The sequence below is a fragment of the Arachis hypogaea genome, chromosome 4, assembly GCF_003086295.3.
Source record: "Arachis hypogaea cultivar Tifrunner chromosome 4, arahy.Tifrunner.gnm2.J5K5, whole genome shotgun sequence".
Taxonomy (NCBI): Eukaryota; Viridiplantae; Streptophyta; class Magnoliopsida; order Fabales; family Fabaceae; genus Arachis; species Arachis hypogaea.
This window is the reverse complement of record NC_092039.1, coordinates 112,478,820-112,622,998: the sequence shown is the minus strand read 5'-3', so window position 1 is coordinate 112,622,998 and position 144,179 is coordinate 112,478,820. Positions and strand designations below refer to the sequence as shown.

General features: G+C 33.5%; 10 protein-coding genes, 2 long non-coding RNA genes and 3 other non-coding genes across 22 annotated transcripts in view; 9 read left to right on the top strand and 6 right to left on the bottom strand.

The window, feature by feature from the left end:
* The window catches only part of LOC112797319 (BEACH domain-containing protein C2), a 16,238-nt gene extending 14,749 nt beyond the window's left edge, over window positions 1-1,489 (top strand). For all 3 annotated transcript variants that reach the window (XM_029297953.2, XM_025840189.3, XM_029297954.2), the window contains 3 exons: window positions 1-291; window positions 605-727; window positions 1,092-1,489. The exon at window positions 1-291 is cut by the window's left edge and continues 494 nt beyond it. In XM_029297953.2, the coding sequence (XP_029153786.1) occupies window positions 1-291; window positions 605-727; window positions 1,092-1,169 (492 nt within the window). In that variant the 3' untranslated portion in view covers window positions 1,170-1,489. The remainder of the gene's footprint in view (window positions 292-604; window positions 728-1,091) is intronic.
* Window positions 1,490-23,799: 22,310 nt separating this feature from the next.
* LOC112797318 (uncharacterized) lies at window positions 23,800-26,728 on the top strand. The gene is made up of 4 exons (XM_025840188.3): window positions 23,800-24,242; window positions 25,501-25,736; window positions 26,189-26,321; window positions 26,414-26,728. Exons 1-4 carry the CDS (start codon window positions 24,045-24,047, stop codon window positions 26,534-26,536), a joined length of 690 nt encoding a protein of 229 aa, XP_025695973.1. The 5' UTR covers window positions 23,800-24,044; the 3' UTR covers window positions 26,537-26,728.
* A 12,562-nt stretch (window positions 26,729-39,290) lies between these two features.
* LOC112797317 (uncharacterized) lies at window positions 39,291-44,941 on the top strand. Of its 6 annotated transcripts, none has more exons than XR_011881390.1 (9): window positions 39,291-39,717; window positions 40,301-40,468; window positions 40,770-40,839; window positions 42,750-42,840; window positions 42,949-43,010; window positions 43,325-43,599; window positions 43,745-43,781; window positions 43,876-44,170; window positions 44,557-44,941. XR_011881390.1 is itself a non-coding variant. In XM_025840187.3 (9 exons), the coding sequence occupies exons 2-9, from the start codon at window positions 40,364-40,366 to the stop codon at window positions 44,745-44,747; spliced, it is 963 nt and encodes a 320-aa protein (XP_025695972.1). In that variant the 5' UTR covers window positions 39,291-39,717; window positions 40,301-40,363; the 3' UTR covers window positions 44,748-44,941. The 6 variants fall into 6 exon arrangements, 3 of the variants coding, with proteins under 3 accessions (XP_025695972.1, XP_072092075.1, XP_025695970.1); XR_011881389.1 differs by having other exon boundaries at window positions 43,742-43,781; XR_011881388.1 differs by having other exon boundaries at window positions 43,739-43,781.
* A 3,764-nt stretch (window positions 44,942-48,705) lies between these two features.
* LOC112797316 (uncharacterized) lies at window positions 48,706-51,501 on the bottom strand. Its single transcript, XR_003199715.2, has 2 exons — window positions 51,122-51,501; window positions 48,706-49,201 (listed from the first exon to the last, which is right to left on the bottom strand). It is a non-coding gene; the product is annotated as an uncharacterized lncRNA (long non-coding RNA).
* Window positions 51,502-58,763: 7,262 nt separating this feature from the next.
* Window positions 58,764-59,030, bottom strand: LOC140184223 (auxin-induced protein 15A-like). The gene has a single exon (XM_072234532.1). It carries the CDS (start codon window positions 59,028-59,030, stop codon window positions 58,764-58,766), a length of 267 nt encoding a protein of 88 aa, XP_072090633.1.
* A 1,380-nt stretch (window positions 59,031-60,410) lies between these two features.
* LOC140184222 (auxin-responsive protein SAUR21-like) lies at window positions 60,411-60,707 on the bottom strand. Its single transcript, XM_072234531.1, has one exon. The coding sequence runs from the start codon at window positions 60,705-60,707 to the stop codon at window positions 60,411-60,413; it is 297 nt and encodes a 98-aa protein (XP_072090632.1).
* Window positions 60,708-75,412: 14,705 nt separating this feature from the next.
* Window positions 75,413-80,377, top strand: LOC112797315 (uncharacterized). The gene is made up of 13 exons (XM_025840183.3): window positions 75,413-75,798; window positions 76,291-76,382; window positions 76,506-76,525; window positions 76,855-77,071; window positions 77,147-77,242; window positions 77,351-77,466; window positions 77,573-77,653; window positions 78,208-78,331; window positions 78,929-78,978; window positions 79,128-79,218; window positions 79,457-79,492; window positions 79,693-79,790; window positions 79,875-80,377. The coding sequence occupies exons 1-13, from the start codon at window positions 75,485-75,487 to the stop codon at window positions 79,989-79,991; spliced, it is 1,452 nt and encodes a 483-aa protein (XP_025695968.1). The 5' UTR covers window positions 75,413-75,484; the 3' UTR covers window positions 79,992-80,377.
* A 627-nt stretch (window positions 80,378-81,004) lies between these two features.
* On the bottom strand, window positions 81,005-81,088 carry TRNAL-CAA (transfer RNA leucine (anticodon CAA)). Its single transcript has one exon. It is a non-coding gene; the product is annotated as a tRNA-Leu (tRNA).
* Window positions 81,089-82,099: 1,011 nt separating this feature from the next.
* On the bottom strand, window positions 82,100-83,394 carry LOC112794400 (uncharacterized). Its single transcript, XM_025836434.2, has 2 exons — window positions 83,282-83,394; window positions 82,100-82,586 (listed from the first exon to the last, which is right to left on the bottom strand). Exon 2 carries the CDS (start codon window positions 82,576-82,578, stop codon window positions 82,405-82,407), a length of 174 nt encoding a protein of 57 aa, XP_025692219.1. The 5' UTR covers window positions 82,579-82,586; window positions 83,282-83,394; the 3' UTR covers window positions 82,100-82,404.
* Window positions 83,395-83,449: 55 nt separating this feature from the next.
* TRNAV-AAC (transfer RNA valine (anticodon AAC)) lies at window positions 83,450-83,523 on the top strand. The gene has a single exon. It is a non-coding gene; the product is annotated as a tRNA-Val (tRNA).
* Window positions 83,524-91,332: 7,809 nt separating this feature from the next.
* On the top strand, window positions 91,333-91,406 carry TRNAV-AAC (transfer RNA valine (anticodon AAC)). Its single transcript has one exon. It is a non-coding gene; the product is annotated as a tRNA-Val (tRNA).
* Window positions 91,407-98,410: 7,004 nt separating this feature from the next.
* LOC112795207 (serine/threonine-protein phosphatase 7 long form homolog) lies at window positions 98,411-99,698 on the top strand. Its single transcript, XM_025837149.1, has 4 exons — window positions 98,411-98,838; window positions 98,913-99,003; window positions 99,123-99,389; window positions 99,477-99,698. The coding sequence occupies exons 1-4, from the start codon at window positions 98,411-98,413 to the stop codon at window positions 99,696-99,698; spliced, it is 1,008 nt and encodes a 335-aa protein (XP_025692934.1).
* A 9,528-nt stretch (window positions 99,699-109,226) lies between these two features.
* On the top strand, window positions 109,227-111,312 carry LOC140184221 (uncharacterized). Its single transcript, XM_072234530.1, has 4 exons — window positions 109,227-109,748; window positions 110,219-110,603; window positions 110,693-111,064; window positions 111,161-111,312. Exons 1-4 carry the CDS (start codon window positions 109,227-109,229, stop codon window positions 111,310-111,312), a joined length of 1,431 nt encoding a protein of 476 aa, XP_072090631.1.
* Window positions 111,313-120,087: 8,775 nt separating this feature from the next.
* LOC112797314 (fasciclin-like arabinogalactan protein 10) lies at window positions 120,088-121,784 on the top strand. The gene has a single exon (XM_025840182.3). The coding sequence runs from the start codon at window positions 120,295-120,297 to the stop codon at window positions 121,567-121,569; it is 1,275 nt and encodes a 424-aa protein (XP_025695967.1). The 5' UTR covers window positions 120,088-120,294; the 3' UTR covers window positions 121,570-121,784.
* Window positions 121,785-138,539: 16,755 nt separating this feature from the next.
* Window positions 138,540-139,407, bottom strand: LOC112797313 (uncharacterized). The gene is made up of 2 exons (XR_003199714.3): window positions 139,122-139,407; window positions 138,540-138,940 (listed from the first exon to the last, which is right to left on the bottom strand). It is a non-coding gene; the product is annotated as an uncharacterized lncRNA (long non-coding RNA).
* Window positions 139,408-144,179: the final 4,772 nt, after the last annotated feature.

The window sequence follows — 144,179 nt, the reverse complement described above, 5'->3', positions numbered from 1 at the left end:
GAGTCACAGCATACTCTTAGTACCTTTACTCTCAATGGTGCTCCGATCGCAAACACACAGTTATCTTACTTTTGCAGTGTCAGTTGCCTAGAAATTTCTGCGGATGGTAGGAGTGCCTTGATGGGAATAAATTCTCTACCAAATGGGGGATCCTATAATAACAGCCCGGATTTGCAGTTGACTAAGTCAGGAATTGTCGATTTTGATTTAGAATCAGAAGAAACAAATGAAAGGAACAGAATTGATGTTCCATCACCATCAATATGTTTCCTAGATATGCACACCCTGCAGGTACAGGATTAAGATATCAGTGATAATTCTTAAATTTATTGTGCGTCAACCTGTTACATTTTATTCCTTGTTTTTCATCCATCATGGGAAAGTTTTCATTCAGGAATAACCAACTGTCAAATTAGCATGCTTTATTTCTTGTTATTGGCAGATTAACATAGAACACATGAATATTTGAATTTTCAGAGTAAACAATCCGCTTCTAATAAAGCTTAGTGAATACTCTTATTGATGTGGAATTATTCTGTCGTTATTCATATACATTGCTATTTCACCAAACTGTCACTCAACGCCAATGTCATGTTTCTTCTAGGTATTTCATGTGTTGAAGTTGGAAGAAGGACAGGATCTCACAGCTGTGGCACTAAACAAGGATAACACAAATCTTCTAGTTTCAACTTCAAATAAACAATTGATAATCTTCACTGACCCAGCTGTAAGTTAAATCTTTCTTGACAAGTATCTTCGTCAAATAACAGTCTTCTGATTCTTATAAAGTTGTAGTGAATATATTATGCCTGCGGTTTCATAGTTTCTTGAAAAATAATCCTGATTGCACGTTATTTAGAGTGATATCAATGATCAAATTGTTTTTCTTTCACTTTTTAGAAGTTACACATTGTTTACCAACTTCTGAAAACGTGAACTATTTCCTTATCAACTATAAGTTGTTCAGTTGTTCCGTTTAGACAACCTTAAATTGTTTTCAAATAACAATTATGTTCCCAATAACATGTTTGATTGTTCTCCAATGCCTGCACAATTTGACGGGTTTTGACATTGTTGCTTATTGTTTGCAGTTAAGCTTGAAAGTGGTCGATCAGATGCTCAAGCTTGGCTGGGAAGGAGATGGGCTTCGGCCTCTTATAAATTCATAGCTTTTAGGATACACACCATTCGATTACAGATCTAAACAATATGAATTAGGAAAATTAGGTTGACTTTATGATACTCCTTTTTGTTCGTTGGTTTGTATCCCTATTGTTCATATATCTGTAAAATATGTATAACATCCAATTGATACCACAAGTTTTAGTTTCTTAGATTTAGTTGAGGTTCTTTGCTATTACAGTTGTGCTGAAGCGTTGGATATTGGACAAGCTTCTGAGTTGTGACTTGAGGTTTGAACCATTAATTTTTGTTCCCAATTTTTTAATTAAAGAGAATGAAGCTATAATAGAGATATTCTTTCTTGTAACGCCGCTGTTGTTTTTTGAGACAGAAACATTGCTGAGGTTGAGTCTTCAAAATTCTTTAGGAGATTGAGATAACTACAATTCAATTCATCATCTTGTTTGATTTCGTTTTTTCTTGTCTGATTGTTTTTTCTCGTTTATCTCCTCTCTAATTACAGGCAAGTTAACCGATAAGCGTTTATAATGAGATTGGAGCTTGAGGGGTTACATAGCTAGTTAGGTCCTACTCTGCTCATATGACTTGTTATTTGACCAAAATGCTTTAGAAAATTGTGCGCGCGTGCGCCTGTGTATTTTGGTTTACCAAGGGGTTGATTTAAGTTGGGTTCTGAGGGGAATAAAGGTTAAAAATACAATGTGAATATTAAAATTAATTATTATGTATTTATGTATAAATATATGTATAATTTTGTATAATTTAATTTATTTTTAATATATATTTTATATTTTAAATTTTTAATGTATATTCGACTCTGATAATTAATTTTGGTATACGGTTAACATAGTTGATAAAGATTTGCAATGAAAAAGATCAAATTTTAACACTGCTGACCGACTATGATGTAGACGCGGGACACATGACACTAGACATATGATCATACTAATTTTAAATTTTATATATATATATATGTGTGTGCGCGCGCGCTTTATATTAAAAGTAAAATTTAAATTTCTTTAATTATTTTAATATTTTTTTTAGGATTTAAATTGAGAAGGTTAGTAAAAAAAAAATAAGCTTTAATTATTTTTGAAATTATCATGGAATAGTTTACATATAATTATAGTTATCAAATTCAAATTGACTGTGTCAGTCAAATTGAAAATACGATCACTAAATCGGATAGGTCCTCATTTGAACGGTTAAGCAATTAACCTAGTTAAATTTGGTCAAATTATAAATACGGTCACTAAATCAGATAGGTCCTCATTTGAAGGGTTAAGTAATTAACCTAGTTAAACTTGATTAAATACAGTAAAAAAACAGTCAAATTTAGATAAATTAACTTGTTAAATTTGATAAAATTTGGTCAAATTAAATTGGTATTTGTTACAAATAATGTTTTTCTATAAATATATTTGTTACGGTAGGTAACCGGAGATTAATGGATTGGATGACGTTGGTTGGCCCAATCGTTGGAAAGAGGAGGCCTTCGTGTGGATCGGCACCTGGAGGGCCTCCATCCGACTTGTGCGTGTGAAAGAATGGGGGTGGTACCTGCAAAGACACTCCAATGCCTAAGTCAGCAAGAGCGTAAGCAGGTCTGGAGAGTATTGGGACTTAGAGATACCTGAGGAATGCCAGTGTATTTATAGTGGTGAACCAATAACCACCGTTGAAGTAGTGCCACTTTTTTAGGGTGTTAACCGTCCCTTTATCTTAGGGAGGTTAAGATATGGATACTGGAAGTGGTTAGAGAGATTTTAGGGGCAGTTACTCATCTGAATGAGTGCTTATCTGCCAGCTAACCCTCGTTCCCGACTTCTTTAGAACAAGTCGTGGTGAGCACCGACTTCGTAAGACGAAGGTCGGTGCCGAGTGAGGCTCAATCCGTGGGATTAGGCTTTTTGTTTGGACCTGGGCCTTTACTGTTGGGCCAGGGTATGAACAGTGCCCCTACTCGAGCCCAATTTTCTTTTCAAGATTTGGGTTCGAGTATTCTACTCGGGCTCGTAGCCGACTTGTTGGAGGACTGACGTGATGGTCTGAAACCGACGTGACTTTTCGTAACCTTTTGGTTCTGACAGTTACGTCTAATCAAGCGTCGTGTCCGTTAGGGATGTGCGTAGGGATTGATAGTCTTGGTAACGGTGCATTCTCATTAATGACTGCCCTGCTTTTACCATTGTGCCCCTAGCATGTTTATAAATACTTTTCCTCTCTTTCCTTGTTTCGTTTCTGCGGTTTTTCAAATTTCTTCTTCCTTTGTTCGTGCTGCATTCTTGTGTTCGAAGGCTTTTACTTCCTCCAATCCTGATTTTCAGATAAAGGTTAGCTTTTTCTTCTTCTGTAACATGCCTTATATTTGCATGCCTTTATTTTGTAGATAAGTAGGTTGGTTTGTAGATTTCTGTTTGGTTCCGTATTCCCTCCCTTTTAGAGACCGTATTTTTTTTATTTTTCTTTTCTTTTTTCCTTGTAGGTTTTTGTCACCTTTTTTAAGAAAAGAAATGGCTTCCGTAGATATCCTTTCCCAGTGGGTTGATGTTACAGTTTTAGGGAAGGAACCTTCGGTCAATACTGAGTTTATCACCCACCTTCGTACTCGCCACAAAATTTGTACTTCTGAGGAGGATGAGCCGAAGTATGAGTTGGTAGCCTTGGGCCCAGAAGACCGGGTTTGCTTTGGGAGGGCCAATGAAGCGGCCCCTCATTTTTTCTTTATGTATGATTGTATGATCACCCGTTTGGGTGTTTTTCTTCTTTTTTCAAATTTTGAGATGTCTGTGTTGCGTCACTGCCGAGTTGCCCCTACTCAGCTTCACCCTAACTCTTGGGGTTTTTTGAAAATTTATCAATTTATCAGCCAGGCTTTGGAGTTCCCGACCTCTCTGAGGATTTTTTTCTATCTTTTTCATATGACCAAACCCTTTAGTGGGCTAAATAATAAGCAACAGTGGGTGTCTTTCCGGGCCATACAAGGTCGGAGAGTTTTCACCCTCTTTGACGAATTCTTTCATGACTTTAAAAATTATTTTTTCAAAGTTCAAGCTGTAGAGGGTCACCACCCCTTTTTCTTGTATGAGAGTTCTTCACCTCGCTTTCCCCTGTATTGGTTGGAGGTCTCCCCTGTGAAAAATATGGTCTGGACGACCTAGACGAAGTGGAGGCGGCCGTTATGGGGTTCCTCCGAGAACTGTGGGGGAGGGTCCCATATCTGGACACTAAGAAATTCCTCCAGGGGTCTCCGACTTTTATCCAGGCGCAACTAGGTAGCTTTTGTTTTTCTAATTTGTTTCCGACTCGTGATTTCTTGCACCGACTTGTTTGATTTTTAGTTACTACTTGTTTTTGCAGAATTGGCGAAGAAGAACGCTCATGAATCTTACCAGAGAGTCCAGGAGGCCAAGGCAAGGTCTCGAGCCAGGACTGGTGGCACCAAGGCGATTGTCTCTCCTCCTCCTCCTCCTCCCCGGAACACGGGGACTCCTTCTCAACCCATTGTGATTTCTTCTTCAGCTTCATCTCGGCCACCCCCCTCCGCCTAACCTCTTTCTGAGCCAGAGAAGAAGAAGCGTAAGACTTTAGAGTCTGGCTCTTCTTTTGAAGGTGAGGTTAAAGCGGATGCTCTTGCATTCGTCCGAAAGTACATCTACCCCCATGCTCGTATAAGTATGGATGATGTTTCTGTTCGGAACCACCTTACCACTCTGGCTGAGGAGGGTCTCAGGGCGGCGGGCGTTTGTGGTAAACTCTTAGATATTTTTGAGAAGACTCCTCTCAGCTCTTTGGGTTTAACCTCCAAGGTTGAAGAGCTGGAAGGAAGGCTTCTTATATATCAAGAGCATGAAAGGGAGTTGAAGGAGGAAGTCGCCAAGCTGAGGGAAGAGAGAGATAGCCTCTGGGAGAAGGAGAGTAAGTTGCAAGCTCAATACAACATGGAGATGGGCTTGAGAAAAACAGCACAGGAGAGTTATCAAAGTTTATTTGAAGATCTTGTGTCTGTGAGGAAGGATCTGCTGAATTCTCGGAACGCATATGCCGAGTTGGAGGACTCGATTGCTGACGGAGCCGAGGAAGCTTGGAGGATTTTTAAGGAGCAAGTCGGAGTCATCGCTCCTGACTTGGATCTTTCTCCTTTGGATCCTGATAAGGTCATTATCGATGGTGCCAGAGTGGATCCCCCTGCTCCCGTGATCATTTCCGAGTCAGAATTAAAGACTCGGGGGCAGAGGATTATTGAGTCCCCTCCTCGCCCAAAGGATGCTCCGAGCACTTCCGTAGTTCCTCCGACTTCTTCTTCACCTCCTATGGATGCCTCTCTCCCTGGTCCCGATGCTGCTCCTACTACTCCTTCTGGTGGTGATCCGTCTACTCCTTTGAAAAAAATGATTTTGTTGGCTATATGGGAGCCCGGCCTGTGGGTCCCCCCTTTTTTAAACTCTTTTATTTGTTGTTTGTTGGTGGTTTACTGAACAATTTTCTTTTTGGCCTTTTAAGGCTGTAAACAAAACATTTGATAATACCCTTTTTTAATAAGGGTTTTAAGTTAACAAAAAATAAATACCCTTTTTTGGATAAGGGTTTAAGTTACCTTTCGTGTGCATGCTTTTCTGTTTTTGTTTGGTACTTTAGAGAATTTTTCCGACCTTTTTCTTGGAAAACCTTTTCTTTGGCTCGTCTTTATGAGCTTGACAGTCTTTTGGGCTTAGGTTTTTTCGATCTCTCTTTTCCACTATTCCATTATGCTCAACTTTGTGGTTTATTGAGCTTTTATGTCTTAGGTTATTTTTGCGATGCGTTTTTCTTCTACTCGGTTCTTCATTCCGATTTACGGGTCGAAGTGTTTCTGAGCTTTTTTACTCGGGTTTTCATTTCGACTTATGAGTCGGATTGTCTCCGAGTTTCTTACGATCAACTCATATTACCTCTTTACACCGACTTGTACCTCGTCGTTTTATCCTGACGACCATCTAGGTCGGTTCATGGGATTTTCACGTTTTGTCGAGCTTAAGTCGGCGCGTTTTGTAGAAAAAGAGAAAACAAGAAGGAATTTATAAGAGATATTTGTAAAAAGATCTTTTATTATTGGGGGGGGGGTACCTTACTGCTACTAAGGGCTTTTGACAACCTATTTCCCTTAGCCTCTACTATGATGCCTTGTTAAAAACCCTTCTCCAGAAAAAACCCTTTTATTTTGGGAAAAAATCATGAAGTTGGGAAAAGAGTACATCAGGGAGTAGAGTTCGCTTTTAACTGTAGTACCTTTTCATATTACAAGTATGCCACGACCTCGGTAACTCGGTGCCGTTCAGGTCGGTCACTTTATAATAACCTTTTCCTAAGACCTCATTGACTTTGTATGGTCCCTTCCAATTAGCAGCGAGTTTTCCTTCCCCTGATTTGTTGACTCCAATGTCGTTTCTGATCAAGACCAAGTCATTCAGGGCAAATGTTCTTCGAATGACTTTTTTGTTGTACCTTGTAGTCATCCTTTGCTTCAACACTGCTTCTCTTATCTGGGCTTCTTCTCGGACTTCGGGGAGCAAATCGAGCTCCTCTTTGTGCCCCTGTATGTTTCCGATCTCGTCATGGAGAATCACCCTTGGGCTTTGTTCATTGATTTCTATTGGTATCATGGCTTCTATGCCATAGACTAGTCGGAAGGGCGTTTCTCCAGTGGCGGATTGGGGGGTTGTCCTGTAAGCCCATAGCACTTGTGGGAGCTCCTAAGCCCAGGCTCCTTTTGCATCTTGTAATCTTTTCTTCAGTCCTGCCAGTATGACTTTGTTGGCTGCCTCGACTTGTCCATTGGCTTGCGGATGTTCTACCGAGGTGAACTGGTGTTTGATTTTCATACTGGCTACTAGGCTTCTAAAGGTAGAGTCGGTGAACTGGGTTCTATTATCTGTAGTAATGGAATAAGGTATCCCATATCTTGTGATGATATTTTTGTAGAGGAACCTCCGACTTCTTTGAGTGGTGATGGTGGCCAATGGTTCTGCTTCTATCCACTTTGTGAAGTAATCTATTCCCACGATCAGGTATTTGACTTGTCCTGGCGCTTGGGGAAAAGGACCTAACAAATCCATTCCCCATTTTGCAAAGGGCCATGGAGAAGTGATACTGATGAGCTCTTCCGGGGGAGCCACATGGAAATTTGCATGCATCTGACATGGTTGACACTTTTTCACAAATTCTGTGGCATCTTTCTGCAAGGTCGGCCAGTAGAATCCAGCTCGGATCACTTTCCTGGCTAGTGACCTTGCTTCGAGATGATTTTCGCAGATCCCACTGTGAACTTCCTCTAACACCTCGGTGGTCCTTGAGGTCGGTACGCACTTTAACAATGGCGTTGATATCCCCCTTCTGTAGAGAATATTTCTCACCAAAGTGTAATGTTGTGCTTCCCTCCGGATTTTCTTAGCCTCTTTTTCCTCTTTGGGAAGGATGTCGAATTTCATGTATTCGACCAAGGGGTTCATCCATCCGAGGTTTAAACCGGCTACCTCAAGGACCTCTTGTTTGTCTTCTACATTTACCACGGAGGGTTCCTGGAGAGTTTCCTGGATCAGGCTTCTGTTATTCCCTCCTGGCTTGGTACTTGCCAGCTTGGATAGGGCGTCTACTCTGTTATTAAGATCCCGAGTTATGTGTTTGACCTCGGTTTCTGCAAAGCGCCCAAGGTGTTCCAGAGTTTTTTCCAAGTACCTCTTCATATTTGGGTTCTTTGCCTGATACTCTCCACTTATCTGGGAGGTCACCACTTGTGAGTCGCTGTATACCATCACCTTTGTAGCACCGACTTCTTCTACCAGCCTCAATCCAGCAATCAGAGCTTCATACTCTGCCTGATTATTTGAAGCTGGGAATTCAAACTTGAGGGAAACCTCTATTTGGGTTCCTCTTTCATCCACTAATATTATGCCTGCACTGCTTCCTGTCTTATTTGAGTTCCCATGTAGTTGGCTTTTCCTCTTGATCTCCTGCGTATTCTGCGATGAAGTCAGTGAGGCACTGGGCTTTAATCGCCGTCCGAGTTTCATACATCAAGTCGAACTCGGAGAGCTCTATTGCCCATTGAACCATTCTCCCTGCGACATCCATTTTTTGGAGGATTTGCTTCATGGGTTGGTTCGTGCGGATTCTTACTGTATGAGCTTGAAAGTAAGGCCGTAGCCTTCGTGAGGCTACTACTAAGGAGTAGGCAAACTTCTCTAGTTTGTGGTATCTTAGCTCAGGTCCTTGTAGAACTTTGCTGATGAAATATACTGGATGCTGGCCGACCTCGTCTTCTCTTATCAGGGCTGACGCGACAGCATTGTCTGCTACAGATAAATATAGGACGAGGTCTTCTCCAGCTACAGGTCGGGTCAGAAACGGAGGTTGGCTCAAGAATCTTTTGAACTCCTGAAATGCCTCCTCGCATTCAGGAGTCCATTCGAACTGACATCCCTTTCTCAATAAGGAAAACAGTGGAAGGGATTTTAGTGCTGATCCTGCCAAGAATCTGGAGAGGGCTGCAAGTCGGCCATTTAGTTGTTGGACCTCTCTTAAACAGGTCGGGCTTTTCATTTCCAGGATAGCTCTACATTTATCGGGATTGGCTTCAATCTCTCTTTGTGTCAGCATGAACCCTAGAAATTTTACCGCCTCTACCGCGAAGGCACACTTTGCGGGATTTAATCTCATCCCGTGTAACCTTATGGTGTCGAAGACTCGCGAGAGGTCTAACAAGAGGTCGACTTCTTTCTTGATTTTCACCAGCATGTCGTCGACGTATACTTCCATTAGGCTCCCAAGGTGGGGGGCAAACACTTTATTCATCAGCCTTTGGTATGTGGCCCCTGCATTTTTTAATCCAAATGGCATGACCACATAGCAAAAATTTGCTCTGGGCATGATGAAGGATGTCTTTTCCTGGTCCGGCTCATACATCGGGATTTGGTTATACCCCGAGTAGGCATCCATGAACGACAAGTATTGATACCCCGAGCTAGAGTCTACTAGGGTATCAATACTTGGTAGCGGATAAGGGTCCTTGGGACATGCCTTATTTAAGTCGGTATAGTCGACGCACATTCTCCATTTGCCATTTTGTTTTTTGACTAGCACTACATTGGCTAGCCATGTTGGGTACTTGACTTCTCTGAGGAAGCTGGCTTCTAGGAGCGCCTGTACTTGTTCTTCTACTACCAGGGCTCGTTCTGGGCCGAGCTTGCGTCTTCTTTGTTGTACAGGTCGGGACCCCGGGTAGACCGAGAGCTTGTGGGACATGAGCTCGGGGTCTATCCCAGGCATGTCGGAGGCCTTCCAGGCAAAGAGGTCGGAGTTGTCTCTTAGGAGCTTACTCAATCCTTGTTTTAGGGTTTCCCCTAGGTTGACTCCTATGTGAGTATTTTTCCCTTCCTCTTTACCGACCTGTATCTCCTCGGTTTTTCCTCCCGGTTGTGGTCGCAGCTCTTCTCTAGCCCTTGCACCACCGAGCTCTATTGTGTGAACTTCTCTGCCTTTTTCTCTCAGGTTTAGGCTTTCATTGTAGCATTTCCTTGCCAATTTCTGATCTCTCCTTACCGTTGCTATCCCCGCTGAGGTCGGGAATTTCATACAAAGGTGGGGAGTGGATACCACCGCTCCGAGTCGATTAAGGGTAGCTTTGCCGATTAAAGCATTATATGCTGACCCTACATCGATGACTATGAAGTCTATACTCAGAGTTTTAGATTTTTCCCCTTTTCCAAAGGTAGTGTGTAAGGGTAGAAATCCTAGTGGTTTTATTGGCGTGTTGCCTAATCCGTATAAGGTGTTGGGGTAAGTTCTTAATTCTTTCTCATCCAACCCTAGTTTGTCAAAAGCAGGCTTAAAAAGGATGTCCGCTGAGCTTCCTTGGTCTACTAGGGTTCTGTGGAGATGGACATTTGCTAGGATCATAGTTATTACCACTGGATCATCGTGTCCAGAGATTATTCCTTGCCCATCTTCTTTTGTGAATGAAATGGTAGGGAAGTCGGGTGATTCTCCTCCGACCTGGTAGACTCTCTTGAGATGCCTTTTACGAGAGGATTTGGTGAGTCCCCCTCCCGGGAACCCTCCTGAGATCATATGGATATGTCTCTCTGGAGTCTGCGGTGGTGGGTCTCTTCTATCCATATCGTCTCGCTTTCTCTTCCCATGACTGTCCGACCTTTCTAAGAGATATCTGTCAAGCCGACCTTCTCTAGCCAGCTTTTCTATCACATTTTTAAGGTCGTAACAGTCGTTTGTGGAGTGACCATATATTTTATGGTACTCACAGTAGTCGCTGTGGCTCCCCCTTTTTTATTTTTAATGGGTCTGGGAGGTGGCAGCCTTTCAGTATTGCAAATTTCTCTGTATACATCCACTATAGAAACCTTTAGAGGAGTATAAGAGTGATATTTCCTTGGTCTATCGAGACCGAGTTCTTCCTTTTTTTTGGTTTCGCTCTCCCTTTCTTTTGTTGAGGGGAGGTGCCCAGGTCACCAACTCAGATCTCTTAGCTTAGCATTTTTCTCCATGTTGATGTATTTTTCAGCTCTTTCCTACACATCACTTAAGGAGATGGGGTGTCTTTTGGATATGGACTGTGAGAAGGGACCTTCTCTAAGCCCATTGACTAACCCCATTATGACTGCCTCGGTGGGCAGGTCTTGGATCTCTAAACATGCTTTGTTGAACCTTTCCATATAGGCTCGTAAGGATTCTCCGACCTCCTGCTTTATTCCCAGAAGGCTCGGCGCATGTTTCACTTTGTCTTTCTGGATAGAGAACCTCATCAAAAACTTTCTTGAGAGGTATTCAAAACTGGTGACCGACCTCGGAGGGAGGCTGTCGAACCACTTCATCGCCGCTTTCGATAGGGTCGTCGGGAAAGCTTTGCATCGTGTAGCGTCGGAAGCATCAGCCAGGTACATCCGACTTTTGAAATTGCTTAAGTGATGCTTCGGATCCGTGGTTCCGTCATAGAGGTCCATATCGGGGCTTTTGAAGTTCCTCGGAACTTTTGCCCTCATTATGTCCTCGCTGAAAGGATCCTCCCCTCCTAAGGGCGGTTCTTCTCGTTCGTCATGGGAGTTCCGACCTTTGAGGAAGGATTCTAACTTCAAGAGTTTCCTTTCTAACTCTTTTCGTCGTTCCATCTCCTCTTTTAGGTTCTTCTCAGTCTCCCTTTGTCGCTCCCGTTCTTGTTCTAACTGTTCCAGGCGACTTTGGTGGACGTGGACTAATCCCATGAGTTCAGTTGCATGGGATGGTCCATCTTTCTCCGATTCGCGCCCTTATGAAGAATTCACCTTCGGATTTTTGACTCCGGAGGTACCTTCTCTGTGCTGATCGTTGGTTCCCTGGTGAAGGGTCAAGTCTGCGTCATTGTTTCCGATGTCCAGATTCTCTTGTTCAGAATCTGATTCTACATGACCCTCTTCGGGGGATCTGTCTGCCATCACTGGTTGATCTCTCGGGTCCCTGGCAACGGCACCAATGTTACGGTGGATAACCGGAGATTAATGGATTGGATGACGTTGGTTGGCCCAATCGTTGGAAAGAGGAGGCCTTCGTGTGGATCGGCACCTGGATGGCCTCCATCCGACTTGTGCGTGTGAAAGAATGGGGGGTGGTACTGACGAATGAATTTTTGCCGGTATAGAAATTATCAAGTAATCAATCGTAGTATAGTCTAAACCGACGCAAAATCCATCATCAAACAAATCTACAATCTATAACCGAGAGTATTAGTCCCGAGTCGTTCTTCCCTAGGAATGCTACAAGGATGCATGTTATTGGTTAAGTGGTCTTTTGTGGCTTGAAGAGTGTGGCACAAAAGTACTAATAAAAGAAAACAACAATCAATCAATATTAAAAGCCTTGGCCAAGGTTGAACATTGGAAGTTCCATCACTATAGCTTCCTTCAATTGTGATGACAAAGGAGTGTTGCTTTACTTAGTTAACCCCTAATTATAGAGGAAAGTCAAGTAAAAGTAACTAACTTGAGTCACAAGTCCTAGTCTTACCCTAGGGAAGTCTAGCTTTAGTGCACTCCAAGTCAATTAGCAATCCTCAATTCTTAATCAACAATTGACATCCATTATTCAAGTGTCTCCAATTACTCAACCCCTAGGCCAAGTGAGGGGATACTACTCCATATCTAAAGTTGGCATTCTCTCAAACACTTGGGGAGCAAGAATGAAAGACATAGTAAAATGGAGAGAAGAGAATTAGAATCAAAGCAATTCAACACAAGAAATTAACAACAATCAACAATGAACAACAATGAAAATGAGATCTTCAATGAATCAATAGAATCCAAAACAACAAAGCTAAATCTAAGATCTATAAGAATTGAACAATTACAAACACTAATTGAGATTAGAGAAGAGGATCTACAACATGAACAAAGTAAATTGAGTGTTGTAATAGATCTCACCAAGGAATGGTTGAGAATTGAGAAAATGAAGATGAATCCTAGAGAGAAGTTGGAGTTTCTCTCTCTACAAATGTAACTAACTAAAAATATCTACCTAAGGATCTAAAATTAGTCTATGGATGTGAATGTGTGTCAATCCCCTTCAATCCTTGGCTCTTATATGCATTTTGGCGCCAAAGTTGGTTGCTGAAACCTTCCAAAATCGCCAGGCACGTGTTACATTAATGAAGTCATGTGCCACCATCGGCGCGTACGCACACGGTACGCGTGCGCGTCCTTGTCCTGTTTCGCAATGTGCGCGCGAGCGCCTTGTGCGCGTGCGCGTGCATGGCCTGGATCAATTCTTTGGCTTTTTGTGCTTCTCTCCACTTGCATGCTTTCTTCCTTGCTTCCTTTGATCCATGCCTAGCCTATTTCATCCTGAGATTACTAACAAACACATCAAGGCATCTTATGGAATCAAAGAGAAACTTAGAATTCATCAAAATAAGGCTCAAAAAGCATGTTTTTACACTTAAGCGCGAATATGGGAGAGATAACAAAACCATGCTAATTCATAGGCTAAATGTGACAAAAGGTTATCAAGACACTCTAAATTTAATACAAAACAAACCGTCAAATTGGGGTTTGTCAACCTCCCCACACTTAAGCCTTAGCATGTCCTCATGCTAAATTAAGAAGGAACTAAGGTTTATGACATTTATTGAATGCAACTAAACTATATGAATCCTATCTAAATGTAACTACCTAAAGTACATGCAAATGCTTAATTCAAACATATCAAATTACCAAGAGAGCATGTGTAAGCACAAGGGCTAGGCAATAGGAATTAATTCCAAACCACAATTGTATTGAATTATCAAAAAGGAGTTCAAACTTGCAAGAATATAGATAATATAGGTGAACACATGTGATTGAACTTTTGAACCCTCACCGGATATGTGTATCCGCTCTATTCACTCAAGTGTTTAAGGGTCAATTCACTCAATTCTCTTCTAATCAAGCTTTCCAAAATTTGATTTTTTTCTAACAATCAACATTTATTCAATGCATGCATACATTCATCATGAGGTCTTTCATTTAGGTTGTAATGGGGTTAGGGTCAAGGTAGGGTCATTTATGTTTAAGTGGACTAGAATTTGAATCTTTGATTAGCATAGACTTCCCCACCTAACTATATAATGACCTATACAAGTTCAAACTATTCTAACTACCCATTCTTTACTTTTTTCTTACATATTCATGCATTTCCTATTTGATTCATAACACCTATGCATTGATTCCTTTTTATTGACTTCACTTTGGGGCATTTTGTCCCCTCTTTATTATTTTTCCTTCTTTTTCTTCTTTTTTTTTTCTATTCTTTTTGTTTTTTCTCATTTTCACTTTTATTTCTCTTTTCTTCCTTTTTTTTCTTTTCATTTCTTTTTCTTTTGTCAAACTATATACAAAAGCATCAATGCATAAGGTCTATGTATTTGATCAATACATGAGTATGTACCCAATTCCTAAACATGAAAGTGTACTACCCCTTTTACCCCATCCAATGTTCCCAAGCCTCACCAACTTTGAATAATAAACACTCTCACCAGCCTAGGCTAATCAAAGATCCAAACAAGGACTTTTATTGGTTTTTCCGCCTTGGGCTTGTAATGTGCTAAATTGAGAATAAGTTGGTTAAGCATAGGCTCAAAATTGGCTAACAATGGAGAATAAAAGGTTGGCTATTTGGGTAAGTGGGCTAATGAAATAATGGCCTCAATCATATAAATGCATAAATACAAGAAATAAATGGACATATAGAATCAAGCAAATCAAGGATTACAATCATAGAAAGAGAGCAATTTCACACAAGAATGGAAAATAAGTGGCTATAAAATGTAACCACATCAATAGGCTCAAGTCTCACAAGCTTGTGTTCTTAGTTCAATACATGCTTCACAAGGTATGAAATTCAAGCAAGTTTTACCAAAAATTTTCTTTTTCTTTCAATCAATTGGGTTAATGCCCTATATTTAAACTTCTTGGAAAATTTAATGTTTGACTAAGCATTGTTGTAATTGAAAAATTCAAAAATTTTCTTAGTTAAGCAATAAAAGTGTCCAAAGCAAACTAAAAATGCATCAAAATATATACAAAAATGTGCAAAATAAGATAACTCGGCTGAAAAAGTTCACCGGTTCCCAAATAATGCTACCGGTGCCCTCCCCACACTTAAAACCAAGCGTCGTCCTCGATGCTAAACCGGAGGATCAATGGGAGGTACAACGATAGGCTCTGGCTGTGGATGTGGGACCGGCTTCTCATGTGTCTCTGATGGTGCCTCCGTATGTGCTGGCTCATCCGCAGAAAATAAACACGAACGGAGCACTTATCAGGCCTAGAATCCTCTATCCAGCCCTAGCTACCTAACCGCAATTATTCCTAACTAATCCTAACATACAACATTTGAATCCAGACTGTCTAACAGAAAATTACAGTAATTAACAGAAATGAAAAATTAAAGAAAACAGAGATTGGAGCAGGAACCTGGGAGCGGGGAAGAACCGAGAGTGGAAAGGGGAAATGGGACTGGAGTGAGGCAGAATCGAAGAGAGGTGCCGCCGTGGACGGTGGTGGTGAAATTGGCAGCAGCGGTGGTTCGGCAGGAGAGCAGAGGTGGTATAGGGGGAAGGGAGAAGAAGGGAAATTGGGGGGGAAAGAAGTGCGCTGCGGCGCAACGCTTTTCGCGTCTTAGGGTATCCCATTGTTTGAATCGACGCGCGCGCGCGCCTTGCGCGTCCGCGTCCCTTGACGAAACTTGGGACCTACGCGTGCGCGTACAACACGCTTGAGCGTGGATGAACAAAATAGGAAGGGACGCGTGCGCGTACCGTGCGCGCACGCGTGCATGGGGTTGGGCTAGGGGCTTAGAGTCGGCCCAACGCAGGCCTAACTCTCTGGAGAATGGCATGGGAGTTGCGCCAGCAGATCTGCGCGCACGCGGCACGTACGCGTCCATGCGAGTTGAATTGGGCCAGGGGCTTAAGGATGGCCCAGAGCTGGCTTAACTCTCTGGGGCTTGGCGCAAGATCTTGCAGCAGCAATTCGACGCGTACGCGGCAGGTGCGCGTACGCGTGCTATTACCTATAGTTGTATGGCGCGCACGCACGTAGTGCGCGTCAGCGTGGAGTGAATTGGGCTCGAGGCACAACGCTGGCCTAGGAGAGGCCCAACTCTCTGGAATATGGGTGATGATGTATCCGCTCATGGACGCGTGCGCGTACAGCGTGCGCGCGCGTCCACCCCCCCCCCCCCCTTTTTTTTTTTTTTGAACAGGAAAATGCCTAAAAGCTCTACTTGCCCAAAGACTCCCCATGGTGCCTACAACTCCTTATTTAGTCAAAAACCTACACTTTCTAAAATGCAAGTTGGTTTTGAGATTTATTCTATTTCTACTAATCACAACATACATGTTAATATTCTAGCTACTAATGTATACAAACAAGCTAATTATGATATGCAGACCTACCTACAATGGTAACTCAAATCACTTATTAAACAAGGTTAGAAGAGAGTGGATAGAGTTTACCATGGTGGGGTGTCTCCCACCTAGCACTTTTAGTTAAAGTCCTTAAGTTGGACAATTGGTGGAGTCCTTGCTAGGGTGGCTTATGCTTAAACTCTTCTTCGAATCCCCACCAGTGTTTGCACTTCCAATAGCCTCCGGGATCCCAATTTAAACGTACAAGGCTTTCAAGGGGGCCTAAGCAAGTAACAAGGCCCCTAAATTGATAGTGATCTATGTATGTTCCGGGGTCCCATACTTTGTTTGTCAACCCCTTTTCTTCTTGATCTTCATGCTTCCAATAGGGTAGCAAACATATTGAATTCTCCTTGTAACTCATACTCATCATCCTAATCCCATTGAATTTGGCTTTACTCCACCTTTGAGATTCAAGGTTTGATATTCCATCCTTTATGCACCTTGATTCAAATTGTCCACCGACATCTAATCCGTTCTTACTCTCTAGCCCACAAAGAGCTCTAAGTTGGCCGTCCGTTTCTAACAATGCATATTGATATGGGCCAAGAAAATTAAAGGATGAGATGATTACCCACTCAATTTGTGATTGGGACGGCGACTTAGCAAGGAAGATATCCAATGGTCTTGACATTGTAGGTTCCACTTCCTTTGGCTCCTCCATGATGATTTCCATCTTTTGATAACTTTCTTTAAATTCTTCTTGTTTGCTAACTTCCTCAAAACCTTTATCATTGATCAAGTCATGTGTTGGAGGTTGCGCACCCTCCTCAACATTGGTTTCACATTCGATGGGGGAAGTTTCAACAAGATCACCATTGTCGCTTGATGTAGAGTTATCTTTGTTGATGGAACTTCCTTCTTGTTCAACCTCCTCTAGGTCTTCTTCCACTTCTTTATTTTCAACAATCTTCATTACCTCCGCTTGTTGCAATACATACTCCAATTCCTTGCGCTCAACTTGAGATTCTAAAGTCTCCCTCATACCTCCCTCTTTGGTTGCTTTCTCACAATCATCCGTGAACTCATTTCGGTTGTGATATGAATCCCAAGAATCTATCTTTTGACGAATGGTTGCTTGAAGTCGGTCCATTTCTTCCTTGAAGCGATCCCTTAATTCTTGTTCCGCTTTACTAACATAAGTAGGATCATATTGCTCTTGGATTAATGAACATTGATATGCTTCCATGGAGGTTTGTGGCGGAGAGGGGAATTCATGATATGGTTGGAAAGGGGATTCATCAAAGCTTTGAGGTGGGAAGTTGTTTTGGTTATTGGTAGATGGTGAAATTATACGGGACGTAAATTCTTGGAGGGTAGAGGTGAAACTAGTGAAGGCGGTTTGGAGCTCTTCTTGCTCTTGAAGAATGATATCAAGTGCATCATTCATGGGGGTTTGGGTTGGAAGGTAAAGATGTTGGAGTGGAGGTGATTCAAGGGTTGTTTGTTCATAATCGTCACAAGGGTATGCGTAGGGGGAATATAGATTTGGATCATATGTAGGCAATTGGTGGAAATAAGGTGTGGGTTGAGAATATGGTGTGTAGAATGATGGTGGTTGAGCGGTATAACCATGATAAGATTCATCATATCCATAGGAATGATATGCATTATAGGAGGGATTACCATCATAGTAACTTGAAGGAGAAGGTTGCCATGGTGATTGCTCATATGGATATGGCTCCCTTCCTGAGAATTCATCTATCCCATAATGTGAGCCATCATTCAAGTTCTCATCGCCTACAAAGTAGTCATAGTCATATCCAAAACCACAAGGATGAGAATTCATAGTGGCAAATAGAAACAAAACCAATAGAGATCTTAAAACTAACAAAAACTAACAAACAAACAAAAGACAAACATATTCACAATATTCACATATTTCCATTAACCAAAAACATGGCACTCATGCGCATTCCCCGGCAACGGCGCCATTTTGACGAATGAATTTTTGCCGGTATAGAAATTATCAAGTAATCAATCGTAGTATAGTCTAAACCGACACAAAATCCATCATCAAACAAATCTACAATCTATAACCGAGAGTATTAGTCCCGAGTCGTTCTTCCCTAGGAATGCTACAAGGATGCATGTTATTGGTTAAGTGGTCTTTTGTGGCTTGAAGAGTGTGGCACAAAAGTACTAATAAAAGAAAACAACAATCAATCAATATTAAAAGCCTTGGCCAAGGTTGAACATTGGAAGTTCCATCACTATAGCTTCCTTCAATTGTGATGACAAAGGAGTGTTGCTTTACTTAGTTAACCCCTAATTATAGAGGAAAGTCAAGTAAAAGTAACTAACTTGAGTCACAAGTCCTAGTCTTACCCTAGGGAAGTCTAGCTTTAGTGCACTCCAAGTCAATTAGCAATCCTCAATTCTTAATCAACAATTGACATCCATTATTCAAGTGTCTCCAATTACTCAACCCCTAGGCCAAGTGAGGGGATACTACTCCATATCTAAAGTTGGCATTCTCTCAAACACTTGGGGAGCAAGAATGAAAGACATAGTAAAATGGAGAGAAGAGAATTAGAATCAAAGCAATTCAACACAAGAAATTAACAACAATCAACAATGAACAACAATGAAAATGAGATCTTCAATGAATCAATAGAATCCAAAACAACAAAGCTAAATCTAAGATCTATAAGAATTGAACAATTACAAACACTAATTGAGATTAGAGAAGAGGATCTACAACATGAACAAAGTAAATTGAGTGTTGTAATAGATCTCACCAAGGAATGGTTGAGAATTGAGAAAATGAAGATGAATCCTAGAGAGAAGTTGGAGTTTCTCTCTCTACAAATGTAACTAACTAAAAATATCTACCTAAGGATCTAAAATTAGTCTATGGATGTGAATGTGTGTCAATCCCCTTCAATCCTTGGCTCTTATATGCATTTTGGCGCCAAAGTTGGTTGCTGAAACCTTCCAAAATCGCCAGGCACGTGTTACATTAATGAAGTCATGTGCCACCATCGGCGCGTACGCGCACGGTACGCGTGCGCGTCCTTGTCCTGTTTCGCAATGTGCGCGCGAGCGCCTTGTGCGCGTGCGCGTGCATGGCCTGGATCAATTCTTTGGCTTTTTGTGCTTCTCTCCACTTGCATGCTTTCTTCCTTGCTTCCTTTGATCCATGCCTAGCCTATTTCATCCTGAGATTACTAACAAACACATCAAGGCATCTTATGGAATCAAAGAGAAACTTAGAATTCATCAAAATAAGGCTCAAAAAGCATGTTTTTACACTTAAGCGCGAATATGGGAGAGATAACAAAACCATGCTAATTCATAGGCTAAATGTGACGAAAGGTTATCAAGACACTCTAAATTTAATACAAAACAAACCGTCAAATTGGGGTTTGTCAGGTACCTGTAAAGACACTCCAATGCCTAAGTCAGCAAGAGCGTAAGCAGGTCTGGAGAGTATTGGGACTTAGAGATACCTGAGGAATGTCAGTGTATTTATAGTGGTGAACCAATAACCACCGTTGAAGTAGTGCCACTTTTTTAGGGTGTTAACCGTCCCTTTATCTTGGAGAGGTTAAGATATGGATACTGGAAGTGGTTAGAGAGATTTTAGGGGCAGTTACTCATTTGAATGAGTGCTTATCTGCCAGCTAACCCTCGTTCCCGACTTCTTTAGAACAAGTCGTGGTGAGCACCGACTTCGTAAGACGAAGGTCGGTGCCGAGTGAGGCTCAATCCGTGGGATTAGGCTTTTTATTTGGACCTGAGCCTTTACTGTTGGGCCAATGTATGAACAATATTACATGAATAAAATTAAATCACAAAAGAAAAAACAAAATGTCTTATTAATTACAATATATTTTTTAGTTTTATGATTATGTTTTTAATTTTCTTTTCTATAAATACTTGAAGAGTATATATATATAAACTAATTGATAAGTCACCAAAAAATACTAATCGATGAGTTATTAAAATCTAAAAACAGTAGTTAATTTAATACAAAATAAAATTAAAAACATTTATTATGAAAATGAGAAAATAAAATTTTATATAATTATTTAATTATGATCAAATTAACTAGTTCAACTTATGATCCACCAATTAAACTAGTAATTTAGTAATCTGATAATTTGATTAGTTTAGTTATTAGTCTCGTTATGAACTATGCATACAATTAAAGATATAACTTAAATAACGACTGATTTTTTTATTTTATTAATTTCTTCCGTTAAAATTTTTTTCCTTTATATAAATATATAAAATATTTTAGATAATTTTTTATATTAATAATTAACAATATATCTTATATTTACATTTACTTTAATTATATCAATTAAGAATAAAATCACAAACAATTATATTTAGTGTTTTAAAGATATCTAAAATATAGTTATTAAAATTGAATTGAATCAACTAATTCGACTAAAAAATCGATAAACCAGATTCTAAATTAATTCAGTCTAATATTCTTACTGTTTAAAAAGAAAAACTAATTAAAATCAGACAAAACCCATCAGAATTGCAAGTTAATAATTAAAAAAAAAAATCTTAGGTCCAAACTTGGGTATGCAAATATGCAATAGCTTGGCCAAGCTTTTCGATATATTCGCCCCTTTTTTTAATTTATATATATATATCAATTATAATTTAGAGTCATCCACCAAACCATCCTTGCATCTAAAGCTAAACCTAAGCCGAGTTGAGTTGAATTAGACTAAAATCAAGTTTGACTCATAAAAATTGAACTTGACTCACGACTCATTAATAACTGAACTTATTTTTTAAGTTCAAACTCGACTCACCGAAAACTCACGAGTTGGCTCGAACTGACTCAAATAATAGGAACTTAATCGATAATTCTATATCAATAAATTATTACTTATATATTTTAAAAAATATTTAAAAAGATCAAATTTGTATATTGTTTATCTATCAATAAATTATAAATTTTTTATTTATATCCTACATCAAAATTATATATAAAAAATAAATATAAAATTTTAAATAATTAAGATTATTAATATATATATATATATATATATATATATATATATATATATATATATATAGGTGAATTCTACCCAACCCTCTCTAAAATAATTGGTTATTATCTTAACTATAGTTGGGTTATTTTGTAATTTATTATTTGAAATGGATAATTGTATAATTTCTTAAAATATTAAAATTCTACCCCTTAACTGCGATCTACTGCCTCTCACGCAATCTCTTTCTACTACAGTGCATCATTCCTTAACGAGTCGTTGACTTCCCATGGTTTATAACTTTCCCGTTCTTCCAGTATAGCCAGCGCCGACTTCATTGCTATCTCCTGTCCTCTCACTCAAATTTTTTTTTGCCATAGATCACTCCTTACCAACATAATTAATGGTTAGTTCGGTAAGTATAATTAAAATTAGGAATATACAAATATAATAATAAAATTTGTACTCTAAACAAGTAAACATATCTTTTATCATATATAAATTATTTAAAAAAATATAAATTATTAAAATTAATAACACAAATTTAAAATGATAAAATTCAATTTTTTTACAAGTATTTTTTATAGTATTTTTATTCTTTTAATTTTTAATTTATTAATATTTTATTATTTAATTAATGATTAAACAAATTATTTTCATGAGAAATTACTTTTAGTATAATCTTAAAGAAGAAACCAATATAACAGTTTAAAAATTAATGTAAAAATGATATTTTAAATAAAAAATAGTTAATATTAAAATTTTTAAATACAAAAGCAAATTGTATAGATATTCAAGATATAAATATGAAATACATGTTTAAAATAAATAAAGAAGACAAAAATAATTATTTATTTCTCATGAGTACTCCCATTTTATCTGTTTTATTTATTTTATGCATATATTTATATTTATCTTTTAAATATTTATACAAATTATTTTTGTATTTAAAAATTTTAACATTTATTTAAAATTTTATTTTTACGTTATTTTTAAACTATTATATTAGTTTCTTCTCTAAGATAATACAAAAAATAAATTTTTATAAAAATAATTTGTTTAATCATTAATTAAATAATAAAGTATTAATAAATTGTAAATTAAAAGAATAAAAATATTATAAAAAATACAGTAAGAAAGTTTGATTTTATTATTTTAAATTTGTATTATTAATTTTAATAATATATTTATTTTTAAATAATTTATGTATAATAAAAAATATGTTTACTTGGTTAGAGTACAAATTTTATTATTATATTTATATGTTCATAATTTTAATTATACTTTTAAGTATTTTGAATAGATTTATTTTATATATGAATATATATTCCATCGTGTAATTAAATAAAGATATATTTTTTTAATGAAAAAAATTTAATAACCGAACTAACCATTAATGATGTTGATGTTGGTAAGAAGTGATTCATGGCTAAAAAAAAGGGATTGAGTGAGAGGACAAGAGATAGAAACCTATACTGGGAAGAACGGGTAAGTTACGAGCCATAGAAATTCAACACCCGTTAAGAATTGATGCACTGTAGAAAGAAATTGCGTGAGAACGTGCTTCAATTAACGGGGTAGAATTTTAATATTTTAAGAAATTATATAATTACCCATCTCAAATAATAAATTACAAAATAATCCAACTATAGTTAAGATAATAACCAATTAAAGTGTGACACATCATGAAAGGTAACTTACATGTTATTTTAGAGGGGGTTGGGTAGAATTCACCGTATATATATAATGGTTATTACTATTTCATATATATATAATATTAAAAGTATAGATTAAATGCATATCGAGCCAACTCATAAGCTAATGAGTTGAACTTATCCAATCTCAAGCTCCGCTCATTTAATTAATGAGCTCAATTTTAGGCTAAAGCTTGACTCATTATCTCACGAGTAGGGGCGGAAATAGGCCGGACTTTGCTCTTAACAGTCCTGACCTATCATGTAGTCAATTGGTCTGAGCTTGACCTACAACCTGATATAGACTTTTTTTAAACTACTAAACCTGGCCTGTTATTCAGTCTGATCTGGTCTGAAGTCTGTTAAAAGGCCTGATAATTTTTTTTACAAAAATAAAAATATTATTTAAGAAAATTATTTTTTAATAAACATATTTATATTTAATATGTCATATTTAATATTTATAAAAAAATTTAAATTTTAAAGTATTTAAAATATACAAAATTATTTATAATTAAATATAATTAATTTAAAATATCTCATAATTTTATTAATAATAAAAAATAATTTATATATGTAATTATGTATTAATAGGCCTAAACAGGCCTGATAGGCCAATAAAATTAATTAGTGAGCCTGGACCTGACTTATTAACATAATAAGATTTTTATAAAAGTTTGAATCTGTGCCTATTTTATAGCAAGTCAAGTCAGGTAAGGCCAAATATAGACCAGACTACATATCCCTGGTAGACCGCCTGACATTTTTTCACCCTTACTTACGAGTTTAATTATCGAACTAGGTAAAAACTCAGGTGCAGTCGACTTCACGTAAAGTTGATGGCTGAAAGCGGTTAGATGATTTGACTGATTTGACTAAATTTTTATCTAACGGCACTCAGCCATCAACTTCAAATATGCCCGCTCATGAATTGGCTTGACTCGTTGGAAATCCTACTTGCATCAAATATGCCCGGTTGAATTCGATTCAATCCGTCTGGCTTTCAAAAAACCCGGCCTCCCAGCCGTTTTTTCAAAACCTGGATCGGGTCATGCTTCTTGGGAAAAAAAAAAAAACTGTCTCTCACAGAAAAGGAAGCCCTAATTTTAACTCTCACCCTCTCTCAGCTCTGAGACGCTCACTGTCTCTCGCAAACTCAACTCAACTCACGTCTCACCTCATCTCTCTCAGTTTCTCGGACTCAGACTCTCACCGTCTCTCAACTCAACTCTCTCCGTCTCTCGTCTTCAGAAACAGAAGCAGCCAGCAGCGAGAGAGAGAATGGGAGCAAAGGGAAAGAAGAGGAGAGAGAAGAACTACAAAGCTGCTCATGGCGGCTACAGTGGCCTCCCTCCCCCGCCTGATCCTTCCAAGCTCGACGCTTTGCCTTCCAAAATTCGCCAAATCATGTCTTTCACTCAGTCCCAACAAAAACACCTTGATAACAAGCACACACACCATTATTCCCATGCTCAAAATGTAAGCTTGAAGGTTTCAATTTTCGCTCCAATTCGGGGTTTATCATTTCATTTTTTTCCTCATTTCTATTGGTGGCTATTAGCCTATTACTTCATTTTCAACCAATTTTCTGAAATAATTTTGTTTGGTTAGGTTTCCTATTATTCTCTGCTCTTAACAAATTCTGAACAATGCTGGTAGTTCAGTACATAGACATAACGAATAAGATTACTTTTAGTTCATACTTTGCCATGATAATTTATTAGAGTTCGATAAATTTAGAGTTTTGTTTAAACAAATGGATAACAAAACTAAATGAGTATGCAGTGATGAACACAATGTGTCCATGACAGTAGGAAACTGCTTATTTATATGTGATTTCAATCCGATTCATATTAGTTCCTGATATATCTTCAGTTCTTTATTATGTATTCCCATTTATCTAATAATTTTTCTGTGGAATTTCTCTTGTTTTTCTCTAAGGAGGTGTTTCATTTGGGGTTTGATCAAGGCAAAATTTCTAGGAATTAAATTACAAACCATTTTCCTTTTTAACCTGTTGGTTAATTTTGATTTATTTTTTGGATTTTAAAAATTCACAAACATATATATACATATTAAGTTGAATTCACTAATAACCGAACTCTAATTTGTATAAATAAGTAAGAAAAGGGAAGACGGGCAAAGTCATTTTTGAATTGTTAATGTTGAGTTCTATGTATTGAGTAGATGAGATGTTTTATTGTTGTTGCTGTTAAGAATGCTTCTATGCTCTGAAATGCTGCTTATCTTAATTGAATATCAGAAGGGACTGATATTTCTAGTAATGTTAGCGAATATTACATTCATGTAGTCCTTAGCTGTAATGTGTTTCATAGTTCAATGATCATCAAACTCTAGGAGCTTGGCATGTGATTTTTTTTTTCTTGAGGAATATTTTTCTGTGTGTCAGTGTTTTGCTCTCTCTTTGTTAATCGCATAAGTTGGTTAATTTGAGCCTTTTTTCTAGGTCCTTATTTATCACATATCTTGATTTTACCTGAGTTTTTCTTTTAGAAGTCTTGTATTTAACGTATAGTCCAATTTGCATTTTTATCATTGTGGTTCTCTGTTTAACACTTAAATTGACTGCATTATTTTCTAAACATATTTGGCAGAAAAAATACAAATACAAGAAAAATTGCAACCTCCAACAAGTTTTGTTTGTGGTTGTTAGTGATTATTTCTTGGGGTGTAATGTTTTTTTTTTTTTGGGTTTATTTGGTCATTGTTTGCACAGAATATCCCTTTGAAGGACAAAGGTGGACTTGGAACTGCAAATGGCAAAGTCGAAAATACTAATGAACAATTGAAGGAATCTTACCATGGTGATAGTGATTATGAACAGCTTATGCAGAGTAGTGAAAATGATAAGAAAAAGAAGAAAAGAAAGAGGAAGGAGGTTAAGGATCTTAGATTTGCAATGGAGCCTGATAAAACTAGCTCCCAGTTAAAAAGAAAGGAGCGCAAGAAAAAGTAAGTGTACTAATGATTTTTTAATCCAAGTAATTGTCTATTATTTTAAGTTCTGGCAAGTGGCACTTTGGGATTCCAATCTGAATTTTGTTACAATTTTCATCCTATCAGTTTAAACTCTTCGCATTGTGGTTGCATCCGTACTGAGGCCTCAATGATCTTTGTCATATTCTGAGTTCAAATGGCAGCTTAATCTTTATTAGGGAAACCAGCTTTCTTCTAATAGAATTTTAAATTCAGCAAAATAGATTTATCCCAATGTTTCTTTCGTTCTTTTTGTATGATCAGTTAACAATATGCATCAATGGTAAAAAACCACTTTGTTATGTTAGATATATATGGCCTTCAATGTCATTTTATATTGCACTCAACATGAAATGCCTCTGAATGAAAGGACTGTTGCCGAACATAGCTTTAGCTTATTGTAATCTCAATCATAATAAATTCTTCAGGTATTTAGAGGCAAAGAAGAAGAAGAAGCAGAAAAAATCCCATGAAGAAGATGAATTAGACTTCCCTGGGCATGAAAAAATAAAATTTGGAGATATTGTGCAAGCTCCACCAAAGTTAGCTGTCATTCCTAGGGTAAATACTTTGGAATCCTTGGCTTTCATTGATGGATCAGGCAATATTTATTTTAACATTTTTTGTTTTCTTTTTTCCCCCACAAAATAAAGGCGTTCAAGAATGCTCAAGATGCTTCACAAGAAAGACTTCGACTCAGGGCTATCGAGGAATACAGGAATCGTAAAGGATGGAAATCAAGACCAGGAAGTCATCTTCCACCTTCCTTGACATAAGCCCCTTCAAACTACTCTCTCTAGTTCAATGAATACTTGTCCAATATAATGGAGAAGATAGACATGGTTGTTCTAGTCTTTTTTCTTGGAGATGGGGTTCTTCATTCAGAAGTAATGTGTATTATTTCTAGAAGTTCCCAGTGGCACACACTTGTAAATGTGTGAGTTCTGAAGCATCAATGATTTTTGCAATTTTGATTTTGTTTGATATTTTATTTTTTCTCTCTTTTTTTTACCCCATTGTCCCAAGTCTTGCTCGTCATGTACTTCGTCCGTGTGATGTTGAAGCTTGAGAAGCCATGCTTTTGGGTTTTAGTTTATTGTTTTCGGAGAGGGTGAAGAAAATGAAGGCAAATGTGAATTTAGGGTTCGGATTAAGGCTTCTAGCTTTTTGTATCGTTTTTAAATTTTCTTTAGTAAAAAGATAAAAGAAATTAATTAAAAAGAATTTTCTTAACGTAGTCGAGTATTTAGTATTTAGTTATTTACTAATTACTAGGCGCCTCTTGCATTATCTGATTGATTTTTAAATAATATAACACTTGTTAAAATATAATATAATATAATTAGTTTTTCTTTTTACGTGGGTCTCAATCTGGTAGATAGTAATACTAGTGATTTACCATGTTATTTCATCTCTTTTTGTATGGTGAAACCTATTTTTAACTTCTTTTTAAAAATAATTGCAAGTAAGCAACAAATTAGAGAGCCACATGTACGGATGTACATAATTATTTAACTAAAATTTAATATAAATTAAAATATAGTTTATTATTTTAAAAATTTAAATTCATTTATTTAAAAAAACGTAAATTTTTTATATTAGAGTTATACAAAATTATATTTTTATTTATTACTTTTATTTTTATATTTTATTTTAGTATCATGCTTTGTTTTTGGATATGTTGTTCTTTCGATTGCAAATAATTAAAAAAATTAAAAAATAAATAAATATAAAAATATAAAATTAATTTTATAATCATGATATATTTAAATATATTTAATAAGAAGATGTGTCAAATTTAAATTTATTTAGATTTAGAAAAATGAATGAGAATAAAAAATACTAAAAATATAAATATAAAATTATGAATTAATTTATAATCATGATATATTTGAATGTATTTAATAAGAAAATGTGACAAATTTAAACTTAATTGAAGGAGTTTTCGCTAATTGATATAAGAGATTAAAAAATAAAGAATAGTAGAGTCTTATACAGAATGCATAAGCACACCAAATGATATAATAGCAAGAGTACTAAGATATATAAGTTATAGAATTTCAATATTTATAACTGAAAATTTTTATAATTATTATTATGACACTTTTAATGTATATTTATTGTATTTATTTAGTCCTTATGTTTTAATTGAATAATAATATATAAAAAAATTTTCTTTTAATTTTTTTAAAATTTTTTACTAAAAGATAATTGGTTGATTTTTAAATTTTGTCAAGTAAACAAAAATTGCTACTTAGTATCATTAAAAGAAAAAAATGGCTTAAACACAATATAGAAAGACTTAGGACTAGGAGGATTATTTTTAAATAAATAATTTAATTATTTTATTTATTGAAATATGTAATTTGTAGTGTATTTACTAATTTACATCACATAGATTTATCTCGTTTACCGTATAAATGAGATAATTGTGAATGTATCTTATTTACATTATAAAGGAGATATGTGTATTATGATAAAAAAAAATATGATTAAAATAATATCAATTTTTTTAAAAATCAACTCATTTAAATTAGTACCTAAAAGAGTACATAGAAAATAGATCGAATTAGATTGATTTAAATTTGAAACAAATGACGAGAGATGAAAAATTATGTTTAAAACATTGAGTACGTGAGAGAATATTAGAAATGAGAAGTTACTGTGTAATCGAGATAATTATGAATGTATGTCGTTTACATTATAAACGAGATATATGTACTTTTTTTTTAAATTTTATATATCTCGTTTATACTGTAAATAAATGAGATACATTTATAAGTATAAACGAGATAAATCAATGTGATGTAAATTGATAAATATGTTATAAATTACATATTTTGATAAATAAAATAAATAAATTATTTATTTAACAAATTTCAAGAATTTAAGTATTTTTTTATATAATAAAAATAGGAGAGGGTGAAAACTCAGGTGCAGTCCACTTCACGTGAAGTTGTTGATAATTGAGAGTCATTATATGATTTGACTTATTTGATTAAATTTTTTTCTAACAACTCTCAACTATCAACTTTATGTAAAGTTGACTGCACCTGAATTTTTATCTTAATATATAATTTAACATTTTTTTTAAAATTTTGTAGTTTTATTGAAATTGAAAATGATACATTTGAATAGTATATTGTTCCATAAAGATTGGTACAAACAATATGGATGCAATGCTCGGTTTATGCAGGTATACCTTGTTAAAAAATCCTTATGAACTAAATCCAAATTCCTGAAAATTGGAAAAAATTCAATAAAAAAAAGAGTACATCAACCATGCATAATTTAATGAATAAAGAAGGAGTTTAACATTTATAATCTCATTCAATTAAGTTCTAAAATAAAAAACACTTTTGGAGTAGGCAAGAAGAAGGGATGTGAGCTCCAACAGAAGGCTAATTATAAGAATAAACGTAGAATTTGAAGAAGAATCGATCTTTGCCAAAAAAAAAAAAAAACAGTAAATAGTGATGTCTCACTCAAGAAGTATGAACTGATGAATTTCTTTAATAATGTGTATAAATTCTAAAAAGTGTTTAGTATGGTCATAAATAATCTCCAGAGCCACCATGCAATCATTTTTACATTTCACCTTTTTGTACTTAAACTGCCATGCCAACTACAAATTATGCCGAATAGCTATTTGTTTAGCTTCTGGCAAAGCCAATATAGTTGATAAATTCGGTAGTACAGTTGTCATCTTAATTTCTGAGCAAATGGCCGCATCCCGCTCTTACTGGATTTTCTCTTAAATTTTCATCTACATTGAGTTTGATGGCCCCTTCAAACGGTGAATTGGTGAAACCCAACGAACCAGCATGCTTTACTTACAAAGACAGTAAAACTTCAAACTAAATATAACCAACAAAAAACTTTAGAATAATTCACTGAATATTTTATAAAAGAACATAGTTCTCCAACATACTCAATACTCAAATTTAAAATCACAGATTAAGAGAACTAGATATATCCAATATTCAAAGATGCTATTATAATTTTGCAATGAGCGACAATCTTATTGTGTGTGCAAACGACAAAAGCTAAACTGAGGTGATAGAACTTGATCAAGAGTGTGAACCACATAGAAAAAAGAGAAAGGTTGAATTAGTGAATGAATGTAAATGATTTTTTTGTGTTTAAATATGCAAAGAAACAAAATAAACACTATTCTATATCCGAGTAGATGATTTGTTGGAGATCAATACAAGGCTCAGACCAAATAACATGATTAGAGTCATTCTTGGTACTATATTTAGCTATCCAATTCGTAACTCTATTTGCTTCTCGGGACATCCACTCAACGTGAACAAGCCAAGGATGAGATAAAAGCTCCTGAATCTTATAAACTAAATCTGTTACTTCAGATAAATACTCATTTGTAAGATCATACATGATGGATGGAATGTCAAAACAATCTGTTTCACATATAATATCCCTCAAACCGCACTCTTAAACTAAAATCAACCCCCTCCAAGCAGCAAATAATTCACATATGATAATAGACTAGGGGAAATGCTTCCAGAGTAGTCTGAGATCCAACCTCCCTTAGAATCTCTAATAATACACTCGAATCCCGTTAAATTTGAATCCAGATACAAGCTTGCATCACAATTAACTTTAAAACTGTTGCCTGCCGGTGGTTTTCAACACAGGCAATTTTGGAGAGACATAAAGGCATTGTTTTGATTCTTGTAAACCTATAAGTCCTTGGCAGTAATTCTGGCCAAGGCAACAACCTTGTGGTCTATCCAAGGGTTGTCAGCATTGAATATGTCATTGCACATATGTCTCCATACCCACCAAAGGTCTACACCAAAAGATACCTCATTGTCAGCCAAGGCCTTCCGAAACCACTCTTCAAGAGCGATACCAGCCATCGAGTCCATAATACTAGGATCCAACATATGCCAATTTGCCTTTGATCGTTCACAGTCTCTAAGGCAATGCTCCATTGTTTCCTGGGCCTTGTTACTTCTCTTACACATATCTGAAGGAGCTAAATGCAGGTTGAATCGAAAAGTCTTAGTCGGTAGAGCATTATGTAAGCCAAGCCACATAGTGAATTTGAACTTCTCCGGAATGTTAGTATTTCACAATCAGTTCTAGTTGCTATTGGCATTCCAATTCAAGGTTTTCTCTAATAACCATCTATAACCCTCCTTTGCACTATACGTTTTTGTTATTGCAGGCCACCACTCCTACTGTAGTTCCAACTTAGTCGAACTAGGATATCTTAGACCACGAATAAAGTGCTTAATCTCATGCATAATAGGCATGGTAAGACTATCAACCTCCTAAAATACCTTTTTACATAAGTCAGCCACTATGAAATCTGATTTGTGGACATTTCCAACATTTCAATGAAGCCCTTCCTTAAGATACTCATAGGCACTAACAATGTTCTTCTAGGTAGCCGATGAAGAATTTCTACTATTTTTGCTCATACTAGACTGATTCCTGAGATATTTATGCTTCAGAACCTGCACCCACAACTTCTCGCTATTATTTAGACAATCTCATACTAGCTTTCTCAAAAGCGCCATGTTAGCACAGGAAGTATCCCTAATACCCAATCCTCCTGCCCTTTTAGGAGTTATGGCGACCTCCCAGCTGACCAGAGGCAGCCTTTTCCCAGTCGCTTAGCCTTTCCATAAGAACTATCTCATAAAGGAATCAATTTATTACATGCATACTTTGGGAGAAGAGAAATTTTCATGTCATAAATCGGGATAGAGGGACATAACCGATTAACAAGACAAAGCATCCCTGTCTTGTACAGCAGGCATCATTTCCAACTGGAGAGCTTCCTCTAAATTTTTTCAATAACCTCCTGAGCTATCCTCTTGAATGCTCTGGCATGGCCGATGTTAATTCTCAGGTATTTACCCAAATTATTACAAAATTGGATGTTAGAGACCTCTGAGAGAACCTCTTTTCTGCTCTCCAACACCCTCTTGGAACACTGGACTTTTGATTTATGAAGATTTGCCTTCAAACCTGACACTCTAGAAAACAAGTTTAGGAAATGCATAACCTCTATTACTTGAACTTTCAATGCCTTGTAAAAAAGCAAGAGGTCATCTGCAAACATCAAATGAGAAAGTCGAGGTCCGTTTCTATAAACCGCAATCGGGTTCCACGAACCTTGGGAAATTCTATGAGAGATAAAGCAGACAAGCATTTTCATATAGAGTACAAATAGATATGGAGACATGGGATCTCCTTGCCTCAACCCTCTCTTTGGATTAAAATTTTGGAGCTTGTTCCCATTTCACAAAACTGCCAGGGAAGAGGAAGTCACACAATTCAATATAAGATTAATGGTAGCCTTTGGAAACCCAAATCAGACCAAAGTAGCCTCCAAAAAATGCTAATCTAGCCAGTCATAAGCTTTTTCCAAGTCAATCTTGAATGCCATGATCGCTTTTCAAGGCTTGGTGTTCCTTATGAAGTGCATAATCTCTTGAGCAATGATAATATTCTCTGTGGTTCCTCTCCCTGGAATGAACCCGCCTTACAAAGGATTAATGGTCTCCGACAGGAAAGGTCTGAACCTGTTAACTAGAACCTTTGTATCAATTTTATAAATTACATTAAATAAGCTAATAGACCGAAACTCCCGTAAGGAAGAGGGAACTTCCACTTTAGAAATTAAAACAATGAGAGTATAAAAAATAGCCGCATTCATTGGCGCACCCTTAAAAGCTCTCTTGACCAGCCCACACACATCATTGCTAAAAGAGTCCCAAAACTCTTTGTAGAAAATTGTTTGAAATCTATTTGGCCATGGGGTTTTAAACGAACTCATGGTCATCACAGATCTTTTAACCTCTTCAAACGTCACTGGTTTCACTAGCTTTTGACAAGCCTCGGTACTAAGAGACGGGCAGAAAAAACGCCCCATGGCATCCAGGTCAATAATCTCCCTTGTAGAAAAGAGTTTTTGGAAGAAAGAATTTGCTGCCGTTTCTAGAGTCGAAGTCTCCGTTGGCCAAGACCCATCCTCCAAAAACAACCCATGAATCTTGTTCCTCTTTCGCCTGATAACCGTCTGCAGATGAAAAAATTTTGTATTTCTATCTCTACATCTCATCCATTGTTCTCTAAATTTTTGGTACCACAATAGCTCTTCTTGAAGAAGGACAGAATTCAATTCCTGATGCAAAACTTACTCTTTGATCCTAAGCTATTGATCCTCCCAACTCTCCAAAGTAATCTGAATGTCATTCAAAAACCTTTCTAGCTCCCTTTTTTAACAAAAATGTTACCAAAAACCTTTTTATTGAAGCTAGTTGCATCTTTCTAAACCTCCAACAGATATTTGACCACATCTAGAGCTTCTTTATTCCAAGCTGTATGAACAACATTCCTAAAAAGAGGATGAGTCATCCATGTAGCCTGGAATCTGCACGGACGATGGCCCTTGGTAGCTCTATCTGCGATTTTGCACCTAGTGAACAACGGGCAATAATTAGAGTGAAGGCACGCCAGCACCTCAGTATAAGCCTCCGAAAATATTAGTTGCTAGCCCTGGTTGATGACTACTCTAGCAAGCTTCTTAGCCACCTGCACCCCACCTCTCACCTTCCTGTACCAAGTGAATCTTCTCCCAATATCTCCCATATCAAACAACCCATAATCCTCCAACATTTTTACAAATTGTTCTGCTTTGGCAAGACTGAATTTCCTACTCTCACTTCATTCTGCAACAGAACATCATTAAAGTCTCCTAACATGATCCAAGGTTCGTGGATCATATTAGCAATCCTTGTCAAATCACCCTACAGTTCTTTATGCCGATGTATATGCAGGTTAGCATATGCCGCACTGCAGTAACTAGAAGTATTGCCCATAGTGATTTCAAAACTGATACATTGAGCAACTACATCCAACACTCTCACAGAAATATTTGAATAAGAACATAGAATCCAAATACCCCCACTATGACTATTAGCCTCAACAACACCAACACCTTGGTAACCTAGATTATTCCAAAAAGATTCTATCCTCTCGAAAAGAATATTGATTTCAAACAAAATGGAAAAATAGGGTGAAATTTATTCACTAACTCTTTACTATGAACCCGGGCCAATTTATTAGAAGTCCCTCTAATATTCTAAAAAGCTTAAATTTAAATAATCCATAAAACAATTATACTGTAAAAAGGACCAACCTCAGCCAAAGTCCCTTAATGAGATGATGAAGATCCACCATCATATCATCCTAAGACTTGCTCTTCCTTACTCGGTTGTTGCCCAGTTTGTCTCTGTCCTTCCACCGGCAACCCTTTCAATCACTGATTTGCTGCTTGCTGGCGTCGCCAACGCAGTCCGAAGTCGATGGCAAATTCTACAAAGAAGAAGGGAACAACCTCTTGTACCAGTTTTTGATAATGGCAGTGAAAGTCGGCACCGCAATGGAAACAGCTTTGCACTTCACCCCCTTTCTGTTTGGTAGACTCCGTGCGTACTTGAGAGGAAGAAAGAGATCTGTCAACCGATTCGGTCTTCACCTCTGATCTGGCTCCTCTCATACGCAACTCAAAGGCACTTTGCCTTTAGAGGTATATTGAGCTTTGCTTGATTGACCCAATTTCTCTCTCCTTTTACTAATAACCTTGGTCCAACCAGCCTTATCTGCTAAATTCTAGAACCCCACTTCTTTCCCATGCAATGTACCAGCCAATTTCTCCCCAATATTTGCAACTATCACTGAATCTTTGGGACTGTATCCAAATTCGAAAATTTTCTCCTTCGAGGCTTCCTGTGGATGCACCACCCAAGCCACCGTCTCGATCACTGATATTCCCTTTTGATCCACATCTTCTTTCGAGGGGTCACTCTGCAGTCGCTCGCTGTATGCCTGAAATAGTTGCACTTGTCAAAATAAGGTGAAAACATTCATACTCCGCCTTATATTCAAACTCGTCGACAATCACACTCTGGACCACTAGCAGACCAAAATTAATTTGCACGCAAGTCCGAGTACATTTTTTCTGCTCCGCCGACTTAGTAGCCAGATCCACCCCCATAGCAGAAGCAATTCTTATCATGGCTTTATTTTGGTAGTACCATATGCTCAAACCAGCGATTCGAATCCAAATCATAGTCTCTCCGAAAGTATCCTCGCAAGGTTTAAAATCCAGTGACCACGGCTTGACCACAATATAGTGACCAAAAATCATCCATGGCCCGCTAGTAAAACCTTCTCTCGATCGTCCATGCGATCAAATTTGATGAGGAAGTACCTGACATCCAAGATCTCCAGTCAGCCGATGATCCTCCATCCACCTTTCAGTTTGTGAACCATGGCCATGTAATTAAGGTTTTTTCCAAGAACCTTAATCATAATTGCCTCCTTGTATGGTTCAAAAAAGATGTTTCTAGCTTATTCGGAGAAGCAAACTCTCGGAGGCATAGGATCTCCTTATTTTTCAGTGACCACTGCCATGGAATCCTCATCTAGAGCCTCAGTCCGGTCTATCCTTGAGGCTATCGAAGAACCAATAACCTTGTCATGGAAAGAAGTTTTGGAGTTCACCCTAAAACTAAGGCTGCCTTTACTTGATCCCTTCTTCACACCGGATGCAAATCCTTCCACGCTTTCCCGCTTATCTCTTGCGGCGGCATGACCATTTTTCTCACCATGTTTTACCCTCAAAAGCTCACTCCCGCTCTCTCCTTCTCTCATTCTCCATGAGTACGGAGTAGGTACTCTTTCTCTGCTAGGATTTATATACGAATGTAGATGAATTGATTGAACTGAATGTCACGTGTCTAATATTATTTAGAGATTGATTAGATAATATGCATATTAATACTAAATTTGAAGTATTTTATTTTAAAATATTTTATAAAATATTTATTTGATAATTTATGCATAGTTTCATATAATTATTTAACAAAAATATAATATAATTGGATTATAGATGATTGCTTTAGGAATTTGAATTTATTTATTTATTTATTTATTTAAAAATATAATTTTTTTTTTATATTTGAGTTGTACAAATCTATATTTTTGTTGTTTTCATTGTTTGCAAATAATTAAAAAAATAGAAAAAAATAAAAACACCAAAAATATAATATAAATTATAAATTAATTTTATAATCATGATATATTTAAATGTACATAGTAAAGAGATGTTTTGCCAAATTTAAACTTATTTGAATCCGTTTTCAACAATTGGTAGAGATTAAGAAATAAAGTAATAGTAATAAAAATTATATGCAACATGATTTATAAATAGTGGAAACTCAAGTGCATTCGACTTCACGTGAAGTTGATAGTTGAGAGCCGTTAGATGAAAATTTAGTCAAATCAGTGAAATAGACTTTCAGTTATCAACTTCACTAAAAAGTCGACTGCACTTGAGTTTTCACCTTTATAAATAGACCAAATAGTATATTAATAAGAGTGTATAAGTAAGTCAAATAAATGAGATTTGAATATTTGTAACCAAATTTTTTTATAATTATGATTATTATGACACTTTATTTATATATATTTATTGTATTTAATTAATTTATGTTTTAGTTGAATAATAATAGGTAAGAATTTTTTTTTTAAAGATGATTGGTTGATTCTCATATGTTGTCATGTATTTAGAAGTGCTAATGTAGTATGATTAAAAAAAGTAAGATGACTAAAATTCATTTATATGAAAGATTGATATCAACTTCTATAAATTATAAACAGATAGATATGAAATGTGTTTGAATTCTAAAATACAAGAATAAATAAATATTTAAGATTTGGTGAGGCATGTAATTATTTTTATCAATTTATATAATGAGTAAACTACCATTTTTATCTATGAAAGTTGAAAACGGTGACGTATCTATTCATTGAAGACGAAAATTACCATTTGTACCCATAAAAAATGGCTTTTACAAGTAAAATTATCCAAACCCTAAAAAATTAAATAAAATTTCTAAACTACCCTTCTCTCCATCACCACTACCATTGTCTCCTCCTCCCCCCTTTCTCCCAATGTTCTCAGCAGCCTAATCCCAACATTGGCCACATCGCCGCTCAGTACCATCGCCTCACCCTCCTCCTCAACTGTCACCCTAATCCCTTCGTCGCACACTCCCTCATCGGTGTTGGTTGCGACTCAACAACACCAGCACCACTATTACCAGCATAATCATCTAAGGCAAGATCAATCTCTATTTATACCGAAGAAAAATCCTAGATCTAAGGACGCTGCGAGCAGTGTGAGTAATTCGTTGGGATGGATAAACCGTCACTACCATTAACTTCATCATCCTCGCCATCTTCCATCACCATCAAGCTTAACTGTCTGACCTCGGAATTTAATACCCTAACGAAATCAATAGAGCGTATGAAGAGGCTTTTGCATTACGCATCTTTGTTTCCACCATTCGACGATTTAGATCGGGTTCCAGAGAATCGGATTGGATTTTCTCTGCACAGACACTCAAAGACTGCGACGTTTTCAAGGATTAATCGAAAAATGGTGTCTGAAAACGACCCAGTTGAGTCATTCTTCAATTTCATTCAGTTTGTGAAGGAATCACTGTTCCCTTTAGAAGTGGGTATTAAAAAAGGTGCAAAGAATCTTGAGCACTGCTTCCTATCAGGGCATAAGAATAAGGATACGAAAGGTGTTTGTTTGATTGCCTAAGTGAAACAAAGTAGTGAATTTCAGATCTACGATATGAAGAAGAAGAGAGGGTTGTCAATGAATATTCCCTTGAAGAATTTTTTGGATATTTTCTCACAGAACTTAGTGAGTGGTAATGAGAATGTGAATGTGAATGATGATGAGGTGGATAAGAAGGGTGATGGATACTTCTTCTTGCACTAATTGCTTGAAGTTTGCAGTGACTTAGTCTTTACTAATTAATGATTTCCTTTAGGCTCTCCCAGATCTTTTCAAAGATGGTAGGGAAGGAGGGGATGGGGTTAGAGTTTCGGAAAAGGTGGAAGGTGGGGAAGAACCGGAGCTTGCGGTTGAAATCAGAGTCGAAGAAGTGGAGGGAGGAGGAAGGGTGGTGATGGCGGTGGTGGTAATGATAATGACAACAGTGATGGTGGTAGTTGGAGAGGAAAGTAATGGTAGAGTTTGGAATTGGAGTAGTTGAAAACATTGAGAGAGAGAGAGAGAGAGAGAGAGAGAGAGAGAGAGAGAGAGAGAGAGAGAGAGAGAGAGAGAGAGAGAGAGAGAGAGAGGAGGGTAGTTTAGGAATTTTATTTAATTTTTTTGGATTTGGATAATTTTGCTTGCAAAAACCATTTTTTACGGGTACAAATGGTAATTTTCATCTTCTATGGGTAGATATGTCAGTGTTTTCAACTTTTATGTATAAAAAATAATAATTTACTCTTATATAATAGATATAAATTTTGAGGAAGATTAAAAAGTTATTAAAATTTATTATTTTTTGTCACTAATTAATCACTAATTTTTAAAAGTGTGAGTTAAAATATGTTATTAAATTACTAAACTAAAAAAAATTGGATTGATGGCTGAAAGTAATGACAAAAAATAATAAATTCTAATTATCTTTTAACATTTCTCATAAATTTTACCCTATATCAATTTATCGTCAATTATAAATAGTTTTTCAAAAATATTATTTGCACGTCAAAATTAACTATTATGTATTTGTCTATAAATATATGCGTAATTCATTTTTAATATATATTTTGTATTTCAATGTATTTATGTATAAATATATGTATAGTTTAACTTACTTTTAATATATTTTATATTCTAGTGTGTATTTTACATTAATGGTAAATTTTTGTGTGCATCTAGCATAATTAATATTTTTTTCTAAAAAATTTTAACATAAAAGTATTTTAAAATAAATACATTAAAAATGTTTACAAATAAACAATTAGGAATAATATTATATTGTTAACAAATATTATTATCTTTCGTCAGAGTAATAATTTAATAATTTATATTCATCATATTTACAAAGATTTTGCATAAAAAATATAATTTGTATTTATATTGACTAGAATTTTACACACATGAATTAATATATTTTGTATTTATATTTTTTTAGTATTTACACACATAAATTAATAAAATTTATTTGTTACAAATAATTTAATATTTGTGCTAATCAAATAAAAAAAATTGTTGGTCTAGAATTTTTCAATAATTAAATATATTATATTTAACATTATAAAAAAATGAGTTAATACTTAAATTACAGTTGAGTCTGAATGTTGTTCTTGAATTTAAAATTGTACTAAATTTATCTCTCAACTTAACAACGATCATTTCTAATATATTTTCTGGTGATAAAATAATAATGTAGTTAAATAAAGACTACACTAAAAATATATTATATTGGTAGAACGCTCATTTTTATTTTTGGCTTTCAAATAAAAAAAAATAACATCGTTTAGAGTATTTTGGGAGCTGTTAACAATATTTTATCAAATATAGTGTAACGTGACTTTTAAATTTTAACATGACCTCTATCTAACTAGGTCATCATTTTGTCAATTTATCTCAAGACAACTCCTCTTAAGTTAAGAGACAAATTTAAGACAACGTTAAAGTTTAACTACAAGTTTCAGGGACTACTTTAGTATTAAATCTAAAAAAATCCATCCTCTCTCTCTTGCACCACCTCACATCAAAACACAAAAGCAGTTTGTTCTTTCTTTTCAAATTTTGGAAAGGAAGTAGGAGGCGCGGGTATACACACTACACACACAAACAAAACCCACCACCGGCACCAGAGCGAGCCAGGCAGCCACCAGTCAAACCACGACGCTCTACGGCACTGCGCCGCCCGAATCACCACCGCGCCAGCCACCACGCGTCACGCGCCCACGCCTCAACCTCCACCCTAGGGCCTCAGCTCCTCAGTGCTTCACCTTTTAATTAGAACCCTAGTCTCTATCTTCCTTCATCTGTCTAATTCCCTACCGAAAGTCGAGTCGTTTCACCACACTTAAGGCAATCTTCGACCATTCACTGTTAATTCCTCGCTTTCATCGTGCTCTGTGTTGATTGCTTGCTTTTTCAAGTTTCGGTTTTCTCCCCCTTTTACTTTTCTCTCAAATGTGGTTGTTCTTTCTATATAGTTCCAATTGCATTCTGACTTAGTTGGTTGTTTATGTTTGTTTATTTTATTTTTTCTTTTTCCCCTAATCCGTTGCCATTGCCATTGCCATTCGGGGGATGAATTTTATTCAATTATTGAAATATGCTTATCTATCTAAATGATTATGCCTATATTTGTCATTATTCTTTTTGTAGTTTTCAGCTTGCTGGCTGGTGCACATTTCTTTGAGTTGATTGATGATGGGTTAAACAGATTGGGAGCTTTTAGGAGGAGAAAGGGATATTATTGATGAGTTTGGGGCTTTTTACTAATATGTCACCTTTTTTAGAACTTATTATCAAAATGCAATCTTTTTAAAATTAATTACCCAAATGTCACCTTTTTGCTAAGATGGCAACTGATTTGCTATTTTCATTTTTTGAGTTACTTGAAACATAGCCTAAATTGGGGGTCAATTTTGATTGGCAAGGTCAGATGGAAGCTGCAAAACCCAACATTTTGGTACCTGCCCTTTGAAATCTGGTCATTTCCCAACTGATGCCCGAAGTTCCAGCTAGTGCATCCCTTGCTGACCCAGATTGCTCTGTGGAAAAAATGTCGAATCTGTACAGGAAGCTTTATGATAAGTACACCAAGCTCAAGGTCTTGTTTGTATCTTTCACACTTTACTTTAATATTTTCTTTCCGCTCATTGTTCTGTAGCTCCATGGTTGTATTGTAAATTTGTAATCTGTAATCCTCCTACAAAATTATACATGGGAATATAGCATTGATGCTTTGAGAATTCACGTTTTTATGTTTAGCCATTTAGTTATTCAACATTAATAATGATGAAAATGGTTAATATACTTGATCATTCACTGTTTCACCTGGAAAATGAAATTGTAACTGTATAAAATTTTCTGAAGTTTATTATTGACTCTTGATTCCTTTCTTGTTTCAGAATAGGAAACTGCTTGAGTTTGATGAGCTGAATAAAGAACAAGAAGTTAAATTTATGAAATTTTTGTCTGGTATGTTCTTTTTGTTTATGCTATTTTCTTTTACATTTGGATGTTTAGACCACAGCTTATGATAATATGAATTCATGGAAGGGTTTGCTAATCATTCTAAAATGCTAGGAAGTCTGAGCTAAGTTTAGAGAACTAGGAAAAGAAGTAACTACCTTCCGCTAGCTCGGATGACAGCTGTACTAGTGTAACTAACTTAATAGTGGAAGGTCCTAACTACCCTTAGAGTAGCTTCTCCCCAGAAGCTATCATTCTCTTGTATATAAACAGAGAAGGCACTCAGTTGAGGACTTCAGATTTATAAGGCTCAATTCTGAGAAATTTCTCTTCTCTTTACTTCCCTATCTTTTGCAGTTCTCTGTTAAATTTTGTCTTGTGCTCATGAATTTGAAAATCCATGTTGCAAGAGATTCAAAGACATGAAGTTTTATATCATGGTTTCTTTTCCTGCTGTAACTGTTGCTCTCATTGACTGATTCTGTATTTTTGTAATTTTCTAGTTTCAACTTTTGTATATACAAAACATGGAACAGCAATTAGGTGCTTGACTTATCCGGTGTAAATTCATTGTCTTTTAATTGAATTTCTCTTTCATATGTTTGAAGATTGGAAAGTTTTGCTTTGTAATGTTCTTTGTTTGTTTTTCCCCCCTTGTAAAGTGAATATCTTCTGCTCCTATCTCTTTGTAATCTTTCTCTTTTCCAGTCTTCATCTTAATAAAGCTATTGCCTAGAGATACTAACAAAGGAATTTATAGCATTTCCATCCTAAATGAAAGAAATTGCTGAACAGTTATCATAACCATAGGGGTTTGTTGTCTAAATTTAAGTTGGCACCCGACTATCAGTAGCAGTTGTTGGATGGAAGCTTACAAGAAGTGAAGGAGCTATTTCAACTCAATTTTTTGGAGCATATAACAATGCACCAGGTTTAGGTTGCCAAGATCAAATAAAGGGAAGAAAATAGTTTTCGGGAGGTATTTATTAGGCTGTGTTTGTTTACAGGCACGGGACACTAAAATAGGGACAAAAGACACTAAATCATGTTTGGTAGATGAGATATGGACACAAAGACAAAAGACACTGAATTAGTGTATTTTGTATCCTTCTTGACAGGAAGGAGAAGGACACAAAGACACTAACAAGGGACACAACTGATTTTTTAATTTTTTCTTTCATTATTACTATCAATTTTTTATAATTATATTTTTCTTCCTTAAGTTTTGGATGGAAAAAAAATGATAGTAAATTGGACTTTCATAATTTGTTTTTTTTTTTTTTATATTTAGTTTATCACCAAATAAAATACAAGAACACTAATTTTTGTGTCTTTGTCTATGTGTCTTGTTCTCAGTGTCTTGTCTTATGTTGTTTTGTCCTCATAACCAATCGCAGCCTTAATGTTGGTTCTGAAATTCTACAATGCCCCATTGCTGGAAAGCTGACTGAGGGGGCATTGGATGACGAAGGAATTTCTATCTGACCTTTTGGACATTCAAAGGGGTTGCATGATCCACATTACTTCTTGACTTTATGGGGATAAAGTTGGTGCATCTGTTGGTAAGAGAGTAAGGATGGCTTTTGTGCCATATACATATATAGTAGAAAGAAGAAGGTTGTAGAAACTAGAAAAGGAACTTCAAAGATTTGCAAGAACAGTCAATCATGGAAGGCCAAAAGGATCTATATTTTATAGGGGCTTAATTAGTTTCTTATTGTCCATAGGTTTTGTTTTGTGCAGTCCTCTTTTGTTAGCATTGTGGTTTCCTTTGGAGGATACCTTTTCCTATCTTGTAATTCCCTGTCATATCTAATGATGTGTCTATCAATTGGGAAGATTAAAATTAATCCAAGAAGTCAAACTTGCACGGATGTATAAACAAGTTTTCCTTATTGTGTATGTGCATATTGCAGCCGCAGAAGAGTTGATAGAGGACTTGAAGAATGAAAATGTCCAGCTGCATGACCAACTCAATGAATTGAGAAGTGAGGTGTCTTCAGTTAGGTATTATTCAAGATTCCAGCATTTTAATGCATATCTTTAACGTCAAAGCTTTGTTGATTTATCCGTGGATCCAGTGTGAACTACTCAAATATGTCACCTTCATGTCAGGCTTGCCAAACTCAAAGAAGTGGCTGATTATCAAAATCTTTTCCTGGAGGAAAAAAAGAAAAGTGAGGCTCTATTTATAAGTACCTGATGCACTTGTTATTCGATATTAAATTTTTTGGCATGGAATTGGAACATTAAGGTTCAACTTATTTTCTCTTATTTGAAAAGTAGAAGTTGGCAATTTATATTTTTCTTGCATGCTTATACTTCAAACATGTATTTTGTTACCATGTATAGTTTATTTTTGTATGTTGAAATTTCTAAATGCATAATTCACCACAGTACGGTTGACTTTGTCCCTGTCTTTAAGTTTATCTCATTTTATCAATATTTATTTTGTATTGAGGATTTCAGTGTGACATTTGGGCTTTGGCAGATGAAGCTCTTACTGAAGAAGTTGAGAAGTTGCTACAACAGCAGCAGGAACGAACTTCTCGTGTTTTAAGTAACAGTAAGGTCATGATTGAAAATGGCCAGCTGAAGGCTATCTCCGATAGTTCAGAGAGATCATCTACAAGAATGACAAGAAAACGTAGTAGGCAGGCTGCATTGGAAAATGAAACAAGTTTTATATCTGCCGAGAACAGGGAAGATGACTCTGTCGTGAGAATGTCAATGCAAAACGTGCACAAGGAGATGGCATCTGGTAAGGTGAGCATTTCTAACTTGGAGCAATGAAATGCACATGGTTAAGTGCTTGTGTAATTGTTTGAATATTAGATCAGATATGCTCATTTCATTTCCTCACACAAGCAGTAAATCTAAGTGAATGTGCTAACATTATGTTCAGAAGCAGCTGCTGGAGTCCTGTACTACTGTTAATGATAAATTAGGTTAGTGTTAATTTGTATTTATGTTGCTTGCTTTCCTTCAACCCTTTCCTTGGGAATTAGGTTTTATGTATGCTGCCTTCATTGCTTTTTACAGGAGTTGCTTCTGTGCAAAGTGATAATTGTAATTGGCTTATTCAAGAGCTTTTCGAACATGCACTGGGCATGAAATTATCTGCTGACTATCAAACTGGAACAATAAGCCTTTCTGCACTGCATCAATCTAGCGGTAATGCATGATTTTCGGTTTTAAGTGATTCTTTTTTCTCAGTACTTCATCCTTAATCTAAACAAGGAATTTATTGGATTTTGAAGTTTACACTCATCACTTCTACCTCTTTCTTCTGCTTGCATCAATCAAAGTGTGTGTTGAAGAAGACCACCATTTGATGGTAATTTTGGCAATTAATATGTCATGTGTAGCCCTGTTTTCTCTCTGATTTGGTTGAGAAGAAATACTCAGTTTTACAAACTTAACTTCACCATATTCCTTTTCTGTGTTTTCTTCATATCCTAACTTCTGAAAATATTTCCCCCTAAGTTAAACAAACAAGCCTTTTTTTTTTCCTTTTTTTTTGTAGATTTGGTTTTTTTTTTTTTTTTTTTTAAACCAGTGAGCTAGTGGATTACTGGATATCTTGTACTCATTTTTGGGTCACTCTTGGACAAAGCTAATCTTAGTTCATAATTTTCAATTATGCATTACTTCTAGCCTTTGAAAATCTGAAGGTATGTAAATGGTTGGTGTGACATTTTCTTTTTATTGTGATCATGATAGGCTATTCCTTCACTTTAACCTGGATTAGCAAAGCACCTGAAGAGGAAGCAGAATTGCTGTACCATGTTCTTTCCTTAGGCACATTTGAAAGAGTGGCTCCAGAATGGATGAGGGAGGACATCATCTTCAGCCCAACCATGTGTTCCATCTTCTTTGAAAGGGTGTCTCATGTTATCAAGTTGCACCACTGACTTTGAATATAAAGGCAAGGGAAAAAAAAAAAAAGTAAAAATCCACTGACTTTTATTTTAGATGCTTTGATTTGGTTGGTTTCCGCTTCATCTTAATGGAGTTTGTAATATAGTAAGAGTTACAGAGCAATCATTAGTTGTAAAAATGAATATTAAACTTCTAATCCTGATTTATCATCAGTTCAGTTGCTCTACTTTATTGCCATATCTTTAGTTTAGCTCATTTTAAGAATATGCAGAACTTTTGAAAACGAGTCACGACTTTATGATTAGTCAACTCGTAACGACATATTGGATGTTTTTTTAAGTAAATATTTTATTTATCAATAGAGGCCTACTACACATACAAGTCTTTTTTACTTATAAGTCTTACAAGTTGCTAACGGGCCTTTTAATGCGTTATTCATCCGTTTTTCTTCAATTTTCATGATTTCTGAAATCAAGTTCTTCTTTTTCGTTTTTTTTTCGATTTTCATGGTTTCTGAAATCAAGGTTTGAAATCGTTTTGAAGAAGAAGAAGCAGCAGAAGATGAGAAGGAGAAAGAGAAAGAGTTCTGAATTATGCAACGAATTTTGGGTGTATTTCTTAAATCCTTTGGGTGTATTTTCGTAATTCATTGGGTTTCTGTAATCCTTTTGAAGATAATGGAACTTTAGAATTATACCCAAACGATTACAGAAATACACCCAAACGGTTACAGAAATTCACCCAAACAGTTACAGTAAAAAAATACACCCAAAATTCGTTGAAGTACATCTTATGCTTCTTCTTCTTCCATAAAGATTTTACCATGAAAAATCGAAAAAAAAAACGAGAAAACAGAGAGGAGCACGTAAATGAAGAAGAAGAAGAGGAAGACGAGGAAGAAGAACGTGCAGAAACGAAAGAAAAGAAGAAGGAGAAGACGAAGAGGAAAAAGAACGGTTCGAAACGCATTTTGAACGTTAGTTTTAATTGGACTTGTAAGGCTTACAAGCATCAATGGCTTGTATGCGAAGAATTTCTCTTAGCAATATAGGTCATTTTGACCCAATTTATATTTTTGCATTTTACTATTTATCTCGTTTACAGTATAAATAATATAAGACACAAATTTTTAAACATGTATCATGTGTGCACACTTGATATGTGGAAATTAACTTACTTCACATATCTCATTTACAGTATAAACAAGATAGGCAAAGGTCGATGGTCTAGAACATTTGGATCAATAAACAGTTTCATAACAAAACATGTTTTTTAAGTTTTTCAATAACTGCTAAATAGTCTATTTTTAATTTTAATTACAAATTAATCCCATATATTTTATTTAATCATAAAAATTATTTTTTATTTTATAAATTATTATTTTATCATTCATCTATTATGTTTATTAGTAATCAAAACAAAAAACAATAACGAATTAGATCTTCCATTGATTTTTTATTTTATAAATTATTATTTTATCATTCATCTATTATGTTTATTAGTAATCAAAACAAAAAACAATAACGAATTAGATCTTCCATTGATTGTAATAATTTTTTGGCAAATCCAATCAATTAAAACTTTATCTTTGATCAATTACATCCGTCGAGAATTTTGAAATCGTATTTTTTAGAAAATCAATCGATTGAAAGTTACAAGGCAGTATGATTTTTACAAAAATCACTCGATTGGTCATATTACCCAATCGGTTGAACGATGACTAGAATGTGGGTTTTTTTATAAATCAATCAATTGTTTATATTATCCAATCGATTGAATTTTGTACGTGACTAATGGTATATTCCAATTCAGTCAATTGGTATGATCATTCAATCGATTGAAATGTGATGTAAATAAGTTTTTTTTCTGTGTTCAATCGATTCGTAGGATAATCCAATCGATTGAATTTTGAATGGCGCCGTTCTCAATTTTCATATCGTTTTTATAAATTTTGAATCGCGCCGTGACTAATGGTTTATAAATCAATTGAGTTATGGAAAACCTGAAATCCAATCGATTGTTTTGTTAATCCAATCCATTGATTTTCTAAGAAACACGATTTCAAAATCTTCGACGAATGTAATGGATTAAAGATAAACTTTTAATCAATTAGAATTGCCAAAAAGTTATTACGATCAATGGAAGATCTAATTCGTTATTGTTTTTATTTTTTTATTATTAAAATATAATAGATGAATAATAAAATAATAATTTATAAAATAAAAAATAATTTTTATAATTAAATAAAATATATGAAGTTAATTTGTTATTAAAATTAGAAAGGGATTATTTAACAGTTATTAAAAAACTTAAAAAATATGTTTTATTATGAAATCATCTAATGGTCCAAACATTCTAAGACTATCGAATCCGGTGCCCATTTCTTGGCTTGGAACCTACAAGGCACCTTAAGTAGGTTTTCAAGCATTTATTGACAACCCACATTGACTTTCCATTTGTGGATGATAAGTTGAACTCATCTTAAGGGTGGTTCCAACTTCCTTGAACTCACCCCAAAAATTTCTCTTAAAAATTTATCTCGAACAATTGAATTTAGAAAACCATGAAGTTGCACCACTTCTTTGACAACAAATCAACTACTTCCTTGACTGTGTAAAGGTATGCTGCTAGACTAAAAAAATGAGCATATTTAGTCATTCTATCCACAACCACCAAAATACCAAAATAGTGTCTATTTCCAAAGCCAATGTAATCCCTCAATGTAATCCATAGATACATCAGACCAAACATTTATGGGAATTGGTAATGGTTATAACAAGCTAGCAAGTAACAATGTCTAGTGCTCATTCCTTTAGCAGACCTCACATTCTTTGATATATTGCAGAATTTGTCTTTTCATTCCTTCCAAATACATCACTCCAGAAATTCTCTTGTAGGTCCGAAAGTATCCAAAATGTTCACCCACATTTGTATCATGAAATTCTTTGAAATAATTAGAAGACAAAGGAAGAATCTTTCCATTCCTACTGATGAGACCATTTGCTCTCTCTCTCTTATCTTCTATTTTTTTTTTTTTTTTGCATTAGTTTTCTCAGGACATTCAACAGTTTGGATATAATCATCTCAAGGGAGGTCTGAACAATTTCTTGCAGTGAAGATGTATTCCACCAACTCACATCTCCCTCGAGTTGGGATTGATGAAGAATCTAAGACTCAATGAGACTAATTGACATATATTAGCATACATGTTGTCATAATAGATCAGTATAGAGAATTAGAATGAAAAATTCGAAAAGTGTGTACTGTTTTTTTTCTTTTCTTTTTTTGTATAAACAAATTGACAATGAATTCAATCACTCAATTGTTTTTTGTTTATCTATAACATCTTTCAATTATCTCAAATCAATTAGCAGCCTATATATGCAAATTTACTTGTGCATGAGAAAAACCAGATTTGGCTGTTCTAATAAATTTCAAGCATGAGCAGAACACATCAAAGAAAGAAAACTCTATTTTGGAACCAAGTAATCCTTCACCATTTCAACTTCATATAGTCAAATATACCATCAAACTTCAATATTTGAGAGAAAAAAAATAGCAGTTGACATCATTTTGCTACATAAGCGTCAAGCATAACATCCTATCCGATAAACGTAACGGATTTTATCGAGTCATAAGGACTAAGATCCTTCATCACAATTCAATTTTGTAGGGCCACATGTAGCATTACATTTCAATTTTGTTGACAGAAAAATCCAGCTATATTATACATCACCACAATTTGATTTTGCAGTCATATATAGGTTAAACATATTACTCTTCCACTGTTCCACACATTTCATTTTTCTAGACTCACAAAAATAGTGAACATTGTCCCACAATTTTACCATCACCAAATCATTACACAACTTTTCTCAAAGGACAAAATTTTAATTTGATCCAATAGTAAGTGAACAAAAAATAAATCATCACAAAAGACTTGAAATGACTCTGCAACTGAGTTGTGATGCTGTAAAAGTCCATCACAAATTAATAATGAATTCAATCACTCAATTATTATTCTGATTAACATCTTTCAATTCTTGAGTAGCAGCTTATATATGCAAAAGTTACTTGTAGTGAGAAAAGTCAGATTTCATTGTTCAATGTCCTAATAAATCTCAAAACATGAACAATAACACATCAGAGAAAGAAAACTCTATTTTGGAGCCAAAAAATCCCTCAACACATTTCAACCACATTGGAGCCAAAAGATCTGTTGCCATATTTCAGCGTCACAAGGTAAATTATACCATCAAACTTCAACATTCATAGGTCCAAAAAGCCAAATATCATCATTTCGCAACATAAGGGTCAAGCATATCATCATATCTGATTTTTTCAGGTCATAGGGATCCTTCATCACAATTCAATTTCGTAGAGCCACACATCATTGTATCCAATTTTATCGGGTCATAGGGCCTAAGATCCTTCATCACAATCCAATTTTGCAGAGCCACATATATCATCATTACAATTACTGATCCTTCATCACAAATTCACAATCCATAAGGCCACATATGTCATTACATTTCAATATGATTGGACAGAAAATGCCAACTAAATAACCCTTCCACACTTTTCAGTTTTCTAGGATCATAAGCATCATGAACATTATTGCACAATTTTACCATCAACAAATCATTACACAACTTTTTCAAGGGAAAAAATCTTATTTGATCCACAAAGTAAAAAAAATTCATCACAAAAGAATTGAAACAATTCTGCAACAAATTCTTTTCCCAAACAGCTCAAGCATACAAGGTGCAAAGTATAATTGAAATAAATTCAAACTCTAGAGTCCCATCCAAATCATAAAAATGGAAGAGAAAATTGTGCATCCCAGAACTTCCAAATTCAAATGGCAAAACTGAGTTGCCCGTAATTCAATAAAAGAAAAATAGTTGGGGAAATAAAGAAAAACCAACCTTTCCAAAACCAACTCATCCCCAAGATAATAAAAAGCAAACCTTTTTTCTTTTTTAAGACATGAATATATTCCATAAGAGCAACGATTTGCACACAAAATTTTGTAAAACACAAATTGACAATGAATTCAATCACTCAATTATTTTCTATTTATCCATAACATGTTTCAACAAAATAATTATCTATAACACCTTTCAGTTCTTGAGAGCTTATATATGCAAAGCTACTTGCAATAAGAAAAATCATATTTAACTGTTAACTGTTCTGAAAGCATGAACAAAAAGCACATCAGAGAAAGGAAATACTATTTTGGAGCCAAGAAATCCTTCACCACATTCCAACAACATTGGAGACAAGAAAACCTTCACCAAATTTCAAGGCCATAGGGTCAACTATGCCATCAAACTTAAATATTCATGGGTCAAAAAAAGCAAAACAACATCACTTTGCAACATAAGGGTCAAGCATATTATCATATCCGATATATTCGGGTCATAGGGGATAAGATCCTTTGCCACAATTCGATTTCATAGGGCCATGCATCATTGTATCCGATATTTTAGGGTCATAGGGACTATGATCCTTCATCACAATTCAATTCCATAGGACCACACATTATTGTATCCGATTTTCTTGAGTCATAGGGACTAAGATACTTTGCCACAGTTCAATTTCGTAGGGCAACATATATCATCTTATCCAATTTTATCGGGTCATAGGGACTAAAATTTTTCATAAAAAATTCATAGGGTCAGGTCATACGGACTAAAATCCTTCATCACAATTCATAGGGCCACATATATTGTTACATTTCAATATCACTGGACAGAAAAAGCCAAATATATTACCCTTCCACACATTTCAGTTTTCAAGGGTCACAATAATCATGAAAACTATCGCACAATTTTACCATCAACAAATCATTACACTACTTTTTCAAGGGACATCTTATTTGATCCAGTAAAAAAATTCATTACAAAAGAATTGAAACAATTCTGCAACTAAGTTTGTCCTGCTGTAAAGGTCAATCATATATCATTCTGCAACAAATTCTTTTTGCAAATGGCTCAAACATACATTGTGCAAGGTAGAATTGAAATAAATTCAAAGTCCAGAGTCACATCCAAATCATAAAAAGAAGAGAGAAAAAACAGGCATCCCAGAACTATCAAAATGGCAAACTCAATTGCCAGTAATTCAATAGCAGAAAAATAGTTTGGAAAATAAAGAAAAACCAACTTTTCCAAAACCAATTCATTCTCAAGATATCAAAAACTAACATCGCAATAAAAAAGCAAGCCCTTTTTCTTTTCTCGGACTTGAATATATTCCATAACAGCAATTATTTGCACAAAAAAAAAGCCATCTTTACAATGGACCCGACGTTAAGTAGCAAAATGCAAAAGATTTGAACAGAAATACATCCTTATAAAGAGAACCAACAAAGAAAAAGGAAGGGGGGATCCATCCCCATTACCGAAACGTGCAGATAATAGAGTTTCTCCTCCCACCATTGTTGATTCATACGTTCTTTACAACCCTAATCAAGCAGATTTTGCAAAAGCACCAATTCCCCTCGTATTCACCGTTGAAATTTTATTGAACCGAGCCTCCGAATTCACCCACAGTGGAGTGTTGATCCCATTATTCAAAGTAATAGCAGAGAGAAAGAACCCAACAATTGAGAAAGAAGGGAAAATAAAGAACAATAATACCACAGAGAACCAAATTTAAGAGAAACAAGAACCGTTTACTGAGAAATCACAACCAGCGTAGGAAATGTTGAGAAGAGAGTTTCGCATTTTTATATAGGTTGCCAATGGCCGTGTTTCACGCTTAGTGGACCCTATGCATGTGTGTGGAGTGTAGACATTTAATAATTATAATTATAATTTTTTAATTCTGAGTAACTTTTTTTTTCTTTTGTTGTCAATCACTAGTTCACTTATGCATTTATGTAATTAGTACCGGAAGGTCTTTCTCTCTTTCTTTTTTTCTTTTGAAGTTATTCACTATCAAAATTAATTAATTCACAAAGTAATATTGATAAAGTAGTAAAACGAAGAGTTACTAATTTTTATATTAAGATGGAGCACATATTTTATAAAAATTATAAAATTAATAATAATTAATCTTTCACTTTATTATTTTACTAAATTTTTCTATTTTTTATTCTAAAAGATTCAAAGTAGCATGTATTTTTTAAAAGGTTTCTTTCTAATTTTTTGAATTCTTCTCTTGAAAAAAAAAGAGTAAAAATTAGTTTGAATAGTTTTTTTAGGATATTGTCTCAAAATATCCCTAAAGTTAAATCGAAGAACATTGAAAATATTCTAAACATTTAGACCATGTATATATATCCTAATCAACTGATACATAAAGAGTTTATTTTGTTTGAATGCTAAATAACAATGATAATCACTGTAAAAATTAACCTCTTTAATTTCACGATTTGTAAGTACTAGTAATATTAGATAGGATATTTTACTATTTTAACAATATGTGATCTTCTATATATATGATTCTAGCTGGTATTGATATAATCAGTAAATGATCAGAAGACTCAGGATATGAAAAGCGAAAATTCTTAATAACACTGGAAAGCTAGTTTTTATTAAATTTGTTTTTAATAGTCTGCTTGTATATTAATCTTATTAGTTTAGTAGAAAATGTCTAAAAATTTATTTGGACGTTATTTTTTTAAAAACTTTTTATAAAAATAAAAGTGATTTTATATTTAGATATCTTATATAAAAAAATCTTTTTATTTATCAATTATATTTGAATAAAATAAGATAAAAGTACGTTTTTGTTTATTTATTATATAAAAAATATTTTTTAAAAAAAGATCTTTTAAAAAAATATAAATTATAATTTCTCAAAAAAATATTTTTTTATTTTTTTAGTATTTTTATTTTTACTATTAAAAATTTACTAAATATACTAAAAAAATCTTTTTTAATAAAAAAATATATTTTTTATCGATTTAATGATACCTAAACAACCACTAAGTCTATAACAGAGAAGCTAATTTTACTGCAAATAAGATTTTTGTGGAATAAGAATGATGAAAAAAATAGAATACCTTTAATAAAATGAGAATTGGTGCAGACTCTCAAAAAACTAGGTAGATTGGAGATGCAATAATTTCAAATATAGCTCTCTTGTTTAAGTGGTAGTGGTGGTTTTCAAAAGAGGACTATACATTATGGGAGAAGATTGTGTATTCATGTAGTAATTTAAAATTTTTCAGAGATACTTTCTAGTCAACCCATACCTAAAAAGGAGCCTTAGAAAGATATTTGTTAGTTACAAATTAAAGAACCATGCGTAAGAGAGAAATTGATTCAAGGCTTGTTTATAGAACTAGGAAATGAGAGAAATTGATTCAAGGCTTGTTTATAGAACTAGGAAATGGAAGAAAGGTACTAGGAGGACATTTGATTATAAAGTGGTGCTCTAAAACATATATTTTTAAGCCTTTTTTCGGTCTCAAAGCAAAGAGGTTCTTTTATAAGAGATTGTGAATTTTGCGATAGATTAGAATGGATATGGATTTTCTACTAGAGAAGAGAGTTGTTTCAACGGGAGATGAGGCTACTTAACCAACTCTATAGAACCTTACAGTCGGTCACGATAACATCTAAGAGAGAAGATTAAGTTGTATAGAAATTTGATAAAAAAAAAATGTGTTTATTCTACTAACTCTTTGGTGCACGTTATACAGGCATAAATACTTTCAAAAGATATAACAAGTTATAGTTTCACTAGCTTGCCTTGTCTTGGTTGGGGAGTTAATTCTAAAGAAAGATTGTGTTGGTTAGGTGTTATTGGTTTGAATGATATTGTTTGTGTATTATGTAAAAAAAAGATTGAAAATATATTTCATCTGTTCCTTGGTTGTGAGTATACTTGACAGATGTGGTGTACTTGGTTATTTGCTTCGAATAAACTAGAAGAAAAGAAAAGAGGAATCGGTAGTTGATTAGCTTTTTTTACTGTCATTTAGAATATTTGACATAAAAAAAATGATAGAATTTTCAGGAACAAGCACTCCGATGTATAGGAAGTTATCTATAGAACGGTTAAAAGCTACCGAGAGTGGAAGGTGTTGATTTTTATGACCTGAGATGACTACGGATTGAGTTTTACATTTTATTTATTTTGTTATTTCTTTTTTTGTTCTTTTCCTCTATTATGTTGTGTTTAATTCTTTGCTTCAAAAAAAAATTAAATTTGTCTCTAAAATATTATTTATTTTTTAAATTAATATCTAAAAGATTTTTTTTAATCAAATTCATCCTTCAAAAATTTTAAATTAGTCACATTAGTCATTTCGTCACTTTCGTTGATGGAGTCAAAATTTACTTATCTGGCACATCAAATGACACCATGCTCACCATAACACGCACAATAGTCCTACTTAGCAACTAACATGATAAGTTTACGCAATTAGATTAAATCAACCTCGAGGAAACCTTGAGACATTGAAATCTCTCCATTTATGGTTGATTTGATTTAAATTCATAAACTTATTATGTTAGCAGCTAATTAAAACGATCCGGTATGTATTGTGGTATCACTTAATATATCAACAAACTCTAATGTCGAGCAATAGAAGTAATGAAAGCACTAATTTGACCAACTTAATAAGAAATTGAGTGAAATTTTATTTTTTTTAGATATGTTTGGATAAAAGAAAAATGAGGAGAAAGAAAATAATATATAATATTATGAAAAGACAATTTTATCTTTACATATTTTAAAATATATTAAAAAATACTAAGTATATTTTCCTTGCATTTTTCAACCATTATTGGAAGAAAAAAATTTTCAATTAGTCCCACTTATTTTTTTACACTATTCATTCTTTTCCTTTGACTTTTTTATTCAACCAAACAAAAGAAAATAGCTATTTTCCTTTCAATTTCTTTCTCTCCTATTTCCTTCCTCCTATTTTCACCTCAAACAAACACATTCTCAAAGACAAATTTAACTAAAAAACAAATTTCGAAAATCCTATTTGGAGAAGGAATGACTTTTTAGGGATGAATTTAATCATTTACTCAATATAATATTCCCTAAAAGTTAAATTAATTTATATGTTTTCCCGTATGAATTTTATGGAATGCCATTGATTTTCAGTACCTGGAAACTTTTATCTATTTCTTTTAATCTGCAGATTTTTGCTTCCAAAATCCTGTACTATCATACATAAGTAAATCAATAATACTAGTTGCATTCATAAAATATTTGGTGTCACAGTATAGAGTGTGAAACTAAGAAGAAAGAAGCATTAACTAATTTTTTAAATTTTGATGGCTAAGTATTCAAGTTTGGATATGTCAAGGCTTTAATTTTCTACACTGCTTTTACAATTTGTGGCTGTGTCGAAATATTTTGGCCATATCCTGTATGCAAGCTAGGTTCTAGCAAATGAATTTGCAGCATACAATACACTGCTTCTTCTGTGTATGCTAAATGCTACCACAAATTTTGGAATAAACAAGAGAAACCGAAATAACAAACACAATGGTCTGAACAATTTCTTGCAGTAAAGATGTATTCCACCAACTCACATCTCCCTCGAGTTGGGATTGATGAAGAATCTCAGACTCGATGAGACTAATTGACATAGATTAGCATACATGTTGCATAATAGATCAGTATAGAGAATTAGAATGACAAATTCAAAGAGTGTGTACTTTTTTTTTTGTATAAACAAATTGACAATAAATTCAATCACTCAATTATTTTTTGTTTATCTATAACATCTTTCAATTATCTCAAAGCAATTAGCAGCCTATATATGCAAATTTACTTGTGCATGAGAAAAACCAGATTTGGCTGTTCTAATAAATTTCAAGCATGAGCAGAACACATCAAAGAAAGAACTCTATTTTGAAAAGAAAACTCTATTTTGGAACCAAGTGATCCTTCACCATTCAACTTCATATAGTCAAATATACCATCAAAATTAAATATTTGAGAGGAAAAAATAGCAGCTGACATCATTTTGCTACATAAGCATCAAGCATACATCCTATCCGATAAACATAACGGATTTTATCGAGTCATAAGGACTAAGATCCTTCATCACAATTCAATTTTGTAGGGCCACATATAGCATTACATTTCAATTTTGTTGGACAGAAAAATCCAGCTATATCATATATCACCAGAATTTGATTTTGCAGTCATATATAGGTCAAACATATTACTCTTCCACACATTTTATTTTTCTAGACTCACAGGAATAGTGAACATTGTCTCACAATTTTACCATCACCAAATCGTTACACTTTTTTTTTCGAAGGACAAAATTTTAATTTGATCCAGTAGTAAGTGAACAAAAAAATAAATCATCACAAAAGACTTGAAATGACTCTGCAATTGAGTTGTGATGCTGTAAAAGTCCATCACAAATTGATAATGAATTCAATCACTCAATTATTTTTCTGATAACATCTTTCAATTCTTGAGCAGCAGCTTATATATGTAAAAGTTACTTGTAGTGAGAAAAGCCAGATTTCACTGTTCAATGTTCTAATAAATCTCAAAACATGAACAATAACACATCAGAGAAAGAAAACTCTATTTTGGAACCAAAATATCCCTCAACACATTTCAACCACATTGGAGCCAAAAGATCCGTCACCATATTTCAGCGTCACAAGGTAAATTATACCATCAAACTTCAATATTCATAGGTCCAAAAAGCCAAATATCATCATTTCGCAACATTAGGGTCAAGCATATCATCATATCCGATTTTTTCAGGTCATAGGGATCTTTCATCACAATTCAATTTCGTAGAGCCACACATCATTGTATCCAATTTTATCGGGTCATAGGACCTAAGATCCTTCATCACAATCCAATTTTGCAGAGCCACACATCATTGTATCCAATTTTATCGGGTCATAGGACCTAAGATTGTGAAGTTTGCCATAGATTAGAATGGATATGGATTTTTTACTGGAGGAAAGAGTTGTTTCAACGGAATATGGGGCTACTTAACCAACTCCATAGAACCTTAGAGTCGGTCACGATAACATTTGAGAGAGAAGATCAAGTTGTATAGAAATTTGATAAAAAAAAATGTATTTATTCTACTAACTCTTTGGTGCACGTTATGCATGCAAAAATACTTTCAAAAGATATAACAAGTTATAGTTTCACTAGCTTGCCTTATCTTGGTTGGGCGAGTTAATTCTAAAGAAAGATTGTGTTGGTTAGGTGTTATTGGTCTGAATGATATTGTTTGTGTATTATGTAAAAAAAAGATTGAAAATATATTTCATATGTTCCTTGGTTGTGAATATACTTGACAGGTGTGGTGTGTTTGGTTATTTGCCTCGGATAGACTAGAAAAAAAGAAAAGCGGAACCGGTGGTTGATTAGTTTTTTTTTACTGTCATTTAGAATATTTGACATAAAAAAATGATAGAATTTTCAAGAACAAGCACTCCGATGTACAGGAAGTTATCTATAGAATGGTTAAAAGCTACCGAGAGTAAAAGGTGTTGATTTTTATGATTGTTGATGGCAATACCTGAGATGACTACGAGTTGAGTTTTACATTTTATTTATTTTGTTATTTCTTTTTTTATTTTTTTCCTCTATTATGTTGTGTTTAATTCTTTGCTTAAAAAAATTTAAATTTGTCTCTAAAATATTACTTGTTTTTTAAAAATTGATCTCTAAAAGATTTTTTTTTAATCAAATTCGTCCTTCAAAAATTTTAAGTTAGTCACATTAGTTATTTCGTCACTTCGGCTGCCGATGGAGTCAAAATTTACTTATCTGGCACGTCAAATGACACCATGCTCACCATAACACACACAATAGTCCTATTTAGCATCCAACATGATAAGTTTATGCAATTAGATTAAATCAACCTCAAATCGAAGAAATTTTGAGGTATTGAAATCTCTCAATTTATAGTTGATTTGATTTAAATTCATAAACTTATTATGTTAGCAGCCAATTAAAACGGTCTGGTATGTATTGTGGTATCACTTAATATATCAATAAACTCTAATATCATGAGCAATAGAAGTAATGAAAGCACTAATTTGACCAACTTAGATATGTTTGGATGAAAGGAAAATGAGGAGAAAGGAAATAGTATATAATATTATGAAAAGATAATTTTATCCTTACATATTCTAAAATATATTAAAAAATACTAAGTATATTTTCCTTCCATTTTTCAACCATTATTGGAGGGAAAAAAATTTCAATTGGTCCCACCTATTTTTTTACACTATTCATTCTTTTCCTTTGACTTTTTCATTCAACCAAACAAAAGAAAATAGCTATTTTCCTTTCAATTTATTTCTCTCTTATTTCCTTCCTCCTATTTTCACCTCAAACAAACACACCCTCAAAGACAAATTTAACTAAAAAAAAAATTTCGGAAACCTATTTGAAGAACGAATGACTTTTTAGGGATGAATTTTATGGAATGCCATTGATTTTCAGTACCTGAAAACTTTTATCTATTTCTTTTAATCTGCAGATTTTTGCTTCCAAAATCCTGTACTATCATACATAAGCAAATCAATAATACTAGTTGCATTCATAAAATATTTGGTGTCACAGTGTAGAGTGTGAAACTAAGAAGAAAGAAGCATTAACTAATTTTTTAAATTTTGATGGCTAAGTATTCAAGTTTGGATATGTCAAGGCTTTAATTTTCTACACTGCTTTTACAATTTGTGGCTGTGTCGAAATATTTTGGCCATATCCTGTATGCAAGCTAGGTTCTAGCAAATGAATTTGCAGCATACAATACACTGCTTCTTCTGTGTATGCTAAATGCTACCACAAATTTTGGATAGTCTTACTGGATTTTATAGCCTCTATAGTCTTTACTCTTCTATCATATTGCCTTAGGGGCATAGAATAAACAAGAGAAACCGAAATAACAGAAACACAATGAGCTTAAATAATATTTTAGATTTTTATTAACAATAAGTAATGAAACTAATAAACACATTCCACTTTTGCATGAAAGCAAAGGGAGAAAAAAATCTACCAAAGCAGTATTGTACACTACAAAATTGGTTTCAACAAAAATATGCTATGTCAGTCTCTTTGCTCCGATGAACAACTTAAGCCAGAACTGATATGATATCTAAGAACATATTTTCTCTGCATGGAATTGTGAGGCCACCCATCGGATGAACATATCCGAATTCTTCTTCTGCTTTACTCAACAAGTCTTGAAAAGAAGGTTGGTTCAAGTATGCTATTGGAATCACAAACCTCTTCATGTTTTCTCCCACATACACTGCATTACTGCAAGATACCCTTTTGGGACTTCTCCACTCTGAGGTTACTTGTGTAGATTTTTTGATACCAGGTAAACGGAAGCCCATGATTTCTTCTTGGAAAGATCTCAAATTACTTGTAGAAGAAGCAAGTTTTTGTTAATTCTGATGTTTTAGTTTGTGTTTGAGAACACAGAGTTGAGTGTATATATATATATAGAATCTGAGGTACTTGTGTGGATACCGCTCCTTACGGATTTGAACGGTTAATCAGTTACTTGATGATGGGGTCTGCCGGTTTAGTGAAGAACATGCTCATGAGCCATCACAAGGTGTTGTAGAAGATTTGCTAACAAGATCACTTCTTGAAAATGAAATAGCTTTGCACAGCTAAGAACTTAGTTATTATTTAACCAATGCAATGCCTTGCTTCTTAAGTTCAAGACATGTAACATTTTCTATAATATTTATATGCTAACTGACAGCTATAAGTATTATATCTTGAAATTTGAAATCTGATATACAATCCATTAATTTGGTTTGTAGCTTTTGGATAATTTCATAGAGAAAGAGAAATAATTGTAGTTTTTGGAGGCAAGAAGGGACAACCCTATTGATGGTTGTCTACCAATCAAAATCAAAGGTGTTATTTGTCACAAATCACAACAGCTTGCATGACAAGTCTTGTGAAGAGTACAGAAAGTACTTCTGAATGTAGTCTCCATCTACATCCTCATATTTTTTTAATCTTCAAAAACATAATTAAGCATATAATTTAATTGGGGATTGAGACATTGCAGCAAGGTAAACTCAGCTACTGGCATATCCCTTTTATGAGTTGTACTTGTTTTAAAACGTACCACATACTTGATTCTCAAATTAATCTGTTCATTTTGCTTGTAATAAACCTTAAACAAATCATCAACTCTTCTTAAATCTTATCACAATTTAATCCAAATAGCAAATGAGTACTTTATTTGATAAAGCTAGTCATCAGAGAAACATAGCAGAAAGAGAGACACTATGCTAAATAAGAATTCACATATTGCCATCAACTGATGATGTTTATTTCATAAATATAAAAAAATGTTTATAATATTTCTGGAACAACTCAGTGCTCCTATACAAAATTACATAGAGCTGATGGTGCATTTTCAGCTTTTTGATCATCAACTCAAATTCTCATAATCAACTCTATCCATTATGGGATTTTGTGTGATCATCAATTGGATAAAGCATGAAGTGATATCCAAAATGCTTGGTCTCCATTTCAGCAAGATTCAACAGCAGAATGGATTGAAATCTTTGGTTCTAGTCCATTTGAAATGGCTGCAAAGATCATAACCTGGTCAATTTGCTCTCAAGCTGTTGTGATCTGCTACTAACTACCACTCGATTCAAGTCGCTTTTGCATTTTTGGTGTTGCATGCTTTTGGCATATCAGTGGAAAGAAAAGCATGTGAAATGAATGATGAACCTGCTTGCTTTTTAACTTTTTAACTGAGAAGTCACACTGCAAAAGATGTCTTCACTGCAAGGAATTGTTAGACCTCCCATTGAGTGATTAAATCCGAATTCTTCCTCTGCTTCACTTAGCAATTGTTGAAAAGCAGGTTCATGCAAGTATGATATAGGAACCATATATCTCTTCTTTTGCTCCTCTTCTCCAACATAGACTGCAAGATACCCTTTTTGCACATTTCCAGACACTTTTTTGCCACCTGAAAGAGAGCGGCCAAGGACACGTTTAGCATGGATCACCGAAGAAGGCAAACGAATAGCCATAGTTTTCTGAGAATGTGGATTTTTTTTTCCTTTTTTGGAAGAAAGTACTTGTTGATGGATAATGTTGTTGTGAAAACTTGATGAAAGATTCTGAGATGTTGCATGCGTATATATAGAGATAGATTTACTCAGCAAGATTTAGAGATAAGCAACGACATGAAATTTGGTGAGACAATAACATTTTGATGAATCACATGGTTCTGTTGTTCAAAGCACTGTCAAGAGTTAAATTATGATTGAAACTAGAAGTATACATTGGGACATGTACCCAACAATTTTAGTTAAAGATGGAATACTTGGCACCCTCATGTTCTAAAAATCTTGGTACAATAATTTGTGGATGTAGGAACTTTCCTCTAGACATGGTGGACAGAAACTATATTTTGGATCAAGGGTTAAGATTTTAATTACATGATTTTCCTTTTGTTTTGCTTTCTTTTTTCCCCAAGCAATTATGGTTAGCATTATAGATAGATTTGGCATTATTAAAGCATACCAAACTACTTGATTATAAAAGAGGATATGGTGGATATACATGAAGAACCTAAGTGATATGTTTTGAGCCTGTCTATAGCATAACAAGTAGGCCATGGCTTTATTTGCATTATATTGGCTTCAGTCTCTAAAAGTCTCTTTCTGAAGATAAAACTATGTTGGCAAGAAACCTCATTGAAGACAAGACAATACCATGTGATCTCATTTGCCATTGTCTCTCCCTAGACCCCATCAAATAGTACATTTACCATTCATTTCTGAAGAGAACTACCTCCACATAACATATATCTGTTATATCTATATATACTCACCAATCACTATGCCATTCTCAAGCAACACAAATCAATAGCAACCATCATTCTTCTTTACACACTTTGAGATCATTTTTATTTTTGTTTGTGTTAAACAATATAAAACAATGGGCTTTCGCTTACCAGCTATTAGAAGAGCATCATCTGCTGTTAGCCAAGAATCTTCCAAAGCTGTGGAAGTTCCAAAAGGCTATCTCACAGTCTATGTTGGAGACAAAATGAAGCGGGGAGGTCTCACTATTCCTTGCAAAGAGGATGCTTTCATGGACCTCATCACTTCTTGCTTGAATGGATTATAAGTAATATTAAAGGAAACTCACATAGGCTAGTTGAGAGACAGTTTTGTACAGAAGGCACTTAGACATTTCTTTTTATCCTTCTTTTGTAGTGGAAACTAGCATCTCAGTGAGAGGTGAAAGATGTAAATATTAGAAATTTCTCCCTCACAATTTCTATGGATTGATACATTTTATCAACAAGTATTTCTAGACTGCTATTGTTTTGTAAGTTCCATATGTTCTTCACATGTTTTTTTTTAGCTGCTACTATTGCAACAAAATAGTGTTTATTAACTAACAATTGAAATTGGAACTGAATTTTGGGATATATTAGCTACCTGGCCTCAATGTTTTCAGCATCTAAATTCCCCTGAATATTTATTCTTACAAATTTAGAAGTTTTTCTTCCAAAAATCCTTAATAATGTGTAATGTCTGAAACGTAAGTATACCCATTGTTGGTTGGATCCTTTAGTTGCTTTTATTATTAACCGTTTTTGTTATCAATTTGCTGAATTTCAGAACAATAACAATAATAATAATACCTGAGACTTCATATTTACATGCATGTGACCATTCTTTAATCCTAAAAAGACCAATAAAAATACTTATCGAGGATGTAGTTAAGGATATTGTAACCAAAATTTAACCAATGTTTTATAAGAAAATTTTTAGCTTAATATATAGAATTATATTATTTGAAATGAATAAACTATAATTGAATATTAAGTTTTGAATCCAATATTTTTAAAAGTGGCTGAAAAAAGTATGCACCTATTGAATTAAGGACTTGATGATTGATTTATTTTTTTGTTAAAGTGGCTTAATCAAAAACATCTAAACTACAAGAACCATTGGAATATGTAAAGCAAGAGTCTCTAGAAAAACTGAACCATTAAACAATAAGTTCAGAGAATGCTTTATATTTTTTGGAGGTGTTAAAAACGTTACAACTTACAAGAAGTGTTTTTTTTTTAAAGTTAATTTTTTAAAGTTTTAATGTATTTATATATTGGAAAAATCAAATTTTCTTCTTTTAGTGTGTCAACCAATATCCTTGGGACATTTTTTTAGCTTAATTTTTATAATTATATGATGTGAAATGAATAAATTTTAATTGAATTTTTTAATCATTTTAAGACCAATTTTTTTAAAATGGCTGAAAAAAGAGTATATAAGGAGAGGTACCCACACTCACTCGTCAAAACGCGTCATGCTAGAGAGAGGTATCCACACCCTTATAAGGCATGCTTTGTTCCCCTCCCCAATCGATGTGGGACCTTACAATCCACCCCCTAAGGGAGCCTAGCGCCCTCGCTGGCACATCGATCCGGGCTCTGGCTCTAATACCATCTGTAACAGCCCAAACCACCCGCTAGCACGATATTGTCCACTTTGGCACACAAGGCCCCACGGTTTTGCCTTTGACGATAGGGATGCTAGCCGAAGCACCTTACACTCACTCGTCAAAAACACGTCATGCTAGCGAGAGGTATCCACACCCTTATAAGGCATGTTTCGTTCCCCTCCCAACCGATGTGAGACCTTACAATCCACCCTCCTAAGGGAGCCCAGTGCCCTAGCTGGCACATCGAACGGGGTTCTGACTCTGATATTGTCTGTAACATCCCAAACCACCCGCTAGCATGATATTGTCTGCTTTGGCACACAAGGCCTCACGGTTTTGCCTTTGATGATAGGGATGCTAGGCGAGGCCCCCACACTCACCCGTCAAAACATGTCATGTTAGGGAGAGGTATCCACACCCTTATAAGGCATGCTTCGTTCCCCCCCAGCGCCCTTGCTGGCACAATGATCCTAGCTCTGGCTCTGATATCATCTGTAATAGCACAGACCACCCACTAGCACGATATTGTCCGCTTTGGCACACAAGGACTCACGGTTTAGCCTTTGACGATAGGGATGATAGCCGAAGCTCCCCACACTCACTCATCAAAACGTGTCATACTAGGGAGAGGTATCCACACCCTTATAAGGCATGCTTCGTTCCCCTCTCCAATCGATGTGGGACCTTACAATCCACCCCCTAATGGAGCCCAGCGCCCTCGCTGGCACATCGATCCGGGCTCTGGCTCTGATACCATCTGTAATAGCCCAGATCACCCGCTAGCACGATATTGTCCACTTTGGCACATAAGGCCTCACGGTTTTGCCTTTGGCGATAGGGATGCTAGCTGAAGCCCTTCACACTCACTCGTCAAAACGCGTCATGCTAGGGAGAGGTATCCACACCCTTATAAGGCATGTTTCGTTCCCCTCCCCAACCGATGTGGGCCTTACAATCCACCCCCTAAGGGAGCCCAGTGCCCTCGCTAGCACATCGATCCGGGTTCTGGCTCTGATACCATCTGTAACAGCCCAGACCACCCGCTAGCACGATATTGTCCGCTTTGGCACACAAGGTCTCACGGTTTTGTCTTTGACGATAGGGATGCTAGCCGAAGCCCCCCCCACACTCACTCGTCAAAACACGTTATGTTAGGGAGAGGTATCCACACCCTTATAAGGCATGCTTCGTTCCCCTCCCCAACCGATGTAGGCCTTACAATCCACCCCCTTAAGGGAGGCCAGCGCCCTCGCTGGCACATCGATCCAGGTTTTGGCTCTGATACCATCTGTAACAGTCCAGATCACCCGCTAACACGATATTGTCCTCTTTGGCACATAAGGCCTCACGGTTTTGTCTTTGACGGTAGGGGTGCTAGCCGAAACTCTCAACACTCAATCGTCAAAACGCGTCATGCTAGGGAGAGGTATCCACACCATACTAGGGAGAGATAACCGTGGAAAGATGCAGCTTTTGCTTTTCTTCTTTTTTAATTTTGGACCAAGCTTCGTTGGTCTTGCACCAAAGAAACAATTGTGCTTGTTTAAAGATTTTTCTGGCCCAATTCACATAATAATAATTTCAGTCATATATATCTTCAAGTTTTGTATAAGGCTAATTTTCTTCAACATGTTGGGCTGGATATTTTTTTGGCCCAAAACAAAATATGCACAACAAAATTATTAATTAACAAATGTGAGTTGAAGATCAAATTAATAATTTTGTAATTAATCATTTTAATAATGTTTGATCATCATCAAATTAATTTGGAGTTTTCAAACTCATCAAACTACAAAAATAATTTTAATTGCATGCATTTGTCCCGCTAAAAAATAATCAACTAAAGAGTTTATTTAACAGTAATAATTGCAGTAAACAATTGATTTGTGAATCTAAATATAGTTTAAGCAATGACTAATGTTTTGACAATGATCATTTATAAAGAAAAAATAGAGAGATATTCTAAATTACAATCTTTCCGTCTTTATTATATTTTTCTAATAAAGACTTATAAATGGATATTCTTTTATTTGAGTATTTTTCCTAATTTTGTTGATAAAATTCCAAACTTAGAATTAAAAGTAAAAGAATAATTTTTCTTATCAAAATAACAAATTTATACATGTAGAGAATTCTTTGCAGAGATTTTAAAAAAAATCATATATGCCTATGTTGTCTTTTCTCGATTGACCCATCACCTATGTGAAGCTCTTAGTGGTAAATAATATGTGGAAGGTGGACACAAAACTTTCAAGATTTTACTCTTTTTTTTTTCATGGCATATCATTTAACTACTTTAAAAAGAAGAAAATAAAGGAAAAAGAATATTAATATTACTATATATGTAAAGCAAAAAATAGATGAAAAAATTATACAAAATTCACTGTTAAGCAGATGTGACAATAATATTGGTTTGATGGATTTTGTAGGAATTTGGAAGAAAATTAATAATATGTATGTAATTTGGAGTGGATGTTGGTGAGATTGGAGAAGAAGAGAGAAGTTTTTTGAATTTAGAGAGAGAAGAGAGGTTAGCAGAAATGGTGTTGTTATGTTTAAAAAGGGGAGAGAAGCTGAATACACATGGTTACTGGATTAATATATAGCGCGTTTCAAATTTCAATCGATTGGATGCATATAAAAACTTATTTACGTCACATTTGAATCAATTGAATTCTCATACGAATCGATTGAATTGGAATACGCCATTAGTCACGTATAAATTTCAAAACATAACCAATTGATTGAATTCTCATAATCAATCGATTGAATTAATTAAACCCAGATTGCTTTGATGAGTTCAATTGATTGGGTAATATGAACAATCAATTAATTTTTGGGCAAACCATACTGTCTTTCAACTTTCAATCGATTGTTTTGTGACAACCTAAGTCCAATCAATTGAGTTATGGAAAACCTGAAATTCAATCGATTGTTTTATTAATCTAATCGATTGATTTTCTAAGAAACACGATTTCACAACCCTCGACGGATGTAACGGATCAAAGATAAACTTTTAATCAATTGGGATTGCCAAAAAGTTATTACGAGTAATGGAAGATCTAATTTGTTATTGTTTTTGTTTTTTATTGTTAATAAACATAGATGAATGATAAAATAATAATTTATAAAATAAAAAATAATTTTTATATTTAAAGAAAATATATGGGGTTAATTTGTAATTAAAATTAGAAAAGGACTATTTAGCAGCTATTAAAAAACTTAAAAAACATGTTTTGTTATAGGACCATTTAATGGTCCAAACGTTTTGGGACCATCAAATTCAGTACCAAGATATATTTATAATTAATTCATTTACACTATAAACGAGATATGTGTTTGTAAGTATAAAAATATAATTTTTAAAATAATAAAAATATTAATAATTTAATTTTGATCGATTTAAAAAATAAAAATTAATATCTTTTTATACTATTTAGATCAAATAGAATATTAACAAATATTATAGTTGCATCATTAAATTTGAAAATATTCAAATATAGGAGCAGTTATAGAAATATTCTTTTCTATAGGGGTGTTCATAGGTCGGGTGAAATCAGGTTTGTCCTGATTCAGACCCGTCCTAATTCCTAAATATACCTTGGATCTATTTTTTAGACCCTAATCTGGTTATAGACCCGATGAAACCTAAACATTTTTGGGCCACAACTATACCGAGTTCAAACTGGATGAAAATTGGGTTTTTAAAGATTTAACAATAATTTATAAAGAATTTTTTTATATAAAAAAACTTATTTATGATGCATTTATTTATAAATTAAAAAAGAAATTTGTTACCGAAAAATTAATATCTATATTTGAATTTGAATTTGTCCATAAATTCTAATTTGATGTTTTTTTGATCTATTTTCTAATTCAACAAGTGTGATTAAAAATAAAACAATAATTTTATAATTAATATAACATAATATTAAAATTAATTTAAAACATATATCATTTTTAGTTCCTTTAAGATGTATATGGGACAGGTAAAACTGGGTTCACCTTGACCCAAAATCGATCCAAAATAATGACCAAACTTATTTTTGAGACCTTTATCCAATTCTAAACTCGATAAAATCACACCAAATTAATCCCTAAAATGTTCGAAATGAAACTGAGGTATGAACACCGCTACTTTCCTATTATGCAGATTTTCATGTTTTACATTTTCTCTACATGTGTCAACAAATTTGAACAACCTATCTTCCTTTTTTATAATCCATTCAAATTTCTAAACTCTACGATTTTTTTAAAATTTATTTTTATTATTTAATTAAATTTGAAAATGCTCACTATCTCCTAGAGAGAATTTGAAACAACACGTTCTTTAAGGGTATGTTTGGTTGGAAGGAATAGAAATAAAAGAAAAAAAAAGAAAGAAATTGAGTGGATTTTTATTTTTTTTAAATGTGTTTGGATGGAAGAAAAAAAATGTTATAGAAAGATAATTTTACCCCTATATTATAATATATATTAAAAAAGCGAAAAGATAGTATTATAAGTAGAAAAAGAAACATTAATTTTCTCTCCATTTTCTTTCCAATGTTAGAGAATTTGAAACACTATTTTTTTAGAAGAGCGGAGTCTCTACGTTAATCCAATATGAAATAATGTGCAGAATCAAAAATCAATAAACCACAAATTTAAATAAACGACGGAAGAAGATGCGAAATCAAAGGACTGAAAGTTAAATAAATTTAAATAAAATTTTTATGTACTCTTTTAAGTATTAAAAATTTAAAGATACGTATTTTTTTATCTGGTACAAATTTAAAAATAAATTTAAATAAAATTTTTATGTATTCTTTTAAATATTAAAAAGTTAGATTATTTTAATAGTATTTTTTTATAATATATAATAGACATATTTTATTTATACGATAAACGAGATATATATATTTTTTTCAAATTCTAAATATCTCATTTGCAAATAAGATACGTGCAAAGTAAAACTTTACTGTGTAAATAATATACATTTATAATGATCTCATTTATATTGTAAATGAAATAAATCATGTATTATAAATTGATAAATACGTTACAAATTATATATTTTGATAAATAAAATAATTAAATTATCCATTAAAAAAATTCCCGTCATATTTACTAAAATAGTAATGATTCATTAATATTTTAAGGATGAAATATAATTTTAAGGACAAATTAAAACTTTTTTTAAAATTAAGATAAAATAGGCTTGTAATCTGAAAAATAAAATTAAACTTTACAATAATAATAGTAATAATAAAAAAATGGACAAAAGTACACTCAAATTTTTATACGGTAGACAGATATATTTTTTAATTTTTGAATGAGTCATATGTACACACGAATATGAAATTTTGTTGTCAATTTTACCTTTTTGTGGTCTGAGTAATTTTTTCGAGGTGAAAATCAGGTGGCACGGTCTTGTGTGATATGGCCAATTTGGAGCGACACAATGGAAAATAGAAATATTTATAAGAGAAGGGTATAATGGAGTCACTGTTCATCCTCTTCTTTCTCCAATTCCTTCGAAGTTCGAATTCTAACACAGGATGAAAAAAAACCAACCAAAGTGAAAATCAAACTCATAAGTCAACATCTCCAATCCTGCTCCTACAACCCAATCAATGCCACAATCCGAAATTCCAAACGTCAACTGGAACACAACTCAATAGCAAAGTGAAGCAGAAGTCCTACCTCCTAATGGTTTCAATAAGAAGGTCAGAATGAAGTGCCCACCCAACAATCTAAGAACAGTCAGAAGAACAGAAGAGCATCAAATAAGAGGCCAGAATCGACTGGTCAAAGGTTTGTGCAAGGAGAAAGGAATGAGGCACCAAAGATCTTTGTTCCTCGTTTGGAACCTGATTCCTCTCATTCATAAACAAAATCAGAATTCACATACCTCAACGAAAAAACAATCTTCCAGGGTTTCACTCTATAGACCATTATTGTAGTTGAACTTCTTTTTTTTTCTATTTTTTGGGGCAAAAGACAAGCCACCACAACCACTGACTCAAAAGCATGAGGTATATTCTTCCTTCATTGAGAGTGTGACATTTTGATACATTAGAGTTTACAAACCCCTATTATGACAGGTAGATATACAGAGAAAAATGAAGAGAATGAAGGAAGAATTTTTTTTTCACTCTGTGTTAGGATTTTTACGGTTCGAAGAAATTAGAGAAGGAAGAGGATGAACAGTAGTTCTATTGTGCCATTTCTTATATTTATTTCAATAAATTTAATAATGTAATAATTCTATTTTTATCTGTGTCACCCCAAATTGGGCACATCACACAATACCGTGCCACCTAATTTCTACCACCGCCGAAAAATTAAAATTACTAAGGCCACGGAAAGGTAGAATTGACAATAAAATTTTATATTTGTATATGCAAATAACTCATTAAAAAATTGAAGAATACAATTATCCATTGTGTAAAAATTCAGATATACTTTTGTCTATTTTTTTAATAATAATAACAACAATAATAACAATAATAGTAGTAATAATAATAATAAATTTGGTCAACGAATTATAATTTAAATGACATAATAAACTTTATTTTTTGTGACTTTACTTTGTTTTGACTGATTTTTTATTTTTTATTTCTGAATCTTCGCTTTCGAATTTTTTTTTCTTTAAAAGAAAAATAAGTAAACCACAAATGTTTTTGAATGATCAAATCGTTCAAAATAAATAGTACTTTTCAAATCTGTTAGTAACAAAAATATACTTAAAATGTTTTAAAACACAATATTTGATATATTTTTGTAAAAAAAAAAATTAGAGATAAGATTTTGATGTAATGTAATAATTAAAAGAGCATTTTATTCAAAAAACAAATATATGCGAATCTTTTATATTTTTGATAGTGACGTAACAATTGAAAGAGTGGTTTATTCAATAAAAAGATCAAATGTAAATGACTTTTTAGTTGGCATAATTTACTTTTAGTTAAACTTAAATTTAAACACTAGTAAAATTATCGACTAGAATATGATTAACTTCATACGATTTAAAATTTCACTAACATTTAAAAGGACATTAAATATTTTTAGAATAACTTTTTTTTTGTTTCTGTTTTTTTTTTTAATTTAGATAATTAGTATATCGTATCTTAATTTTTAACGATTGAAAAATGACAATTTATTTTTTATCTTTTTTTTTATTAGACTTATGAGCTTTTATTCTTTCTTTTTATTAGACGCATGAGCCTTTTTAAAAGAATTTTTGGCAAAAGATGACAGAAAAATGTTTGTGTGTGATGTAATTTATATAATTTAACCATCAGTTTTATGTGAATGATAACCATTCGACTAGACTATTTAACTCTTATATAATCATCAAAAGGATGTCCTAATGAAATGATTATCATCCTTCTATAGCATTTTGATGATTATATAGGCAATAAACAGTCTCAATCAAATGGTTATCATCCATATAAAATAGGTAAATGTCAGATTATACAAATTAATGTCATACATAAGCATCTTTTGCTATTTTTTTATCATAAATTATCATAGAAGAGCTCATACGTCTAACGAAAAAGAAAGATAAAAAACAGATTGTCGTTTTTTAATTGTTAAGGTGCAGGTTGTCTAAATTAAAAAAAAAAACAGAAAAGAAAATAAGTTTTTACTCTTTTTTTTTATTTAATAATCAAGTTCAAACAAGTAGCAATTAACAAAATTATTTTTTTTACGGTATCCTCTAGTCCGAATATCCAACAAGTCCCAAGAAATAATCTATCAGGACCTGAAGTTTCATTTAAGAGCTTGTTGTTAGCTAATGGATTGCTGCATATACAAGATAAGATTCGAACTCCAACATTTGATTAAGCAAACTAGTAAGTTAACCACTAGATAAATCCAATTCGTTAATTATTGTTAATCATGCTCTTTGACTCACGTAACAAGAAATCCTACTGTTTATACCCTGACCTAATGCACAGCCAGACCCAAAGTAAGTAAAGCCCAGTCAAGATATAAGAGTTTCACTGGCACCTATCCGACCTTATGGTGGTCGGGCCTAACAATGCCATCACCAACCCTACCTACCCGAATCAATAACTAACTCATACAACCTCTCTCATTTATTTAGAATGGAGATCTCAACAACCTCCCTAACAAAAGGGGACATTTACCTACCATTAAAAGTGGAATTATTCTAGAAGGTGGTTATTGACTCTACATCTACGTGTATAAAATATCCTGACACCCTATATACTTTGAACCTAATCTACTAAAAATCTGCTTAAACTTTTGCTAATTTAAACATCAGAAAAGTATACAAGACTTCAGACGGTGGCACCACAGCAGACGAAGACGTTGGACAAACCACTCAAAGATGTTTGGACCTCACATTCAAGTCCAAAGCAACCCAATTTCAAGGAACCTTCGAATCACCTACTATTATGAAAAAGGGTAAAGTACTAAATTGGTCTCCACGTTTGGGTCTAATCTTATTTTCGGTCCCTAAGATTTTAATTGTCCTATTCACATCCAAAAAAATTTTGATTAACCTCAATCAAGTCCTGCCATCAAATCATGGTGAAATAAGTAACGGCGTGTCCAACGTGGCCGTTTAAAAGGTTTGTAGTTAATAGATGTGTAAGCATTTCCGCGTTGAGACTCAGAATGCATACACTCACATTAACTCTTCTTTTTCTTGTCAAGAACGAAACAGAAAAAGAACTACAACCCTATCGATCATCATTCAAGGGTTGTGATTCGAATGTAGAGTGGTGGCATTGGTAGTCGCTTGTATACAAGTTCTACCCGTGCAGTTAGTTTGAAACCCTTCAATGCCTGAAGAATGACGTGTCAGGTAGTTATGAATAAAATCTCCTCTACCCTTTTGTGGTTCCTAACAAATCCACATTTCATGGTATTTATCTACTTTAAATGAGTGAAATTCGTCGAATTTTTTTACGTTTATTAATTAAAATTACATGTTTTTATGATTTCCTCCTAATTATACTTAAGTGACTAAAGCATGCTTTTTGAGGTCTTTAATTGATTAATTTATTTTACTTTTGACTCCATTGGATGCCTTGATATGCATATTCAAGTGTTTCAGGAGTTCCCATCTTAATGCATGATGTATGTGATGTTGTTGTGTGTGTGATTGTATTTTTTTAGGGTTTAATATTAGTTTCTTGTTTTGTTTTGAAATTTTTTATTTTGCCCTGGTGAATGAGTTTATGCCTTTCTGTTGTTGTTATCAATGTGAGAATTTTATTGAGTGGTTTATATTTATCTGACAAGTTGTTAAGAAAATGAGTTATTTTAGTGTCAAGATACACCATGGTGGGAGGTTTGGGTTTGATGGTGAACCGTTACATTATGTGGGTGGTGAGACTTCCATTATAGATTATTGTGATGAAGATAAGTGAAGTAGGTTCGAGGATGCTGAGATAGTAGTTGAACATGGTTATTTGGCAGAGAACATCGCTGCGATGTGGTACAAGTCTCTAACAGAAGAAATAGAGGAAGGATTGAGGATGCTTCGAACAGACAAGAATGCAATGGAGATGGCCAAAATTGGACTGAGAGACAAGATAGTAAAATTTTTTGTTGTTCACAAAGATGGTTCTACTGCTAGGAGAGACTGTACCATTGAAAAAGTTGAAAAGGTAGATGGTGGTGATGCTAATGAAACCATTGTGAAGACTGTTGGGTCTGGTCCAATTGTAGTGCATAAGGCCTAATCTTCTGAATAGGCCAAGGTAGGTAAGAAGGCCAAAGCTGTGAAGGAGGCCCAAAAACCTGGAGAGACTTTAATGAGTGTGGGGATATATTTTATATTAGAAGAGGACCGTGTAAAAAAAGAGAGTTTAGAATCAGCAAGTGATGATGAATTTGATGACGATAACTATCAGCCAAACAGTGATAATGCCAATAGTGATAAATAGTGGAGTGAATTCAGTTCTGAAGATAATGCAATGAAAGTTGATGACAGTGATGATGATTGGAATAGTGATGGAAATTTGTTTGATGTTGATATTACAACTATGAAGGAGTCTCAAAAGATGAAAGAGAGTGTTGCAGTTGAGAGAGTGGAAGGAGAATTTAGTGCAAGTGTTACTAAGGAAAAAGAGAAAGTGGTTAGTTGCTGGATTAAGGGATGAAGATGATAGATATGACAGTGAGGAATTATGAAAATTTTTTGTAAATGATGATAAAGGGGATCCCTCATTTAGGAAGTATCCTTTGCACAAAAATTTAAAAAATATGAAGGAGTATAAATGGAGGTTGGCACAATGTATGTAAATAAAAATGCTTTTAAGGAGTGCGTAACCATCTATGCAAAAAGGGACAAGTATGAAGTGTACAACCCACAAGGTAATAGGGACAAATTTGTTGTGAACTTAAAGGACCACGAGTGCTCTTATAGGAAGTTTAAACTAACAGGTTATTCTTGTGAGTATGTCATGAGTTGCATTAGAAAAGAATTATGTGAATAATTACTATAAGAAAGAGACCTATGTGAACTGCTATCAACATGTAATCTACTCTGTTAATGAATCAAATTTGTAGGAGTAGACTCAGAATGATAACGTGCTTCCACCAGTCTTTGAGATCTTTGTTTTATGTTATTGGTGGTAGAAAAATGCAGCTCAACCTTTCAAGAAGAATGCTGGCACAACTAAGACTAGTGTTGGCACAACTAGGGCTGCAAACCGCATCAAAGCAGGATCAAAGACATCAACAAAAACTCAGCCAAAGAAAAAGAACAATGCACAAGAGGTAGGAATCTAACAGTCACAGACCTCCTCCAAGAGAGCTAAGTGCACCAGTAGCAATAGTCAACTCCAACCATCCACAATAACACATCATAGCCCATCTAGAAGAAACCTTGAAATACATGGCCAAAATATTACCTAAGGCTTGAAAAGCATTGGGATGATTTTATAGTATTATATTCTATGAATATTTTGTAATGAAAATGACAATGACCACCTAAGAGAAGCTACTTTAAGACTTCTATTTTGATTATATTATTATGTTTAGATGGTTATTTTGAGACTTCTTTTGATACTATAATGTTTTAGAGAAGCTACTTTAAGACTTCTCATATAAATGATTATAAGTTATTTTCAAGAGTATTATTATGTGAGTTGCTTTTTTAAGAGTTCTTGTTATTGGTTGACAAAGTAATTTAAAATGTTAGAGTGTCAAAAATGTATGTCAATTTTTAAGAACTCATTTTTTTCATTTTAATCAATAGTTAACAATATTTACCGTATATATTTTTACACATTCATATCAAAAAAGGGACAAATTCAGCAAAATGGATACACATAATTGTTAACACTCTAAATCACAACTTTAATCCAAGAAGCAATTCAAACATATGATAGCTCATATGTCTTGCATAATTATATCAATCATATAGCAACAACTCAACCATTATCCATTTAAGAACTCCGACTTTAAGTGTCACTGTGAATTTTCTTTTAGCTTTGTGCAAATTTTTCTTCAACGCACTTGCTTTCTTCTTCCGTCTTTAAATTTGTCGGTTTTGTCTTTCACTCTCTATCCAAACAAAACTAAAAACAGGATACTCAACCATTTAAAAATTTTATACACTTAGTAACCATTGATCGATCGAAAGAGAAGACTAAAAATAGGATACTTACCTGATAATTGACGCATCTCTAGAATCTTCTTCCAGAGTTCTTTGTCGTAGAGGATGTCTACAGCACTAATTTCTCCCTACAAAAACACGTGCTCTTTCTCTTGCGAGTTTTTGCTACTGCTACGCAACTTTTGAGAAGACGATGAAAACGTTATTTTTAGTAGTTAGAAGAACAAGAACATGAACAACATTAAAAGTTTTGAATTTATTTATTGAACCTAATTTTTTTTGTTAGATTTTTTTGTTTTCAACAGTAAAATCTATCATATGTGTTAGGTTAGCCATGTAGAATACATCGTTACTTATTTCACCATAATTTGACAGTAAAATTTAATTGAAACTAATTAAAATTTTTTTAAATATAAATAAAATAATTAAAATTTTAGAGATTAAAATAAAATTATATCTAAATATGAGAGATTAATTTAGTATTTTATTTTATAAAAAATTATCAAAAAAATAAATTGACAAAATTTAATATCTTAAAAAAATTTCAAGAATCAATATTTTTACTAAAATTTAATTAATATTTAATTATAAAAAATATATAATCTTATGATATTAAATATAAATTTATACCATTAAAAATATTAATAATAACTAACTAATAATCATAAAATATACTACTCCTAGCAATACTGAAATCTTAATTCAGCTTCGCACCAAAAATGATCGCTTTTATCATGAAAATCGCGTTTAGCAATTAGCAGCATGAGCTTCCTTCAGGGGATCATCGATTCCTTTAACTCCGTCTTCTCTTCTGATCCTTCTTCTTCTTCTTCCTCTTCTCAATCTCACCTTAATTCGACGCCAATGGAAGCTGCTTCTTCTCCTTCTTCGGTTTCGAACGAGCGCGTGGCTTTCAAGCTCAAAGGTTACTACGATTTGGCGACGCAGGAGATCGCAAAGGCCGTTCGGGCCGAAGAGTGGGGTTTGGTCGACGACGCTATTCTTCACTACAAGAACGCTCAGAGGATCCTCCTTGAAGCCCATTCTACCCCTGTCCCTTCCTTCATCACTTCCAGGTTCCCAATATTTTCCTCAACTCTTCATTTTCTTCAAATACTGTCTCTTAGGGATTTTTCTAGGGTTTTCAATAGTGTAATCGTAAAAGAGTGCAATTTTTATGATTAAATCCTGTGTCAACTGCATTTTTTTTCCTTTTTAGCTTATGGCAGCTCTTATGTAGCTCATCACTTAATTTTTTCTATATACTTCGTAATTTGAGGATTTGATAACCAGTGGTGCTAGTTAAGGAAGCATGAAAAATATTGATTAGGCTTTTGATTCATTTATTAGTTAATACATATTAAAGTTCTTTGTAAAACAAACAAATAAATAAATACATTGAAAAGTTAAATTAATAATATTTCAATGCAAAGCCTCCTTTTATAATTCCTTAATCAATGATCACTTCCCTTTGTGGTGAACTTACAATTTAATGGCAAAGCAGGTTTCATATTCTCTGATGTTTTTGTTGTTTAATTATTAATGAAAAGCTATGGTTTTTTCAACAGTGAACAAGCAAAGGTGCAATCTTATCGTCAGAAGATATCGAAATGGCAGGGCCAAGTCTCTGAGAGATTACAGGCTCTAAGTAGACGAGCAGGTTTGTATTGAGCAACTGGTTTTTATTTTTGCTTTTTTCCCATTCCAAAATACGAGTTTTTCACGTTTGCTTACTGTTTCGCATTATCCTCCACGTCCCTTATTTCCTTCTTTATCATTTCAGGGAGCTCATCTGCCAATCAGGTATGCCGTGATCTAGCTAAACTAGAAGTACAGATCTTTCTGTTTTGAAAATTTTTGCTAAATGCAACTATAAGCTGCTTAAACAGAAGCTGACGTTAGCATAATACTTGTTTATTTTCTGATTATAAAACTTAAACATTGTTTAGTTGACAAATGAGTTCTTCCAAATATCATAACGGGAAATACCTTGTGTTGGGACTTTTCAGCATGCTTGTTAAATTAACCATGAAATGTTCTCTTATGACTGAATATTGGGGATAGGGTACTAATTTTATAATTGTAATGAACCAGTTACATGTCGTTTTTCTTATCCCAAAAATTGTTCGCAGAGCACCTCAAACGTTGCACAAACTGCTGCAGTTCCACTTAAGCCATCAAATGGTAGAAAAAATATGGTACACAGGTATTCTCAACCAACAGGGCAGGTGAATAAAGTTGGAAGCTCAAATTCTAGTCAAGCTGGTGTAAATTATGATACAAAATTGGTTGAAATGATTAACACTGCAATAGTAGACAGAAGTCCTTCTGTTAGATGGGATGATGTCGGTAAGAATCCATTTATTTATGCTTATCTCCATTTTATTTGATATCAACTGTTTAATTTTTAGCATGAAAATGCAGCGGGGCTTGAGAAGGCAAAGCAAGCTTTAATGGAGATGGTTATTTTGCCAACTAAGAGGAGAGACTTATTCACTGGTCTTCGAAGGCCAGCCAGAGGTAAGGTTGTAGAACATGATGAGATCTGGTTCTCTAAATGATGGATGATGGTAAAAGTTGTAGAATAAATATGCCAAAGTTGAGAAATGATAAACCTTGTTGTTCTAGGTTTGCTACTCTTTGGTCCACCTGGTAATGGAAAGACCATGCTTGCCAAAGCTGTAGCTTCAGAATCAGATGCAACATTTTTCAATGTGTCTTCCGCATCATTGACATCTAAATGGGTACATTTCTTTATGTAGCTTAATTTGTTTGTGTTTAGTTTTGGTTCTCATTAAATGTTTGCATGCATGTTAAGAATTAAGAAATTTAACTTGGCTTGTACTCTAGGTGGGTGAGGCTGAAAAGCTTGTCCGGACACTATTTTCAGTTGCTATATCCAGACAGCCATCTGTGATTTTTATTGATGAGGTCTCTCTCTTTCTCTCTCTCTCTCTCTCTCTCTCTCTCTCTCTCTCTCTCTCACACACACACACACACACACACACACAGTTATAATTACTCTTCTTCAATCCACCCTTCTCTTTTTCGATAGAAAAATAAATTAAGAGAGAAGGGTAAAAAATGGTACAAAAGAACATGTATAGAGGCAATCACAATGCAACTATCATTGCTTTAGAAGCAATTGACTATTTCATAATAATTCTTTGTGAAACATTTTTAGTAGCTTTTTGATCTAATGTATTCCATTTTTAAAGAAACTTTTGCATCAGGTTTGGTTGATTTCAGACCATAACTAATTGATTTGTATTCCAATTAAAGTAGGTTATTGACTTGAAATCTATTTTGACCATGCTTTTAACCTATCTACTCAGAAATCATTTGTGGTGGAGATCATTTCTTTATCACATTAGCCTATCTGGATTCAAAGCATATTCTGTATGGCCTGCATCACTCGACATGCATTATGATTGATTGTCCAAAAAATATTTACTTTCTACCTCTTCTTCTCCTTCTGGTTACAGATTGATAGTATAATGTCAACAAGAACGGAAAATGAGAATGATGCGAGCAGACGGTTAAAATCTGAATTTCTTATCCAGTTTGATGGGGTGACCTCCAATAGTAATGATATTGTGATTGTAATTGGTAAGTACTCCATCCATATTACTTGATCGTTCTCTTTCTTGGAATAAGTTGAGCATGATTTGGATTTTAGATCGAATATGCTGTTAATTAATTATGCTTAAATCAATATTTTTATTTGAAGGTGACTATTGGATTTTAGATCGAATATGCTGTTAATTAATTATGCTTAAATCAATATTTTTATTTGAAGGTATAGAAGTCACGAGGATCAAACTCGAAAGTCTAAACTACTCGGTTATATAGTCTTTGACATTGTGTCCTAAACCAACTATCCTAAAGCATAGACTATTAGGTGAAGAAGGCAAACATTAAGAATATGGTCTTATTATCATACAGATATAAGCCTGACCTTCAGCCATACTAAAATTTTTCAGATACTTTTGTTTAGGACAGGTAACTTAGCTAGATTACATCATGCGAGCTAGATTAAAGATAAGGTGCATCATTAATTTTTTCAAATAGATTATACACTCCTCTTCATTCTCTCCACACAAAAACCTCTCCATCATAGAATTGTCCTAAAGATAAATAGCTTCCTGATGGTACATCTATGGTCCCAGTCAAATAATATAAATTTTCTTTCCGTTCTAAATATAGGTGCAACCAACAAGCCACAGGAATTGGATGATGCAGTTCTTAGGAGGCTGGTGAGAATGACTTGATTTTTCTTTATTTCTCTCTCTCTCTCTCTCTCTTTGTGTTAGGTCTCATTTGGGTGATTGCCATTGTCTTTGAAGTACATTTTTGGCGGCTGCTTTGCAAACTCCTTTTTTGATTTCCTGTGAAATTTGACCAGGTAAAGAGAATCTATGTGCCTTTACCTGATGAAAATGTTCGGAGACTTCTGCTAAAACACAAACTCAAGGGTCAAGCATTCTCGTTACCGAGTAAGCTATGTGCTTTCCTTGTTGTTTCCCTGCCAATGCAAATCCTTTTGATTTGTATATCTATGGTGCAACTGCATATGTTTTCTCTTGTTCAATAATATGCTGGGGTTGTATCATTCCTTGTCTTTTTGTAGATTTAAATGACTTTGTTGACATTTTTCATCAAATAACTTGTATATTGCTTGTATTATTCTATTACTTGCTCTATTCTAACATATTTAGGATTTATATTTTACAGGTAGAGATCTGGAAAAACTTGTCAAAGAGACGGAAGGTATTTATTCTTTGAACTATTGATTTAATCAGTTACCCCCAATCAATAAAAAGACATAACCTCCTTACATGATGCGGAAAATCTATTAGAATGGAAAGATATTCTCAGGGATTCTCTTTTCTTTTTTCTTTTTTTCCCTTTTTTCCTTCTTGTTTTGGAGAAAAAGAATGACGCCAATGCTTGTTAATTTTACTTTTCAGGTTATTCTGGAAGTGATCTTCAAGCATTGTGTGAAGAGGCTGCAATGATGCCAATTAGAGAGCTGGGATCTAACATTCTTACTGTTAATGCAAATCAGGCATGCTAGTTAGAAGTTCTTATCATTATAAACTAAGTAAAAATCCTCAATAAGTTGTGTAATGATGTTTTTTGGCTTTACCAGGTAAGAGGGTTAACTTATAATGATTTCAAGAAGGCAATGACGGTCATCAGACCAAGCTTAAAGAAAAGCAAGTGGGAAGAGCTGGAGCGCTGGAATGAGGAGTTTGGCTCTAATTGAACTTGCTTTTACTCATCCTCTGGTGCATCATCATGCATGAATGTGCATATAAACCTCTATACTTTAACGAAAACAAACATGACAAGGATATCAATTATCATGGTTGGTAGCTAAAATCATTGATCAAATCAGGGTGCTGCTAATTTTATAAAATGGCTACCCTAAAATGGAATAGATACCATTATTATTTCAAGCTTCATTTGTACATTTGTACAATTTGTACATCTTTCTAAGGACAATAAATTTGGTTTTTAGGGCTCCAAGGTTGCCCATCCGAGCATATGAACTTTGAATTATTATAGTTGATTTTATTGTAAACCAAGCCAAAGTATATTAAGCGAATTTTCTTATGGCAATAAACAACTTTAATACTCGTTGATTCTTTATCTTTAGCATGTGTTTTTTTTCCATTCTTTTTTCGAGGAGCAAGTGTCCATTTAACAAAATTGTTCATAAATATTTATGTGTTAAAAGATGTGATTAAAGTGTTATTTCTAAATTCCATTTGTCCCTTGAGCATTTTTTTAATTGACGTACAATAATTATTTTATAACTTTTAGTATAGGTAATTCTTCTAGCTCAGACCTGTCAACATATCTCATATATAAGGTGGATTAGATTAACCATTAATGTTTCTAGCAAGGTTACGATCTCCTGATTTTATATTGGCAGCTATCTTGCTAAAAATTCAGCTACCATTTTACGTTGTTGAGAAACATCTGTTAGCAATATTACTAATTATTAAATACTAATAATATATGTATTTAGACAGAAGTCCCTTTTAATAGTTTTGGACGGAACAATAACACGTTGACTCTTATTTTTTGGTCTTTTCTGTTTTTTTTCGGTCGTGGATTTTATGGGTCTTTTCAACGACATCCTATTGCTTTCTCTGTGCAAATCTGGGCCAAAATTAAGTCCAATTCAACAGATCGTAGACTAATATTAACTTAAAAATGGATAAGTTTAAGCCCAATATATCCATAAAGTAAAAAAATTGAGGTGTTAAAATATGTCAGAAGTGGGATTTGAACCCACGCCCTCTTTCGAAGACCAGAACTTGAGTCTGGCGCCTTAGACCACTCGGCCATCCTGACTTCCGGTTAGTAGTTTTTCGATTTTTAATATAAATAACGTGTTCAATTGTTTTTAAGTTTATTTTTCATCCGTCCTCAACCGTGTATGTACAATTGTACATGTTTTTAAAAGGTTATGTATTCCTTTCTTGTGATCGTATTATTTGTGGGGAAAATAAGAAGAAAATATTTTATACTGACAGATAAGATGAAGAATGGATACACCAAGTCAACTATTTATCATGCCAAGGTTAACTATTATTAATGTGTTATATTTTGTCTGTTTATGCACAACATTTTACTTTATTTATTGTTTACCAATTAATACTCATCTTATTTATCTAGTACTTGATAAATAAACTCGAGTAATACGCCAAATCACTCTAATGAATTTTGTTTGGGCATTTTAATTTTCTATCAATTTTAATTACCAAATAAGGCATCACTATTTATTTTATTAACCAAATCAATTTTCTTGTTCTAAGTCTTCTGTTACAACTTGACAAAACTTACTTGTTTAGAGGAGAATTTGATTAAATTTGTGAACATGTAATAAAAGAAACTTGACGTAAAAATTAATTTGTCTAACATAAAAAATAGAAGTAATTTGATAATTAAAATTTGTGAAACACAAATTTGACTAAAAATTCCATTCTATTACTCTAACTCAATTCAATACTAGGCACCCCTAATAGTTTTTTTTTTTTAAATGAAAATTACACATTTTAATCATGTTTAGATACTTCGGAACAACATCACTTTTAACACAATAGTGATTAGCGTCAACGCTAAATTGAAATTTGCAATCACAATATTGGACTATCAAGGACAAAGAAAACAATTTTGGCACAAAGTACCACAGTAACCTAAAACAAATGTAAAGCAGACACAGTTAACTTGAATATGCTGATAGCCATAGGTAAGTATTAACTATTAAGTATACCGTTACAGTTATTAACGGATTCAGTAAGAAAATTTAACTATTCCGGTAAGCAAATCATTCATTTTCTTTGCCCAGTATACTCAGTGCTATTTGTGTTCAAAATCCACAAGAACTGCATAGAAGTAGCACTAGATTCTCTGATTTTACATGTTTGTCTTCTTAAAGAAAATGGGAGAATAAATCCATCACCATTGAACAAGATTCAAACATCAAACTAGAAGATAATACCAAATCCTAGACCTTCAAAAAGTCAAGGAAAATGTACACAAGGCAGAGAAGTAAAACACACAGATTGGCATGATTCAAAGTCACTGTTTCAAAGAAAACAGTACTAAATTGTTCCGGCTACAAGAATGGAGCCATGATCATCGAAATGAAACTGAAAGGTGGTGTATCACTTCATCTTAGCCTCTGTAAAGAGAACATGGCGGTTAACCCTTGGATCGTATTTGCGAAACTCGAGCTTCTCTGTGAACTGCCTTGGCTTCCTCTTCACATAGAAAAATCCAGTCCCAGCAGCAGACACTAGTTTTACAAACATTTGAGCCTTCTTCTTCTTGTCCCCCATTCTTTACTCTAAACACAACGAAACCATTTAGTTCAGTTTTTTTCCCTCCTCTTCAACAATTAAAAATAAGAAGTTGATTTTAATGAAATATAAAACAGATTCACACTTGCATTTAATTATATCCCGTCACGTAAATAAAAAACAACTATCTTTTACAGCTACTATGTGAATGATAATCCAAAAAGAAGATTGTAATTATATGATTGAAAGGTGAAATAATTAATAATGCACACATTTGGTAAAGTCTATTTTATTTTCAGATCCTTTCTTTCCCTCAAAGACCCTAACTCAAGAAGCACACTTTGGAAATTTGATACAGCAGCAACATAATACCTTTAAATACAATAATACTTTCCTATGAAATCAATGTACAGTAGATAATGAGTTCCACAAGATACCACATCAAATCTGAGTATTTTGGGGGGAATATCATGAATTTGATTCTGTTTCCATCAAACACAAAGGCAAACGGTAATTTCTAATCTATTTTTTGTCTGCTTATTTTTCTTTCATAAATTAAAATTATTAAAGAAGGTTAATATGTTTATTATGATGACAATCACAATATAAACATGTTCCGTAATGAGAAAATTACAAAAGCATGATTTCCAAACGGTCAATCCCACTAAATATTCTATAAAATATGCTTAGAAATCATGGCTTCAAAAATTACAGATACACTAAAGCCCAACGAGAGAGAGACCTTAATTGTGTGAGGCAGTGGCGTGAGGTGTTGGCGCAACTGCAATGTGCGACGGCAGAATGAGATGTTATTTTAGGGGTTTTCCATTTTCACTTTTCAGGGGTTCCAAAAATTGAGCATTATAATATATGTTTGTATTTTTTCAAGTAATTATAAAGTACATCAACTGGTGTCGTGGTGTAGTTGGTTATCACGTCAGTCTAACACACTGAAGGTCTCCGGTTCGAGTCCGGGCGACGCCAATCTCTTTTTTCTTTTGCTTTTTGACACATGAAGGCATGATGATGTGTTACACTTACACTGTTATTATATTTTTGTTCATGTTCATTAGTAATTACCCATATTAAATAACTCTTGCATCTTGCATGAGCTATTTTTGAAAATTTTATTTGTCAAACATTTTTCTTTTTACTTTTCTCTCTAAATATGTATAAATTTAACCAAAAATAACCAATTAAATAGAATTAACTTTTTTTTGCTGTGATGTACGTCCTAAAATTGTAGAAAAAAGTGAAAAACCCAATTTTCAGATATGAAATGAAGAAACTACTACGACTATAAAGCTTTCCTTCATTCAATCTTCAATTTTGTAGTAATAGTTACTATCTTTGTTGATAAATTTATTTTTTAATTGATTTTTTGCTATTTTTTCGATTAAAAATATGAAATAGAAGCACAAGTATAAATCTTATTGAGAAAATCAAACAAATAATATGATCTTTTATAAAATAATTATTTTGTTTTCATATGTTAATGTGTTATGACTTCAAGTGAATTTTATTGAGAAAAAAAAATCTACTTTATTTTCAAAACGGGTTTTGAAGCTTAACTTATTAGTTATTACTCTGTAAAGTTTTTGCAATTACCAAAGAGTATTAATATTTGTTTCTCAATATCTATTGATTAGACAAAAATGCTTTTGTTTTTATGATTTTTCTTAGGACTTTATATTTAATGGGTTAGTAGTAGTTTGAGAAAGGTGTATATTTTTTCTACTGAGACTTTTTTTTGGGTTTTGACATTTTTTAAGTGTAATGCATTTTTTTTATTAAAATATCAATTGTTGACATTTTTTATCATTCAATAAACTCCAAAAATATACTTTTATACATGTCAAAAATTTTCTCTTCTTTTCTAAATAAAAAGTGCTCTCTTTATTTCTGTGATAGTAATAATGCTTTTTCTTTCTTTGAATGCATGTAATATTTTTACTTCTATGTTCAAACGTGCCATACAGGCATAACAATATAAACAGAATATAGAGAGAATAATGTCTAATTTTTATTTTTATTTTAATTTTATTAATAAATAGTAATTGACGTTTGACGTAATTGCATTTTAAAAAATTAGTATAAAATGTAATTATAGTTAACTTTTCTTCATTTATATTACTGTTATTTTTGTATTTTATGCACAATTTTTGTTTATGGTATTCTTTTCTTCGTTCTACTATAAAATACTTTCTCTTATCTTTTAGGTAATTCTATTAATCTCATATTTACAGAATATAATTATTAAAGTCAGATCTTTTACTGTAATTAATACATAAATATTAATTGTGTCAATACTTACCTAATTTTTTTCTGTCTTCTTCTATCTCTTGAGTTAGATAAATTTTAATTTTTTTTTTTGTTCTAAGTATGGATACGAAACCTTTTAAATATTGGAAGAGAAAGTCTATGTCTATTATTGGAGGTGGTTATAAAACTTTAAAGTATATTCAGTTTGAATGATATCAACAATTTGAGAGAATAGATTTAAACTTAAATAACTATTTTTAATGAAAAGCATTGGGTATATATTTATTGAATTTAAAAAAAAATTGTATTTATATGTCATCTTTTATTTTTGTGGTGGTGTACAGCAGTAATGCTTACATCATAATTTCAAAGTTCATTTTATATTTATGTCAATTTATAAAATATTTTAAAAAAATTATGTTTAAGTAATTTTTTTTTGATAATTATTTTATATTTTGAAATTTAAAATTTTGTAATTTTATTTTTATTCAAGAATTATTTTTCTATTTAATTTTAATTCTGTTACTAATATTAATTTTAATTTTTTAATTTTTAGAATAGATAAAAAGATTAAATTTTTTTATAAATTAGATGATTCAAAAACTACTCATTATAAAAGAAGTTAAGTTAATTCTTGACATGTTAGATAAAAAATTGTTTAATTAGATAAAAAAATTATAAAAAAATTAAAAAACACATATTAGATAAAAAATATTTTTGTTTTACATCAAATTGATAACATAAAATTTTTTTTTACATTAAATTGATAAAAACAAAAGACAGAATTATTTTTTACGTGATATATAAAGAGAATATATAGAAAATGGTGTCCAATTTTCGTATTCCCATTTTAACCTTATTAATAAACAGTAATTGACATAAGTGCATTTTAAATACTGGTATAAAATGTAATTACCATTAACTTTTTTTCATTCCACTAAGTCAGGTAATTCTATTAGTTTCATATTTACAAAATATAATTATCAAAGTCAGATCTCTTACTGTAATTAATACATAAGTATTAATTTTGTCAATATTTACATAATTTTTTTCTGTCTTCTTTTATCTCTTAGGTTATGTAAATTTTAATTTTTTTTTGTTTGTTCCTAATCATGGATACGAAATTTCTCAACCTTGAAAGAGACATAAAACTTTAAAGTATATTCAGTTTGAATGTTATCAATAATTTGAGAGAATGGATTTAAGAACTTAAATAACTAATTTTAGTGAAAAATATTGGGTATGTATTTATTGAATTTTTTTTAAAGAAAAAAATTTTGTGTATTTATATATCATCTTTTATTGTTGTGGTGGTGGACAGCAATAGTACTCACATCATACTTTCAAAGTTTATTTTATATTTATGTCAATTCATAAAGTATTTTACAAAAATTATGTTTATTAAGTAAATTTTTTATTTTATAATGATTTTATATTTTGGAATTTAAAATTTTGTATTTTTATTTTTATTCAAAAATTATTTTTGTATTTTTTTTAATTCTGTTAGTCTAAAAACACTAATATTAATTTTAATTTTTTTATTTTTAAAATAGATAAAAAGATGTGATTTTTTATAAATTAGATGATTCAAAAACTACTCATTATAAAAGAAGTTAAGTTTAATTCTTGACATATTAAATAAAAGATTATTTAATTAGAGAAAAATAATTATAAAAAAATTAATTAAAATTTTTTTTTTCCGACATCAAATTGATAAGATAAAAAAAATTTACATCAAATCGATAAAAGAAAAAGACAAAATTTACAACGGCAATGAATGAAGGCAATGGAAGACGCTGGAGGCAATGCAATTGAAGATATTAAGAAAAAAGGAAAAGGGCAATAGTAAGAGAAACACATAAAAGTGTACATAAAGAATAAAATTAGTAGATTTTTCATAAAAATTAAAAACAAAACTTTAATAGAATAATTAGAGTAAAATCAAACTATTGTTGAGAGTGTAAGGGCAAACAAAAGGATTGCATACACTTTGTATTTTTTTTTTTGTTAGGAGATGTGTTATCATGGTTATAGGAGTAATAAAATTGTTTTTATTTTAGTGGGAGATTATTAAATTTTTTAAAATAAATTTTATGACTATTTGGTCCTTATAATTTGTTTTATTAAATGGTTTGCTAGAGGATAAATATAGTAAAAAAAATTGAAAACTAAAGTAGTGGTCAATTCTTTGAATTGACTTTATGGATTTTCACCTTTTGTTATATAGTACAAAGATGATATATAATATAATAAATGGTACATGCTTTTATACATAAGAACATGGGACTTAATATCATCCTTTTATAGAGTTTCTCTCCCTTAATAAAAGAAATAATATCATTTATGGTTAATGTTTATTTATGTACTTAATAAAAAAAATTAATATCATTTAATTTTAATTTTTAATTTTTAAGATACATTAAAAGTTACTTATTATATAGGAAGTTAAAAATATTTTAAACTTAAAAAATTATTTAATAACAAAATTAAATTTGTTCAAAATCGTATGAAGAGTTAGAGAAAAAAAAAGTTAAAACTTTTTAACTAATTACAAAAAATCACCATCATCAAAACTATTAAAATTGAGTATATTAAGTAAGGTTTAAGAAGCAAACCAGAACGATAAATCTAAAAGTTTTATATCTCTTTTTATATAGTGTTTCACTTTAACTAACTTTTTTTTATGGATAGTATTTAAATGACGAACAAAATAATAAGAAGCTTCGTATTAGATTATGAAAATTAATCTCATCCTTATTATACGATGACATTAGTTCGAAACATGTAAAATAAAATAATAAAGTATAGTTTAATTGATGTGCACAATAAAAAATATAAAACTTATAAAATAATAGTCAAATGTGGATAGTAATGGTTGCCTTCTGTTCTAAGGTACTATATTAAACTGCGATTTAAATTTATAATTATTAGTTAAAAACCTTACAATTATGTACTATTTTTATTATTTTGGTTGAAAATAATATATTTTGATATTGGTTTTTAGGATTACTGACATAAAATCTTTTATAATTTCAAAAATTTTAAATGATTTATGTCTTAATTCTTTTAGCAAAATTTCAACAACTCATACAAGTTAATACACTAGATAGTTTTAAATCAAAGTGATAGACAAAAGTAAAAGTTGCAATGATAATACTTGCTAATAATTAATAAGGATTGGAAGAAGAGAATGTGGAAGGAGAATAAAAAAATGAAAAAGGAGAACAAGGTAATATAATAGTGAAAATGAGACAATGACATATATGTGTATAGAGAACAATATATAGTAAGAAAAAGAATAATGTTTGATATAGTGAGGCGATATAATAAAAATATAAATTAATAATTAAAAAATTGCAATTAAAGATAGTTTAAAAAATTAAATATTAAATAAAAAATATTTTTTTATTAATTGAATTATGCATAAAGATAAAGAGTGTTTTGAATATAAATTTTTATCTCTGTATTAAATTAAATAGTATTAAAAATGAATAAATAAACTTAATAACGTTTTTAAATAGTTAATTGTAAATAATATTTTTAAATTTGTATTTTTATTTTGTTACACATAATAACAACATAATAAATTTGTTTAATATTTTATTTAATTTAAATTTATAAATTTTATACCTTTTAAAAGTTAAATAATTTATAAAATTTTTATTTTTGTTTTTAAATTTTTTTTCTTAATGTTTAGATTATTTTATTAAATTTATAATTTTAAAAATAAAATTATAAAAATTAATCTTCTTACAATAATAAAAAAGCGGCTGAAAGTACTTGTTGAGCCGTTAGTGATAATAAAATGTGATATATTTGTTTTTTTTCCTATGAAATGTGATATATTTTTTTCTACAAGATGCTACACATTACTTTACTATACTTAACTCTCATTTTGCAGCCACTTCATGCCCGAGCCAGAGATAAGAAGGAGGAGATCTTCTCCCTTTGGAAACAAGAAGTTGTTGCCTGTATAAAGGTGTGGAATATATACATGTATGAAAGATGCATCTAAATTTTTTTTTAACTCCAAAAATTAAATGAATTTATTTGGATGCAGTTGCTGCTGATATTGAATGAAAAATGCAATTTAGAAAGACAATTTTTTGAACTAAGAATGATTAGTTAAAGTCTTTGTTATTTATATATAGTTTAATTTCAGTAGTTTGTTGAATTAAAAAAAATTTAAAATTAATATAGCTGATCAATTTTCAATCTTTTGAATTTATTTTTCAATTGGTCAGAATTTGTATGAAATTCTGAAATATTGGTTAATTTATCATAATTTTTTTTTCAACGAATGAAGTGGCTTTAGAATTAAAAAAAAAACAATGAGAAATTTAAATAATTTAAGGTGGCTTCTCTTGGAATTTAAATATTATTTTATTTGGTTTTAATATGTGTATTTTTTGTTTCCTATGAATTTTTGTGAGACTCACAATTATTTGATAATAACATTTTGAATGTGATCAGGTACCTCTTATATGAATACATCTATAACTCTTGATGTTTCAATTAGTGCTTTAAGTAATTTGAATAATCTCCTACAACCTAGTTTCAGGAATTTCAACTCTTAAAACATAGAGAATGAGCTTAACGTAACTATCATTATAGTGTAGAGGAAAATCACACGAATGAATAACATAAATCTAGAATACAAGAATGGAATTAGAGCAGCACTAAAAAATTGGTTTCCACCCTCAGTAACTGATAAATTAAGTGCTGTGAAGAATTATCAATCAACCAAGTATAAATATATAAGGCTTGAGGAGAATGATGTTCATGCTCTCATGTAAATAAGGTGGATTACAATGTCTTTATATTCATAGTTTTCTCCATGATATTACTGAAACTTCTAAATACTAATGCCAAATTAATGGAAAGTTACACGATGAAAGAGTTGCCTTATTGAACATCACCAAGAGAACTTCAAAAAGAGAGGGGGAGGGGGGGGGGGGGGAGTATTTCTATGCACAAAAATTCCCATATATTTGGAAGTAAACAGTGGGGCTTGTGAGTGTTTTGATTCATGTTAATACACTATTCGAGAGTTCTTTTAAGTTTTAAAATGAAAGAATAAAATGATGAATTATCATGTAAGGTTATCCTTTATTCATTTCTATAAACAATAAAGTATAGTTAACAGGTATCCTTAATAATATTGCATACAGCAGAGCAAATTTTCTAAACCTCATATCACGTATGAGAAAAGCTGCAAGATAATTTGATAGAAACCTTAGCATTTTTTTACTTCGAGTCTCTCTCAAATCATATTCCCATTTTTTCCATTTTTTTTTAATTTTCACTCATTCACGGTCATTTCACACCCTTCCTCCTGTTCTGGCATTCTCTACGAATTCGTCATCCCTCGAAGAGTCTTCAAGTCACTCCTCATTTACAGGCGATTGGAAGAAGGGAAAGAGTCCACCGGCAGGGCTTATGAGGTTCTTCACGGGACGTGCACAACTTTTTCATAGGTTGTATAAGCTTCTCCACGGGCAAGGTTCTTGTAATTACACTCGTAATTATTAGAATCGAACCAAAATCGAACCGATCATACGACTGATTTATTAATTTATTAGTTCAACTATATATAGATAAAATCGGTCCTATATAAATAAAAAATATAAAATAATTTAAAACCTGAAATTAAAATTTAAAATACATAGATATATATATTTATTAATATTTTAAAAATAATTAAATTTTAACAAATTATAATCAACAAGTTATAATATAGTTATTATTAAATAAGTATATAAAATTTTAATATTTTTTATAATAAAACTTTTTAATTTTATGTTTATATTAAAGTAAATATTTTTTATTTTAATAATTATTAATATAAATATAATTAAATATGTATAAATAAAAAATATCAAATATTTTTATTAATTACAATATAATTATTTCTTTTCCTCAAAGACCCTAATTCAAAAACCACACTTTGGAAATTTGATAGCAGCAACATAATACATCTAAATACACAGAGGCAAATGGTAGTTTCTGTTTTATTTTAAATACACAAAGGCAACACAAATTAAAATTATTAAAGAAATGTTTATTATGATGACAATATAAACATCTTCGTAATGAGCAAATTACAAAAGCATAATTTTCAAACAGTCAATCCCACTAGAGTAAATAAAATATGGTTAGAAATCATGGCTTAAAAGATTACAGATACACTAAAGGAGAGGAGCGAGTATTTTGTGAAAGAAAAAATAAAAACAATAAAATTTTGCTTTTTGATTTTATCTCCTGTCTTTACATTTTTTTTTTATAAAATCAGAAAATATTAAAAATAAAAATACAAACCAAATGTACCCTAATTATGTGAGGCAGTGGCGTGGGGTGTTGGTGCAACTGCAAAGTTCGACAGCAGAATGAGATGTTTTAAGATGTTAGGGGTTTTCCGTTTTCACTTTTTTTTCAGGGTTCCAAAGGCCAAAGCCACATTGATACATTCAATATTCATGGACGCACTGTAATTTGTTTGTATTTTATAAGTATTTCTAAGAACCATCAAATGGTGTCGTGGTGTAGTTGGTTATCACGTCAGTCTAACACACTGAAGGTCTCCGGCCCGAGTCCGGGCGACGCCAATGTCTTCCCTTTTTTGTTTTAGCAATCATTGCCTTTTAAGATATCTTAAGTCAGTGAAGCCATGGATCACCCACCTCTTTTTACATTACATTCTTTTCTCACGGTAATACTTCTCCAATTAGAAAGACAACATTCTATATACATCATATTTTTGTTGGGAATAAGACACAATTCCCCCTTGAGAAAACACCTTTGACAGAGAAATAAAATAGACACAATCACAACACAAGAATTTAACGTGGAAACTCCAATTACCGGAGAAAAAACCACGGCCGTTGTCAAATGACAACCAGAGAATATCACTATGTGAAAATTGTTACAACACATAGACTTCTTTCTCTCACCGGCACCCCAGTACACCCACACTCTTTCAAAGCAAATATCTAACTACACCTCACAACACTCTCTAATCAAAGAGTACAGAGGAAAAGAAAAATCAGATACAAGCTTAAAGTGTTTCTGACTGGTGCAAAAACAAATGGAGAACTTAGCCTCATATTTATAGCCTAGGCCACCCACTCCATTTGCTATCCTAAGCAATGTGGGACTAATTCAACCAAATCCTAACAATCTCCACCTTGATTGAAATAGTCACACATCTTCAGCTTCCATTGTCAACACCGACAATTCTTTGCTGCCATTGTCTATACCGACAATCATAGTTCAGAGAACTATCATACTCCACCATGAAAGTATACTCACTTGGAATTAGACCACTCCAAGAATTTCGCCTTGGTACAGATCGAAACCTTGCTGAAAATTCATGGTGCAACTTCCAAATTGGCTTTTCCTGGAAGTTCTTCAGCCATCGACCTAACTCCGCCACACACCTTGCATCTCAACGCCAACCAATGCCCGTGTGCAATTGTGGACCTGATTGCCACAACTCATCCTTATCCATGGCAGTGCGGTAATACCATGAGGATACTTCTTGTCTTCTAGAGAACATCATCTTCTCTCATAGAGAGAGCAACCAGAGATCTTCTCCTTCAACGCCTTGTGCAAACCTGATTGTATCAACACATCCTTGACTTGTACTTGCCACAAGCCAAAATTGATTCTTCCATCAAATTTCTCTATTTCAAGCTTCACAGCACTTGAATATCCTGACATTGTTGCAACCGTATACTGGAATATTATAACTCAACTGTAGACCGTGCACTAGGAAGGGTCCCCAGGAAAGAGAGGTGGGTCACAATGGACACACTTAAATACCAAGTCTTTCCTTAGCCAGAACCTTTTCCAAACTGCACTCTCACAGAGTCACACTGCCTTCCAGCAACAACAACAGCAACCAAAGATCAACCTCAAGCCACAGGACAAAATTCTTTTCTGATGTGGAAGGTCAGACTAGGCTGCAACCACAGAGCATACTAAGAATAAATCCCACCGAACCGAAGCTCTGATACCACTTGTTGGGAATAAGACACAATTCCCCCTTGAGAAAACACCTTTGACAGAGAAATAAAATAGACACAATCACAACACAAGAATTTAACGTGGAAACTCCAATTACCGGAGAAAAAACCACGGCCGTTGTCAAATGACAACCAGAGAATATCACTATGTGAAAATTGTTACAACACATAGACTTCTTTCTCTCACCGGCACCCCAGTACACCCACACTCTTTCAAAGCAAATATCTAACTACACCTCACAACACTCTCTAATCAAAGAGTACAGAGGAAAAGAAAAATCAGATACAAGCTTAAAGTGTTTCTGACTGGTGCAAAAACAAATGGAGAACTTAGCCTCATATTTATAGCCTAGGCCACCCACTCCATTTGCTATCCTAAGCAATGTGGGACTAATTCAACCAAATCCTAACAATTTTATTATCTTGGAAGAATCCAAAACAGTGAAAGAAACCAATAATTGAATCATTCATTAAATCATGTGACTTCTCATAAATAAAATTCAGTAAATCAAATTTGTCTGCTGCAAATGCAATGGTCTTAATCATATGATACGAATCAGATCCACGCTAAAATGTGTATCCCAGTTCATCTTCGCATGGAAGAATTCATATTATTTTCTGTGCATCTCCAATAATTAACAACTCACCCAATGATTGATTTTAATATCTATTTAAGTAATTTAAATATTTACATTATTAGTATAATTTTTTTTATAGAATTACATGTTTCTGCATACTCTTAAACAACGCTTCACGTTAATTACTAAATCTTATACTTTTAAATTAATAACATGAAACAATTTGATATTAATAGTATCTCAGAATAAATTCAAATGTTACCTAGAAATAGAATATTGTAATATTGAATATATATAAGATTTTTATACATGGGCAAATAAATACAATTGAAAGCATATATAGAGAAAGTATAGGAAGTTAATAGCCTAAGTGTATAATATATACAATGAAAGTTTAGAAAGTATTAGAGATATGACCATTAGTGTTATATTATCTTGTCAAGTTATGTTTTGGAGACGAGTGAATTCATGACATAGTATTAGAGTTTTAGATTCGAAAAGTCAAGAATTCGATCCTTAGTAAATTCTAAAATCAGCTTGATTATTGGCTCCTTAGCAGTATCCATAATAAAATAGAAGATGCGCACGGTTCGTTGTCATGAAGGGACTATAAACACATACACATGGCATAACATAACTAGCATGCTAATAAGTGCGAAACAGCTTCACATTTTTTCATTTTTGCCAAGGGTGTTATTATGTTTTTTTTTTTTTTTTTGCTGACTAAGGGTGTTACTTTGTTGCCGACAATATCCTAATTCCTAAGACCCAGTTATCAACAATCAAATTTTCTGCCCATTCCTTCCCCAAATATATATATATATATATATATATATATATATATATATATATATATTTTTTTTAAAATTTAATTTTAATATACTATCTTTTATATACCGTCGTTGAATTAAAATTATTCGTTTTTTAAATAATTATTTATGTAATTAATAAAAAATATTTTTTATTAATATAATATTACATAATTAAATATACATATAAATTATTTAACTAATAGATATCAAAATTAAAATTTTTTTTTTATGTCTTCGTACCTTATATTACAAATATTTTGTAAACAACAAATAAAATAATTATGCTTTTTAATATATTTTAAAATATTATTAATTTTTTGACAAAATAATTCTCTTTTAATTGTGTATTAAAACATTAAAAGAATACAAGTTCTTTTTTTTTAATTTAAACTAAAACAAAAAATTTTACTTTTCGCTCCTAAATGTTTCGATGTTTGTATATCTTATTTAAATTCACTTAAAACATATTTTTATTTATATTTTTATTTTGAGGTTAATAAAAAGTTAAAAAAAATGAAGACAAGCATTAACATTATAAATAAACAATGGACGCAGTTACCTCCCACATGCACGAAAAGATATATAAATCATGTTTCCATATATCACTTGTGTGCTAGTCTCGGAGTAAAGACTAATTTGGTTTTATTTCGTCTTTGGATTGCCCCCAAAACAAACACATAACACACATTTTTGCAAATGTTACACGGCTTTCCATTGTTGTAAATAATGAAATTTTTTGTTTATTAATAGAAAAATATCATAATAGGGGTTTTTTTTAAATATTGTTATTGTAAAATTAGAAAAAAGTATAAACAATCAACTCTATATACAGTTAGCTCGAGCTAATTTTTTAAAAAATATAGTTTTTAAATTAAAAAATATGTTTACTATAAAAAAATACGTGGCCTCCCACTCAATCCCTCAGACTTTTCAGTAGAAAACTCATCTCAATCCCTATTTATTGTCCACCTGTCATAAAAAATAACTTTACATCAGCTTTTGCGTCATAAAGGAACTCAAAGTATCTCTCTCTTCTCCATTAGAAAGAACCAATTTTAGTTCCTGTTGTAGTCCATTTAATTAATTAATTAATTAAAATACTTAAAATTAATATAATCATTATTTTTTATAATAATATTATTTAAATTTATGATAATTCAATATTATAAAATATTAAAATAGATAACTTAAATTTGATTAGTATTTTAAATTTACAAATAAAAATAAATAATTCAACCAAAAATTATTTTATAATATATAAAAATTAACTTTACTTTTTATGTAAATAAATTTAATTAATTATGATTCAATATAACAATATAAATAATATTTGATATTGAGTTAATATAATTATTTATATTAATTATGATTTAATATAATTAATTATTAAATAATTAATATAAATAATTAATTATATATGAAAAAGTATAGGGTACCAACATATTATCCGCCAACTTCTGCCAACTCTTATTTATATTTGTGTTTCATGGAAGTGTGTTCGTGGATGTGTCTAATAAAAATATCTTTTTTATAACTGTGTTTAATAACTGTCTTTTTCTGGATGTGTCTCTTTATATATGTATTTAAAATATATTAATTATTAGACACATCCACGAACACACTTCCATGAAACACAATTATAAATAAGAGTTGGCAGAAGTTGACAGATATGCTGTTGGTAACGTAGCGGAACCGATTATATATATATATATATATATATATATATATATATATATATATATATCAAATATGTTTTTAAATTTTTTTATTGACTTACCACATGTCATAATTTTATTGACTGCTGCAAGTTCCTTTTTAGAGGGACTCTCAACCTTGATCCACGTGAAGAGTCTCTCTTCCCTCATCGCTCCAACGGTAATTGGGTCCCTGTATGTTAGAAAGGGGACTCTATTTCCCAGCATTGGAGTTGCTCTCACGTTGCGATTTCCTCCTTCAATTTCGAACGCCACAATTGGGCCACTTGTCACATACAGTCTTAGACACATCGCAACATGCTGCTCCGTTTCGCCGATCATCGTCACCCAGTGCCCGTCTGCCACCGGTAGCCGCATGTTCTCCACCACAAACAACGCCTGAAAATCCCATTGCAGTGACACCAGAGAGGAGGGTCGTGGCTTGTGCCACGCCGCGCCACACACTTGCAAATGAGAATCGCAATTCGTCCACCACCAATGATATCGTCCTCCCGCAGTGAACAACGCAGTATGTCTTCTGTTGCTTCTAATTCCAATCAATTTTGAGCGTTTGTCTTTTTTCTGATAGATTTTTTATGATTTTTTTATTAGTTTTGGATATTTCTTTCTTAAGTTTTGGATGTGTCTTTTTTTTTATATATTTTGGATGTTTCTTTTTTTTATATTTTATTAGATATTTTTTCTTTTAATTTTTCGGATGTATTTTAAACCAAGTTGAATTGGTCTAGTGGTTAACTCAATAGTCCACTTAAGTAAGTATCAAAGGTTTGAATCCCATTTTATTTATGCAACAATCTATTGGTGCTATTTTAAACGAATTATTATTAGATGTTCTTCTTACGCTTTTTAATTTGCATATGGATGCATGAATGGTGTTGGACTTTGATATGGGAGAGAGAAGTGTTTCACAAGTTTTTGGTGTCAGGAGAGATACAACTCGGACCCTCCGAGTTCCAAACACTACACGGACCCTCCGATTAGCGTTGCTTCATAATTTTTTGGTTCAGGAGAGCTTACAACTCGGACCCTCCGAGTTCCATACACCTCACGGACCCTCCGATTTGCGTTGCACCAATCGCACGGTCCGAGTTGAGGCAACCTTGGACACGCGTCGCGCTGTTGCTGCTCCCCGAACGGTGCTCTGAAACCAGACAAAGACCCTTCAACCCTCTCTCACCATCCGATTACAATCACTCTCACATTTCACTCTCAACTTGAATCCCACCTTCTTCTTCCTTTCTCTGTATCTGCGTGGAGCTTTGCATGGTGGAGGAAAAATAATCATGGCAAAAAAATATAAAATTAAAGATGTTGATCGATCTGAACTTCATATTATTCATTATCTCAGTGATCCTGATTATGTAAGTTTTTTTTTTGAAAATTTTTAAATTTTTTATGTTTATAATTATTATTGTTAAAAATTTAATTATTATGATTGTTGTTAGAAATGCAATTTAAGAATATAAATAGAATGATTATTACTATTTTTTAATATTTGTTAGATTTTTCTAAAATTTTTTTACTAATTTTTAATTATAAATATTATTATTAGGAAATTCATTATTATTATTCTTGTTAGTTTTCGAATGTAAAAAAGTAAACAGAATGATAAGGTCTTTTTATAAAGAATGTAATTTTGTTTTTAATTTTTTAGTAATTTTTAGTATAATTATGTTTAAAGAACGTTAATAATTTTTAAATTTTTTTTAAAAAATTAACTATAACTGTTATGGATGAAGTTAAATGTTATTATTCTTATGAGAAATTGTTAATACTGACTGAATGATTAGTAGGATTATTTTTATTAAGGCCCGTTAAATTTTTTATTATGAGAATATTTAAATTTTTTTAATTGTAGTCATCATTATTAGCAAGTTAATTATTACCGTTGTTAGAATATGAATGATGGCATATACTAATTATTAATACTTTTTATTATTGAGAAAAAATGTTTAACAAATGAGTAATTAAAATTAGATATTATTCTAGATGTTGTAATATTGTTGAGAGTTTTGATTAGGAATATATGTATTAGTAATGATTTTTATTTGCATTTATGAATAATTTTAAGGATTAATTAAATAATTTTAGAAGTTAGAATAATTAGTTATATAAAGATTCAGTAAAATGATTGATAATGGTAAGTTAGTAATTGTTAATTATCTAACTAGTAATTTGTTATGTTTTTTGTAGAAATTAAGAATGTTGACATGTAACCACCCAGTTTTCCGGATCGGTACAACGATAAGGTGGAGGAGCATTTACGACTAACCGGTTTTTATCATGTATCTCAGATTGGGATAGTGTAGTGTCAGAAAGCATTGGTAAATGCTCTAATCGAACGTTGGCACCCAGACACACATACGTTTCACCTTCCCATTAGTGAATGTGCCGTGACTCTTGAAGATGTGGCTCTAATTCTTGGCCTTCCCACAGATGGTCTCCCAGTCACAGGGATGACAATGAGTAATTTTGAAGCCATGGATGTGGAGTGTTTGCTTCAATTTGGCGTTGCACCGCGTAAGGAGGACTGTAGATCTAGCTGCATAAAACTGACCTGGCTGCGGAATCTAAAAGAAAATTTAGAGTCGACTGATGAAATCAGTATACAGAGGTATGTGAGGTGCCACATTATGTTGCTGATCGGGACGATCTTGTTTGGGGATAAGTCTGGGGCAAGTGTGCACTGGAAATTTATACACTTGCTTCATGATTTTGTCAATATTGGACAGTATAGTTTGGGATCGACATGCCTAGCACACCTCTACAGGGCGTTATGCAGGGCATCTCGTTATAACTGTAAGGAAATAGATGGTCCACTAACACTTCTGCTCGGTTGGGTTTGGATCCGACTGCCATATCTATCGCCGCTTCCTAGAGAACCCCGCAGTTTTCTGCTAGTAAACAGGTAATATTATGTTACAATGTACCCGTATCTTGATATTTAAGATTCAGTTGAGCTAATTGAAAATATCATATTAGGTGGCATAACTGGGAGCGTGGTGACCGACGATATAGATATCTGAAGCTAGCTCACTTTAGGAAGGCCTTTGATGAACTTCAGGAAGGCCATGTGTGTTTTAATTAAAGAAGTATTAGTTTCGGGTTTAGGGTCTTGGACAAAACTATGAAGCATTGTTATTGATGTTGGTATTATGGGTTGTAATCGTGAGTTTCCTTTATTTTTTCCAGTTTGTGTGGGTTGCTTATGTTGTGTATCGTGTGGATCCAAACATAATTCTTCCTGAAATCTACATGAAATCAGTTCTCTGGAGCGCTATAGTTCCGTTGGTGTCATTTGAATGTATCGAGTGTCATGCCACCGATAGGGTTAGGCAACAGTTCGGTTTCGTTCAGGGAGTACCTAATCAGGAGCAGAATATGGATAAGGCGCATGGAGAGGTTCTAACTGGTCCTGAGAATCTTAACTGGGTCACGACACCGAGTCATTCAATTTGGGTGATGCATTGGACAAACAGGTATCACTACATTCCTTCTGAGCTTCCCATGCCTTCACAGCATCCATTGGATAGTTACATGAACTAGTACCGATCAAAATTTGGGGACCACTTAGCCTTGTCGAATCTTGTGGGTGAAGAGAATGATGAAGGTAACCAGGACATGGATGCGAGTAATGAGGATATGGATGAGGGTAATCAGGATATCGATGAGGGTAGTCAGGAGATGGATGATGACAATAAAGAACAGGAGCCACAAATATCACCTCCAAATCTGCTTCCACAAGAACAACCTCAGTCTTCAACCTAATATCTACCTCAGACAAAGTTCACCCTATCATTTTCAATACATCAATAATATTGGGGTATGTCACAGTTTGAAACAGGAGAGGGAGGTTCTTTTAGCCAGTTGCTTGGGTTCATGGCTACAGATGCATGACAATCACAATATAGCCATCAACCTGAGTTCATGCCAGGTAGGTATTCGTTGGATGCGAGGTATCCAGGCCATACCTCATTCGTTGCTTCTGGAGGGTTCGTATCTGTGAACTCTATTAGGAGTGAGGGTGGATGAGGAGTTCTTAATAGTCAAAATCCTAACCGTCTTTCCATGGGACTCATTGAGGAAGACGCTAACACACTCGAGCAAGATACCAATGCGTATCTAGTAGAAGACCCAGATGACGAGGGCGATGATGAGGAGGATGAAATTGAGGAGTTCGATAAGGATGAAGAATCTTGTAATGATGGTATTATGTTAACTATTTTGCTTTACATGTTCGATTAGTTATTTATTTTGTTTTCATAAATGGTATCTCTGATTGGGTTTTCCTTCTTGATATGTGGTATCTATGTTAGTTTGAATACGTAACGTCCTGCGTCTACTTGTTTATTTAAAATTGTATATAGGTCAGACACGCACTCCGGATAACAACGTCAAAGGTTACAATCTGAGGATTGATCCACCACGTCGTAGCGCTAATCGTTACACTCCTTCTGTCTTCAAAAAAGCGGCCAAGAAATGTAAGAACTTTGTGAAGGATGTAAAGTGGACAATGAGAAAGTAGTTGTGGTGTAATGTATTTATTTAGGTATTAATGATGTGAACTATATTTAGAGTACTTTGTCTGTGTTGGACATTATGTACTAATGACTTGGACTATAGTAAGATTATATTGTATGTTTAGAGAACTTATGTGTTAATGAACTTATTGATGTATTAACCATCTGGACTATGTATTAATGTTTCATAAAATCTTAATATGTTGTTACAGATATCATCTCAATATACCTCATTTGGACAATTGAGGTCATATTATATAATGCTACAGATATGTTATAATACTAGATTGTCATAATTTATAAGGTTACATATATCAGGTCATGTTAACTCAATTTGCTCATTCATGTTATATTATACAAGATCATCTTATAACTGTGAACCTATGGGGCATCTCTGTTGGTATTTGCACCAGCTGACTGACGGCATCTGCTACAACTATGTCCCTCAGCCCCACATAGCCTACATCGCCTAAGACGACGTAACATTCGCGTGTCCATCTCATTCAAAAAGCGCGTCATCCTGCGGTGACCTTCGTGACCTGTCTCAGGTACGGATTCGGTACGAACCGAGGTCCATTGTAAGCAGGCCATGTAGTAGGATTACCTAATGGCCTAAACCTTGCTCGGTACACCTGCCACACTTGATCCATCTTATACACATCATGCACATACATTTTCCAATCCAGTCGTTGGTTGGCACAACATGCGAACACATGTCTGCAGGGGATCCGGTCTACCTGGAACTCACCACAGTCACATCGAAGCCCACGTAGATCAACTGCAAACTCCAGTCTGCTTGGCATCTCACGCACCTCAAAGACCTCATTTTGCCGGTCAAAGTAACTAACCTAAATGTTTCTTGATACAAGTTGGTTTGCATGCAACTTCGAGGTCACGATATCAGAAAACACATGGCCAGCATTGATCCGGGCTTCGCCTCCGCTCTTTTTCGGGTGAACAACTCGTTTAGCCTGTAGAATGTTGTCTTCACAAGAGCAGTAATGGAGAGATTACGTCCACCCTTCAATACTAAATTGATGCATTCCACTAGATTTGTCGTTATGTGGCCCCATCGGTACCCACCATCAAAGGCCAATGCATACTGTTCGCGAGGAATTCAGTTTAACCAGTTTGTATACGCCTCGCCGTAAACGCTGGTAATGCACTTCGTACTCCCGCACCGTCCTCAAATATCCTGGTGGATCACAACATAAAAAAAAAAAGTAATAGAGGTCAATACAATTATTGAAGGGAACTCTGTTAATAACTTACTTAAATTTAGTAAATGGTTACCGATGTTGACAACAAATTTTTGGAGGTACGGTGCCTTGAACTTTCTCAAAAAATTTGACTCTATATGCCTGATGCAAAACATATGAAAAGCTCTAGGAGGTGACCAAGCTCCGTTACTGCGTTCCACAGCTGCATTGATGAATTCGTGCCGGTCGGATATTAGACCCACACCATCCCGAGTGACAACATGTTAACGCAAGTTACTAAGGAAAAAGTGCCATGCATCAGAAGTCTCTCCCTCCACAATAGCAAATGCAATTGGGACGATATTGTTGTTGCCATCCTGTGAAAATGCCACTAGTGGACAACCCTTATACTTTCCGTACAAGTGAGTCCCATCTACCTGGACAATTGGCTTACAATGTCTGAATGCCCTAATACAAGGATAATAACTCCAAAATACTCGATGTAGTACTTGAATATCACCCACCAAGTCATCGCCTTGATATGCAGGCATAGTCTCAAAATTGACAACAGCTGATGGCTCCTTATGACACATGGCCTCAAACTATATAGACAACGCTTCGTACGATGCTTCCCAACCTCCAAATATTTTTTCTTCCGCCCTTTGCTTAGCCAAGCTTGTTTTTCGATAACTGACGGTGTAGTTGAACTTCGATTGCATTTCTGCTATAACCGATTTTACCTTTAAGGAGGGGTCAACCTCAACCAATGGCTTTATTGCTTCTACAATTGTGATAGAATCCATCTTCAAATGATCCTGTGAAATGGTGGCTCTGGTACAGGTGTGGCTACCATTATACCTCCTTATAACCCAACAGTACTTCCTGCTGATCAAGCTAACCCTGATAAGACAATCACACCCTGACCTATACTGTGTACACTTGGCATAAAATGTCAACGGCTCAGACTCATACACCCGGTAGTCTACGCTTCATCGTATGGTATACTCTTTTACCGCCTTAATAACAGCTTCTTTAGAACTGAACTCCATACCAACGGCAAATTCACCATCTGCGATAATAGGAATTTCTGCTGGGACAACCACCATAGGAAAAATTACATTAATACGCAGATATTTCAAAACCGATACTAAAGGTAAATCAAATATCACTGCATCTAGTATGCTATAAATCCAAACCTTACAACATGTTATTATGTCACTATAAACAAAATAAGAACATCAGCAGCAAATGAAAAAACTGGACCGGACCGGCCGATTTGACCAACAAATCTAACAAACTGGACCGGACCGGTCCGGTTCGTTCGGTTTGAACCATACAACGGATTGAACCTGTGTGAATAATAATTACAAACTCATGCAATTTGTAATAACCATATTGTAGAGAATTTAAATATTATTTTCTTATAAATACTTGTAGCATATAACAGTAAAAAAAAAAACACCTGAACGGTTCGAGCACCGGTTCGATCCTGACAACTACGACATTCAACGCATGATTAAATAATGGTAAATAAAAAGTAAATTATTCATAAGTCGATCAATGACTAACTAAAAAAATACTAATACCACAAATTACGTACCTGCAGTCATATATTCCGAAAATTCTGGAACATGCATGGCTTCCAAGTCCAAAACTCGCATGAATGATGGCTCCTTAAACAACACTTCGTTTGCGAGTGCATTTGCCACTTCTGTCACATCTGGAGCCATGGTTCCGTCACCTTGATCTTCATCTCCATCTGGACCAACAAATTCGTAGTTGCTTTCAAACTCTTCTTCACTGTCACTATTATAATCTTCCCGTAGAATATTCTGGTCAGCCTCAGATTGTTCAAACTCAACATATAACTCGATGAACGAGATCTGAGACCGGTTTTTAATATACATTGAAAACACCTCCTGCATGCTCGCTTCTTCCGTCACATATTTGGTTTGATACTGGACGAATCCACCAAACACCGGTATGGGATATCTGTATAGAATACAAGATATCTTTCTTGCCTTCTCAGAATCAATCTTTTCACAGATCACACCTTTGAGCTCTTCAAATGAGATAATAAAAGGAACAACAACATCTAGCAAATTTTCACAAATAAATTTTACTCCTTCAATCGTTTGTAACAAAATCTGACCAAAATAATATATTTTTAGTAATACTCTGTCACTCATTTCTTTCACTCACCAAAAAAAAGCATAACCTTAGTTACTAGATTTTCAAAATCAAAACAAGTAATGAAAAAACCAGATAGAAGAAACAGAAGAAGCAGCCATTCAAGAAGGAGGAAGATGCCACTAAGCTCCCACCACTTCACTTTACACTTTTATATAGGCATCTTTAATGAACTCGCACCCTTCGACTAGGTTAACCTGAACAAAAAAAAAACTAGAAACGAATTCGAACCATGCGAGTTCGTCTAAACCCTCACACAACACGGAGGGTCCCAGTTCAATGTTCCCCAATTCAAATTCTCAGCATGGAACTCGGACCATACGATTTGCCGTCACATTTCATACTAAGAAAATCGGAGGGTCCGATTTCAACGATCCGTAATTTTGATTCTCTTAGCATACAAATCGGACCGTGCGATTTGTTATGCAAGAATTTAAAGCAAAGAACTCGCATGGTCCGAGTTCTTTTACCTTACATTGACAAAAAACTGTCCCACATATATGTCTAATCCCCCATGAATCCATATTAAAAAATAGCACACACATGTCCTCCATTTCCATAAAATTGAGCCGTTCTTCTTACAATAAATTATTATTCTTGCTCTCATTAATTAATTGTTTTTTCATCAGTATTATTAGAAAAATAAAAATATTAGTAAAATAAAAACTAAAAACAAATTCAGGAGATTAGAGAAATTTTACAGAAAGAAAAAAATAAAGAAAGAAAAGAATGACCATTTTTAAATCTCAAATTTTTTTTATAAGATATATGTAAAATTTAATTTAGTCTTCTTTAAAATATTTATTTTATTTTTATTTATATTATAAAATTAAATTTTGACTCCTTTCTAGAATTTAGTCTAATTCCACTCCTGATCAAACTAATACAATAAATAACAGAGTGGGAGAATTCATTTACTCTCGAAGCAATCGAGAAATTTTCTTTTTAAACCAGCTTAGAAAACAAGCAAAAAGCACATTATTAATGCAAGGATAGATCGAATAATTCATATTGAACTTTTCTTTTACAATTTTATAAAGTAATAAGAGAGATTACAGCTGACATATTTGATTTTTCCAAGTCACAAGCAAAGGGAGGGAAAAACTTTTGTGAACCCAAAGAAAGCAAAATTGGCTTGATTAATATCATTGTGTGTTGTTGGGGCAAGAAATAATTGGGAGAGAGAATATTATAAATAGTATCAAGTAGTGCTAGGCTACTAATGCTACAACATATATAACTCCATTATGATTTGCATTATATATATATTCCACATTTCCCAAGTCATAATATGATCATATGCTAAAGTGCTAAACACTAGCTAGTTCATCAACCCATCAAATTCATACATGCTTTCCCCTATTATTGCATTTCATAATATTATCTCTTTTTAACATTTATTATTTGCCTATCCGTTTTTAACATGTCAAACACATTAAGATGTGGCTTCATTGGCCAGCTCTTGCCAGCTATGTGTTTAATTTATTCAACATTTCTATGTATATGCATATAGTGGAGGAGGCATAATTCTTATAAAGATAGAAATTAAAGACACGTCACATGTGAAGAATGTAAAGTAGTGTGTAAAGATACGGAAGGAATATATCAAATGAGTATATAATACAACTACAAAAATAGGTTTCCAAATGAAGATTATTGGGAAATAGAACTTTCCTTATAAATAAAAAATCATGCATTACTTAGAGTTTGAAAAAGAAAAATCGCACTAAAAGAATGAAGTTTGAAGACATTTTTTTTTGTTGACTAAATTTGAAGAAATTTGATACAACACAGAACTCAATCGCTCTCAACATATTATTTGAAGAAATTTGATCTCAGCTAGATAAGTTTAAAAAATATCTCTTTATTTAATTTTATATACTGACCATCAATTATACGAAAAATAAATGCAAAACCTGCCGGTTAATTTTTTTAATATGAAGATTTTGTGTTATGCTAAGATATAGAGGTGAGAAGTGTTATACACCGTTGTGACGACTCTTTTTTTAATTAATGGAAGAGAAATTAGACTGTTTAATTTTTTTGATGTAGAAGAGATATAAAAAACGTGTAGAAAAATTTAAAATTTTTTACGCAATCAAATCAGAAGGTTCGATTTGATTCACTTCAATTTTCTTTTAATTTGAAAAAATACAAATCGGACTATTATAAAAAAAAAAATTTAAATTATTAAAAACCAAATTGAACCGTCCGTTTATTTGATTATATATACCCACAAGTCTACTCCACTCTACTTTTGTAGAACTCTCTTCTTCTTCTTTGTCCCTCAGCTCTTTTTCTTTAGAAACTCTCTTCTCTCTTACTTTATGTCCAAAAATAACAGCGAAATTGAGCATTTTTAATGTGAGTACTAAGTAAAAAAAATGAATAATAGAGTTATGTTAAAAGTGTATTATCATAATTAAATTTTGTTAAAAATATCTAAATTAAAAGAGTGAAATTTATATGTGAGAAATTATTAGATATTGTTATTCCATTCACACTCTCATTTGAGAAACTAAAAGATGTAATTTGTGAGAAGATAGATATAGAAATATCCAAAAGATAGTGTCATATATTTTGCACAGATATTCCATATCAGTATTTGGTGGGTTCGTTCCACTACAAAACAAAGGTCTATGGTCAAGGTGAAAAACCGTGACCATAGCTAATGAAAAGGATCGGTGGCGGAGCTTAGTTCAGACAGGGGTGACCATGGCCCCCCAAATTTTTATTAACAAAATTAGTAATACTTTTTCAAAAAATAAAAAATAGTTCAGTTGACTCAAATATTTTATTATGACTTAAAATACCAAAATTTAATTTTCATTTCTTGTTTTTATTGCACAATAATTTTTAGTTTTAAACATTCAAAACATATTGGATTTGGACTGAATTCAATAAAGAACACTCCCTCTACCTTTGAGTTTAAATATAAAAAATTAGGTATTTTTTATTTATGTAATTTAATATTATTTTATATTTTACTGTTTATTTAATTTAATTTTTTATATGATAAAAAATATTAGAATATTCAATAAGTATTGATATTATTGTATTTGTATAAATTGATAAAAAAAATTCAATAAGTATTATAAATTTTAATATTTGTTCTTCTAATTTCTTTTTTATATATTTTACTGGATATATATTCAAATTTTTATATAAAATAGTCATAAAAAATCAAAGAGTTGATGATGCATTTTTTAAGAAGAAGGCTAATATTCAAGAAGGAAAATATATAACTTTTACAATATCAACACCTTAGTTCTTCTACTTTAATGATTCACGAAGAAAGTAAGATACAACCTTCAAAAGTTTAAAGAGTTACATCTGATGAGCTTGACCTTAATTCTTTAGAACGATACCCTGAAAAATGGCTTTAAATTTGGCAATATTACCCAAATCAGAGAGATAAGGTTAGACGAGCTTATCTTAAATGGGATCCATATCAAAAGTATCTTGACAATTATCTTCTATCTGACCCCCCAAAATTTCGTTTCAAGCTCCGCCACTGAAAAGGATGACCATAGGTCTATGGTCACGGTTTTTGACCTATGGTCACGGTTTTTTCACCATGGCCTATTCTTCCATGGCCATAGACCTATGATCACGATTTCTATGGTCACGGTTGTAGTTTTCAAATTCTAGTACTTTAGGCCATGTTTTTCTACTGTGACCATAGGTTAATCTATGGTCAACCCACCTTAAAACCGTGACCATAGATTAATCTATGGTCACGATTTTAGCGTGACCATAGGTATCTATGGTCACCCTACTTTAAAACCGTGACCATAGCTTAGTCTATGGTCACCCCACTTTAAAACCATGATCATAGCTTATTTTTGGTCACCCTATTTTAAAACGGTGACCTTAGCCTATTTTATTTTATGAGATTTAATTTTTTGAAAGCATAATCACATCTCAAAATGATAATCACAAAATAAATCTAAAAATGAGAAATTTAAGAAATCTAAATCATAAAAGTTACATTATAAGCAAGATATACTTTTAGTCCAAACAACACAAATCAAAATAGGGTGTAATTTAACCATTACATGTAATATCGGATAAAGTCTTTTCTTAAATAGTACAGAACATATCAAAATATTACATTTAGATAACTAAAGTCATTATAAAACCCATCCCATCTCATATTTGTATGGAACATATTTTTTTCACATCATGTTCTCCTGCTAGCAAAAGAAATAAACATGTTAGAACTATGATTCTGAAAATCGAATCGAATCGGCCGGTTCAACCGGGTTAACTGGTAACTGGTCAGCTAGCCGGTCCGGGTAAGCCGAGAAATCGTCTGACAAAAAACCGATCAAAAATTGGTCAAACCGGCGGTTAACCGGCGAACGGGTAGAATTGTTCAGTTTTTTAAAGGGTTTCTGGTTCGGAAATACACCCTCTAAAATGTCGCCGTTTTGTGTATAAAAAAAAAAAGAAGAAAGGCAAGTGATGAAGTGAAGTATGAATCCTAAATCACCAATTCAAGCCACTCATCTCTTCTCTCTTCTCTGAGAAGTGAGAACCATTGCAGCCACCACCACCAATCGAGCAGCCTATCACCACCACGTCCCGCAGCCTCCGCGTCCAGCAGCCTCCGCGTCCAGCAGCCTCCGCGACTCGCAACCACAACAGCGATGGGTTTGACCACCGCAGCCTCCACCACGTCCTGCAGCCGGTAAGTAATACTCTATCTTTCTATTCCTTCTCGCTGCCTTCTGATTTTCTGTTTCATGATTTTCTGATTTATTTATTTGTTAGATTCATGATTTGATTTATTTGTTATTTGTTCATGAGGTTATTTCTTTGTTTTTGATTTTCTGAGGTTATTTGTTCATGATTTATTTGTTTGCTAGACTTCATGATTTTGGTTGCTGAATTCATGATTTTCTGAGGTTATTTTGGATTCATGATTTGCTATTTTCTGAGGTTATTTTGGTTGCTGAATTTATTTGTTTGTAAATTTGTATGTTACAGATGGAACAATCACAAAGTAACCTACAATCACAAGATAATGCTGTTCAAGATTCTTAAACTGGTTCTTCTAGGGGTAAATCTGATCTAGCTTAGCAATATTTTACAGTGGAGTATGACAAAAATAACAAGGCTCAATATACATATATTTTCTGCTTGAACACTTACAATGGAGGGGGGATATATAGAATGAAATATCATCTTACAAAAATTCCTGGACAAATTAAAGTTTGTAACAAAATAACGGAGGATGTTGAACTTCAATTCAAAAGGCTTTTGGAGGAAAACAAAAAAAATAAGGCAAAAAAAGAAAATTTGCAAGTGATTGTTATGATGTGGAAACACAAACGGAAGAAGAGTGTGAGCCTAATCCTGTACAACCTCTGACTCCTGCAACAATGGGAGACAAAGGAAAGAGAAGAGCTATTGTTGCTACTCCAAATGGAAGTTATTTTAAGGGAAGGACTATGTCAGGCTCTCAACCAACTTTGAAAAGTGTCTTGGCCAGTAAACAAGTTGTGCACAAGGTTAATTTGGGGCTTACAAAATGGATCGTTGATGCACGTATTTCATTCAATGCAATTCAATCACCTTACTTTCAACCTGCTTTGGACGGCATTACTGCAATTGGACCTGGTTTCAAAGGACCGTCATATGATGAAATGAGAGTTCACTTGTTGGCCGATCTTAAGAAAGAGTGTCAGTTGCTTGTTGAAGGCTATAGGAGCTCGTGGAAAAGCACTGGTTGTACATTGATGGCAGATGGCTGGACTGATCAAAGGCAACGTACGTTAATTAATTTTCTAGTTTATTGTCCTGCTGGTATATCATTTGTTAAGTCTGTTGATGCTTCTGATATGATAAAAACTGCCGATACCTTGTTTAATTGTTTGCTTAGGTTATTGAGTGGGTTGGGTCTAGTAACATTGTGCATGTGGTTACTGATAATGCTGCGAATTATGTATCTGCTGAAAAACTCATTCATGAAAAGTATCCAAACATTTTTTGGTCTCCTTGTGCCACTCACTGCATCAATCTTATTTTGAAAGACATAGCAACTATACCTCACATAGCTGACCTTGCCTCTCGTGCTTCAAAAGCGACTGTGTTTGTTTACAATCATATGATTTTCTTGTCATGGCTTAGAAAAAGACCAAATTGAAAAGAAATTGTTCGACCAGGAGTTACACGTTTTGCTACTGTTTTCATTACTTTGAAAAGTATATATAATCATAAAGAAGACTTACCAACATTGGTGGAGGACAAATATTTCACTTCTCATAAATTATCCAAGAGTGTCAATGGGAAGATGGTTAGCTCAATTATCTTGGATAGTAAGTTTTGGGAGGATTATATTACTACTGTGATGATTGTTGGTCCTCTTATTAAGTTATTGAGGCTTGTTGATGCTGATGAGAAACCTTCTCCGGGATACGTGTATGAGGGCATGCAAAGAGCCAAAACTGCTACCAAGACAATGTTTAGAAATAGAAAAGATGCATACACACCTTATACAAGTATCTTGAAAATGCGGTGGGATAAGCATTTGAAGCGTGACCTCCATGCAGCAGCATACTTTTTGAATCCAGGTTTCTTCTATAGTGAGGGGTTTGTTGAGAAGGCAAATATCTTGAGGTCTTTGCTTGATTTATTTGATATTGAAACCCTTTGCGATGACTCAGTTGGCGCAATGCAAGAGATACAGTTGTATCGAGATCGAAAAGAAAGTTTTGGAAGGGAAAGTGCTTTGAAAGCAATTAAGAGACTCAAACCTAGTAAGTTATTATATTTCTATGTTCAATTTACTTTGAAGATTTTTTAAATATTGAATGAGAATTTATGTTTGACTTTCATATCCTGGTAGGTGAATGGTGGAGGCTACACGGTGGGAGTGCTCCTAACTTGCAAAAAATGGCGATTCATCTTTTTCATCAAACATCTTCATCATCCGGATGTGAGAGGAACTGGAGCTTCTTTGAACAAATCCATTCAAAGAGGAGGAACCGATTAGAGCATCAAAGGCTAAGTGATATTGTTTATGTGACTTATAATCTACGCATTCAATCTAGATTGCATCGCAAGAAGAAGAATTATGATCCAATTGACATTCAAAGCATTGACACAGTAGATTTTTGGATAATGGCGGATGAAGATGATCCTGAATTTACTAAGGGAGACATTGAAGGCATTGAAAATTTAATTTACACGGATAATGCTATGCCTTCATATCTTAAAGGTGATTGAAATAGCAAAACTTGTTTTATTTACTAAAGATATATGTTGTAAAGTTATAACTTTAATTTTTTCTTAGTTTTTTATTTTATTTTATTAGATGGAGGAGATGTGGAAGTTGATGTGGATTTGCCTGATGTCGCTGATTCTTCAAATACAGCTTCTTTTGGTGGTACTTCTAAAGATGGTGGCTTTGGATTATCTGTTTATGATGGAGATATTGAAACACTTAATGATGATTATGATTTTTGATGAGTTGTACCTTTGATTAGTTGAAAACTTGCTAGTAATTATTTCTTTTGAATGTAGAACATTATGGGTTTGTCTTTATGTGCGTTTTTTTTTTAGTTACAAACTTTGATGTTTGAAGTTGTTTGTGAACCTCTAATATTAAGTTATGGATAATTTATTATGTGAAATTTTAAATTTTATTAAGCTAGAAATTATTGAATTTTATATATTTAAAATTATTTTTAGGGTTTTTAATAATTTTATTTAATATTTAATTAAATCGGTTGAACCCCAGTTGAATCTCGGTCGAACCAATGAACTATTGAACTAGTGAACTCACCAGTTTATTGACCAGTCCGGTTCTCGCAACCTTGGTTAGAACAGAATAAAATATTTTTGATGACGCAGTACAGTTGAGTAATGAATATGCAGCACAAGTTTAATAAGTCAATCAATGTTAAAATTTCAACCACTAAACAACAAGGATTATTTGTAACAGTCCAGACCACCCGCTAGCACGATATTGTCTGTTTTGGCACACAAGACCTCACAGTTTTGCCTTTGACGATAGGGATGATGGCCGAAGCCTTCCACACTCACTCGTCAAAACGCGTCATGCTAGAGAGAGGTATCCACACTTTTATAAGGCATGCTTTGTTCTCCTCCCCAATCGATGTGGGTCTTACAATCCAACCCCCTAAGGGAGCCCAGCGCCCTCGCTGGCACATCGATCCGGGTTCTGGCTTTGATACCATCTGTAACAGTCCAGACCACCCGCTAGCACGATATTGTCCACTTTGGCACACAAGGCCTCAGGGTTTATCCTTTGACGATAGGGATGATGGCCGAAGCCCCCTCATACTCACTCGTCAAAACGCGTCATGCTAGGGAGAGATATCCACACCCTTATAAGGCATGCTTCGTTCTCCTACCCAATCGATGTAGGCCTTACATCATTTGCTAGGATTTTGAATTACATAAAAAGAAAATCTTAGCCAAAACCTATACATACATATAATAGAAGTTGTTCACTTGTTTAAAGCCTATACAGAGAGTTATTTATGTCTGTACCTTGTTTTACCCTCTTAAATAACATAGACTTGTAATTATCACACACATAAATTAATGAGAATATTTTATAATGCAGTACCAGCAATTAACCAACATTAATTAATTAAGAATATATAACATGAATCAAATTAAGAGGAGACAAGTTAAAACACCTAGGTCTATATTAATGAGTTTTTTATGTGAAAAAGACATGCCAACATCAAACTTTTATAATTAACTACTACAGTAGTCTAGTATATACTAAGTACAATAAGAACAAACAATCTTCTGCTAACAAATTAGATTCTATTGTAGATTCATTTAAGATTAATAAATCAACAGTAAAATTAACATCAACAGCAATTAGCTATTATTAATTTAACTACTAATTTTAAACAGTATTTATTTTCATATCTTTTGATATACGGTGAATTACGATAAATAGTCATAACATAAAATAAATATATTGTTATTTGTTTATATTCTAATAGTATTAGTACTCAATAAAATCTAATAATCCGATAATGATAATTTTGTGTTGAACTATATATTAATTATTCAATTTAATTCTAAAAGAATGTAATATCAACTTTTACCTATTTTAACACTCATAAATTACTAACAATAATTTAGAGCAATTTCAGTTATAAAAGAATTGAGCTAAAATCATAATCTAAACTTTGCTTATTTTCATTTTGTGATCTTCTTTATTGGAATGAATTCCTTTTTTGTTCTTACTCCATTAAAAAAAATTATCTATCTTCACAAGAGAGAAAAATGAGAAGGGTGAGTATGAAGAGGTTCCACCTCCATAATTAACTTTAACTTGTTTTTTGAAAAATAGGAGCAGAGGATATGATTTCTTTTTAATAATTACTCAAAAATGATACATGTTAAAAATGATTATATATATATATTTTGGTTCTTTCACAAGACATGCATCAGACATCATAATTAATTATTAAAAAAAATAGATAATGGTCATAACTTTAACCATTATATTTTAGGCCATGGTAAAAAATTATGACTAAAGACCCTTTTAGTTTATTCTCTAAAATTAAGATCATAGATTCTTTTAAGTCATAATTTCGTAAAATCATGACCATAGATCCTTTTAGATTACCTCTCAAAATTATGATCATAGATACCTTTAGATCATCCTAAAAAATCATGACCATAGACTCTTTTAGATCACTCCTAAAAATTGTGATCATAGACCACTTTAGGTCACCCCTACAATCGTAACCATAGACCTTTTTAAGCCACCATTTTCGAAAAATCGTGACCATAAATTCTTTTAGATCACCTCCCAAAACCGTGATTATACATACCTTTAGGTCACTCTTAAAAATTGTGACCATAGACTCCTTTAGGTCATCCCAAAAACTGTGACCATATATCCTTTTAGGTCACCCTTTTTTAAAAAATCGTGACCATATATCCTTTTAAGTCACCTCCAAAAACCGTGACCATAGATCTCTTTAGGTCACCCCCAAAATCGTGACCATTGACCCTTTAAGGTCACCCACATAAACTGTGACCATAGACCCCTTTAGGTCACTCTTTTTTGAAAAATCGTGACCATAGACCTTTTTAAGTCACTTCCGAAAACTGTGACCATAGACCCCTTAAGGTCACTCTTAAAACCGTGATCATAGACTCTTTTAGGCCACCTTTTTTTATAAAACTGTAAATATAGGTACTCTATGATCACCCTTTTTTAAAAAACTATGACCATAGATATTTTTTGTCACAGTACTCTATAGTCACAGATTTTTTTATCGTGACAAAAAAAACCGTGGCCAAGATCCAAAATGTTGTAGTGTTCAATTTCGAACCAAATATTTAATAGACGAAGCGAGTATGTAACAGATATTTTCAATGAATATTAAAAATCACTACTAAATGTCGTTTATCGAACTGTATATTGAGTTTGAACAATCTGAAACTGACCAAAATATTGAATTAAAAAGTTACAATAGTAATAGTGAGGAGGAATTTGAAACGAACTACGAAATTGTTGATTTGGGTGAAGATGAAGATCAAGTTGACGGCACTATGGAGGCAAATATAGTAGAAGTGACAAATATACTAACAAACTAGTATCCGTTTGATGAGTCATTTTTTATGCGTGTATAGAATTTGGAAGCCATGCATACCCTAAAATTTCTTAAATATATAAATACAAATATGTAATAAATATATTTGTATGATAGATTAATATTACAGGCGATTTAGTTATTGGGATAATATAAAAAAGGACTAAAAATTTATCATTATGTGTATATTATAGATCGATTAGTAACGTATATAATCTATAAAATATAATTTATTAAATAATATTTGATTAGTTATTCATTTAGTTAAAGTATAGATAATCGATTGACTAGATTTAGATAATTTTTTACTTAAATTTTAGATAATCACTTGATTAGGAATAAAAATATATTTATATTTATATTAATTTATTAAATTTATATAGTAGAGTTTCTTTCTTTGACGTATGGTGAATTTATTGTGGGAATGGAATTCAGTTTCAGAGGGACTGTGATTACGCCGATGAAAGCTTGTACTATCTGTAGAGGTGTAGATTATCAAATATATGTATCAAAACTGATGACATTCTATACTAAATATATACAATATGATGCAAGTTGTGATTGACTAATTAGGATTAGCCAGATACGCAGGAAGTACTGCTGAGAAATTATGAAGTATAATGATAGAATGAGGTATTTGAAGTGTGTGAGATGCCTAGTAAATTTTATAAAACTTAGGAGTATGCAGTTAACTTACATCGTCAATTTTATAAAACTTCCTCTATAATTTGTCTTCCTAAGTATAACCCTAAACTGATGCAATTATTCAGTCTCTAAGACATCGAAACTACTCATGTCACTTCTGTCACTGAAAGACTATTAGTCAGAAGACCAAGAATTAAAATTATTTCTTTTAATGTGATAGCACATTCACTAACCAAAAAATAAAATGTATGTGTTTTAGGATGTCATATTTCGATCAGTGCGTTAAACATTATCGATTGACACTAAATTACTTAAATCTAAAAAACGTGATAAAAATCAATTTCCCATAAATACTTTTCCACAATCGGATTGTACGAATCCGACAATAATAAATGGTTACACATAAACATTCGTGAACCTATAAAACGTAACCAAAATTCACATCAAACAAAAATATCGATAAAATTTTAATCATAATAAATATATTAATTATATGTATGTCTAACCATATTTAATTAATTAATAAAATTTAAATATATCTCATTTTTATTAACACATCATTAATATAATATGATTTACAATAACAATTGTATCATTAATTATTTAAAATATAATATATCTATCTTAAAAAAATTTTACAATTATATTTAACTTCTAACAATAATTAACAGAATTTAAATATAACTAAAATATTATTTTAATAATTATTATTAAATACTTCAAAAATATATTTTTAATATCTAAACCTATAATAATAATAATAATAATGATAATAATAATAATTAATGACTTAACATAAATAACTAATTCTATAACTAAAAATTTTAAAAATATCTAAATTACTCTAATATCATTATAATAATACATAACACTAAATTTAAAAAAATAATAAATTTATTAAATTAATCCAAATTTAGTGTTAATAATTAATTAACTAAATAATTTACACTAAATTCAATAATTCGTTAACTTGTTCATGTTCATGTTCACGTACGGCTAATAATATATATTAATTATTTAACTAATGTTGTTATAATGGCAACAATAATTATTATATTAAAAAATTTAAAAATATAATTACAATACAATAAATATATTAATTAAATATCTACAAATAATTAATTATTAAAATTTTAAAATATCTAATTTTCATTAAACGTTATAACTAATATATTTATCACAGTTGACTCATTAATTGTTCAAAAATATTTATAAAAATTTATAATTAGATTTTAATAATTCTAGTAATGATGACTAAATCCATTAAAAATATATTTTCTATTTCAGTAATATTTACTAACTAAATAAAAAAATATTTTTAACAATTTTATAGACTATATTATTAACAAATATTAACTATCATTTAATCTCTAATATTATTACTATTATTTTTACTAAATCAAAAAATTTATTAAAAATAATTTATATATTTAAGATGATTGAGATAATTAACAATGTGGAATTTAGAACGATCAATTTTTTTTTAATTTGGGCTTTTTAAGCATTATTAATTTTTGAATCCTGCTAGGGAGCCAATAAAAAATCTTGACAATGTGTATAATGAATTGGTTATTTAGCCCAATAAAAATAAATAATAAATTCAAAAACTCTCGTTCAATTATTTCACATCAAATTTCAAATTTTTTGATTTCAAATTTTAAATTTTTAAAAAATCCAGATAGTTATTTCAAAAAAATAACCATCTAAAATTATAATTTACTAAAGCATTTCACTCTAATACTCTCTTCTTTTTCAACCAGCGGTCACCCCACCTTCATCAACAATCATCCCATTTCACCATCGCTACTTGACTTGTCACACGCCACTCACCCTTAGTAAAAATAACCATCCACTTAAAGATAAAAATAATCATCCGTATACCTAATGAATTGAACATCTAACATATTTTAATTATATATAACTAAACCCAATCCAATCAAAATAATCATCTATATAAAAATTAAAATAACCATCCGCATACCTACTAAAATGACCATCTTAAATTGACCATTAAAATAGAAGAAGAAGATGAATAAACAAAAAAATAACTATTATGGTGAAATATAGTTTTGAAAGACTAGGCATGACGAAAGTGGCACTGTTGTGAAGTATAGGGCTCAAATATGAAAGAAGCTAAACATGTTTGGATCTGAAGAAGAAGAAAAAGAAGAAGAAGAGCATGGTGGTATTATCGGTGAGAAGAGACTTGAAGGAATCGGAGAAAGCAAAGCCGATTCGGAAGAGAGGCGCGCGAAAAAGCGGCAGCAACGTTAGGCTGAGCGTCGGAGGGTGAAGAGCGTTGGGCTGACTAGCGGAGGTGAGGACAGTATCGGTGTGAGGAAGCGGTAGCGTCGGTATGGCCGGCAAAAAATTCAGTGACGCGAGGTGAGTACTGAAAAAAATGACTGTAAATTTTGAACGTGTATTAAAAGTTACGGTAAGATTAAAAATAACCGTATGTAATGTGAATGAGTTTAAATAATAATTCTAATTTTTTAAAATTTAAAATTTAAAATTAAATAATTAATTAATGATCTAATTTTTAATTGTAATTTTATTTTTTTAATCTATTATATATAATTAGTATTGGTTCCAATACTTTCTCTTAAATTTTTTGCTACTGTTGTTGAAAGAACACTTTAATAAAAGAAGATGAATCAAGAACAAAAGAGATGAGAGAATGTGGGGTTGCTGGTTGTACAGGTAATGAGTTGCAAAAGAGATGGATGAATACATATGTCACAGGTAGTAGGGGTGGCAACAGGATGGGTAAGGGCGAATTTTTTCTCTATTCGACTCCGCTCTACCGTATAACAACCCGTATAGAACCCGCTCTGCTTCTACCTGTGGGTAGTAAAATGTTAAACCCTAACCCACCTCTGCGGGTACTCGCCCCGTCCCTACCCATCCCTATAATTATTAAAATTTAATAAATAAAATTAAATTTTAAAATTTATATAACTATCATCACATGTATAACATAAATTAAAATAAAAATTTAAATATAAGACAATATTATTAATCATTTACTAATTATTTTACATATATTATACATATTATATATTAAAATTATATATTATATATATAGTGGCGCGGGTAGGGGCGGGTATTACCTAAATCCGACCCCGCCTTGTCCCTTCCAAAAATTCGTCCCGCTAAAAATCCGTCCCGGTGCGGGACGGGTAATTACTGACCCCGAGCGGATAAGGACAGGGTGAATACTCGCGAATTCGAATAGTATTATCATCCTTAACAGATAGAAAGAAGAGGAGCTATATGCCCGACATATGAAGCCGTAACGCAAATTGAACTGATTTGGTATTTTAGTCAAGACCATTCGATTACTCTTCTATCAAATTGGACCATTTGATTTGTTAAATTTGACATTACAACCACATAAAATATTTTATTGTCCAATAATGCCATACTACACTACTCTAGTTACTATTTCAAAATTAAAAAATGTAAACATGTCATGTTTTTCATTTTTACTAATGTTTTTCGGTTTAAATTTGGAAAATAAATAAATTAATATAAAAAACATTAAAATTAAAATAGTAAATTTTTTTAGAGTATCTACTTTTTTAATAAAAATGTTAAAACATCTTCTCACGAATTTATTTGTATTAAAAGTTTAATTTATTTTTTTAATTTACATTTTAAATAAAGATAATATTTTTATAATATATTAAAATTAAATTTTATAATTTATTATCTAATAGTAAAAAAAAATCATATGAAGACGACTATAAAATCTTTCTTAAAGTATTTACTTTTTTCACAAAAATTTTTAACAATATTGCAATATATATATATATATATATATATATATATATATTTTTCAAATTAGGGGGAAAAAGTTTAGAATTGCTTACTCTGATCGCATTGCAAACAGTTGAAGTTTGAAGGTGGCAAAAGTAAAAGGGAACAAACTCACGATGACCAGTGGAGCATGGAACAACGTCTGTCCTACCGAGTCAAAAAGGAGGCAACAAAACTCACTTGAGTAGTTGAGTGCTGAATTTTTAAACCAACGGATAAGTCTATTCATATGTACGAAAACCTTTTACAGTTAGCAGATTTTCACTGCCAGTGTAAGCTGCTGTAACAACCAACTACCACGTGCTTTATGATCTTCTTAGTTTGTAGAACTTCAACAAACAAACTAGTAATCCTTCTTTCTCACTTGTTTGTGAGCTGGTTTAGTAAAATATTCCTATGATCCTAGATAAATGATTTATTTTAATTAAAATATCTAATATTATATTACCAAACAATAAAAGTAGTTTCTTCTTAACGTTTCCTTTTGTGGATTTAAATTCAGAAACCTGAGAATTCGTGAGTACTGACCAAACCACACCCTCTACAGTCTTCCATGGTTTCCAAATTAGACCGTTGCAAGCAAAACACACACAAGAGACAGCAATCCATAAAGCCCCAAACATTTTAAAACCCCGAAAAGGACAGAAGAAAGAGAAAGGGGGGCAGATAAGTAATTTCACGAAAAGAACAGGAGCAAGGGGATCAAATGCCACGTATTACAATTTCCACTTCCAGGCTCCAGCTGTGGCCAAATCATATTTGTCCCCTCTCGTCCTTCTTTCTCACATGGCTTTCTATAACTCAACCATAGTTATTTGTTAACTCCAGTTTTTTTTTTCTCTTCCTTACTTTGGTGGGAATTTATAGGAAACTAGGAAGTGAAAATGTTTAAGTCCATGCATATGTGAATGTTTAAAGGGTGCTACTCTGGCATTTTTAATCACCAATTCTTGCCATTCATAACACTTAAATCATAAACTACGACATGGGGACAATTAATCCATACGAGATGATTAATCAAATCACATATCAATTATCATACGGAGACAAACTTAAACCAAATTATGAACAGGTGCTCTTTTAAGTTCTAAAAATCTATCGAAAATCAATTTGTGTCTGGACAAATACATATAAGACAAAATCGTTTTGTAAATTATAAGTTTATAACATAAGAATTTTGTTTGATTTATTATATTTTTAATTATTTTATGATAATAAATTAATATAGAAAACAAGTGATTCTGATTTTATACTGTATGTAAGAATTATGGTTATTTTTCTCTTAACCATGGTTAGACCCCACTACTCTGAACCCTTCTTTTAACTCCTCACCCACTCCCACACTCTCCACTTACTCGCTCACACTCCCCACTCTCACTCTGTCAAAATGGCTCCCAACCGCCACCTCCTCCTCCTCCTCCTTCTCGCCGTCTTCGCCGCCGTAGTCTCCGCCCACAACATCACAGCAATCCTCGAATCCGACCCTAACTACAGCCAGTTCAACAGCTACCTCTCTCAGACAAAACTCGCCGACGAGATCAACTCTCGCACCACCATCACCGTCCTCGCCATCCCAAACTCCGCATTCTCTTCCATCACACAGAACCACCCCTTACCAGTCGTCAAGAACCTCCTCAGCCTCCTCGTCCTCCTCGACTACTTCGACCCCACCAAGCTCCACAAGATCACCGACGGCACCACCCTCACCACCACCCTCTACCAAACCACCGGCAACGCCGAGGGAAACATCGGATCCGTCAACATCACCGACATCCGCGGCGGCAAGGTCGCCTTCGGCTCCGCCGTTCCCGGCTCCAAGCTCGCCTCCACCTACACCAAATCAGTTAAACAGATTCCTTACAACATCTCCGTCCTCGAGATTAGTGCACCGATAATCGCGCCAGGGATCTTAACCGCTCCAGCTCCATCATCCTCCCTTAACATAACGGCACTCCTCGAGAAAGCAGGTTGCAAGACGTTTGCCAGCTTGATCGTCTCTAACGGCGTCATTAAGACATACCAGTCAACGGCTGATAAAGGTTTGACCATTTTTGCACCGTCCGATGAGGCATTCAAGGCAAAAGGCGTTCCCGATCTGAGCAAGCTCACCAACGCTGAGATCGTTTCGCTCTTACAGTACCACGCCGCCGCTAAGTACCTTCCTGTCGGTTCCTTGAAGACTTCCAAGGATGCCATTAGTACATTGGCCACTAACGGTGCTGGAAAGTACGATTTGACGGTTTCCGTCGCCGGAGATTCAGTTACATTGCACACCGGTGTTGATTCATCTAGGGTTGCGGATACCGTGTTGGATTCCACTCCCCTTTCTATTTACACTGTAGACAGCGTTCTCCTTCCTACGGAGCTTTTCGGAAAGTCGCCGTCGCCGGCGCCTGCGCCAGAACCTGCCAGTGCTCCATCTCCAACTCCTGCATCGGCTCCGTCGCCGGCTGAGGCTCCTTCTCCTCTCCCAGCTTCGCCGCCAGCACCTGCCGGTGATGTTCCCGCTGGTGCTCCGTCGGACGCGCCATCGGCGGAGGCGGAGCGTAGCGGCACCTCCCCTAAGTCTGCTAGCGTGAGAGTTGAAGCTTCTTTTGCGGTTCTCACTTTTACAGTAGCTGCTTTATGTGCCGTTGTTTTCCCCACTGTTTCCATGTCCTGATCTGTAATTTCACCTTTTTTGAGCTTTTTTTTTCTTTTTCTTTTTTTTTCACTTTTATTTTACTCTGTTCCCTCGATGTGATTGGATTGGAGATTTTTTCTTCTTAATTTATTTTTTTGTTATAAATTACATTAGGCATGTGATGATGATGTGAACGTTACGCTGGTTTTAGTGTAATTTACTTTCTTTTTTACTTTATTAGATTAATTTATTTATTCTCTTTTCTTTATATTTTTTGATTATATGGATATGTGTGGGGACGTTGGGATGCGATTGGTGGGATTGAGTGGCACGGACACGTGGTGGAGTAGCGAGTGGGGTCAGTTGTGTCTAGCTTGTGCGATGAGGGACCACCGCATTTTGTTGCCTTGCATCATCATAGCTCATCAGAAGCACCCAGATCTGGTTTTTGTGGGACTGTGCGGCGAATGGTGTTTGTGTTTGGCTATGTAGATGATTAATGAAAATTTTCTGTATGAAACTGGAAGTGCTTGATTATGAACGTTGGTTGCATCGAGAATTTTGCTGCTTGCATCTAATGGAAACTTTTACTGGGTCTGTTTTTCTTATAACTATATACTATGAAATATAAACTACTAGTAATCAAATATTATGTTAATGCTTCTTTTAGGAAGGATCCCATAGGAATAGTTTAAGAATTTTTATGGCATCAAACCAAACCATGACAAATGATTGGCATGGGGCAAACGTTCCATTTGACCAAAGAAATGAAAGGATCACAATTCACAAGCTGCCAAGAAGGTGATTTTGATGCTTCTTGAATAGGTTTTGAATCTTGGTATAAATCCATAGACCATAATGTTACTTCTTGTATTTCCATATTATTTGATGAATTTGTACCGTGCCATATTTGCCACCAAGAGAACACTTCCAAGTTCCAAGTTATTTAATTAACTTTTTCCGGAACATGCGGAGTTGCAGTTAGACAGGGAGAGTGTTACGGGTCCTGGATTAGGCAAGTAGCCAAGTAAGTAAGCTCCATATAATACTGAAGTCATGAAACCCAACTTAATATCTAGTCTTTTGGGTTGGGCTACTCTCTCCATCGGCTTGAGTCATAACAATAACAATTGCTATTCTTATGAAAGGTTGGGTTACAAAAAGGCTACCTATATGCTAAATTAAGATAACTTAGGTTAAACGAGTAATAAATTTCTTTATTTACTTAAATAAATATGAGGAGTGTGAATCTTGTATATAGCAATTCATATTAAATTGAAAGATACCACAGAGTTTATGAGTGCAATTAAATTAGCGGCTCATGTATGCTTAATTAGGAAAAAAAATCTATACCAAAAAAGTTATAGATTTCCTTGTCGTGTGATGGTTAATTTTAATATTTTTTATACCAAAAAAATCTAATTACAAAATTAAAAGTATTATATATGTTTAATTAAAAAATATAGAAATATAAAATTAAAAATTTAATAAAATTATAAAATTTAATAAAATAATTAAACCTAAATAAATTATCCTTTAGCATATATTTTGTTATTTTTTATATTTTTACTAATTATATTTTGTTATTTTTTATATTTTTTACTAATTATATATTTTTAATAACATTTTATTATTGTGATTAGTGAAAATATTATAAGACATTGACTTTTGAAAAAGATTAAAATTATTTGAATGAATTGTTTTAAAAATTTTAAAATTTTTCAGGAATTATTTTAAAATTTTTTAAATTATTTGAGTATTATTTTGTATTGCACGCTAGAGACTCATTTGCTAATTTACACATGTAGATACTTAATAAAAACATATGTGAATTAATATTCCATGTATTGTCTAATGAAGGTAGACATAAAAATTAGTTTTTATATTTTAAAATTTAAAAACTAAAATGTCAGATTTCAAAAACCTAAAAGACTCATACAGGGATAGGGTAAAATTAAGGTTGGTCTCCATAAGATATATGCATTTATTAGGGGTGGCAAACGGGCCTAAACCCGCCGGGCCGGCCCGCGTAATCTGCCAAAAAAGGCGGGCTGGGCTGAAAAATTGGGACCGCTAAATAGCAAAAGTCCGTTTAACCCGCACCGCTTAAATCGCGGGCTTTGGCGGGTTTTGGCGGGGCGGGGCGGACTTCCCCGCCGGGATTAGTATTTTTTTAGCAAGGGGGTATTTTTATAATATTTTTTTACCAAAACCCAACTTCTTCCAATCCAACTTACAAGAGAAGAAGATGAAAATTGAGTGTTTTGGATTATGTTTATTTTGTTTTAGAAACAATATTTATAATTATGTTTTGGATTATGTTTATTTTGCTTTGGGAACAATATTTATAATTATGTTTATTAGATATTTATAATTACAAAGACTTTAGTGTTTGTGAATATAAAAATTATAATTTGTTTATAATTTTAGAAATTATAATAGTTAAAAGTAAAAAATAAAAGAGATTTTTTTATTTCTTTATATATATTATTTAATATTTAAAAGTAAAAAAAAGAGAATATTTAACGGGCTTGGCTCGCCAGCCCGCCAGCCCGCCGTTAGGCGGGGCGGACTTCTCCGCTTGCCACCCCTAACATTTACCACGTACACGCATGAATCTGAGCCACCAACTATATAGCATTTTGACTCATAAACCGATTGTATGAGTTACATCATAGATCATCGTACAGTAGATTTTTTCGTGTATAAATAATATTTTTTTTTAACATCATAGTAATATTTTTTTAAGCAACACGTCTTAAAAAGTGTTGTTTAACAATAAAGATGCATTACTTTAATTTTAACAACATTGTTTATTAGGCATATATAGCTATGGTAGTTAATTCTGTTCATAAATTCCGTTACTATTAGTTAAGTAACGTTAAATCTGTTTGTATCTAGCTATATTAAGGCAAGGCAGTGTCATATGTGCAGTAATATATATATATATATATATATATATATATATATATATATATATATATATATATATATATATATATATATATATATATATATATATGAGCCGGAACCATGTGCGACAAGACAGAAATTATTTTTAATATGAAAAAAATTAGTGTTTTGGTTGAATATTGACATTTGAAGTGTATTACAATATTGTAGAAATTATTCAACACGTTCCCACATGTTGGTTAGGATGCTGCCACGTGTTTAACACGCTCCCATGTGTTGGCTAAGATGCTGCCACATGTTCAACACGCCCCCATGTGTTGGCCAAAATGTTGTCACGTATTCACACGCCCTCCCACGTGTTGACTTCCCACAAAAAAAAATCCACACATCTCTAATTATACCAAATACTCGCATTTTCAACAAAAACACCAATATTTTTTCCATACAAAAAAAAATAGCCGCGACAAGATAGATATATTGATTATTTGATTCAATTACAAAGCTCTCATATTGAACACTCTGTTTTCTCTCGATTCTCTCTGATATTCTGATATTCAAGATTCATGCTTGGTTCTCTTCATAACTGTTGAGCCTAATTTGATTTTGGGTTAATGATGACAAACATTCATTTAGGTTAAAAAGCCTAAAATTGTTTGATGAGTGTTTTTATTGTTGCATGTCCAAGTATCCTAGTTCACACTGCATCAACCCATCACAGCAAATAGAACAGCTCACTTTGTTCCTTGGTGCTATAAACAAAGTCCAATACTCTCCCTAGCACCATTAAGCACATTAAATGATTATGCATTTGCTAAAAGCTATAGGAAGACAGCTGAAAAAAGAAAAGGACAAGTGTTGATATAATAAAGCAAGAAGGACAGCTGATACACTCCCATTGCTCCAAGGACACAAGGACATCTCCACTAACCCAAGGTTACTAGCAGAGCAATGCATGGATCGTGGTTGAGCACAACACAAACTTGCAGCAGCAAAAAATGGATCAGAATGAAAAAGGAGAGCATGCCAAAGAAGAAAGGAACACCAAGGACAGCAGAGGTAGTGGTCAAGCTCCTCGGACAGCAGAGGTGGTGGAACAAGATGAAGAAAGGACTGCATGCCAGCAAGGACAGCTCCAACGAGCAGCTGGTACAAGAAAATGGAAGAGGCAAAAATGAAGGAAATGTTGAAGATATATAAGAAGCTTCATTCCATCATTTGAAGAGGAGAGAGAGAGAGAGAGAGAGAGAACACACACTCAGAGCACCATCTCTAAAACAGAGCTGGAATCTCTTTCTTCTACTCAAGCTTAATTCTGATCTTTGTGTTATGGATGTCTTGCGTTATTTTCTGTTTTGAGAAAAGGTAATTATGTGAGGTTCAAAAGCCAAGAGAGAAAAGGCAAGAGTGATGCAAAATAGCCACTATTTTTCTGATGTAATTTGGGTGTATGAACTAGGATTAGTTCCCCTTGCCTAGTTGGCTTAGCACTGGGTGAAATCTGAATCTGTTAGATTCCCCTTCCAAGTTGGGACAGCACTTTGGGTTGCTAAGCTTTGGTGAAGAAAGCTTAGGGGTAGATACTAGTTGAATTAGGAAGTAATTCAATAGTATTGGTGTATGTAACTTGAGAATTATAGTGAAAATTCCACCATGGTTTCTGGTGGAGACTGAACATAGGATTTATGGTACTGAGAATCCGAACCAGGATACATGCTGGCCTCCTTTCTCTTCTTCTTTGCTCTTTTAATATTCTGCTTATGAGATAATTTCAAATAATCTCCTGCAACTTAATCTTCCACTGCAACAGAGTTTGAAACTCTAAATTTTAAGCTAACTTGATTCAACCCCCCTTCTCAAGTTCACCTAGAACCATCAAGGAGTCAAGCTTCACAGCTTGGAGCAAAGATCCATGGCCAACAACATGAATCCCAACATCGTGGCGTTCACTCTCACTGAAGGGCAGTCTAATAACAGACCTCCCTACTTCAATGGCAGCAACGATTCCTACTGGACAGAAAGAATGAGAATCTTCGTGCAGTCAATCGACTACAACATATGGAAGATCATTCTCAACGGACCAGACGTCCCCACTAAACAGAATGCTGATGGAGAAGTTGTGGCAAAGGAAGACAACAAATGGACAGATGAAGAAAAGAAGAAGGTTGAACTCAATGCCAAAGCAATCAACCTGATGCACTGCGCAATCGGTTTCGAAGAGTTCAGAAAGGTCTCACGGTGCAAAAAGGCTAAAGAAATATGGGACAAGCTCAGACTCACTCATGAAGGCACTAAGCAAGTAAGGGAAACCAGAATTGACATGCTGATGAAGGAGTATGAAATGTTCAGTATGAAGGAGGATGAGAGCATCGATCAAATGTTCGAAAGGTTCTTAATAATCATCAACAATTTGGACGCAATGGGAAGGAACTACTCCGAAGAAACTCTAGTGAGAAAGATTCTGAGAAGTCTTACTAAGAAATGGAAAGTAAAAAGCACAACCATCTCTGAAAGGAATGATTTGATCAAAATCACCTATGATGAGCTGAGAGGCAAGCTGCTGGCCTATGAAACTACTCACATATCTCAAGACAAAGATGACAAAAAGAAAAGTATAGCACTAAAATCAAGAATGACAGCCCAAGGAGAAGAATCTGATGACAGTTTCTCAGATGAAGAAATGGTTCTCTTTGCAAGAAAAATGAGAAGACTACTGAGATTCAAAAGCAAAGGCAAAGGAAGCTCCTCATCCAAAGATGTCAAGAAAGATCAAGTCAAGTTCACATGTCATCACTGCAAGGAACCTGGTCACTTCAAGTCAGATTGCCCTCAACTTAAGAAAGGCGAAAAATTCAAAATGGACAAAAAGAAGGTGATGATGGCAACATGGGAAGACTTGGAGAACAACACCAGCTCAGAGAGCTCAGATCAAGAAGCTCAGGTATGTTTGATGGCAGACCATGATGATGAAAATGAGGTAGATCTTTCTGACTTATCTATTGATGAACTGCACTATATTATCAAAGACATCTCTGTCAATTCCAAGAAACTCTTGGACAAGTATGCAAAATGCAAGAAAGAAAATGAGGCTTTAAGGATTGAAAATGATCTTCTTTTAAAAAAGGTTAAGGCAAATGAAACTGGAAATGAAAAGTTTTTAAAAGAAGAAAACACTGCCTTGCGAGCTGAATTAGAAAAATTCAAACTCAAGCATGAAGTTATTGCTTCCACTGATTTGATTTCTGAAAACAAAAAGTTGAATGAACAAATAAAAAATTTGAATGAAGACTTAGCAAAGTTTGTTCAAGGTTCTCAAAATCTGAACAAACTGCTAGCTAGTCAAAGGTTTGGATCTGAAAAATCTGGACTTGGATTCAAAGAGGAAAATAAGGCAGTTTTTAAACAAAAATTTAAAAAATCTGAAGCCTCCTCTTCCAAGCTTTTCAAACCAAAAGGATTCAGCAAACCTCAAAAAATCAATGAGCAAGAATCAGTGCTACAAGTGCAATAGAAATGGTCATGATCCTCCTCAATATTTCATCTTTCCTAGGTCTTTTGGTAATGATAGTAAATTATATAAAATTGTTCATGATTTTAATGCTCTTGGGCAACCAAGAGATTTCACATCAAAGGATCCAAATGGATTTGGATACCTAAGGTTAGTTGAAGAACATGCTGGTTTGCCTTACATCCAAGAAGAAAAAGGACATGCGGTATCTTGATAGTGGATGTTCAAGGCATATGACCGGAAGGGATGCTTTCTTCATTAAACTCAACAAGTATGATGGAGGATTTGTCACTTTTGGAGATAATGGTAAAAGTAAAATAATTGCCATTGGTAAGGTTGGCAAAGATTTTTCAACTTGCATAGATATTGTCTTTTTAGTTGATGGGTTAAAGCATAATCTATTGAGCATAAGTCAATTGTGTGACCTTGGATATGCTGTAACCTTTAGGAAATCTGATTGTAGAGTCATAAATGAGAAAACAGAGGCTGTTTTATTTATTGCCAAAAGAAGTGATAATGTTTATGGTATCACTCTAGATGATCTAAAAGTTCAAAATGTAACTTGCTTCTCTTGAATGAAAACTGAAAAATGGATGTGGCATAAGAGGTTAGGACATGCTAGCATGTTCCAAATCTCTAAGCTTGTAAAGAGAGGCTTAGTTAGAGGTCTTCCTAATATCAAGTTTGATAAGGACATCATTTGTGATGCTTGTCAAATGGGTAAATAAATCAAAATCTCTTTCAAACCCAAGGAAGATGTCTCTACTAGGAAATCATTGGAGTTGTTGCATCTTGATCTGTTTGGACCAACTAGGACTCAAAGTCTTGGAGGAAAAAGTTATGGCATGGTAATTGTGGATGACTATACTAGGTTTGGTTGGGTGTTCTTTCTTGCTCATAAACATGAGGCCTTTTCTATTTTTGAGAAATTCAGCAAAAAGATTCAAAATGAAAAAGGTTTTAAAATTATTTCAATTAGAAGTGATCATGGTAAGGAATTTGAAAATCAATTATTTGAATCTTTTTGTGATGAACAAGGCATATCACATAACTTCTCTTGTCCAAGAACACCTCAACAAAATGGTGTTGTGGAAAGAAGAAATAGAAGTTTACAAGAAATGGCTAGAGCTATGTTATGTGAATATGAAATTCCCAAGTTCTTATGGGCTGAAGCTGTAAATACAGCTTGCTATGTTTTAAATAGAACCATCATTAGGAAGTTTTTAAAGAAAACCTCATATGAACTTTGGAAAGGGAATCCTCCCAATCTTAGCTATTTTCATGTGTTTGGATGCAAATGTTTCATTCTGAATATCAAAGAAAATTTAGGAAAATTTGATCCTAAAACACATGAAGGCATCTTTCTGGGTTACTTCACAAATAGCAAGGCCTATAGGGTTTACAACAAGAACTCCAAAACAGTTGGGGAGACCATGCATGTCACTTTCTGTGAATCTATCAATGTTCACAGTGTTTGCATTGATGATAGTCCAAGTTTTGAAGCTGAGGTTCCAAAGATCATTGAACCAGTTCCACAAAATCCAAGTTCTCATGAAGTTGCACCTGTTAGCAACGAAAATCCCAATTCTACAGGAGACAATTTGGAATTATCTCCTGTCACAGCTGAAAACACTAATGCGGAGACTATTGTTGATCAAGAGGAACCTGAATCCTCAAACCAGTCAAGAAGACCACGAGAATGGAGGTTTTTGAAAAACTATCCTAAAGAGTTCATAATTGGAAATCCCTCCACCGGTAGGACCACTCGTTCATCTTTGAAAAGAGCCGAATCCAACAACATTGCTCTTTTATCAAAGATTGAACCTCAAAACATCCAAGAAGATCTTGCTGATCCATGTTGGGTGTTAGCCATGAAGGATGAATTGCTGCAATTTGAGAAGAATCAGGTCTGGTCATTGGTGCCTTATCCAAATGGAAAGAAAGTCAGTGGCACTAAATGGATTTTCAGAAACAAGCTGGGTGAAGATGGATCCATAGTCCGAAACAAAGCTAGATTGGTTGCTCAAGGGTATGATCAAGAGGAAGGGATTGATTTCGATGAATCCTTTGCACCTGTAGCTCGAATGGAAGCCATCAGATTGCTCCTGGCATATGCTGCTCACTGTGGTTTCAAGCTATTCCAAATGGACGTAAAGTATGCTTTCCTCAATGGCATAATAGATAGATAGGTTTATGTGGCTCAATCACCTAGGTTTGAAAATAAAACTTTTCCAAACCATGTTTTCAAACTAGTCAAAGTCTTGTATGGTTTAAGATAAGCTCCCAGAGTTTAGTATGAGAGGCTTAGCTCATTTTTATTGAAAAATAACTTTCAAAGAGGAGCCACTGACACCACTTTATTTATTAGAAATGATCATGATCATTTTATTCTTGTGCAAGTTTATGTTGATGATATCATATTTGGTTGGGCTAATGAGGATTTGTATGCAGATTTTGCTAAGCTTATGACCAATGAATTTGATATGAGCATGATAGGAGAGCTCAATTTCTTTCTAGGCTTGTAAATCAAGCAAACTGCAGAAGGCATATTCATCCATCAAGAAAAATATGCAAAGGAACTTGTCAAGAAGTTTGGGCTGGACTGTGCTAAGCCAATGAGAACCCCCATGCATCCTAATATCAAGCTTGATAAGGATGAACATGGTAAAGATGTTGATGAGACACGCTATAGAGGGATGATTGGATCTTTGATGTATTTAACCTCCTCAAGGCCTGATATCATCCAAAGTGTTGGAGTTTACTCACGGTTTCAATCAAAGCCTAAGGAGTCCCATCTCTCAGCCGTCAAGAGGATCATCCGATATGTACTTGGTACCACTAATTATGGGTTATGGTTTCCTAAGACTGATTCTTTTCAATTAGTGGGTTTCTGTGATGCAGATTTTGCTGGGGATAGGATTGATAGAAGAAGTACAAGTGGCATATGCTGTTTTCTTAGGAAATCTCTCATTGTTTGGTCTAGCAAGAAGCAAGCTACGGTGGCACTTTCAACAGTCGAAGCTGAGTATATTGCAGCCTCTTCTTGTTGTTCTCAATTATTATGGCTGAAAACTCAACTAGCTGATTATAAACTGAATGTCTCTAATATTCCATTATATTGTGACAACATGAGTGCCATTAATATTTCTAAAAACCCTGTTTTGCACTCAAGAACAAAGCACATTGAAGTTCGATTTCATTCTATAAGAGAACATGTGCAAAATGGAAATTTGGATATTTACTTTGTTAACTCAGAAGGTCAGCTAGCAGATATTTTCACCAAACCATTGATAGAGGAAAGGTTCTGTAAGTTGCGAACTGAACTGGGCATTCTTGCCTCATCTTTGTTTTCTTAATGACTATGCTAATGAGATTTTTAGTGTTTTGTCTCATAAATCGCGGTGAGATTTTTTTTTGGCAGATGATGAGTAATCTTCATTGGGTCACTATGAAGCTACTGGATTCATATCTGAAAATACTACATGATGGATGTTTAGTGCTGAAGCAGTATCTGGAACTATGGGCTGTTCTTTCCTGAAAATTTTTTTTTGGAAAATTTTTTATGACGAAGCCTTTGTAAAAAGTGGACTTTCATTTTTGGGCTTAAATTCAATTTCAATATTTTGAGACCACTCGACTTACTTAAATTTCTCAGTCTCAAATTTTTGGCATTTGCAATCAGTTTGGGTTGGGCTTCATTTCAATTGTATTTATGGTTTGGGCTTTATAAAAACTTTACCTCAAGGTTGCTTTTCACTTCTAATGTACGAAGGTTACAGCTGTAACTTTCAAAGCATTTTCAAAGTTTGGATTTTTATCTTCTCAAGGTGTAACCTTTACACTTCTCAAGCCTATAATAACTCCTCACTACATGCATCTACTCACACTACTCTCTCCACTCTTTCATTTTCTTCAACCTGTGCTCTATAAAATGGCACGAAAGAAGAGAGCTGCCCGCAAAGGTTCCCATAACGGCACCCACCGTTCTGCTCACACAAACCCTTCTCCCTCACAATCTCCTACTCATTCTTCACCACCATCACCATCAAACCCTTCTCCTGACATGGCCTGCACTAAGACCACTGCTCGCCGTCCAGGCGTTGCTCCTTGCCCTTCTCCTCCTTCTCCACCAAACACCTCTCAGCCTAGCTCATCCAAACCCAGTTCTTCAAGAGGAAAGAGGCCTCTTCACGAAGACGAAGAGATTCCTCCCACTCAGCCTCGTCATACTCGCGGTACAGTCATTGACTTTCATCTTCGTCCTGTTGCTGAACCTAGACTCTCCAATCCCATTGCTTACAAATCCTTTTATGCTGATTTTCCTGACGAGTCTTTTGATCGTCGCCGATTTCAATCTCTCATGAACTACCTATTTTTCTGCAAAGATGTTTACAAGCGTACTCTCTGTCCCTCTAAACTTGTCAATCTAGACAAACTCCGTAGAAAAGGTCTGAACTTTACCCCATTGTTTGCATATCAAGGTTGGACACCCATACTGTCCATCAAAGAGAAAATTTACTCTGATTTGGTCAAACAGTTCTATAGCAACATGTCCTATAAAGAAGGGAGAATCGCTTCTTTTGTTAAAGGCAAAGTGATTATTCTTGATAAATATCACTTAGGCAAAGCCTTAGACTATCAGGACCGAGGACCTGATGTCTACACCTCTGGTAAGTGGGACGAAACGCTCAATGTCTCTTACTTTGATGCCCTAAACACTGTCTGCATCAATATCCCTCTTATGGAAGGTAATACTCCTACTCACAAGTCTCTTGGTCCAGTCCGTTTCCAGTTGCATCGGATTGTAAATCACATCATCTTACCTCAGAGCGGCTCTTTTCAACGTGTTTCATTTTGTGACACACTGCTTTTGTATGCATTGCTTTCGAAAATCCCCATTTATTTTGCTTACTTGCTTGTAAGACATATGTATGCTTGCGTCAGTACCAAAAATGCGTTACCCTATGGCATGTTTCTTACAAAATTTTTCAATATTACAATGTTGATTTTGGGGCTAAAACTGCAAAAGATTGTAACTCATATATCAAAGGAGGTGGTGCAGTAAAGAAAACAGCTCCCAGGCGTCGCCGAACTGATGACATCACTGATGTTCCCTCTGTTGATGAGGATCCTCTGATTCCCCCATCCACCTCTACTACAGTCAGGACCATGACGCGCATCATGAGGTATGTACTTGAAGAATTCCTCAATCTGACAGACCTTCTTCTCTATCATGGTGCTTAGCGCAAAAGGGTCCAAGTTCTGGAAAAAAATGCTCTCAAAAAGACCAAAGGAAGGATTCGGATTCTGAGAAACTTTGTAGAGAATGTCGTAGTTGGGATAACAACTTCTGATAATGAGGGGGAGGACGATGGAACCTTTGATGAATCCAACTCTGATGCCTAGCTTCTTTTAATCTCATCTATGATTATGACTTAGTTTATTTCTTTTGAACTTGTTTAAGTTTCTGGATGACTATAAAGACCTTAACTACTCTACTACTTAAACTATATGCACCGGCCACTAACAAATTTTGTGCAGGTTTTTTCTTTCCTCCCTTGATGACAAAAGGGAGAGAAAAGAAAGGGAATGTTAGTTTTGGCTTAAGGGTTAATAGTGTTTGTTAAGAACAATGATACTTTGTGGTGCTAATTAACTCATTTTGTCCTGTGCTGTGTATCAATGCCTAGTGTTATTGATCTGTGTTATTAGTATTATATTGCTTGAAAATTTTGGTCTTGGCTGTTTTTAAGTTTTACCCAGGTTAAGAAGTAAGCCATGATCGAGGGGGAGTAATGCTAGCATTGAGGGGAGTTACTCACAATCCAAATATCATCAAAGGAAAATGTTCTTAACTCTTTTAAATTAGTCTTTAATTTCCCTATTTTATCATGTTTGTCATCAAGGGGGAGATTGTTGAGCCTAATTTGATTTTGGGATAATGATGACAAATATTCATTTGGGTTGAAAAGTCCAAAATTGTTTGATGAGTGTTTTTATTGTTGTAGGCCCAAGTATCCTAGTTCACACTGCATCAACCCATCACAGCAAATAGAACAACTCACTTTGTTCCTTGGTGCTATAAACAAAGTCCAATACTCTCCCTAGCACCATTCAGTACATTAAATGATTATGCATTGCTAAAAGCTATAGGAAGACAGCTGGAAAAAGAAAAGGATAAGTGTTGATATAATAAAGCAAGAAGGACAGCTGATACACTCCCATTGCTCCAAGGACACAAGGACATCTCCACTAACCCAAGGTTACTAGCAGAGCAATGCATGGATCGTGGTTGAGCACAACACAAACTTGCAGCAGCAAAGAAATGGAGCAAAATGAATAAGGAGAGCATGCTAAAGAAGAAAGGAACACCAAGGACAGCAGAGGTAGTGGTCAAGCTCCTCGGACAGCAGAGGTGGTGGAACAAGATGAAGAAAGGACTGCATGCCAGCAAGGACAGCTCCAACGAGCAGCTGGTACAAGAAAATGGAAGAGGCAAAAATGAAGGAAATGTTGAAGATATATATAAGAAGCTTCATTCCATCATTTGAAGAGGAGAGAGAGAGAACACACACTCAGAGCAACATCTCTAAAACAGAGCTGGAATCTCTTTCTTCTACTCAAACTTAATTCTGATCTTTGTGTTATGTCTGTCTTGCGTTATTTTCTGTTTTGAGAAAAGGCAATTATGTGAGGTTTAAAAGCCAAGAGAGAAAAGGCAAGAGTGATGCAAAATAGCCACTATTTTTCTGATGTAATTTGAGTGTATGAACTAGGATTAGTTCCTCTTACCTAGTTGGGTTAGCCCTAGGTGAAATCTGAATCTGTTAGATTCCCCTTCCAAGTTGGGACAACACTTTGGGTTGCTAAACTTTGGTGAAGAAAGTTTAGGGGTAGATACTAGTTGAATTAGGAAGTAATTCAATAGTATTGGTGTATGTAACTTGAGAATTACAGTGAAAATTCCACCATGGTTTGTGGTGGAGACTGGACGTAAGATTCATGGCACTGAGAATCCAAACCAGGATACATGCTGACCTCCTTTCTCTTCTTCTCTGCTCTTTTAATGTTCTGCTTATGAGATAATTTCAAATAATCTCCTACAACTTAATCTTCCACTGCAACAGAGTTTGAAATTCTAAATTTTAAGCTAGTTGATTCAACCCCCTTCTCAAGTTCACCTAGAACCATCACTAACCATCAATAACCAAGACTCTTACATAGTATCAGAGACTAAGCCACACCCGTATTAGCATAGGAAAAATTATAGTTAAACTATAAGTATACGTTTTAAGAGAGAGTAGTAAAAATTAAAGGGTTGGTTATATATATATATATATATATATATATATATATATATATATATACTTTGCCTTAAATATAATTCATATATAATAGGTAAAAAAAGAAAAGAAATTTGCACCAACAAAAATTTGGGTTTAAAAATATATATTTTGTTATAGTTATATAATTTTGTATTATAAAATCTATAAATTTAATTTTCACACACAAAGCATATGAAAACATTAGAAGATAACTGTTCTGCTTTCAATTTCATTTCATTGTTTTAGATTACTGTCTTACTTTACCCCAAAAATTTCAATAATAAAAAAATTAGTGTTTATTGTATTTATTAAACTATCGTGTAAATAAAAATATTTTTCAATAAAATAATAAAATTAAAATTAATAATTTTGTATACTCGTTCTTGGCTAATTTGATCGGATTGCTATTTTCTCATCCTTTATTTCTTGGTCATTTCCTTCATGTTTCCCACTCAATGGGCACCCGTAGTTGACCGATTCAAATACCCGTCACTCCACTTATGACATCCACTTTTCAACTCTCGTTATCTAAATTCTTAAACATTGTATCATAACTTTATCATTCAGAAATACATGAAACTTATTCATGCAATCATCTTATATATATTCATAAATTCGTTTTTCTCTTGTACGATTTATATCATCTATCACTCTTACCCTGCACTCTTAAAAAAACCAGAGAAAAGAGAGCGACAAAGAAAAAGTATTGGTGATAAAGGACGATTCAAATCGTCTCTACCAATTAAATGGAGTTGTCTATATTACTAACGATATCAATGAAAAGGTTAATGCACTGGATTTTTTTTCTTTCTTTATGTCAGATTAGAAAAGTTAACAATCCGTTGTGACTTAGAATTATTATATTAGAAATGTTAGTTAGATTAGTAATTAGAATTGTTGGTTAAAGTTTTTACATTAAAAACGTTAGTGATAATAATGATTTAAAAATATTGAATATAATTAAATTGGTATTTAGAAACAAGATTTCTATGGATACTAGAGTAGGATATGCAGTGGAGACACCAAAAGTAAATTTTGCATATAATGACATGACCGAACTTTAACTTATTAGAATAAGATTTTCATTACTTTTGTGTAAGTTTGATATAAATTCCTAATGATTTTTCATTGAACCAATTTGCTATGTTACAAAATCCTAAACCCCTAATCGAAGCACTCTCTCCTCTACTACTAAATCGAATTACCACAATATGATTTATTTGTTTGTATTATATGATCATAAATCGAATTTATCATTTACGATTTACATAAAATATTCCCTTATTGACACCTGACTACACGACGAAAAAAATTAGCATCATCACTGTAGCATTCGCCAATTAAAGTAGTTGATAAGGGGAAAAATATTTGCATATGAAAATTGAAAATAATTGATTTTGGAATCATCCACTTGTATTCTATTTTGGAATGAGACAGTTTTCAAACTAACACTTTCTTAGCTTCATAGTATGCTTGTTGGGCCATCTTGTATAGCTCCCTCCCTGCTCTCCCGCCTTCACTTGGCCTTAAGGACGATGAAATAAAGGGATCTCGGCCAACAACCGGCAGCTGTGTTGTTCTGTCACTGCGAATCAAACAAAATTGCAGATTAATGAATGAATAATGATGAGGTATAATTGCTTGATCCGGAGCTCCGAGGTAAGAGAGAAGAAGACTGAATAACAATGGTCAATGGTACAGCAACAAACTCCCATTAACAAAAAGTAAGTAAATAAAAATAAAAGCAAGAAACAAAGCTCTCAATGTGTAACAAGGTAGACTAACTTGGTTGATTTTGTTGCAGCCCTCTCTAAATAAAAGAAAATTCCGCCAAGAGAATTAGCCTCAAAATGGAAACATCATATAGTATCTGGTTTGGTATACATAATCCCAATGTTTTAAATGTATCGCGTTATACATTGTTCTTGTTTCTTGGTCTGAAGTTTGACGATCAACAAACCAAAATTGATGCTTACGCATAACACACCACATCATATATTACAAAAAACACGACCATTAGGAAAACCAAAATCTTGTCTATAATTTATTTTGCTATATAGATTTTGTCCACATTGATATCACACACCTGAATGTTTCGATATCTTCTCCCACTCGCCCTCTCTTTCCGTCAATCCTCGCGGTTTGTTCCAGTCATGAACTCTTTCATCCTTTCTGACACTTCTGAAAAGCTGCGACTGACAAACTCTGAAAAAGCTGAAACCCAACTGACAAACTCCAACACCAACAGATCCTCGAGCAGTTAACTTCCAGAAAAAGTAATAATCCTACGTGGCACCATGTAACTGGCGGTTTGTTCCTGAATGAAGTAGTAATAATTAGTGCTGCTCTTCACTCAGTTTCCTTCCTGTATGTTCCCCCTGCTCGAAACTGCATCGGAAAAGATTAATTCATGGCAGATTAGACTAGGCTCGTTTGTTATATATATCGATCAAACAACTACAATGGCAGCTTCACATCTGAAGCCATGGCCAGCTTTTTCATCTACAACCAAACCATTAACTTTGTAATCAACTCTCCTCCTCCACTTCCTCGTAATAATAACAACAATGATTCCTCCATTAATATGATCCATAAGATTTATGCATGTGTATTTCCCTCACTTCTGGCTTTGCTTCAAATCCAAACCTCCTCAGCAGGTTCAAAGTCTCCATTCCTACTTCACCCTCTCATCGCCGAGGCTTCTGTGTTAGGCATCTTTGGTTACTATCTGGCGTTTGTGGCCTCGCTGCGTTTGGCCCGTTATGCTACACAATTAAGTGTGGCCATGGCGGTTTGCGGTTCGTTCTCCATGGCTTGGTTGCTAGCACTGCTTCTTCCTGAGTCTTGGTGGCCGTTGAGGTATGTCTTCAATGTGATGCTTGCTCTGCTTGAGTTGCATCAAGTTCTTGTGGTGATATATCAGAGGTTTGTTAAGAGACTTTTTTTTTTATGATGATAATGAGAATGAAGAGATCAAGATCATCATCATGGTGGATTAGTAATAGTAATATTAATTCCCAAAGGAATATTTTGCCACTCACATACACTGATTTGAGAATATAGTAGAGCACACTGATAATGATGATCACTAATTCTAATGGGTTTTTTTTTTAACACTCTGTATTTAATTAAAATGTGAAATAGTAACCTGTGTGCAGCACTTCCTTGTTCTTCAGTTAATCCTTTTTGTAACATATTAATATATAATTTAAATTTAAATTTTCTACGAGAATTCTGCTACAAGTTTTACTAAAGCTTTTGGGTCATTCTTCATTGTTGAATTTGCTTACTGTTGATGTTGAATTTGTTACTGTTGGTTTGGAAGTGAAACTCCACATACATAGAAGAACAAAAAATAAGCAAAAAAACAAAAAATTATCTTCCAAAACCTGAAAACCAAGCTTAAACATGGTAAAGTGTAAGAAAAATAGAGTCTTGTTCATCGTCTTTCCACATCCTCATCAATTTCAGCATGCATCACATTTGTTCCCCTTTCTTCAGTCCAAAAAAGCCAATTAACACTTCGAGAGAATCCAATACTTTGGATTCTTCACCCAGATAGATACCCTTTGACAAAATATTCAGAACACCATCTGGGTTTTATCCATTTCAGACAGTGCCACATCATTCACCACCAAAATCCCATTTTTTTTTCTCACCGCAAAATCTACACATAACAAAAAAATTCAAACCCTTCAAAAACCCATGAAAAAAATATCTTTTTTTTTTCTACAGTCACAAAATAATCCAACAGCAATGAAAGAACAACGAATTCAATCAAACCCAAAAGAAGAAGAAAACGAATCGTTTTGATGACTGTGATAACTATGAGTATAATAACACTGTACCTGACTTCACGAGTAAAAACCGCGATCTTAGGGGAAAAATGGGTGCCAAGAGAGTAGTGAAGAGGTAGAGTGAATCGGTGACCGAGACTCGCCGGCGACGTACTCCGTCGACGAGTCACCGGCGGCCGCGTTTGGTCATTGAAAAAGTGCGGTCATATGGAGAAGTGTGAGGCGCGAAGAGAATGGGAGAAGAGAGTAACAGTTCTACGATGGTGATGGTGATGGTGATGGAGTTGAAGTTTAATCAGTGATAGTGTTGTTGTTGGTGTGAGAAAAGTAGAAAAGGAAATATGGTGGTGGCGCGTGAGTTAACAACATACTGTATTACTGTTGAGGCGAGTGTGAGCGGTGGCGAAAGCATATAATATTTTGAGCTCACATGCACGTGCACTTCATCCTACGGTCATTAATTTTCATCAGAGTTTCAACAAGTTATCTGAGCCGTTCATTTTAAATATGGGGTATTTTTCCATAATTGAGATTTTGAAGAATGTTAATTTGGACCCCCCTATCTTAAAGCACAGCCATTTGTTTCCATAGACTTGATGCATGCTATTAATTTTATTTTTCTAGACGATAATGATCAAATATCATATACAGCAATGATGGTTTCCGTCGGTCTCGAGGAAAGGGATCTTATGTTTAGAAGAGTATATGTCGAGTTTGGAATATTTTAAAGGAAGGTTTTATTTGGTGTATTGGAGATTTGAAATAGAACTTTTGATTTTTTAAATGAAGAAGAAAGGGGCAACTGTATTAGAAGATGGATTATGTTCACATTTCTGATTCGGATATCAGAATCTTGGACCTTTGGTCATCTGAACAGTGAAACCTTGAGAATATCTATTCTCCTCTGAATTAGTCTCTGCATAGTAACATTAACTTTTACAACCCGAATGTTCAAGCTGGTTCAGAGGTCGGTTGGTGTTGGACTGGTGCGACTTCAAAGGTTTATGATGTTTGTAGTGGTTATTTGTGACTCAATAAGAAGATGTTTAGTTGGGAGGATAGGGGTAATTGGCTTTGACTTTGGCATCAACATGTTTCGAAAAAGCACAAATTTTTGGCTTGACTATGTCTTTGGAAGGCTCTTCCTACTGCTGCATTTCGTTTTAGGAGGGGCATTTCGCACACGAATAGTTGTCCACGATGTTTCTCAGATCAGGAATCGGTTTTACATTGTATTCGAGATTGTCCAAAAGCCCAAGTAGTTTGTCAAGCTTTAGGGATCTCCAATCAACCAGTGGATTTAATGAGTTTGTTCTTACATAATAGCAAACATCGTCCCTTTAGATTCTTTTCTGGTCTCTGATGAATTTGGCATTCGAGGAATAACGAGATCTTTCATCCTCACGAGCATTGGACCACAAACAAGGTGATTGGTATGACTTTGTCCTTGGAAAAGGAGTTCCGAAATATTTTTGAGTTGCAACGACTATCTATCCCTCCACCATTAGTAGCTCTTAGATTCTCCCTCAGTGGATACCTTTAAGATTAATTGTGATGTTAGCTATCCTGAAAATGGTGCTCGAGTTGGTTTTGCTTGTGTTAGCAAAGATTGGAAGTAGGGGTGGCAAACGGGCCTAAACCCGCTGGACCGACCCACGTAACCTGCCAAAAGGCGGGCTGGGTTGGAAAATTAGGACCGCCAAATAGTAAAAGCCCGCATAACCCGCACCGCTTAAACTGCGGGCTTTGGCGGGGCGGGGTGGGCTTTTCCGATGGGCTTAGAATTTTTTTAGCAAGGGGTATTTTTACAATTTTTTTTTACCAAAACCCAACTTCTCCCAACCCAACTTACAAGAGAATGAAGATGAAAATTGAATATTTTGGATTATATTTATTTTGTTTTAGAGATAATATTTATAATTATATTTTGGATAATGTTTATTTTACTTTGGAAACAATATTTATAATTATGTTTTGGATGAAAACTTGGTTTATAATTATATTTATTAGATATTTATAATTACAAAGACTTTAATGTGTGTGAATATAAAAATTATAATTTGTTTATACTTTTAGAAATTATAATAGGTAAAAGTAAAAAATAGGAGAGATTTTTTTATGCAGTTATATATATTATTTAATAGTTAAAAGTAAAAAAAAAAAAAGAAAAAAGATGTTATTTGGCGGGCTTAGCCCGCCGGCCCGCCAGCCCGCCGTTAGGCGGAGTCGGCTAGGATTTTGGGACCGCCTCACTAGCGGGGCCGAAGGGGGCGGGCTTTCCCGCTTGCCACCCCTAATTGGAAGGGAATGTGGCAACGAGGCTGTCTGGGAACAATTGAGAGTCGCAGTGTTTTATAAGGAGAGTTGTTTGCTATTTGGAGAGACTTTCTTTTAGCATGGAATTCGGGACAAAAAGATTTTATATGTGAGACAGATTGTGTGGAGGCTTTTACTATTGTTAATAATTTACAGGATTGCTCTGGATTTATTGATCCTTTGGTGTTAAAAATCCGAGATATCATATCTTGGAAATGGAATCTCCGATTGATCTTGAGATAAAATATGCAAATACAATAGCAGACATCATGACAAAGATCGTAATGAAAACCCTTTCTCTTCAAGTGACTGTTACTTTAGAAAGAATATGAGAGTATTATTCAGTAAAATTTCCTTTCTTAAATAGTTTTTTGTTCGTTTTTTCTTTCTTAATTGTTTATTTTGTTTTAAGTTACTAAAAAAAGAATATAGCAATTATATTTATATTGTTTTAATACATTATTTAAGTATAATTCTTTTAATAAAAAAGTGCTTTTTCTTTTGTTTTTTCAGAAGAAAGGGGGTTAACACCCCAAAGAAAACAAATAAAATAAGATTAACCAGTCTTTTATTCTAACGCTTTGTTTGTTTCAGATGAAATGGAAAAGAAATGGGTGGGAGCAAAAAAATTAAAAGAAAAATAAAAAAATAATTAACTTCTTTTTATCCAAATAACCAAAGAAAAATTAAATTCCATTTGATTTGTATTTTTATTTTTAGTATTTTTATAACATTTTGTGAAAAGAATAATAAAAATAATAAAATTTTATTTTGTATTTTTATTTTTAATTTTTTAACAAAATTTTAAAAACAAAAGATACTAAAAAAATACAAAACAAACATACTTTAAACTTTTATTTTACTTCTTTTTTCTTTTTTTTCTTTTTTTTTTATTTATTTCTTTTTCGTTTATTTTTTCCATCCAAACAAGACCTAAAAATTCCATGAAAATAAACAAGTAAAGCATTTTTAATATTAGATGCTCTTTCAAACAAAAATTGGTAAAATTCAATTTAACTTCTGAAATTTAAAGATAGTATAATTTGACTTTTTAACATTTCAATGAATCTAAATTAAATCCGAAATTTATAATTGTAATTTGCATTATTTTTTGAACTAATCTCTATTAATAACGAATTGATTTGATATATTAACTTACTGTAATTTAAATTTTTTATTCAAGTTTTATATGATTGAAAGTAGTTAGAACTCCCAAAAACTTAACTTATACTCTTAAAGTTCCAAAATTTTTAAATTAAATTAGTTATTATTAGAGAGCCAACCAAATTTTTAAGAAGTTTAATAAATTTTAATTACATAAAATTTAAACAAAATATCTAAATTTTAATAAATTAATGTATAAAATTAATATGTCATTTACAGAAATTAGTTCAAAGATTAACTCGAATAATTATTGTAATTTTTTATTAAATTAGTTATAATTTTAGAGGTCAATAATCTTAATTCAACCTAAAATTTAAAAACCAAATTAAATATTAACTTCTGAAACAAATGTTGATTTATATAAAAAGCTCTCAGAAAAGCTCTACATACAAGCTCTAATAGCTTGTATGCTTTACAAGTTTATTAAGCAATAAATCCACAAAACGCGTTGCATGCCCTACGTCCAATACACGCGCTATATAAAGATCCCGCGTATATGTAACTACCAAATTTAAAAGATTTGTTTCCTTCTTCGTTCTCTTTATCGTTCTTCTTCTTCTCGTTCTTCTCTCTTTATTTCTAGATTTGTTATCTTCTTCGTTCTTCTTCTCGTTCTTCTTCTTCTTGTTCTTCTCTCTTTCTAACTCTAGCTTCGTTTTCTATCAATTTTTGTTTACTGAAATCAAAATTTGGATTCGTTTTGAAGATAATGGATGATTCAACCTCAGATTCTCAGCTGAATTAGGGGGAAGTGGATTATGAATTTGAATCTAACGAAGTTCCTAAGGTTTGATTTACATACGTTTACTCTGAATTTTGTTGCAGTAATTTGTATAGCATTGTGTAGCTGAATAATTCGTGAACATTGACTGTGAGACTAACGCGTCAACATAAATCTGTGGATTGAATGTAATGTATTTGATTGATTATCTGGAATTTATAGCAGACGCTCGGGTGTAGATCAGAGCTTTCTTTGGGTGTATTGTTTCAGTAGTGTGGGTGTATTTACATTTATGGCTTTTTCTGTTATTTTAGCTGAGTTGTTGTCGTTCGGGTGTATTATATGAGACATGATTGGGTGTGTTTTTAGTTTTCGTCATGGTGTATTCTGCAGCCTGTGTATTTACAGCTTATGGCTTTTATTGTCATTTTGGTTGAGTTGGTGCCGTTCGGGTGTATTATATTACCAATGATTGGGTGTATTTATAGTTTTTGACATAGTGTATTCTGCAGCCTCTCTCTGTTGTTGATGACCAGTTTATTCCAAAGGTTGGAATGACCTTTACCACCCTTGAAGATGCTAGAAAATTTTACAGGAACTAGTATTTTGGAGATGTTATTTCATTTGACACCACATACAATACAAACAGGTAATAAACTGTCCCTTTTTATGATTCTAAATTAATGTGTTTTATGAATCTGCCACAGAGGTGTATATTGGGTGTTTTTGGGTGTATACAAAGCATTTGTTGGGTATACGTAATGATTTTTCATTCTGCACTATGATAATTTGTTTCAGGTATAATTTGGTTTGTGGTTCTTTTGTCGGGGTGAATCACCACGGTCAGTCAACACTTCTCGGATGCTCTTTGATGAAAAACAAAGAAATTGAATCATTCAAATGGTTAT

What these genes read in the sequence shown, in the direction of transcription:
- LOC112797318 (XM_025840188.3), top strand. Translation starts at nt 24,045, where the DNA reads ATGGGAGCAAAGGGAAAGAAGAGGAGAGAGAAGAACTACAAAGCTGCT. An exon ending in ATTATTCCCATGCTCAAAAT is followed by an intron (nt 24,243 to 25,500) that starts GTAAGCTTGAAG and finishes TTGTTTGCACAG; the next exon opens with AATATCCCTTTGAAGGACAA. An exon ending in AGTTAGCTGTCATTCCTAGG is followed by an intron (nt 26,322 to 26,413) that starts GTAAATACTTTG and finishes CACAAAATAAAG; the next exon opens with GCGTTCAAGAATGCTCAAGA.
- LOC112797317 (XM_025840185.3), top strand. Translation starts at nt 40,364, where the DNA reads ATGCCCGAAGTTCCAGCTAGTGCATCCCTTGCTGACCCAGATTGCTCT. An exon ending in CCTGGAGGAAAAAAAGAAAA is followed by an intron (nt 43,011 to 43,324) that starts GTGAGGCTCTAT and finishes GGGCTTTGGCAG; the next exon opens with ATGAAGCTCTTACTGAAGAA. An exon ending in TACTGTTAATGATAAATTAG is followed by an intron (nt 43,782 to 43,875) that starts GTTAGTGTTAAT and finishes TGCTTTTTACAG; the next exon opens with GAGTTGCTTCTGTGCAAAGT.
- LOC140184223 (XM_072234532.1), bottom strand. Translation starts at nt 59,030, where the DNA reads ATGGGCTTCCGTTTACCTGGTATCAAAAAATCTACACAAGTAACCTCA.
- LOC140184222 (XM_072234531.1), bottom strand. Translation starts at nt 60,707, where the DNA reads ATGGCTATTCGTTTGCCTTCTTCGGTGATCCATGCTAAACGTGTCCTT.
- LOC112797315 (XM_025840183.3), top strand. Translation starts at nt 75,485, where the DNA reads ATGAGCTTCCTTCAGGGGATCATCGATTCCTTTAACTCCGTCTTCTCT. An exon ending in CCTTCCTTCATCACTTCCAG is followed by an intron (nt 75,799 to 76,290) that starts GTTCCCAATATT and finishes TTTTTTCAACAG; the next exon opens with TGAACAAGCAAAGGTGCAAT. An exon ending in TTACTGTTAATGCAAATCAG is followed by an intron (nt 79,791 to 79,874) that starts GCATGCTAGTTA and finishes TGGCTTTACCAG; the next exon opens with GTAAGAGGGTTAACTTATAA.
- LOC112794400 (XM_025836434.2), bottom strand. Translation starts at nt 82,578, where the DNA reads ATGGGGGACAAGAAGAAGAAGGCTCAAATGTTTGTAAAACTAGTGTCT.
- LOC112795207 (XM_025837149.1), top strand. Translation starts at nt 98,411, where the DNA reads ATGGATGTGGAGTGTTTGCTTCAATTTGGCGTTGCACCGCGTAAGGAG. An exon ending in AGTTTTCTGCTAGTAAACAG is followed by an intron (nt 98,839 to 98,912) that starts GTAATATTATGT and finishes ATATCATATTAG; the next exon opens with GTGGCATAACTGGGAGCGTG. An exon ending in ATGAACTTCAGGAAGGCCAT is followed by an intron (nt 99,004 to 99,122) that starts GTGTGTTTTAAT and finishes TATTTTTTCCAG; the next exon opens with TTTGTGTGGGTTGCTTATGT.
- LOC140184221 (XM_072234530.1), top strand. Translation starts at nt 109,227, where the DNA reads ATGGGAGACAAAGGAAAGAGAAGAGCTATTGTTGCTACTCCAAATGGA. An exon ending in TATTGAGTGGGTTGGGTCTA is followed by an intron (nt 109,749 to 110,218) that starts GTAACATTGTGC and finishes CCTCTTATTAAG; the next exon opens with TTATTGAGGCTTGTTGATGC. An exon ending in TATGCCTTCATATCTTAAAG is followed by an intron (nt 111,065 to 111,160) that starts GTGATTGAAATA and finishes TTATTTTATTAG; the next exon opens with ATGGAGGAGATGTGGAAGTT.
- LOC112797314 (XM_025840182.3), top strand. Translation starts at nt 120,295, where the DNA reads ATGGCTCCCAACCGCCACCTCCTCCTCCTCCTCCTTCTCGCCGTCTTC.